At 38.4% G+C, this 144,179-nt stretch overlaps 1 protein-coding gene and 1 long non-coding RNA gene across 3 annotated transcripts; one reads left to right on the top strand and one right to left on the bottom strand.

Moving 5' to 3' along the window:
* The first annotated feature begins 24,073 nt into the window (after positions 1–24,073).
* Positions 24,074–37,839, top strand: LOC118889732. Its single transcript, XR_005018608.1, has 3 exons — positions 24,074–24,415; positions 25,568–25,616; positions 37,759–37,839. It is a non-coding gene; the product is annotated as an uncharacterized LOC118889732 (long non-coding RNA).
* Positions 37,840–78,661: 40,822 nt separating this feature from the next.
* On the bottom strand, positions 78,662–124,068 carry PPM1A (protein phosphatase, Mg2+/Mn2+ dependent 1A). Of its 2 annotated transcripts, XM_036841811.1 has the most exons (6): positions 123,669–124,064; positions 90,941–91,794; positions 88,422–88,539; positions 84,146–84,254; positions 82,650–82,707; positions 78,662–81,694 (listed from the first exon to the last, which is right to left on the bottom strand). In XM_036841811.1, exons 2-6 carry the CDS (start codon positions 91,772–91,774, stop codon positions 81,665–81,667), a joined length of 1,149 nt encoding a protein of 382 aa, XP_036697706.1. In that variant the 5' UTR covers positions 91,775–91,794; positions 123,669–124,064; the 3' UTR covers positions 78,662–81,664. The 2 variants fall into 2 exon arrangements, with proteins under 2 accessions (XP_036697706.1, XP_036697707.1); XM_036841812.1 differs by lacking the exon at positions 84,146–84,254 and having other exon boundaries at positions 123,669–124,068.
* Between the last annotated feature and the right edge of the window lie 20,111 nt (positions 124,069–144,179).

Below are 144,179 nucleotides of genomic sequence, written 5' to 3'. Positions count from 1 at the left end.
TCCAGTTTTCCTGACACCATTTTTTGAAGAGACTGTCCTTTCCTCATTGAGTAGTCTTGGCACTCTTGTCAAGGATCATTTGACCATATTCACGAGAGTTTATATTGGGGCTATTCTATTCCATAGGTCTATTTGTGTATCTTTATGTCAGTACCACACTCTTTTGAATACTGTAGTTTTGTAATATGTTTTGAAATCTGAAAGTGTGAGTCCTCCAATATTGTTCTTCTTTTCCAAAATTGTTTTGGCTATTCAGGGTCCCTTGCGATTCCATATGAGTTTTAGGATGAATTTTTCTATTTCTACAAAAAAAATGCAGTTAGGATTTTGATGGGGAGTGAGTTGAATCTGTAGATTGCTTTGGGTATTATGGGTATTTAATAATATTGTCTTCCAATCCATAAACATGGAGTATCTTTCCATTTATTTGTGTCTTTAATTTCTTTCATCAATAATTTGTAGTTTTCAGTATACAAGTCTTTTGACTCTTTGGTTAGGTTTATTCTTAAGTATTTATTCATTTTGATGCTATTATAAACGGAATTATGTTTTAATTTTCCCTTTTGGATTATTCATTCTCGATTAGAAAACAACTGACTTTTGCGTATTTATTTTCTATCCTGCATTCCTTTATTCTAAAGTTTTTGTGGCTTCTGTAGGTTTTTTCTACATATAAATTCATATCCTATATGAACAGAGATAATTTTGCTGCTTCCTTCCAATTTGAATGTCTTTTACTTCTTCTCTTGCCTAATTTCTCTGGCTGGGACTTCCAATGCTATACTGAATAAAAGTGGCAAGAGCAGTTCTCCTTATTACTGATTTTAGAGGAAACAATTTCAGTTTTTCACCATTGAGTTTGATGTTAGTTGTGGGCTTTTCATATATAGCTTTTATTATGTTGAAGTAATTTCCTTGTATTCCTAGTTTTGGTGAGTGTTGTTATCACGAAAGGGTGTTGAATTTTGTCAAATACTTTTCTACATCACTTGAAATGATCATGTGCTTTTAATCCTTTGTTCTATTCATGTGATGTGTCATATTTATTGATTTGTGGATGTTGAACCATCCTTGCATTTCACAAATAAATTCCACTTGGTCATGGTATAGAATCCTTTTAATGTGCTGTTAAATTCAGATTGTTAGTATTTTGTTGAGGATTTTTGCATCAATAGTCATCAGGGAATTGGTATGTAGTTTTCTTTTCTTGAAGTGGAAAGGTATCAGGCTAATGCTGGCCTCATAAAATGAATTTGAAAATATTTCCTCTTCTTCAATTTTTTGGAAGAGTTTCAGGATTGGTGTTAATTTTTCTTTAAATGTTTGGTAGAATTCTACATCAGGTCCTGGAATTTTGTTTGTTGAGAGGTTTTTGACTACTGATTCAGTCTCCTTACTAGTTATTAGTCTATTCAGATTTTCTGTGTCTTCATGATTCTGTCTTGGCAGAATTTTTTTCTTAGTCTAACTAAGGGCTTATCAATTTTGTTTAACTTTTCAAAAAAAACAATTATTAGTTTCATTGACTTTTTTCCTATTGTTTTTCTGTTCTCTGTTTCATTGATCTCTGCTCTAATCTTTTTTTTTTTTTAGCATCTTTATTGGAGTATAATTGCTTTACAATGGTGTGTTAGTGTCATACAGAGTGAAGTAAGTCAGAAAGAGAAAAACAAATACAGTATGCTAACACATATATATGGAATCTAAGGGGAAAAAAATGCTCTAATCTTTAATATTTCTTTCCTTCTGCTTGCTTGGGTTTAGTTTGTTCTTTTTCTAGTTTCTTGACTTATAATATTGGGTTGTTCATTTGAGATCTTTCTTCTTTTTTATTATTTATTTTTTACTGAGTTATAATTAACATACAATATTATATTAGTTTGAGTTGCACAACATAGTTATTTGATATGTTTATACATTTTGAAATGATCACCAAAATAAGACCAGTTACCATCTGCCACCATACAAAGTTGTTACAGTATTATTGACTATATTCCCTATGTGTACATTATATCCCTGTGACTTATTTATTTTATAGGTGGAAGTTTGTACTTCTTAATCCCCTTCGCCTATTTTGTCCGTTCCTTTCACCCCCTCCCTTCTGACAACCACCAGTTTGGATCTATGAGTCTGTTTCTGGTTTGTTTTGTTTGTTTATTTTTTTAGCTTCCACATATAAGTGAAATCATATGGTATTTTTTTTCTCTGTCTGACTTATTTCACTAAGCATAATATCATCCAGGTTCATCCATGTTGCCACAAATGGCAAGATTCCATTCTTTTCATGGCTGAATAATATTCCTGTGTATGTGTTTATCTATCTGTCTATCTATCTATCTACCATCATCTATCTATCTATCTATACCACATCTTCATCATAGATGAATGGACACTTGTGTTGCTTCCACATCTTGACTATTGTACATAGTGCTGCAGTGAACATAGGAATACATATATCTTTCCAAATTAGTGTTTTCGTTTTCTTTGGATGAATATCCAGAGGTGGAATTCCTGGATTTTATGGTAGTTCTATTTTTAGCTTTTTGAGGATTTTTATTCTTTTCTAAAGTAGGCATTTACAGCTATAAATTTCCTTCTTAGCACTGCTTTTGCTGAATTTCATAAGTTTTGTATGTTGTGTATTTTTGTTTTCATTTGTCTCAAGGTTTTTTCTAATTTCTCTTGTGACTTCCTCTTTGACTCATTGGTTTTTTAAGAGTATGTTGTTTAATTTCCACGTATTTCTGGATTTTTCTGTTTCCTATGCTATCAATTTCTAGTTTTATTCCATTGTTATCAGAAGATACTTTGTTTGATTTCAGTCTTTTTGAATTGTTAAGACATGTTTTGTGGCTTAAAATGTAGTCTATCCTAGAGAATGTTCCATTACTTGAGAAAAATATGTATTCTGCTATTGTTGGGTGAAGTGTTCTATATGTGTCTGTTAGGTCCAGTTGGTCTGTAGTATTGTTCAAGGCCTCTATTTCCTTATTTATCTTCAATCTGGTTGTTCTATCCTTTATTGAAAATGGGGTATTGAAGTCTCCTACTGTTATTGTGTTGCTGTCTAGTTCTTCTTTCAGTTTTGTCAAAGTTTGATGCTTAAACTGGCCAGTTAGGAATCATATTATTAACATAATAAGAAACCATATATAATCTATTAAAGTATTAAAAAGCAGAAACATCTTAGAAACATTTCCCTCCACTCTTCTGTAGCTTTTTGAAAGAGATTGCCTTGCTTAAGTTAAAGTCACAGTGATTTTTCAGGGCCTTAAATACAGCAGTGGAACCTGGCCTTAAAGATAATTTCTAAATTTTACCTCCTTTATATCATTTTTCTGGATCAACCTGGTCATTTATGATGGCTTCAGTCCAGAGGTAAATTTATGGAGAAACTACTGAAGCTTAAGTATTCTTTGACCCCTTCTGATGTGTTCACATAGTTATGCTTTTGTAAAATTTGTAAGACTGAGGTGTTTTAACTGTAATCAGTTAAGGCCACTTTTGTGAGGTGGTTTGGAGTAGCCAGTGGCACTTTTAGGATCCAGATGAGGGACAAGTGAGTTGGGGGCACATTTTCTTTGAGTTTAATGGCATATATTTAGGTAGCTTGCAGTTACTTGTGTGTCTATCTAAGGCATTGTTAGATGTCAGAATGGTGTTGGAATGGCTTTCAATATGCTCCTGTGGCCCACTGTGCCTGCTCAGCCAGCAGTGTGACAGAAAAGTGTAAGTCCAGAGTCCACAGCACCAAATGAAGGCGTCCTATGGCACTGTGACAGGTAGTTCACAAGGATGCTGCCTCCTGCTATTATTAACTGAAAGGTAAATTTTTAGCACCAAATGAAAAACAGACTCTCTATGTTTGCTGCAAAATCAAAGATAATCAGCCACCAAATATCAGAGTTTATTAGTGAACTTTATTTGATGATAATTTTCTCTAGTTATATAAGCATGGCAAACTAATATAATAATGGCTCCCCATACATAAATATAACTATTTGTTACATTTATTTAAAAATTCATTTAACCAAAAGAAAAAAATATACTTTTCATACTTTCAAGCTTAAATTTAAAATTTGAGCTTTTCATCCATTTTTAATTGTCACAACCACCTAAATATTAGAAAGACTAAATTTTTTTATTTTAAACATTTCAAAGTTTTAGCCACTTCTCTTGAAGAAAAGACAATGGATAGAAAGACTCTAAAATTATTTTTGTTTTGTTCCATCTCATTATGGATATAGGGAAATTAAACTGACAGGTTATCATTTCTGGACTTACTTTACTCCGTGGTTATAAACCAAAGACCAATCAAATCTTTACACAGTTCACTGAAAAGCCAAGAATTTATTAAAAGGAGAAGTACAGGAATGAAAATGAGAAAAAAGTCAAGTTTAAAGTAATCCTTCAAATTCACTTTAAAGAGTTAGATTTTAATCACTTTAAGAAAACTACTAGAAAAGAAAGACTTCTAGGGACTTAATGGTAGACACCAGCTTCTCCTTTTAATTATATTAATTTATTAATTCATTTGCTTACCAACTTATTGTTCAATAAGATACAATATAAAGACCTACTATGTACTGAGCACTGTGCTAAATGCTGGGAATGTAGTGGTGAACCAGAAGATATGATCCCTGCCCTCATGGAGCTTCAACCTCCAGGGATGCTTTATCTGGCAAACTAAGAAATATGCAATGGAGCCTCACAAATTGACTGCAGTTTTAAAGAGCATTTTATTATTTGTTTTTGGAGGAAAAATATTAGTGTCAAAATGTGAAAGAAGTTCAATTAAGATCAGCACTTTGCCTTTCTGAAAAACAAGAAGAGAAACAACTTATTGTTCTATCTACACCATACTTGAGTCAACAATAAGCAACAGAGAGGCAGCATGGAGCATGGGCTACAGGAAAATATATATGTGCTTCATTGCATTCCTGCTATTGACTGAATCACCTTCGGCAGCTAAGTCGACAATCAGGCTTACATTTTCTCACTTATAAAATGAGATTATCTATGAAGACTTTTAAGATAGGTGAGATCATATAGGAGTGTTCAGATGAGCCACTTACTTCACACTATTATTGTACATTAGTTTATCATTGATGGTCAATAGGAAAGATAAGGAAACAATATCCTGAAATAAAGTCAATTTCAATGTGTTGTGTAGGTTCTGGTGTTCTTCATAAGAGACTGGGACTTTTAGCTCACTCTCAGAATATCAGAAATAAAAGTTTTCTAGCTGCCCCATTGTGTTTGGTGGTGATAGGGGGCACTGATCTGAGCCCACTTTCCCCAACAATGGAATCACATCTCCATTATCACACATGCACAGACTTGCAGGCAGCCATATTTCATAGACATGTATTAGAGAGAGCCAAAGGCAAAGAATTAACACCTGCATAAAGGATGCAAACCAGGCCATCACATTAAAGAGTATAAATTGATCAAATGAAAATGTAGTAAATGACAGCTTAATGGTCCTCATTCTGGCTTCCTAATTCTCTGTGCACTAGATGCTTTTATGCACCACTGAAGTAGAGCCATCACAACCTTCAACTAGCCCCAGTTATTCTAATTACAGCCTAATGCTCTCCAAATATGTCTGGCATAAAAGCCTGAATAACCTGCCTTTCCTTAATTTTCATGGGTCAGATTGAGCACTTTAAAAAATCTGAACTATGACGTAAGCTTATAGTACACACAAAATATACATTCTTAAGGAAAATGTGCATTTAAACTGTCTTTGGTATGGTAACCTATCTCTGTATACAGATCAGAATTTGTGAAACTAGAGGAGTTTGAAGATTAATGAGAAAATGTGATTAAACTGCTATGAAAACTATAAGTAAAAGGTATTATTAATTTCCATGTCTTAATATTTTTATTCACCATGGACATGCAGTTTTGTCTTATTAAGACTTGGAAAAAATTAGTCAGATACTTGTTTCAGTATATTATCAGTATAATAATAACAATAGCTAATAAGCACTAATTGCTTTACCTGAGTTAACTCATTTAATCCTATAACAACTCTAATCAGAAGGTACTATTATTATCACTATTTTAGAGATAATGAAACCAAAGCATAGAGAAGTTGAGTAAATTGTCTCAGGCCACACAACATGTAAGTGGTAGACCTGGGATTTGAACCAAGGCAGTCTGTCTTCAGGTCAGATTTTTAACTACTGTACTAACTGCCCCTATGGGGGGTAGAAATGCAAGTCAAAGCCTATTGTATCAATAAGGGTTCTTAGACTGTATCTTAGCTCGCAGAATGTCCAGGAGGGTCAGAGAGCCAGGTGCGGGGCCATCCAGTCAGGAACGGCATTGAACATCATGCCACAGACCTGGTTCCTTAAAGCCACTTTGTTCTCCCTCGGAGCAGAACATCACACTTGAACTACCGACATCAGCCAAGCTGAATGCATGCTGCTGCTTGAATCTACTATGGCGTCCCCCAGACACTGGATGTAGCCACCACCTCACCAGAATTGATTCTGCCAAGTCCCTACTTTTTTGCATCCCTAGCCTGCATCCAAGTCCAGCCTTTGTGGCTGATAATGACTATAGAAAATACATCCTTAATAAGACATTGCATTTGTTTCAGGTGAAGCAATCATGTAAACCTTTGAGAAAGAAAGCAATTTTTGATGGTTGATTATGTGTCACCACTGAGAGGAATTTAAAGTCACCAAGAACATCTCCATTAATTAGGCACAATCAAACTGTAGAGATAATGGAAAACAGGAGTGTTTCTTCGAGAATGTATTTTCCATTCAGATTAGCAAAAAGTATCTCTGAAAATCCTCAGAGGAAGTGAGTAATCACAGGCAATATCTACTGAGTCTACATCTTTCTTTGCACTATGTTTCCCTTCATATGACGCTAATGGAGAAAAAACAGTTTTTTGTTTAAGTGTAAAGACTAAATAATGATAAATTGGTTGCCTGAAGTGTGGTAAAAAAAGAAACAAATGGATGTGTGGCATTAACAGAGTTAATTATAGATGCAGATTAAAAGGCAAGATTAAGTAGTGGAAGAAAAGCAGAGAGTCACCTTCGGCCCAGACCCGCCAAGCAGCAGCGGTCAGTCACCTAGCAACAAGTTTCCTATCCCCGCTGTGCTCTTTAATTCAGCAAATCTGCTCAGGATGGCAGGCTGTTCTCCTGACAAAACGCATTATGTAGGAGACGGAGGGATACAAAAATCCACTGTACACAGCACTCTGCTCCCTATTGACCACTGATCCTTTCTCTCAGTCCACAAAAGAGGCTCACATAATGCCCTGAAAGGAGAAGAGTCTCCACAGAGAAAACATTTGCTTGTAATTGAGATTGACTACATAATGAAAATGATGTTCTTTTTAAAATTCTGCTTGTTGAGGCCACACTTTTTGTCTCCTGGCACTCAAAACACATCCCCGCTGGGAAAAGGGGCAAACATTGTAAAAACTCAAAACTGTGATTTTTTTTCTTTGCATTGAAAACACCCATTCTATAACAAAATGGCCAGGTCTCTCTCCTTAGAACTTAAACAAGTGATAAGAAGGTAAACAGGAAAACTTCTTTTCAGAGTTTCTGTCACAAATGCTCGCTTTGCTGAAGGCACAGAGGCAATGCATGCCTCATTCATTTGCGCAACTAGACAAAAATGGTAGATAGAATTTTGATTTCTTGATTGTGCCCTCTATGAAAAGACCATAAATTGCTGGTCAAAACTCAGTCACCATTGCAAATATGTGGGTTGAAGCACCTATTAAAATCTTAACCTGGCTCAGAAGAAGAGACAGAGACAAGGAGAGGGCAGAATAGCTCATTTCCTTAATCTAGGGGACACCATTAAAGTGACATGTGTATGGCTTAAGTTGATTTCCTGTAAAAAGATTATGTTGGGATCTTTGTGAAGACTGATCCAGCAAAATCAACTGTTTTAAAACTAGATCATTAAATCTATTAATTTTGAAATAATACTGAAATTATTTTCAAATGATTAGCAAGCATTAATTTACATGTCTGGGTTCAAAGACTTTATTATACAAAATAAATGACTTTCACAAATAACAAATGATTTCCCTACACATTAATAAAATTCTCTTACTGGAACATGCATTCAACAAACATTTACAAGGCACCTACCTGTGCCAGGCACTGTTCTAGATGCTGGGGATCCAAAGATGGAACATACAGAATCCCAGCACTCAACAGAAACTGAGGAATATCACACAACTACAGCATGGTGTGAAGGGCATTGGGATAGAGTTTGGCACAGGGTTTAAGGGAGCACCTAGAGTGTTATCTGGCCCAGAATGTAGGGGGAGTGAAATGTAGGGGGATGTGCGGTTAGAGATTGTCCAAGTGAAAGAGAAGTTCTTGGCAGAGAGAACCTTGTACAAAGATTCCAAAAAGAGAAAGAGCATGGTGTTTTGAGTGACTGAGAGAAATTCAATGTCGGGGAGGCTGGAGGTGGAGAGGTATTCAAGGACCAGATCACATGTAGCCTCGTGAGCCAGGCTAAGGACTTTTCTTGAAAGGAGTGAGGAAATATTGATAGATCTTACTCAGGGGTGATTAGATCTGCAGTGACATTCACAGGTAATTTTTTTTGAAGTATAGTTGATTTACAGTATTGTGTTAGTTTCAGGTGTACAGCAAAGTGATTCAGATATATGCGTGTGTGTATGTATATATATATATTCTTTTTTTATTCTTTTCCAGTGTAGGTTATTACACACGTGATTTTTATTTCTTCTTCCTGAGGAAAGCTCTCAGATAATAAAGGAATGCAAATTCCCCATTTTAAGTTACCATTTAGGTTAGATGATGGAGTTCAGATTTTGCTGAAAACTCTGATAGGAAAAGAGGATTGTTGGTTTTATTGAATGGTTGAAAGAGAAAAATAATACTTCAGTTTTCAGGGAATAGTGAGGTGGTGAGTCCTTGATGTTACTGAGGCTGCACCAAGTTGGCACAGAGTGAAACAAAGCAGAAAATACTTAAGACATTTGTGCATCATTATTTTTTCTTTTTATAAATTTATTTATTTATTTTTTTTGGTTGTGTTGCGTCTTCGTTGCTGCGTGCGGGCTTTCTCTAGTTGCGGTGAATGGGGGCTACTCTTCATTGCGGTGCGCAGGCTTCTCATTGCAGTGGCTTCTCTTGTTGTGGACAGGGGCTCTAGGCACGTGGGCTTCAGTAGTTGTGGCATGCAGGCTCAGTAGTTGTGGCTTGCGGGCTCTAGAACACAGGCTCAGTAGTTGTGGTGCACGGGCTTAGTTGCTCTGCGGCATGTAGGATCTTCCCGGACCAGGGCTTGAACCCGTGTCCCCTGCATTGGCAGGCAGATTCTTAACCACTGCGCCACCAGGGAAGCCCCTGTGCATCATTATTATACTGATTAATACAACTGCATCAGTGACTAAATTAGAGTAACAAAATAGGTAATTTTCTGAATTTTATCCTTGAAAGTGAAAGCTGTCATGCCCTATGGTAAAAAAATCACTGATATTTTCTACTGTCTTAGTAAGTGGACTGAATTAATGCGATGTGTGCACTACGCATCTGGGCTGAAAAGTGGAAGATTATGTAAAACACAAAACAAATCCCAAGAGACCAATGTATTATCTACATGGAGACATGATTAAAAACATGTCAATACACAGCATAATAATTGTCTAGTAGTTAGTTGTCATAGGAAGGCAGTACTGTACTGTCTGTAATCATGAGCATCTGCCTGCCCTTTCTACCACCCTCCCATTCTCTCTTCCCACACTGTCAGGATACAGTTTTGCATAGACTAGGCACAAGAGAGCGAGTCCAGTATCCATATCAGGACCAAAGATGAACCAGTTCTAAATGATGATTTCATATCTCTGCTAGGTGGCACATCCCCATATTTGCCACACTGCTGATGGCACCCAGTACAAGGCCCAGCACCAAGCAGTCCAGGCACAGCATTTCTTGCTTGGATGGTTAGCTAAATTTTTAAAAGGCACGTCAGAACTCAAGAGGTAAAAGATCATGAAGGGTGACAAAATTGAAATACTCAGTGCTATAAGGACAGGAGCCGCATTAACAGCAGACCCCAGGCCCTTCCATAAGCAAAGTTGTAACTTTTCCTTGAGGGGATTTTTGTTATATTCTGTGGTATAATTGACCCAGACTTTTTAATTGGCCCTTCCACTATTATATTTCAGCAGAGAGGCTTCTGAGATTAAACAGTTTTCCCATTGGTACTATATATATTCCATTGTTTCAGTAGAAATAAGTAGTTTTGAATATCTACTCACTCATTAAAACTAGGACTAGTTTCTTGAATGGGAAGAGTTAATTTTTACCCTTTGTTGCAGTGAGCAGTGGCTAAACCAATGCTGATGGGCTTAGCAAACTTCAGCATTCCCTTCTTCCTCTACCCAAAGCATATCCTTGCAAAAATTTCCTAGTGGGTATTTCAAGGGCCACTCCACAGTAGCTTTCTTCTTTACCAGGAAGAATCCATTGGGAAAACAGGGTCTCAGCAATGCTCATCAGTTCCCTATAAAAGGTGAATTTAAACTCTCAAATGAAAATGGGTCATATCAAGTCCACATGATGAGCCACAGAGGATTTATGAAATAGAATTATGTCAGCGTCTGTGGAAATGTAAGAGTTAGGAAGGCTTACTCCAATAGTTTCTTTCAGAGAGTATGCTTAATAACTTTGCACATTTATGTCTAATCAGTTAAACCACATTATCCTCCCTCTTAGCTTTCTCATAGAAGATTATCTGACATTTAGCATTCACCAGTTTTTCTGAAAAGGTTAACAGTTCACCAGCCGAAGTTAGAGCTAAACAGAATTGATCATTCCTAAAACTCTTGGTTGAAATGTGAGGGCTTTGTGTTGACAGCCTAGGGGTTGTAATGAGTCTCCAGTACCTTCTTAAGGCTTGTTTCTTTTGCCCTGTGAATGGAGAGAGTAAAATTATAGTCTCTAGGTGTTTTCCACGGTTCTTTCACATGTAGGCTCCCCGACACCAATTAAAGAGATTATGTCATCAAGTGAAAGGAAAGCTATAACTTGTATGTTAATGCTGTGATTACTTGAGACAGGGTCACAGGACCCAATAGCATAGCAGCTGACCTTCAAAAAATTAACTTTGAGCTCAATTCCTAATTAACCTTTTTCAATAGAAGAAAGTATAATTTCAGGCCATTAGCCTCCCAAAATATTCACTTTTTCTTGTACTATAAATGTGCTAACGAAAATTAATTAGTAATTGTCAAGAGATTTTTTTTTTCCCTTAACGATGTAATCTTTGAGGATGAATTTTTATTTCCATTTAAAGTATTCTGTTTTCTCAGTGAACAAAACTGCAGGAAACTCACTTACACCTACAAGAAACGTAGTGTTAAAATAAGTTCATGTTGGTGCACAAAAATGTCAAATAAATATTACACTTTGCCACTGAATAATCAACATTGTGAGATTATCGATCATGTGGACATATGGAAATATGTGTAAATTTTAAAAGATTATATTGAAATCCAAAAATTTCATCGCTTTGATTTAATGTTCTCTGTAATTCTTAAAACTTTGCTCTGCTATATAATGGTATTTTATTCCAGAAATAGCCCTCGGATAAAAGTGTTCTAATTATATTAGCTCTTATTTTAGTCAGACCTGAAATTGATAGCTGATGGACTTCACATTTCTTATAATTTCTGATACCCTCTGGCTGAACAAAAGAGGAAGTACTTTTAAAGTAGTTCTATATAATGAATGGCTGAAGGGTTAGGTACTTATATTCTTGGTTTGCCTCTGGAGATTATAAGCCTTCTCTGAATAAATGATTTTTACGTTATTTAGTAATTAACTCTCATGACCTTCATATTAAAGTGACATTTATCAAATTTTAAATCAAAATTAACATTTTTATGCCATAGATTTAGAAAATACTTAAATGCGACTTAAATGTAGGTTCTTCTACTCACTCCTTTGGCTGCTTTGAATCCAAATTGTACATAACACAGGCCAAAATGTTGTTTTATTAACACATTATTCAGAAACTATCCTAGCAACATTTGTATTTTTCTGTTTTACATTTTCCCCAGTTTTTCAATAGCAGCACTTTTTATTGTTAGTTTTGGACAATGTGGCACAAAATCCTGCAATATTTTAATGGAAAGAATTCATAATTATTACCCTTCTGGTTAAAATACCCCAATATTCAGGTCTGAAGTGTATCACGGTAGAAATAGAGCAATAGACTTTTTAAAAGAGCCCCACAAAATGCTCTGAAATACACTGGCAAATATGAATTTTTTGTATACTCTTTGCCTTGCGGACAGTGTACAGAGGAATACACTGCTGTTTTGTTTATCACTTGTATTTCTCTTGGAGCATTCATACATAGCAGGATTGAAAAGAAGAGCAGGACCAGTAATGAGACACAATTAATGTCTTGCATAGGTTTCACTCAAATCAGAAAAATGACACCAAGGACACGGTAGTGAGCACAATAGAAAACAGTTGGAGCACAGCTGGAAAAGTTGCTTTGATATATAAGCATGCAATTGGCATTGATCCTTAGGCTTTTAGGATGAAGCAGGGAAAAAAATCTTCCAGCTCTCAATCCAATCTATAAAATAAAGAAACACATAATGTTGGAAAAGCAAACAAAAAGTGCACATTTTTAAAGCAAATTTTATGTAGGTTTAACATTGTTCCAAAAATAAAAAATAATCCTGGATAGGACAGTTCAGGGTCCTTGTAAAATTGTGTGTGTGTGTGTGTGTTTATGTATGTACTTGTCAATGGGGGAATTGGGCACAGGAGGAGTTTAACATGGCTGTGAAATGGAATTTTCAATTTCAGGGAACGGCAAAATGACTTCTGAAATCACCATCAACACACTTGTTCCACTCCTGGTAGATTCTTTTGTACTGCTTGATTCCCTTGAATTCATTTAAGAAGGAACAGTGTTATGACAGGATTTGAGATATGCTAAATTAGTCCCATTCTTTACTTGGTGACTAGGGTGACTTAGAGAGAGAGCAAGTAGACAGCTAACACACTATTAACATTTACCCTTTTTTGGTCAGCTGAAATACATATCAATGCACAAAAGATATTATGTAATTCTAGAAGGGTCAGTTATTAATACATTTTATTAAATCTCAGAAGTTAAATGTGTTAAAATATTTGTAATATGAATGAAATAATTATTGGACTTTAGTCCTCCCCTAGAATTGTCTCCTTGGTACACAAAAGAGATGAAATGCAGGGATTCCTGGGTTCTTTTCTCAGCTCTCATGGAACTCTATTCCACTCTCCAAAATGTCCTGGATTTGGGAGGAAGACATTGCTCTCAAGTTCCCAAAGAGAATGATTTCTTTAAAATATCCAGAAACAACCACCACTCTCAGTAATTATGCATGCCAGCTGTAGAATGCCACTCCGCATAAACATATACATTTCCACCTTTCCCCATAACTATTCTACTTTCTTGATCCCTTTAACAGCTGCTCACCTATTCATTAACACAGCTTAAAAGTTTCACTGAATTATTCTCCATCTTATTTAATTCACAAACATGTGATGAACACCTCCTATTCCAGTCCCTCTTCAATCTCTAGTTAGATTTATCCCTTTGAGCAAAGCCCATAACCATTCTGGGCCTTGATCTTTTCATCCTTAAAATAAAATGTTTAAAGTCCCTAGTGATTCTGTACGAACTCTCTTGTAACTCTGTCTTTTTGAAATCTTTTTCTGGAAAAAGACAAAGCACACAAAAATGGATATTAACATATGTTTTCAATGTTTTTCTTTATTCACTAATGGATGCCTATGTTCATATAGCAAATCTTACATCAAAAAGTAAACTGCAGATAAAATATCTTCAGGTTTCTAAGTTATAAGTGATAGGAAGTAGATGGTATCACTTAATTCCTATTATTTATAACCTAGTTCCTTTCATTTAGTTAAAACGTATTTGAGGTATCAAAATCCAAGACAATATGGGGAGTTGGATAATACAGTGAAATTCACTGTAATGAAATTTGATACTTTTACAAAGGTATGCAAAAACCTACACACATGCAAAGACATACGTGTGTATGTATGGAACTGAGAATGTGGATGGGTACAATACTTATATATGATTGTGTTTAAAGTAAAAATTGCTGGAAATGTTTGGATGGAAACCCCTTTTATTGGTGCTTTATTATTGGTGCATGCCAAGAATGCATGAAAACATCTGAAGAAAGCATTTAACAAAGGAGTTTGGGGAAAACTCCTTTTACAAATCTTTTAAATCATAGCACTATGAAGTAAGACACTGTGAAGGAGAAAAAGACTCTGGTGAGGAGTGGGGCTTCTATGGTTCGCCTCCGTGGTACACCTCAGGACGCAGCCAGGACTGTAATGTAATTCCAGCAGTTCCTGTAGGCTAGCCTCCCAGAGCGCCAGGCTAGGAGGAGTTGGGAGACCAGGGCTCAACAGTGAACACTTAATGAAGACATTCCTGGACCTAGATAGAGCTGTACTCTTTTACAAAGATTTCCTTACAGAGAAAACAAACTCAAACGAGTATTAAGCCAGCACTTCTCTGCGACTCAGTAGCGGAGTAAGAGAAAAAGAGAGAACTGGAATTTTTTAAAACGGCTTTGCAATTATGTTACAATGCAAAGAAAAAAAAAAAGGCCAGCACGCGTTATAGTAAGCATTTAGCTTGACAGTGGACTCAAGTCTTTCTATTAAATATTATTGTTGCTGATATTTTTTTAACATCTTTATTGGAGTATAATTGCTTTACAATGGTGTGTTAGTTTCTGCTGTATAACAGAGTGAATCAGCTATACATATACATTTATCCCCATTTCTCCTCCCTCTTGCATCTCCCTCCCACCCTCCCTATCCCACCCCTCTAGGTGGTCACAAAGCACCGAGCTGATCTCCCTGTGCTATGCGGCTGCTTCCCATTAGCTATCTATTTTTACATTTGGTAGTATATATAAGTCCATGCCACTCTCTCACTTCGTCCCAGCTTACCCTTCCCCCTCCCCATATCCTCAAGTCCATTCTCTACGTCTGCATCTTTATTCCTGTCCTGCCCCTAGGTTCCTCAGAACCTTTTTTTTTTTTTTTTAGATTCCATATATATGTGTTGTTGCTGACATTTTAATGAAACCTTGAATGCTAAGTTTATTTGAGCTGCTACTGATTTTTTTTTTTTTCAGCCGTTAGTGTTCAAATAACAAACATCACTGGGATAGATTTGGGAACAGGGTTTACTCCGCCACCTGCTGGTCATTTAAAAATACTGCTGCTCTCAGGAGCTCGCGGCTAGAACAGCGAGCCTCAGCCCTGGTTTGTGCAAATGCCATGCTGTACGGGAGAAGAATTCACCTGGCCTGGGTGGTGGTGGAAATAGCATTGGATCTGGCATCAGAAAGCCTGGGGCAGAAGTCGCAGTTTTATCATTTCTTCTGTATCCAGCTGCCCAAGCTCCTTCCATAACCAGAGCAGCTCTCCCTCCCTCTCTGTGGATGGCTCTACCAAACCCTTAATTTCCTCCTCCCTAGGATAGGTGTTATAAGACCTGCCTTACACATCTCAAATGGGAAAATGCTTTTAAAACCGTAAGGCATTATATAATCAAATATATTGGTCAGAATTAGGTGTTGAATTAACACCATACTGCCTGCCATCTGTATTTCATGTGGGCATCGTCACAAAGCTTTTAAAGTCCAAAATCTAACTGGAGTCACCTTAAGTCACCTCAAGAAAAATGGAAAAATATAAATGCATGTACATATTTGCATGTATACTGAACCGGTTTCCAACTTCAGCAGATCCCCGACCTGTATCATCCTTCCATCTTCCAAAAATACCTATTCCAATTAAAAATGCGGAAAGGTTCCATAATTTGTGCTTTGAACAGAAAATGTACCAATAATCATAAAAACAAAATTACCTTCACGACCTTTTCTACTTTTGCTGAATAGTATTCAAAGTTAGCCTTAATGGAGCTCAGGGGAAAAAAACGGAAATACACAAAGCATAACGGCCAAAACTGAATTGATTAAAATTGCCACGCTGAACTCTTTTTTTCTAACAATTTCATGATTTCCTCTCTATGGACTATTATTTTGTTTTTAAAAACACCAATAGAATTTCCACCATTTACCCTCGTGAGAGACTCTTGTTGAAATTTAATATAAATTCGCAGGTATTCACAAAAGGCAGGTCAGGCAAAATCACATCCTCCCCAATTGCTTTATTTCTTCACAGAAATATCCCTTAAAATAGGCTTTTTCATGCTCCCGAGCAGCCCTGCAATCACTCTCACAAAACAAACATAGAATTCTGAACCTAAGCAAGCCACTAAGTCTGCTTCGGGGAGACAATGTCTTCCTTGTCATTGATTTTGCCTTTTTTTTAGAAGAGGAAAGTTTTTTTTTCCCCTCCTATTTGCAGACCACCCATGAACCTTTTTATTTTTCTCTTTTAATCTGAGAAAGGGGAGAAAAGGAGACTCCTTGCCCTTAGCAGTTCTTGGGATTTTCTCCCAATAGGGTAAGTTAATTATTTTAACCTACTGATGAGGGGTGGCCAGGGCAGTCCGCATGGGCGGGAGGGGGAACAGGTGTTTCAAACACCTGCATTTCTAGGCTTAATTGCTGTGAAATCTTGTAGGCTCTCAACTGCATTCTCCTTTCTTTACAGAGGCTCGGGGGAGGGGTTCATTTGTGGAGTTCTTAACTAATTGTAGCATAAATATGCAACCACTTTTGGCTGAACAAATTATTTTCTTTAAAATGAACTCCAGGTAAATTTAATTAGGAAAAAAGTGATTGACAGGTATTACTCTGAATGCAAGGATTAAAAGCCCTACTGTTGTCAAAAGAAAAAGGCAGAGTCAATTGTCAGCCATGTTCTAGTTGTTTTCTTCTCACACCAACGAGTTCAGGTAAAGAAAACCCAGATCAATGATTCTGGAATTCTTCATGTTGTGTGACATATCTACCACAATTCCAAAAAGTAAATTTTCTTTTCAGCAGAGTGCATGGAAAAATATGCTTTTAAAAGATGTTGCGATAACCTATGGACCAAAATGAGTATTTAATGTGGTGTTTTATTTTCAGCTTAAGTGTTTTCATAAACATAACTTATAATAATTGAATGCCAGGCGTACCTTATATATCTTCTCATTTAATCCTCACACCAACCCTGTGAGATATTTCCTATTGTGAGCCTCCTTTTACATGTGAAGAAGCTGAAGCATAAGGAGATTAATTTATCCAAGACCAGTGGTTCGTAGGGATTCCTACTTAGGCAGCAAGGCCTAGAGTCTATGACTCCCATTTGTATCATTCATTCACTAGAAGTCAGTCTCCCTACACTGAATAGTTGGTTCTCCAGGAACACTTCCTGTTGATTTCTGAGGGTGGTAAAGGTAAGACAGGGATTAGAATTTCAGTGCTGAGCAAAAAGCTCCAAGAGTTCTGTTTTCTAGTCCTGAGTTGTGAGAACAACCCTGGGTCATGCACAGTATTATTTTAAAATTGATATGGAAAGAGTCTAAGAAAAGCACAGGACTCCAGGGTGTACCAGGCCTGGAGCCAGGAAATCTTAATTGCAATTCTGACTTGGAAAACCAATTATTTTGGAACTAATCCCCCTGCTCAGTGAATAAGTAATCTGTGGTCCAGAGAAATTAAGGGAGATTTGGTCAAACTTTCACAGTGGGGTCAGAGTCAGGTGCAAGATTACAATCCAGAAATACTGCTTCACAGCCAGTGCCTTTTCACTCCCAGTAACCAATTTTTCTTCCTTAGATGAGGATAATTAGACTAATCAATTAGGCCAACAATTTAATGACCTTGCCTTATGACTGACTTCTTGTGTATTGGTGAAAAGGGCACTGAAATGGAAATACAATCTGCTACTGACGTGATGATTCTCATCAGGCAGCAGCTAACACATGCTCATTTGACACAGAAAATCAAGTGTCAACACCGGCTGACTCTGCCAAGTAAACATTCTGGCCTCAGACAAGGGAATCTTAGTTCTTGCTTCCACTTTCCTTTCTGCCTGCCCAATTTCACCTGTATTTTCAGGGTGTGAGTGTATGGAAATAGGAAAGGGGGGATTCCCCACTGGAAACTGCCTGGAACTTCCCTCTTCCTCCTGACGGATCCCAGCCTTCCATTAGGCCGGGCTCTACCACCATTTCCCTCCTTGCAGCCTGTTCCCAGTCTCCTTTATGACAATAAAGTCACCTTGGAATGGAGGTCAATAAGCCATTTTAGAATTATGAAAAGGGAGGGGTGCACAATTGCAGCATGAGTAATGTGTCCAAGATTCCTTTGGGACACTCTAGGTCTTAAGGCAGGAGGTTATAATATAGGTTAAATGGGAAATTTCAGAGAAAGCCCTATGTTGCAAGGAAAGAAAACTTATGTGATTGGTTGTATCTCAGGTGAAGGGTAGGTATGTAGAAGGTTGGTGCCTGACAAAATTTGAGCATGGAAAATCTCATCCCAACAGCTCCCAGGTTAGTCTTGGAAGGTCCATCCAGGTGTTTTGAGTTTCTTAGATCAATAGTCCTTATCACAAGACAGAGTTGTCATCTAATTACCTTTCCCCACACTTGTATTATCTATAGTACTTAATATTGGATAACAGTGCTTCTCAAACTTCAGAAGTACACAAGCCATCTGGGGATTCTGATGTAGGATGTTTCAGGTGGGCCTGAGAGCCTGCATTTCTAAGCAATTCTTAGGTGATGTTGATGCTGCTGGTCTGTTGATCTTACTTTGAGTAGCAAGGTGATAGAGTAAATTCAGCTGATTTAAGAAGACTATTCTCTTCTACTTTTAATGAATAAATTTACAGTCTTAGGGAAGGATTTTAAAAAACATTAATTACACTTTTGTATACCAATGTGTTCTGCTAACATTGTGTGGCTTGACTTGTATTTTTTGAATATTAACTAGTTGAGAGAATGTGAACTGCAAAATTGGTAAGTCTAACTCTCATGCTTAGGAAGTTCTTGTTGACTTCGATGTATAAGTCTGCATTTTAGATGTCTGAAGTGTTTGAGAGAATCAGACATGCTGAATTTATAACTGTAGTTTGAAGCAGCAGAGGGCATAAAACTTTAGGGGAATTTGATCTTTTAAATTTTAATTAAATATTAATCAAAGAACTAGACAAAGAAAGAAACATACTTAAATAATTCATAGAGCAAACAAAAATTATAATGAAAATGGGAAAATATTAAGAATGGAATGACAACAAAATACTACATATCAGAACTTGTGGGATAAAGCTAAATCGAGAGTTATAGAAAAACTCATAGTTTTTAATACTTATGTTAGAACAGAGGAAAGGCTGAACATTAGACGTTAGAAAAAGAATAACAGGATAAATTGAGAAAGAAGAGGAAGAAAATAATAATAAACAACAATAAAGAGCATAACTTTGTGAAATAGAAAACAAAGAGAATCAACAAAGTCCCAAACTGGCTATTTGAAAAGATGTAAATTACAAATTTCAATAAAGACTGATCAAGTAAAAGATAGAGGATATATATCAATATAAGCAAAATCAGGACTGAAAAGGAAGCACAGCCAATGATGCTGCAGAGATTCTTATTTTTTTAAATTATGAGGATATTATGAACTGTTGCAAATACATTTGAAAACCTAGGAGAAATGGACAGATTCTTTAAAAAGCATATAAATCATAAAACTGACTCAAGAAAAATAGAAAACCTGAAAGGTTCTACAAGCATTAAAGAAATTGAATTTAGTAGTTAAAAAGTTGCACAGAGATTATACACCAGACTCCTTCAATTTTAACAGTTTACCAAACATGAAAGGAGTATAGAAAAAAAAGAGGACACTCCCAAACACATATCTAAATGGAAATTCCAGGTGGATTAGAGACTTCAGTGTGAAAGGCAAATCTATAAAGCTTTTAAAAGATGGACATCTTTATGGCATGAGGAACTATTTTTTAAACAAGACACTAACTGCACAAACTGTGGAGGAAAAGATGGGCAAAAAAAGTCAAAATACCATAAGGAGAAAATTAGAGATAACATTTCACACTCCCCAAGTTGGCAAAAATTTAAAAGTATGACCAAATCAAGTGTTTGCAAGAATGTGGAGGAACAGAAACTTCTATATACTGCTTGTGGGAGTGTAGATTGTTAGAACCACTTGGGAAAACAATTTGGCCTTATCTAAAAAAATTGAAGACATGCATGCCATATGACCTGGCCATTAGATATACGCACAAAGGAAAATGGTACATATGTACCAGGAAACATGTACAAGAAAATTCATAGCAGCAAAATCCATAATGGTAAAAAACCTGGAAATAATCCAAATGTTCATCCATAGAGAAAGAAATTGTGGTACTAGTCATACAACAGAATATTATACAATATTGAAAATGAATGGACACAACAACATAGATGAATGTCAGGAACACAATGTCACAGAGGAATATAAAGCATCAGGAAACTTTATACACATTCCTGTGCCTGGCACTCATCATAACGGTCCATAATCCATAAGGCCCGTTTAATCTACCCAGGCTCATATCCTTCCTCAAACCACAGTCATCGAATCAGCTAGGCACTGCCTTTTTCATAGTTGCTCCTATGTACCGATCTGTCCTCCTTCCTTGACTTCACTGGGATCGTCACCTCTCCCGGAGTAGACGCTGCTCTTCAGACTCAAGAAACCAGCCAAGGTCTCCAAGCCCCGCCAGATCTCCGACCCCACAGGAAGCCATTTGTGGCTGCTCCACGTGTCTCCTCGGAACGTCCACGGAATTTACTGTCAGGACCGTGATGTTTTGTAATGAATCGTTCTCCAGGTAAATTTCATCTAGCAGGTACACAGTGAGCTCCCCTTATATGAGCGAGCCTGTGGGAGGCGCTGCAAAGGCGCAGAGATGAACATGAAATAGTTCCCAGCCTCCAGTTCTAAAGAGTAAGCTATCAAAACCGGGTGGGAAATTAGGCAAAGCTTTGTGGTTGCTCTTGAAAGAGACATAAAGCACCAGGTGGTGAAGCGGTTTGGAATTCGCAGACCTGACTTCTAGTCCTGGGTCCATCCCACACACCAGCGGTGTGACCTGGGCCAAGTCATTTTACTTTTCTATGCTTTAGATTCCCCATCTGTAAAGGTATGGTGGTACTCCCCGCTTCGTGGGTTGTGGTGGGGACTACACCAGATGATGCAGGATCGTGTGCTGAGGGCACTGTCTGGCACATAGTAATCAGAGGGGCAAACCTATGCTTACTATGTGCCTAGTAGCAGTGAAGATGGCTAGGATTTTAACACGTGGAGATGGTGTAGGCAGGGAAAGTCGCCTCCCTTGAATAGTCCAGTTTGCTGGAGCACAGAGTTGAGGCAAGCGGAGACTGGGGAAGGGGAGTGGCTGCATCTGACAAGTGTGTACTTAATCCTGTGGAAGAGGGTATTGGGCAAGGTGACCAACAGGACCATGCTTGGCTCTAAGAAGGCCCTGTGGAGAGAGAGTAGAAGCTGGGAAACTGATTAAAACCATTGAAAATTGTACTGTTTTGGCTGTAGTACAAAAATAATAATGCCATTAATCATTGAAAATTGTAATAATATTATGTTTATATTTTGCTTCTATAGAAACATAAAAAAGTAAATAAAAATTGATATAGACTTATACTCTATAGCATTAACTGCTATCTAACTAATTCCATTAGTAGTCAAAACTTCCAATAATGTTGATAATCATTTTTATTGCTAAAATTGTATAAGCAAATATTAGAAAATGTTATCACCTAGGAAGCTGTGAGAGTGACTCAGTGCTGTCAGTGACAGACCTGGTTAGCATTTCCCTGACTCTCTTCTCTATTCTGGGAGGTAGGCAGGGGGCTGGTGGATGTTTAAAACAAGGACTTACCATGCTACTTTGAATTGGAAATGCTTTCTTGGTTTTATTTTTAAATTATCATGGCAAATAGTAATCATGTAACAAGTTATAGTTATCATCTAACAGAAACATAGGCACACTGACTTGCTTCATAGTCTTTGCAACATCTTTGAAAACCGTAATGCTCACCCAATCCACTTCAGTGCCCATGCTGGACTAGAAAGCCCCTGAAAGGGCCTCTTAGCTTTATCAGTCAAAGAAGTAGAAAAAGGATCTTCTTCCATCCCATGTACTTTACTCTGGGCCTTTGAGTCTCTTTGTGACCCTGCCAAAAATAAAAATAAGATAAAATAAATATTATGAAATTTGTTCTCTTTGTGATTTTTCTGGCAATTGACACAGAGTCCTCTAGAGTTTAGATGAGATGGGTGGCAGATTCTGTGACTGACAGATTCTTTATGCCATGAATATAGACAACGAAAATGGAAGATTTCTCTTTCATAACTAAGAAATAAAAAGCCTTTCCTCCCCTTTTCTAAATACCTGACTTTTCCTCCCAAGAATTCTCAAAATTATAGTGAAGTCTCACTCACTGAATTCACAAGTCAATAAACTTAGACAATGGATTGAATTATTCATTATGATATAACCCACTTATAAATTAATCATAAGAGAGTAAATCTTCCCATAAGAAAGCCAATGTTTTTCTTGCATTCTACTTCTGTGGACTACTAAAAATAAATCTGCTTATTTGGCTCAACTGTAAATTTGTTTCGAAAATCTGAAAGACTGAATTTTGCTAAGTACAGATCTTGCTTATTTCCATTTCCTGGGTGTTACCCAGAGAACGTACAAAGAAATATTTGTAACCTACCAGTAAATGCTAGAGAATATGCCAGGAAGTTTGCAATCATATAAGGTATGACAAAGAAAAATATCCCTTCTTAAAAATGACTTTCGAAAAGAGTTCTTACTTTTACAATGCACTGTGATGCTACAAAAATAAATAAATAAATAAATAAATAATCACCATGGTTTCCTTTCTTTAAAAGAAATAATGTATTGGTATTTCAATTTTCACCATCAAATGCCACAGCTTATAAGATAGTTCAAAATGCAATGCAATTACCTGACTTCCACAAATGCTCCTTTGAAATGGAAATAATGGGAGCTGATCACATTTCCTACTGAGGCAGGATTCCCAATGCTCTATGAATGATAGAAGACCTATTTGTTGCTCTAACTTTAAAACACACACACAGAGTACAAGAATATGGAAGTGTTATAAACCATGTACAGTCACTGAACAACAATGGGGAATATTTATTGAGGGCGTGCCGTGTGCCTGGCACTGTTCTGAGTACTTCATGTATAAGAACTTCTCTCATTTAATCATAACAACCTGATGAAGTTGGTACTATTATCATCATCTCCATTTTACAGACGAGGAAACTGAGGTGTATGCAAGAGAAGTGTTCCAGGTCACAGTTCTCTGAGACCCAGACTGCTAACTACTGTGCAGCCCCACATCCCAGAAAGCTCAGGTACAGTGACCAATGTTATTGCCAAATGCTGGCCTGGAGTGGACCTTTGACCAGAGTGGTAACCAATGTCAGTGCTGGCAGAGCAGGAAGAGCTCATTCCATCCTGCTCCTCTTTCTAGACACATGAGACTCAGAAAGGTGGAGTGAAGGAGCTGGGGCTCCATCTCCTGCTTTCCTCTCGGCCACTCTTTGCTCTACGCCGTACTTCTCTCTGCTTTTTACAAATGTGCTGATTTTATTGGCAGCTACTGTAACAGCTGTGGTTTTGGCAAAGCTAATGCAAGGGGAGCTTTACTATTAAGTCAAAGTTGCAAACTAAGGGTTTCCTAAGTTCAAGTCCCCTATGTCAGGCATTAGTTATCACAGCAGGGTCATCACAACATGACTAAGCGGCTGCCAGACCTTCTGTTTTGGAGAGTAAAATTGCATCATCAGTTTCTCTGTCCTGGATATTATTGCATTTAAGATGAGTCAAATAGTTTCCTAAGATGGTCGAAAGCATCTGATTGGCTGTACCACAATTTGGTCATTTTGTTCATCTGAACATGGCTTAGACCAAAAGAATATATCCTGTCCAATAGCTATTTCTCTCCTCTTTACCATGTGACACAGAAAGTTTCTGGAGAGTGTCGCTAAGCCACCCTCCATTCCTGCATTCAGTTAACAAGCGCTGATGACATCTCTGTTGAACATCAGGCAAGGACTGGCTTTTTACCGTATGATCCCCACTTTCACAGGATTAAATCTTCCAGGGGAGAGAGACAATCAAACCAGCAAGTACTATAAAGTGTAATCATAAGAAAGGAAAGTTGAAGGGTTTATGTGACCCTGAGGAAGGGCATCCAATTCAGAAGGAGGGGCCAGGGGTCGATGAAGTCTTCTCTGAGGAAAGACCTGAGACCTGAAGGAAGAATAAGAATTACTCAGAGTGAATGGCCTAAGGAAGGAGAGAGAAAGGTAAGACAGGTAGAGGGAATAGCATGGGAAAGGCTCTGAGGTGAGAGAGTATGGCACACCCATGGACCTGGAAGGGGTCCCCAGAGCTATTTGTATTCACTGATTTATGTGAAAAAGATTTTGTCTTTGTCCAGCTGGGGTTTGGAAATATACAGCCATAATCAAAACCAAGTTACAGGAAACGCTTGCAGGAAATGTGGTAGGAGTCCCCTCTGTTTGTATCATGTGCTGTGAGAGGTGGGGCCCTGTGTGCACAGGAAGAACCATAACATTTCAGGGCTCAAGCAGCCTCCAGCTGAGTGCAGCTTAGACACATTCCTCTCACTCTCCCTGAGTGATGACTAGCATCTCTTGCCTTAGGTGCAGCCTCTGTCAGTCTCAGAGCGGCCACAGCCTGGTCTGCCGGCCAAGGAGGGTTTCCTGCCCTGTGCATATCTGGGCAGTGGTGACAGCACTGATTGGAGTGAGAATAAGGTAACACTCAGGCAGCACTTCTGTGGAAATCTAGAGGCTGGAGGCAACAGAGTCCTGGCTCCGGTGGCAAGAGATAGAGGGTATCACTCAGTTCATGTTATTTGGGAGCTCAAGAGCTTTCTGTGAGACCCCCAAATGGGCAAAAGTAAAAGTAGATTCTCCTTTCTTTTTCAGAATAATGGAATAGGGGCATAGCACGTCTTCAGCCCTGCTGGCACCCTGCTGCTAGCAGTGGCACCATGGGCAGATGCCAGCCTAGAGGGAAACCTCCATGGATTTGTTGGATCCTATGACTGACTTGTATTTGACTACCAGCAGCAGCAAGGGACCAATGGGACTACTTTGTGGATACCTGTAAGGACCCTGGGATTCCTAGAGGGGACTGTGTAAAAGAAGGGTTTTCTATGACCAAGTAGGGAGAAAGGGTCTTGGAGCCACTGAAATTTGGGCACAAATGGGTTTACATCCCTCCTCACCAGCTGGGGAATGCGGAGATGTGAGTCACATCCAGAAGCCACCACCAGCATGGCTAAACATGATAAACTCTTGGAGATTAGAGGTGGTGTGTGGTTGAATCCTCTGTAGTAATTATTACATGTCTTCCACAAAATTAAGTTTTATAAATATTTGACAATTTAATGACTGACTGCATGTCTTTCTGTTTGATCTTTCTGGAAGGAAAACCTCGAACCACGAAGGCATGAGAATTATGGTGACACAGAATGAGGTATGCATACCCCTGGGCATGTGCTTGGAGGGAAACTCACTGGGACATTAATTTCTCTTAAATATTTTTTGGACAAAAACTAAACATTTGAACTGATCTGGTAAGTAATTTAAAACATTTTGATTAGAACAGGCATGGCTATATTAAGGAATAGCATATTAAAAAGCACATTGAATCTATTCATACTGTGTAAGTGATATGTGAAACTAAATATAAAACAAAGGTAAAACAAGTGAAAAAAGATAAAACAAGTGATTTCAAATATCAGACTTACACTAGGACACTTAGAACCTTCGCCTCCCCTCCCTCCTCCTGGGGTCTGCATCTTCACTGCCTTTGGCCAGTAGAAATACTTGAGTGGAAAAGTCTGAAAAAGCACTGGTGGAGCAGGGAAGAGGGGCCAGGAGATACAAGTTCTAACTTTCTACTTTAATCATCATCATCATCATCATCCATCTTCTCCTTATTAATAATAATAGTAGCAGCAACAAAAACAGCTAGTTTCATCAAATGCTTACTAAGTGCTAAATACATTTAAGCTCCAGTTCTACACACACACATACATCTTTTGGGGTGTATACTATCAATGTGTCATTTTATCAATTTACCAATGGGAAACTGATGCACAAACAGCTGAAGTTACATAAGGACTATGGGATGGAGCTGACTCAAATCCCTGCAGTCTGGCTTCAGACTCCACATTGAGCAATAGGACCTTAAGATGCCGACGAGCTCTGCTGCCCCCTGCTGGGGAAATAGGCTGTTGGTCCTAAGCCAAAGCAATCAGCTTTGGACTGCACCATTGGGGTAGCGGGCAAGAAAACTCAGCCTTAATGGCATGCTTTGTACTGGCGATGTCCAATGATCCCATTAGTATTTTCTTGCGGAAAGTGTGAATGTAATACAGTCAGAAATAGGGTAGAAGAGGCAGAGGCAATGAGGAAACAGTTTGAGGGGAAGCAAAGCAGGAAAAAAGAGGCAGGGGTTGATGCGGTCAGAAGTGTCCCCAATGCCCGTGAGCCCCTAGGAGAGATGACCTGGTGGCCGAGTCCCTTGAGAGCTCACACTTGCTCAATCTGCAACTGTAGCAACGTGCTCTGCTTCTCTGTTAGACCTGGCTGGGCCACCCCTGTTACGTCTCCTAGGTTTCCTCACCTCCCGTTCAGTCATCCCTCAGCACGTGAGGTCGTCTGAGGCTCTCTTCTTTTTTTCTTTTTTTAAAATTTATTTATTTATTCATTTATTTAGTTTTGGCTGTGTTGGGTCCTCATTGCTGTGCACACGAGCTTTCTCTAGTTGTGGCGAGCGGGGGCTACTCTTCGTTGCCGTGCGCGGGCTTCTCATTGCGGTGGCTTCTCTTTGTTGCGGAGAACGGGCCCTAGGCGCGTGGGCTCAGTAGTTGTGGCTCACGGGCTGTAGAGTGCAGGCTCAGTAGTTGTGGTGCACGGGCTTAGTTGCTCCGTGGCATGTGGGATCCTCCCAGACCAGGGCTCGAACCCGGGTGCCCTGCATTGGCAGGCAGATTCTTAACCACTGCGCCACCAGGGAAGTCCCGGCTCTCTTCTTTTCGGTCTGGAAACCCGACACAATACCAGTTTAGTGTAGGTCCTTGGGCAAATCACTTCTTTATGGGTCTCAGGTTTCTCTTCAGTAAGTAAGGCAGTTGTGTTTTCAAGCCAGTGTGCTACTGCCCCACTGAGGGCAGTTGGAATGTGCATATGTGCAGGGAAGGGGGCAGGTTGATTGTCACAAAGACAGAGGGAGTTCACTGGCATTTAGCACCGGGAACCAGCCATGCTAAACATCCTGCTAAGGCCATTATTACCCCTGAGGAACACTGCATGATTCAGAGTCTGATTGTTTCTTCTTATAAAAATGTAAGTAAATCCATTTTAAGTTTTGAAGTTCTGTAAAATTAGCTTCTTTAGAGTTGAATGTTAAAATGTTCAAGGGAAGTGAAAAATAGCTCATGATTTATACAGAACTTTCCAAACAGGCATTTAAACACTGGGTGATTTCTAAAGGAAACAGCTTTTCTGTGACTGGAGGATTTCTGGCATGTTTCTAATGCCTTCAAGATCTAAAGATCTAAAACCATGATCACATTAAACACAGATGTCCTGTGAGCCGGAAAGTGTTCTGCTGATAAAATTGTATGGCATAGTTTTCTAGAGTTGTGGGAAAAAAATTTTTTCTCACGCCATGGGTACCTGATTTTATTTATCTGCTAGTGAAGTCGGATGGAATGTTTGGCAGACTCAGACTGCGGCAGACTATGTTAAGGGCCCTTTCTGCAGGGCCAGCTGCAGTTGCCTTTTTTGGTCTTCCTGGATCATCTGTGAACCTATGACTTAACTTTTAGGCGTTCCTTATTGCCTATGTTATTTTTGTCATATGTGGGTACCATGTGCATTATAATTATCTTAATATTTTTTATCAACTCACTTTTTAAAATCTTGTTTGCCTCCTAAGTATTTTCTGTGAAATGATGGTTTGATAGGTGATTTATATTTTTCAAATATACTTTAAAATATATGCATAACTATTAAACATTTTTAAAATTCATCCATATATTACCTTAAATCCTCTTGAATAAGTGTAACCATAACCATAACCTATAGCAATAATAAAGAGGAGTTTTTAAAATCCAGATTCTATATAGAAAACAGGGATTAAAAGAAAATAAATAAACCTGTGTTTGTAATATGGGTATGTATAAGCTTATGATAGAGTTGACTTAAGCATGAATGTGAGTGTGTGTGTGTGTGTGTGTCTATGGGTGTGCAGTCAATTACATCTAATATTCATTGTGGCCTGATGTGACATTCTGGTATTAACTTCCAAATACTTCTTTTTTTTTTTTTTTTTTGGCCGCACCATGCAGCATGTGGGATCTTATTCTTATTTCCCCAACCAGGGATCAAACCCGCGCCTCCTGCAGTGGAAGCTCAGAGTCTTAACCACTGGACCACCAGGGAAGTCCCCCCCAAATACTTCTTAATAAGTGGTGAAATACTCAGCCGGCATCACCACAATGAATTACTATTGCTATGGCCAAAAGCAAAGAAATTTGACATGTGAGTTAGTCTATTCTGGCTTTTCTAGGGTGGATATACAATTTCTTTTAGGCTGTGGAAACCACTGAAACAGATCCTGTGGCAGAGACGAGGGAATAATTATAATGCTTGGCCATGGACTTGAAGGTGAGGAAGGAGAGAAGTGAGGACATGAGGGGGTTGAGGACAGTTAAACAGGGTTAATAGATTGTGGTCCCAGTGAAGGTGAGTACCAGAGGCCCTGCCTTTTCTGTCTGACCTGAGCGTTTCCAGGAATGGAGACATGAAGTCCAAGTTCCTTTAAGCCTCACAGTCAAACTCCTATTCTATCCACAGACCCACATTACCGGGGAGAGGTTCGCATGTGGCCAAAGACCCCTCCACCAGATAAAGTCATAAGAAGAACTTAGACCTTTCTTCTATTCTTTCAAACACATGGGTTCCTCCATCAGCTATGCCTTCTTCTTCATTACTGAATACAATAATAGCTTCACATGTAGGGAGGACCCTCAGTGAGTCAGAATTCTCCTTAAGTCAAAAGGAAGGATCCTATTTACAGGAAACTAGTGCCAGCTCATTTTCAGGTTGACACTGTCCATAGAGTTTATCGATTTCTCTAGCTTCTTGCAAGCGCCAAGGGGACGGGGATTCTCACCTGCTTTGCTGAGTCTGAGCACCAGGGTTTAGCACATAGAAGGTTCTTAATAAGCATTTGTTGAATGAATGAATGAACCTTAGCCTTTCCCAGCTTCAGTGAAAAGTGCTGCAAGACAACTGAGAAGAAAATAAGGAAGGCTGGGTCTCTGACATTTGTTGACGGAGAGGCTAGAAGCCCATGAGGGGTGGGGTCAGGAGGCTTTTCCATGGACTCTGCCACACAGGCCAGAGTGAACCCCATGATATGCACCACGACCCCCTGTGGCCCTTCTTGCAGCCCGTTTCAGAGACTTAGAACCTTAGCCCAAGACTGCAGATGCAGTTCCTCTGCCCCTGGTCTGGCAGTTCCCACTGATTTAGAGAGAAACTGTCTGATGTATACAGTTTGTCTGGCCTTCAATCTTCAATGGTCTTTGCAGTTTGAAAATTATAGTGATGCCTGGCTATTCAGTGCTCAGACTTCCAAATCCCCTCCCTTTTGCCCCAGGAGCAGCCACAGCTCAGAAACCTAACTCCCTCACCCTGTCTTTCAGGAAGTGTACCCCACTGGTAGTGCTGTCCAATTTCATTTTAGTATTTCAATTAAAGTAATTTTTAAAATGTATCTCTAAGAGCGACTTAATTTTTCTAGCCTTGTAAGATTTTCCCCATTTGAAAAAGTTTCTAAATCGTAGGAAAAAAGTCGTTTGACAGATATCAAAAGGTAGTGTGTGGATGATTGATTTAGGGTTTGGAAAATAGGTTTACCGCATGGAAATCATGGCCGGGACCCATTTCACACAAAGTTAACCCGCAGACGTGGTTCGGTGTCATCCTTAGTGTGTGTGTGCCAACCACTTCTCTAACCACACAGGGACTTTTTAAGGTTGACGACGGGAGGGCGCGTCTTAACTCATCAGCGCACACCTACTGGGCGCGGAGCATCGTAGGCCGGGATAAGTAGTTGCGCGGTCGTTAACAAGCCCCTGGGAGCCGGCGGCGCGGGTCCACGTCCTCCCCGAGCGTCGCGGGGGGCTGGGTGCCAGCAGGTGCGGGGTCAGGTGAAGCCACCGAGAGCCCGCCTGCCCGGCCCGGGAGTTGGATCAGCCGCGGCCCGCCAGGCGTCCGGAGCCCTGCTCGCCGCGGGGCCTGGGCGCGGGCAGGCGGTGAACCCCGCACTCCCCGGGCCTCGCGGGCGGGCAGCCTCCTCCCCGTCCTCGAGCCGGGCGGGCAGCTGCGCCCACGCTCGCCGCGTCTCTCGCGCACCCCCGAGCGCCAGGGGCCGCCCGGGGGATTTGTCAGCGCGCCCTATATAGCCGCAGACAGCTGCCATCTGTTATGTTTAGTAACAACCCCGCGCCGCTCCCTCTTCCGGTGAATAAGCCTGCCTCGGTCATTAAGCCAGGAAGTTATTTTTTTTAAGGATTCCCACTCCCTCTCTCAAGCAGGCTTTGCCCGTTACGCAGCGGCTGAGTCTTCAGCGTCGAATACCTCCTTTCTCCCTGCCTCCCTGCTGGGAGCAGGAGGCCGGATTCACTGCTGGCCTGGGCCTATCGGCAGGTGCTTCAATAAAAATGCTGAGAGAGCGCCTCGCTCCATGGGTTCAGTGAAGAGAAAAATCTGTGATGTGTGCACCATTTTAATGCATCACATTTCAGTTCTGCAAATGCGAAGTGTAAATTGGGTTAGAATATGATTGTGAATCAGACCAGACGTCATAATTAATTTATCACCGTGCTCCAGATACATCAGCTAAAATAATATGAATTTAAAGTAACGGTTCCTCTTGCCCTTGTGTTTGCTGGTGAACTCTTAAAGAATATATCACTGGAGAAATAAAGGAACTAAGATTCCAGTCTCTTCTTGTGTCGTCAAAGCATGAATGTAATTAAACATTCTCAACCAAGTTTCTCCCACCAACTGAAATTGAATTTGCCCACTGACACTTTATATCAGCCTATGTCCCACTCTCGTTGACACATTCTGAGCTGCTGATAAACATTGGAGATGAGCTTTTTCGTATTTCGGGCATATTTGAGATGCCTAAAGTTCCGGTCTCCCAACTGACTGATTGTTAGAATTTACTAGGACATTGTCACTCGAAGTGTGGTCTGGGAAGCAACCGCACAGCATCACTTTCAAGATCACTAGAAATGCAGAATCTCAGGCCCCACCGCAGACCTATGGAATGGGAATCTAAATTTCTAGCAAGACCTCCGCATTAAAGTTTGAGAAGAACTGCTCTTTTTTAAAACCACAAATACCTTTGCCCAAACGTCTATATGTGTTTAGTAAGCAGCAGAGGTGATTCTTATAAGTTGAGTAGTTAGGTTTGGAGGTCACTGGTCTCTAAGGCCTAAGGTTCAGGTGACTTTTATGCTCGTGACATCAGCCACATTTTTGAATCAGTAAAACTGTTTAAAAGTTTGGTGCAGGTGGGTTTATCTGTTTGGTTGTCCGTGAATTACAGATGCAAGAAGGTTTATGAATTATTTGGTTAAATAACAGCACATTTATTGCTCCATTAGGGAAGCTCAAAACTGGGAAGGTGGATTTTCTCCTAGTATAACTGGCTCATTCACTCCCAGACTGAGTGTAGGCATGAGAGAATCTTTTGCTTGGCCATTAAAGCTGCTCCCTTCCCCCACACCCTATTCAAATGGTCTGACTTTATTTATAGCAGTACCTTTCATTCAGAAGAACACAAAAGTCCTTTATGCTGATGCTCGGCACTGTTTAGGGCTGTGTTAGAGGACTAGGTCTAGTTCTGGACTTCACAATAATAGAGGGATGTGGAGACCTTGGCAAAGTTTCAGAAGAAATTCCTAAAGCTTATTTTTACAATTCAAAGTGAATCTTCAAATTGTTCGGCATTATCTAGATAATGGCCATCTGTCCATTGACATAAACAACATGAAATGAGCCTTCACTGCAGCTTGAGAGATTTTCAGTTTTAGAGAGACAAATATTGTAGGAATGCGTTAGAGAAAAGAATGTCTCCGGACCGCAAGTTCTCAACCTTGGTTACACATTGCAATCAGCTGGGGAGGTTTAAAAAAAATCCCAATGCCAATTATGTTGGGATCCTTTGGGCGGGACCCAGGCATCGGTATTTATTAAAGCTCCCCAGGTGATTCTGATGTGCAGCCGAGGATGAAAACTGCTTCTCCAACTGTAGTGTGCATTGGCACCATCTGGGGATTTTGTTAAACTGCAGATTCTGATTCAATAGGTCTGGGGTCAGCCCAGCTCTTCTGCGATTCTAGCAAGTGCTCAGGTAATGTCCAAGCTTGGTCCATGTGCCAGGCTTTGAGTAGCAAGAGGCTAGAGGCCTTTGAAATTAGACTAAACTCTCTCCCAGGAAGAGTCCATGCTCTTATTTTTAGGCCATCTCAGAGTCCCTATGGCTTTATGATATTTGTCAACATGCAAAAGTGATAAGTTCAAGTATTATATAAACTGATGAAAGGAAAACCAATATCAAGAACACTGCTTTGGATGAAAATCTTTAACAATGATCAGTATCTCCTTGAATGGAAAAGTAACAACAGAACTTAAAGGACGGAAATGTTCCCAGCTTTCCTGGACAGCATCACCATCCCTCTTCTCATGCTACGATTTCCTCAAGATGGCTTTGGTAGTAGCAGAGTTGTCATAATGGTATCTGGTTGAGTACAGGGGCAGCTGGGGTGCTGGCTTTGCTGTATCTGTGCTGGTAACATCTGGTCCAAAGTAGAGCCATCTCAGAACCTAGAGGTTTCTCTGAGTTCTGGGCATAGGATACCCAGCCATTTTGTCAAGAGATCCTATTCAACTGTCAACAATGATGGGGCCAGTAAGTAGAGCTAAATTTTAAATTTTAAAAATGTAAACACGTCCAAGTGATATTAATAGCTAACCTAAATGACAGGGCTTTACAAGTACTATCTCATTTAGTCCTCTCAACAACCCCTATTTACAAATAAGACAACAGAGCTTGGAGAAGAGCAGACACTTGCCTGAGGCCACACGACTCAAAAGCAGCAGAGACAATATTGGAACCCACTTCTGCTTGACTCCAGAACCCTCCACATTGAGTTCATCCATGATAACAGATCTAGCTTGCTGTTTGGAATTTTCTATTGGATATTTCTGCCACTATAAGCAGTGTGTTCATGTTTTCCCTAGGCTGTGGACTAAATATTTTTTAAAAGCAGCCTTTTAATTTTTTAATTAGCCTGGTTCCCCAAAGATAAAGCTCTTTAAAGGTCAGATGTTAATTTAATCCTCTTTGGGTTATTGCTGAAAAAGATCAGCCGAATTGACCTTGACAAAAACCGCCTCAGAGGCCTGGGGACAGACAGGCTCTTCGATATCAGTGAACACAGACAACTGCTGTTACGGGAAGGGGCATTTTCTTTGCCTTTGATAGCAGGCAGATTTGTTTTTCTTGACAAGACCCTGAGTAAAAAGACTTAATATCCATCTTCAATGTGAATCGAATCGTGTCCTACTGACATTAGATCCTCAGCCCTGGGGAACACCGGGCTGGCCGCTGAGGGGCTGCGTTAGGCCGACTCAATGACCATGAGAAGAAACGGAGCGTGACAGGAGCCGAATCACATCGCCAGAAAGGGCGGGCTCATCACACGCTCACTGGCCTGCCTCCACCACAGAGCCTAACCAAGGACAAAGTAAAGGCCCACAGTTCAGATGACACTTTCCTAAGGACAGTCAGAGTTTCCAAGATATCAACCTAAAACGCAGATTTTGCCTGAGAAGAACAAAAATCTGTCAGCTTTGCGTCAACATGGTAGCAAACAACTTTATACGTGACCAACACAACAAAGTATTACTGTCCTGGGCCTGGGCCAGGATAAAGATGGGGGCCTGTCGCCCACCCCTGGGCCTGCCACCTCCCCCGCACGGCTGGAATGGGGACCGCGATGAGCACCCTCAGCTGAGTGGATGCGTGGCCCCAGCTGGGCCAATCAGAGTCCTTCCCTGGAATTTTTTTAAAAATTTATTTATTTTATTTATTTGTGTCTGCGTTGGGTCTTCGTTGCTGCACATGGGCTTTCTCTAGTTGCGACGAGCGGGGGCTACTCTTCGTTGTGGTGCGTGGGCTTCTTGTTACGGTGGCTTCTCTTGTTGCGGAGCACGGGCTCTAGGCACACAGGCTTCAGCAGTTGTAGCACACGGGCTCAGTAGTTGTGGCACACGGGCTTAGTTGTTCCGCATGGCGTGTGGGATCTGCCCAGACCAGGGCTCGAACCCGTGTCCCCTGCATTGGCAGGCGGATTCTTAACCACTGTGCCACCAGGGAAGTCCCATTCCCTGGAATTTTTAAAAGTGGTTGCAGAGAAAGGAATCTCTGCCCTCCTAGTGACAGTGGAGGAGGGATTGAGACTTAGGAACTGTCAGCAGCCGCTTTGCCTCCCACAGGGAGGAATCTGGTCTGCCCAGCACAGAGGATAAGAAAGGCCCAGGAGAGGCGGGTAGAGTGCTCCTGTGGCCCAGCTGCCTTCCTAACCAGCCATAGTTTAATTGTTCAACCATAGTTGCCTAACCTAGTTTGGTTAAGTTTCTATCACTTGCCACCAAGAAAGTCCTGACTCATGCAGGGGAAGTGTGTGAAATGTGATGTTAGCCTTCCTCTTCATTTTCAGTGTCTGCTCCTCTAAAATAGACAAGCAGTACCTTCCTGCAGGGGATACTGGTTTTTTTTCCCATTCCAAAACCAGCCGGCTGATGGCTCCTTCCCCAAGGATCTGGCCCCCAGCTTTCTTCCATGTGGCTTTAAGAAAAAGGAGAATTTCAAACTTTCTCCTTTGGGGGAAACCTGCATTATTTTTTTAAGAATGGAAAAAGGGATGCATTTCAGCTCAATAAGCTGATGACTGTAGGTACTTTAGGAGAGAGCAAGCCTTCCAGCTGTTGCTCCCATGACATCAGTGTTGACCCTAGAGGTTTAGTAATGGAAAGGGATGGGCATTTGTGGAATGTGCCTGACAATGTGTGAGGCACCCTTTACAAAATACCCTTTTTCATGAATCCTCACAATCACAGATAAGAACTCCTAGTCCATTTTGTACTGTAGCTGAGAAATATTATGATTTTAACTATTTTCTAATCTTTTACCCATATCCTTTCTCTTACCATTCAGATATCCGTGGGGACTTTCTAAATGCCTTCCGCCTAGGGTGGGATCAGTATCCTAGAAGAAAGAGGGAAATTCTTGGTATTTGAGTTCAATGGTAGATTTTTTAAATCTATAGTAGATTTATCTGACTTTTAAATGTAAGAGCCAGGCACTTGAATAATTTTTCTCTTTTTAATTCTAAAAGCTTGTTTCTCGATACTAAGGGCCAAAGACAAGAGGACCTAGAGTCCAGACTTTAATCTATAAACTCAGAGTCAGCAAGTTACAGCCTGCAGGGGTAAAGCTTTTGTAAATCAAGTTTTATTGGAACACAGTCACTCCCATTTGTTTATGTATTGTCCATAGCTACTTTTGCACTAGAATAGCAGAGGTGAATGGTTGCAACAGAGACTGTGTGGACTGCTAAGCCTAAAATATTTACTCTCTGGCCCTTTTTGGAAAGTTTGCTGACCTCTGCATAAACCATAGAAAAGAGGAAGAACACAAGAAGAAGTGGTGTCTTCTCCCCCAAAAAGAGATAAGGGTTTGACTTGCAGGAGGAAGGAAGAAATTGAAGGATGGGTGACTAGAGCTTAGAGCCTTCTGGGCTCTGGAGAATGGGCACAGAGCCTACCATCCTGAGCCAAGTCCAAAAGGGGGAGAGATAAAAACCACAGATCATCTTGGAGGAAATTGGAGATCTGGGAACCTTTGCCGGAGGGTGGCCACATGAGGGGTCTTGGGGCAGCCTCAACACAGAGTGGTCTACAGAAGCATCTGGAAGTTTCCTACATGCCCTAAAAAGGGCTGGAGGTGACTGAGAGGGCTGGTAGGCTGGATGAAGCCTCTCAGTTTTGATGTGGGAATGCTGTCAACAAATGGAACATACATGTTGGAGATCCCAGCAGGACAAAAGCATCAGCAGAGACAAAGCCAATATCCAAATGCCATCAAGGTCAGAGGCTGTCACATGTCCTGGATGCTCCACTCTGAATGTCAGGATAATTTTTGGAGCCCCTATTTCACCCTTGGAACTCAGACTACTCCTGGAGAGGAGATGATAGAGAATGGAGTCTTTGTCTAAGTGGTTTCCAAAAAGTGCTGAGTGGGCTGTCTGGAGGGTTTATGTTTACCTCATTGCTAACAGTATCTTTTAGCTCATCCTTCAGAAGTTCTGACCCAGTGAAGTGTCATCAGTAGGGCAATAATACTAACTCATCTCACTCTTGACACTCTAGCTGCTGTTGTCTGTATTGCACTTGTGGTATTTGGTTGCAGTACATCTCTACATACACGACCCCAGGGATATCTTGGGAGAGGGACAGATCAAGATTGTGAGGGTTGTGGAGGGTATATAGGGGTGGAGTGTATGGTCAGGGCATCAAGATGGCAGTTCTCTTGCTCTCTGTACATCCCCTGCTTGACTAGTCCCTGCTTCACTTATATCCTACTCACCTGACTGACCTTCCCTCTTAATTATAGAGCCTAATCAGTAACTGCCTGTGTGTTTGCCCCTGGCCCCAGCTAGTGATTGTTCTAAGTGTTAGACGAGAAAGGCTCCACCATGCTAGGTTATCAAAGAGAAACATCTGCCCCAGTGAGAATCGTTAACCCAAGTTGCTGTGAGGGAGGTGCTCCTCTGCTGGTTTCCCTGGTAACTGATGAGCCAACCTGATGTCAATTCCCCCTATAAATGGTAAGCTTCTACTCCACTACCCTCCCCTCACCAGTAATGCCATGTCCTGCGTGCTGTCTGCCATACTCAGTCGGGTGTTGTTCCAGGACTTGGCTTCACACTTGTAAGTTTCCCTATCCAATAAACCACTGATGTCTCTGTCACCGTCTCCAGGCACTTTCTTCAGTCTCTCGGCTGGACAATTACAAGGCTTGCAGGTCTGTGAGGCGCAGCCCAATACTGCTGTAATGGAAATGTTCTATATCTGCACTGTCAAGCGTGGTTGCTACTCACCACACGCACTTGAACTATGGCTGTGCAACTGAAGAATTGAACTTTTAATTTTATTTCACCTTTATTAAATTTATAATTTAAATAGCCACAGTACAGTTCTAAGAGATTAAATTATTTCCAGGTATCAAATGTACTAATACCACTTTAAAATTAAAAGGAGTAACTGAAGAAGCCCATTTTGAGGGTTAGTGGACATGGTGACCTCTGTTTTCTAGTCCCTTCCATCTTTTCTCTGGAGTAAATTCCTGGAGTGTTCCTGGCAGATTCTCCCACGTAATACAGATCAGAGAACCCAGATGAAGAAGCAAAACACAGTTTGACATGAGGATGCCCTAAGAGCTTTTATTTTGATCCTCACAGGCCATCTGGTGCTGGTATAGGAAGATGGACAAAGAGATCTGAGATGAGGAAAAACACAGATCAAAAAAGAAACCCAAGGTAAGGAGCAAAGGGTGGAAGGACAGGGTTGGGGCGGGAGGTGATATAACCTCCCCAGCTGCCTGGCTTCCCACTCCCTGGCCCTCGCAGACCCGTCCTGATCAGCCTCCCACACCCAGCTGTAACTCGTCTGCCCTCATCCCTTCTTTCCTCCCCGTCCGAGCCTATAATTACTGACACTGGGTGCACGGCTTCCACTAATCTCCTGTGACTTCATCATTCTCCGAGCTATGAGGGGTAATTTGCCAACCTCCATGGAAGCTTCTTTTTAAAAGCAGGATACGCTGGGTATAATGTTACATCACTAAGAATCCTTAGACAATAGAAAAGGAAATGGAATTTACCCAGGGAACAAAGGAGTCTGCAGCTCACTTTTCTTTAGCCCTAGATAGCCATGTGGAATTGACTGCAGGGCTTTGGGGTACAAAGGCTGTGCCCAGAAGGGGGAAGTGTCTTGTTGCAGGAGAAGTTTCTGGGATTGGTAGCCCCAAGTGGGGCATTTGCTCCAGTGCGAAACTGAGATTAAGGCAAGGAAAGAAAAGGCTGTGGTTCATGCACTCAGCAGATTGCCTGTGGGGGGACCACAGAGTGGTTAGGAGCCTTGACTTGAAGGCAGACTTCCTGGGTTCATTCCCTGGCTTAACCAGTTAGTAGTAGGGCACCTGCACAGGTCAGGCTCCTTCTCTAAGCCTCAGTTTTTCATCTGAGCAATAGGATGATTACCATGCCTATGTGATGGTATTATTTTGAGGATTTAAGTGAGATGCTGCAGGGGAAGCGCTTAGGGTAGTACCTGGCTCGGGGCAGGCATACAGTGTCAGCCATTAGGTGGTGCTGGTCTGATTGGCTTTGCCTGGCCCTCTGTGAAATTGTTGTGGGAGAGAGTAGCCATGTTCTTTGGGGCATATCCTTCTAAAACTGTCCTGTTCTGTATCTTGAAGGAGGGAATGATGCATCTGAAGCTGGTTTTATGCATCTCTTGTTTCTCCTTGTATGGAGGCTTGTATGGCCTCCATACAAGTCTCTTTCCTTAGGAAGGTGGCTGAAAAAGATTACTCCCTCCTTTCACATCTTCACATGGTCACAGGGCTGGGATAATGAGGTACAAATCCCAAGGGTCCCCGGCGGGTTCTCTGGTCTTTTCAAGACCAATGCATTTTCCAAAGAGTCAATTCTGGAGGATTCAACAATCCCATTTTATTCATTTATTTTTATCGAAAAATAGTTGATTTACAATATTAGTTTCAGGTGTACAGCATAGTGATTCAGTATTTTTACAGCTTATACTCAATTAAAAGTTATTACAAGATAATGGCTCTAATTCCCTGTGCTATACAATATATCCTTGTTGCTTATCTATTTTATACAGAGTAGTTTGGATCTGTTATTCCCAGGCCTCTAATTGGCTCTTCCCCCTTCTCTCTCCCCTTTGGTAACCACGAGTTTGTTTTCTATGGCTGTGAGTCTTTTTTTTTTTTTTTTTTTTTTTAACATCTTTATTGAAGTATAATTGCCTTACAATGGTGTGTTAGCTTCTGCTTTATAACAAAGTTAATCAGTTATACATATACAATATGTTCCCATATCTCTTCCCTCTTGCGTCACCCTCCCCATCCCACCCCTCTAGGTGGTCACAAAGCACAGAGCTGATCTCCCTGTGCTATGCGGCTGCTTCCCACTAGCTATATATTTTACATTTGGTAGTGTATATATGTCCATGACACTCTCTCACCCTGTCACATCTCACCCCACCCCCTCCCCATATCCTCAAGTCCATTCTCTAGTAGGTCTGTGTCTTTATTCCCGTCTTGCCACTAGGTTCTTCATGGCTTTTTTTTTCCTTAGATTCCGTATATATGTGTTAGCATACTGTATTTGTTTTTCTCTTTCGGCTGTGAGTCTTAATAATCCTATTTGAGAACTCAGGTCTCCCTGCCACCCAACCCCACCCACCCCTCTGTGGCCTATGTTGACTTTGAGGAGTTTGTGGGAATGCCAGTTCCCTGGCCATGTTCCTTCTTCTGAGAGGGACTTAGGAAGGATGTAGCTGGTCAAGGACTCAGGAACAAAATGGAGTGGTGGTGTGGGGCCTCTGGGAGAAGAGAATGAGAGGGAGCATCAGACCCCTGCCCTCGGATGAAAAGGGTGATGATCAGCCACAACCCGTCTCCCCTAACTAGCCTATGAGACTTCACCTAAGCCCCTGGCAACAGATGAAAGCACTACCTACCCTCCACTTAAAAAAGCAACAATCATGGTCTACAAATTAGAAATTAGACCAAATTTAGTCATACAGATACAACCCATTCATAGCCCTTGAAAAGTCCCCCTGGCAGGGAGGGGCGGTCACTGCGGACGGCCTTTGCCCCTCTTCCCTTGCTCCTAGTTCCATCCGGGCAAGACCACAGTGCTGGCTTTTGTGCTCCCAAAGGCTGAGAGCCTGACGGAATACATTTCAAAGGTGATTTTTCAAAAGTCTTGCTTATGTGGTGATCTTGAGGTTCTGTGGTGGAAATATTATTTGGCCAATTTGAACTTAAAACCCGAATGGACTTTCCAAGCAGTGTCTGCTTTAAAATGGTACATAAACTATTCCTTGTTATCCATTCAATTCGGCTCACCCTGACCTGGGAAGCATATACCTGAGGCCGAGGGCTCACCCTGCCTGCATAGCAGTGGGTGGGAGCCCCCATGTGAACCTTCCTCCTGCCATGGGGACCATGAGGCTGGCTGTTAAGGCCGGGGACACCCAGGGAAACAGCCACTTGCTGTTCAGGAGGAACCTCCAGCTAACCACTGTGGTTTATGGCTTTGAAGAAGTTGAAGGTGCCACAAAGAACATAGCAAGAGAAGTTCTTCTGAAGCTACACATTCCAAGACAGACATTGGAGCTATGCCCATGAAAGGGTGGTGTCAGCTGACTTGCTGACAAGCCAGGGATAATGAGGTGATTGGAGAGCTGAGAGCACTCAAATCTTCCTCAAGTCCCAGGTGAGACTCCCGTTAGCCCAGCCAAAGTACTCACCTGGGCTCAGGGCAGCCCTGGGGGAAGAGTTAGCAGCTGTTTGAATGACAGTGGCAGCCTCTGTGGACGCTGCCCCTGCCCTTCTCTCTTCCATTTGCAAAAGCAGCTGCACCTCCACAGACTGGCTATGCCTGCTCCCTATCCTTTCTTGGCCCAGCAGAACTGGGTGGGACATAAGACTATGCGTGGGAGGCTTCAGTATAGGGCTTTATCTGCTGTTTCCATAGTAACAACTATCACTTACTGAGCTCTCATTAGGGAGAAGACCCTAATTAAGCAATTGATCTGCATGCTTGACTGAGGGCAGAACTAAAATTCAGCATCAGGTGGACACTGTCACTCTTCACTCCCCTACTCCTCATAACCATGTGCAACATCAGAATGTCAGGAATCAAGTCTTTTCCACATCTTTATCTCTTACACAGATTAGCTCAGGGGCTTGCTTATACTGTTGAAAATGTTAAGTAAAATCCTCCACTAACGTGCCGGATATGATCTGAGTCCCTGCCACACTTGCAGATGATCTTGACTTACCCACATGACCTTGCCACCCTTGGTCAGAGGTTGGCACCTGAATCTAAGGCAGCTATCCCACAGCCCAACAAGACTCTTGAGAATGGCCAGCCAATCAGGTTCTCTCTCTTGGGGAATTTGGATTACAGGTCTGTGGAGGGACTTCATCAGTTGGTAGCAGCAAAGTTGTAGAAACAAGTAGAGTCACAAATGTGGTGGAATCTTGAAAGTAAACAGCAGTGACTGCCTGTGAGTAAGAGGCTGGAGCTCTTCTGTTCTTGAGTGATGTAACCCTGAGGCTTTATTTGTCTACCGTAAATTACATGCTATATTTAGGAGCATGTTTACTCTTCTGTAACCATAATCCAAATGTATAAATACTCTTAAGAGTTTGGGAACATAAACTAAAATGAAAAACAGCTGAACAGATAGTCTCTTTGCTGAGCCCGTTGTTTTGAAATTCGGGACAAAACCAAACACTCCACCGCCTGCACCTTTCATCTCCCTCCCCTTCCTCACCCAATTCCATGGTCTCATGTGGTTGACGGGAGTGGGATCTCTGGCCATGCAGGCTGCTACACCTAGACCAGAGGCCACTGCTTTGTTCCCCAGAGGGGCTGTGGGTTGAGAAACCAAGCTATTTGGATAAGTTGTGTGTCTGGCCAGGGAGGAGCATTCCCAGGTTGCAGTAGATACAGCATGGGGTCTACTGTTTCCCTGTTGTGCCAAACAATATATGCCGTCTAATGTATAAATGCTTTTGTCGCTTCCTAGGTATTTAATTTTTTCCAAATGTGCATTTTTTTGGTATCATTATAGTTTACTTGTTTTCAGATAATTGGGAATTGAGTATGCTCAGTAAATCTACATATATCCATATAAAATGCAAACATGTTTACATGACAGGCATTGTCAACAAATGTGACATGATAACCAACAATGACTATATTCTAGAAAATAAAGGCTTGGGTTCAGCTAGTAACATGACCAGCTAACAACGTAACATGATTTTTGTAGTAATACAAAATCTTTTTCCCTAAATAATTGTGGATTTGAGGAGATCCAACCTGGATACAGTTAGAAGAAATAAAATGTCGTGGAGTTTCTGTTAGGATATTTTTATATAAATGTTGCCCAGAAGATAGAGTGGTTCCTGAAAATTCTGATCACCGGTTGGTGCATCTGGGTAGGACTTTAAAGTGTGGGGTTGTCAGGAAACAAGGGATTTCAGAGTCCAGTCAAGATGGAGTATCAGGGACCAGATTTTTCCTTCTATATGAAGCAGTGATGGTTTTTGGGACATTGGACAATCAGGCAGCAAAGCACAGGGATCCCTGAGAGAAGGGAAATGTAAAACATGAGCCCTGTGAATGCTCCAGCTTCCTGTCTGGGGAGAGACAGTGGTGCAGGGAAGGGGAACGAGATGGTGCCCGGTGACCCCCCCCTGTGTTGAGCAGACAGAGTTGGGAGTCCAGGGAAACCAAGGTCACTAGAATTCTCAGGAGAAAGTCTCTGAGAAAACTGAAGAGGAAAAGAGCTCTAGAGATCTGCAGAGGTTCCTGCAAGTCTTTAGTTGAGTTCAAATCAGCAGCACATACCTGTTAGGAAACTATGTGAGGTCAGGGACAGAAACCACCCAGCACTGAATGTTCAGTAACACAGTTTATGTGACTTCAGTTTGGGAAATTTAAAAAGTATCATCTGGAGGAGGGGTGCTGGGTGGGGAGATACATACCCAGGTGTTTGCAGTGGAAGTGGGAAACCTGTAGGTTATGGTCCAGCTGTGCCGCACCAAGGTGAGCAGGAGCAGGGAACAGCTCCTAAATATAGTAGCTGAGATACGTGGAGGTGGAGACTGGTGGAGACAAATGGTAGAGTAGAAGGACTTGAGCTCAACTCCTCTCATGAAAACACCAAAATCACAACTAACTGCTGAACAACCATCGACAAAAACAAACAAACAAAAAACAGGAATCTACCAAAAAAGATATTCCACCTCCAAAGACAAAGAAGAAGACACAACTAGATGATAGGAGGGGCACATTCATGATATAATCAAATCCCATACCTGCCAGGTGGGTGACCCACAAACTGGAAAATAATTATATCGCAGAGGTTCTCTCACAGGAGGGAGAGTTCTGAGCCACACGTCAGGCTCCCCAGCCTGGGGGTCTGGCATTGGGAAAAGGAGCCCCAAGAGCATTTGGCTTTGAAGGCCAGAGGGGCTTGAGTGCAAGAGCTCCACAGGGCTGAGGGAAACAGAGACTCCACTCTTGGAGGGCACACACAAGTTTTCACATGCACTAGGACCCAGGGCAAAGCAGTGACTTCATAGGAGCCTGGGCCAGACCTACCTGCGTTTCTTGAAGGGCCGCCTGAAGAAGGCGGGGGTCGACTGTGGCTCACTGTGGGGGCAAGGAACTGGTGGCAGAGGCCCTAGGGAATGTTCATTGGTGTGAGCTCTCCCGGAGGTCGCCATTTTGGCACCAAGACCTGGCCCCAACCAACAACTTGCAGGCTCCAGTACTGGGACACCTCAGGCCAACAACCAACAGGGTGGGAACACAGCCCCACCCATCAGTAGACAGGCTGCCTAAAGTCATAATGAGCACACAGTTGCCTCTAAACACACCCCTTGATATGGCCCTACCACCAGAAGGACAAGATCCAGCTCCACCCACCAGAGCGCAGGCACCAGTCCCTGCCACCAGGAAGCCTATACAAGCCCCTGGACCAACCTCACCCACAAGGGACAGACACCAGAAGCAAGAGGAACTACAAACTGGCAGCCTTACAAACACAGAAAGTTAGACAAAATGAGATGGCAGAAAAATATCTTCCAGATGAAGGAGCAAGATAAAACCCCAGAAGAACAACTAAGTGAAGTGCAGATAGGCAATCTGCCTGAAAAAGAATTCAGAGTAATGATAGTAAAGATGATCCAAAATTTTGGAAACAGAATGGAGGCACAGACCGAGAAGATACAAGAAATGTTTAACAAAGAGCTAGAAGAATTAAAGAACAAACAGAGATGAACAATACAATAACTGAGATGAAAAATACACTAGAAGGAATCAATAGCAGAATAAATGAGGCAGAAGAACGAATAAGTGAGCTGGAAGACAGAGTGGTGGAAATCACTGCCACAGAACAAAATAAAGAAAAAGAATAAAAAGAAATAAGGACAGTCTAAGAGACCACTGGGACAACATGAAACGTACCAACATTCACATTATAGGGGTCCCAGAAGGAGAAGAGAGAAAGGACCTGAGAAAACATTTGAAGAGATAATAGCTGAAAACGTCCCTAAAATGGGAAAGGAAAAACTTAAGTCCAGGAAGCACTGAGTAGCATACAGGATAAACCCAAGGAGAAACACACCGAGACACATATTAATCAAGTTGACAAAAATTAAAGACAAAGAGAAAATATTAAAAGCAACAAGGGAAAAGCAACAAATAACATACAGGGGAATCCCCATACAGTTATCAGCTGATTTTTCAGCAGAAACTCTGCAGCCCAGAAGGGAGTGGCATGATGTGTTCAAAGTGATGAAAGCGGAAAACCTACAACCAAGAATACTCTACCCAACAAGGCTCTTGTTCAGATTTGACAGAGAAATCAAAAGCTTTACAGACAAGCAAAAGTTAAGAGAATTCAGCACCACCAGACCAGCTTTGCAACAAATGCTAAAGGAACTTCTCTAAGCAGAAAAGAAAAGGCCACTGCTAGAAACAAGAAATTACAAATGGAAAAGCTCACCAGTAAAGGCAAACATAAAGCAAAGGTAGGAAATCACCTGCACACAAATATCATATCAAAACCAGCAATCATGAGAAGAGGAGACTACAAATGCAGGATATTGGAAATACATTTGAAATTAAGAGACCAGCAACTTAAAACAATCTTGTTATGTGTAGACAGCTGTATCAAAACTTCATGGTAACCACAAACCAAAACTCTATAATAGATACACACACAAAAAAGAAAAAGCAATCCAAACACAACTCTAAAGATAGTTATCAAATCACAAGAGAAAAGAACAAAAGAGGAAGGGAAGAAAAAAGACCTACAAAAACAAATTCTAAACAATTAACAAAATGGCAGTAAGTACATACATATTGATAATTACCTTAAATGTAAATGGATTAAATGCTCCAGCCAAAAGACCTACACTGGCCGAGTGGATTAAAAAAAAAGACCCATATATATGCTGTCTACAAGATACCCACTTCATATCTACAGACACATTACAGACTGAAAGTGAGGGGATGGAAAAAGGTATTTCATGCAAATGGAAATCAAAAGAAAGCTGGAGTAGCAATACTCATATCAGACAAAATAGACTTTAAAATAAAGACTGTTACAAGACACAAATAAGGACAGTACATAATGATCAAGGGATCAGTCTAAGGAGAAGTTATAAGAATCATAAATATATATGCACCCAATATAGGAGTGCCTCAATATATAAGGCAAATGCTAACAACCATAAAAGAAGAAATCGACAGTAACACAATAATACTGGGGGACTTTAACAACCCCACTTACATCAATGGACAGATCATCCAGACAGAAAATCAATAAGGAAACACAGGCCTTCAATGACACATTAGACCAGATGCACTTAATTGATATTTATAGAACATTCCATCCAAAAGTAGCAGAATACGCATTCTTCTTAAGTGCACATGGAACATTCTCCAGGATAGATCACATGCTGGGCCACAAAGCAAACCTCAGTAAATTTAAGAAAATTGAAATCATATCAAGCATCTTTTCCAACCACAATGCTGTGAGATTAGAAATCAACTGCAAGGAAAAAAACTGTGAAAAACACAAAACACGTGGAGGCTTAACAATATGCTACTAAACAACTGATGGATCACTGAAGAAATCAAAGTGGAAATCAAAAAATACCTAGAGACAAATGACAATGAAAACATGATGATCCAAAACCTATGGGAGGCAGCAAAAGCAGTTCTAAGAGAGAAGTTTATAGCAATACAATCCTCCCTCAAGAAACAAGAAAAATCTCTAATAGACAATCTAAGCTTACACTTAAAGGAACTAGAGAAAGAAGAACAGACAAAACCCAAAGTTAGTAGAAGGAAGGAAATCATAGAGACAGCAGAAGCAAGAAGAACTACAATCCTGCAGCCTGTGGAACGAAAACCACATTCACAGAAAGATAGACAAAATGAAAAGACAGATGACTATGTAGGAACAAGAACCAGATGAAGGAACAAGATAAAACCCCAGAAAATCAATTAAATGAAGTGGAGCTAGGCAACCTTCCAGAAAAAGAATTCAGAATAATGGTAGTGAAGATGATCCAGGACCTCGGAGAAAGAATGGAGGCAAAGATCGAGAAGATGCAAGAAATGTTTAACAAAGACCTAGAAGAATTAAACAACAAACAGCAATGAACAATACAATAACTGAGATGAAAAATACACTAGAAGGAATCAATAACAGAATAACTGAGGCAGAAGAATGGATAAGTGACCTGGAAGACAAAATGATGGAAGTCACTGCTGTGGAACAGAATAAAGAAAAAAGAATGAAAAGAAATGAAGACAGCCTAAGAGACCTCTCGGAAAACATTAAACACACTAACATTCGCATTACAGGGGTCCCAGAAGGAGAAAAGAGAGAAAGGACCTGAGAAAATATTTGAAGTGATTATAATCGAAAACTTCCCTAACATGGGAAAGGAAATAGCCACCCAAGTCCATGAAGCTCAGAGAGTCCCAGGCAGGATAAACCCAAGGAGAAACACGCCGAGACACATATTAATCAAATTGAAAAAATTCAAGACAAAGAAAAATTATTAAAAGCAAGGGAAAAACAACAAAAAACACACAAGAGAACTCCCATAAGGTTAACAGCTGATTTCTCAGCAGAAACTCTACAAGCCAGAAGGGAGTGGCACGATATATTTAAAGTGATGAAAGGGAATAGCCTGCAACCAAGATTACTCTACTTGGCAAGGATCTCATCTAAATTCAACAGAGAAATCAAAAGCTTTACAGATAAGCAAAAGCTAAGAGAATTCAGCACCACCAAACCAGCTCTACAACAAATGCTAAAGGAACTTCTTTAAGTGGGAAATACAAGAGAAGAAAAGGACCTACAAAAACAAACCCAAAACAATTAAGAAAATGGTAATAGGAACATACATATCAATAATTACTTTAAATGTGAATAGATTAAATGCTCTAACCAAAATACACAGGCTTGCTGAATGGATACAAAAACAAGAGCCATATATACGCTGTCTACAAGAGACCCCCTTCAGACGTTGGGACACATACAGACTGAAAGAAATCAAAAGAAATCAAAAGAAAGCTGGAGTAGCAATAGTCATATCAGATAAAATAGAATTTAAAATAAAGAATGTTACAAGAGACAAGGAAAGACACTACATGATGATCAAGGAATCAATCCAAGAAGAAGATATAACAATTATAAATATATATGCCCCCAACATAGGAGCACCTCAATACATAAGGTAAATGCTAACAGCTATAAAAGAGGAAATCAATGGTAGCACAATAATAGTGGGGGACTTTAACAGCTCACTTACACCAAAGGACAGATCATCCAGACAGAAAATTAATAACGAAACAAAAGCTTTAAATGACACAATAAACCAGATAGATTTAATTGCTATTTATCAGACATTCCATCTGAAACAGCAGATTATACTTTCTTCTCAAGTGCACATGGAACATTCTCCAGAATAGATCACATCTTGGGTCACAAATCAAGCCTCGGTAAGTTTAAGAAAATTGAAATCACTATCAAGCATCTTTTCTGACCACAATGCTATGAGATTAAAATCAGTTACAGGGGAAAAAGTTCAAAACACAAACACATGGAGGCTAAACAATACATTACTAAATAAGCAAGAGATCACTGAAGAAATCAAAGAGGAAATCAAAACATACCTAGAGACAAATGACAACAGAAACACGATGATCCAAAACCTATGGGATGCAGCAAAAGAAGTTCTAAGAGGGAAGTTTATATCAAAAACAATCCTACCTCAAAAAACAAGAAAAACCTCAAATACACAAACTAACCTTACACCTAAAGGAAGTAGAGAAAGCAGAACAAACAAAACGCAAATTTAGCAGAAGGAAAGAAATCATAAAGATCAGAGCAGAAATAAATGAAATAGAAACAAAGAAATCAATAGCAAAGATCAATAAAACTAAAAGCTGGTTCTTTGAGAAGATAAACAAAATTGATTAACCTTTAGCCAGACTCATCAAGAAAAAGAGGGAGAGGGCTCAAATCAATAAAATTAGAAATGAAAAAGGAGAAGTTACAGTGGACATCACAGAAATACAAAGGATCATAAGAGACTACTACAAGCAACTATATGCCAATAAAATGGACAACCTGGAGGAAACGGACAAATTCTTACAAAGGTGCAACCTTCCAAGATTAAACCAGGAAGAAATCAAAAAGATGAACAGACTGATCACAAGTACTGAAATTGAAACTGTGATTTAAAAACTTCCAACAAACAAAAGTTCAGGACCAGATGGCTTCACAGGTGAAATCTATCAAACATTTAGAGAAGAGTTAACACCTCTCCTTCTGAAACTCTTCCAAAAAATTTCAGAGGAAGGAACACTCCCAAGTTCATTCTGCAAGGACACCATCACCCTGATAGCAAAACCAGACAAAGATAACACAAAAAAAGAAAACTACACTTTTCTTTTCATCAGCCAATATCAATGATGAGCACAGATACAAAAAACCTCAACAAAATACTAACCGACCAAATTCAACAATACATTAAAAGGATCATACACCATGATCAAGTGGGATTTATCCCAGGGGTGCAAGGATTTTCAGCATCTGCAAATCAATCAATGTGATACACCATATTAACAAACTGAAGAATAAAAACCATACAATCATCTGAGTAGATGCAGAAAAAGCTTTTGACAAAATTCAACACCAATTTATGATAAAAACTCTCCAAAAACTGGGCATAGAGAGAACCTACCTTCAACATAATAAAGGCCATATATGACAAACCCACAGCTAACATCATATTCAAAGGTAAAAAGCTGAAAGCATTTCCTCTAAGATCAAGAACAAGACAAGGATGTCCACTCTCACCACTTTTATTTAACATAGTTTTGGAAGTCCAAAGCCACAGGTTTGTCATATGTGGCCTTTATTATGTTGAGGTAAGTTCCCTCTATGCCCACTTTCTGGAGAGTTTTTATCATAAATGGATGTTGAATTTTGTAAAAAGATTTTTCTGCATCTATTGAGATGATCATATAGTTTTTATTCTTCAATTTGTTAATGTAGTGTATCATATTGATTTTGTGAATATTGAAAAATTCTTGCATCCCTGTAATAAATCCCACTTGACCATGGTGTATGATCCCTTTAATGTATTGTTATATTTGGTTGCTAATATTTTGTTGAGGACTTTTGTTTTTATATTCATCAAAGATACTGGCCTGTAATTTTCATTTTTTGTAGTGTCTTTATCTGGTTTTGCTATCTGGGTGATGGTGGCTTCATAAAATGGATTTGGGAGTGTTCCCTCCTCTTGAATTTTTTGTAATAGTTTGAGAAGGATAGGTATAAGTTCTTCTTTGTATGTTTGGTAGAATTCCCCAATAAAGTTGTTTGGTCCAGAACTTTTGTTTGGAGGAAATTTTCTAAACTAATTTTTATTGGAGTATAATTGATTTACAATGCTGTGTTAGTTTCTGCTGTACAGCAAAGTGAATCAGTTATACATATACATATATCCACTCTTTTTAGGATTCTATTCCCATATAGGTCATTACAGAGTATTGAGTAGAGTTTCCTGTGCTATACAAAATGTTCTTATTAGTTATCTATTTTATATACAATGGTGTGTATATGTCCCAATCTCCCAATTTATGCCCCCCCCTGACTTTCCCCCTTGGTAACCATAAGTGTGTTTTCTACATCTGTGACCATTTCTGTTTTGTAAATAGGTTCATTTGTACCATTTTTTAGATTCCACATGTAAACGATATCATATGTTTGTCTTTCTCTGTCTGACTTACTTCACTCAGTATGACAATCTCTAGGTCATCCATGTTGCTTCAAATGGCATTATTTTATTCTTTTTTATGGCTGAGTAATATTCCATTGTATATATATACCACATCTTTATCCATTCCTCCGTCGATGGACATTTAGGTTGCTTCCACGTCCTGACTATTGTAAACAGTTCTGCAATGAACATTGGGGTGCATGTATCTTTTCGAATTATGGTTTTCACTGGATATATGCCCAAGAGTGGGATTACTGGATCATATCGTAGCTCTATTTTTAGTTTTTTAAGGAACCTCTATACTGTTCTCCTTAGTGGCTGTACCAATTTACAGTCCCACCAACAGTATAGGAGGGTTCCCTTTTGGAGGGAATTTTTTTATTACAGATTCTATTTCACTTCTAGTGATTAGCCTGTTCGAATTATGTCTCTTCTTGACTGTTTTGGTAGGATGTAAGTTTCTAGAAACTTGTCCATTTCTTCTAGGTTGTCCAATTTGTTTGCATGTAACTGTTCATAGTGTTCTCTTATGATTTTTTAAATTTCTGTTATTGGTTATTTCTCCTCTTCCATTTCATATTTTGTTTATTTGGATCCCCTCTCTTTTCTTCTTGGTGAGCCTGGCTAGAGGTTTGTTGATTTTTTTTTATCTTTTCAAAAAACCAGCTCTTGGTTTTATTGACCTTTTCTATTGTTTTTTTTAAAATTTATATTTTAGTTCCTCTCTGATCTTTATTATTTCCTTCCTTCTGCTGACTTTTTTTTTTTAAACATCTTTACTGAAGTAAAATTGCTTCACACCATTGTGCCAGTTTCTGCTGCACAACAAAGTGAATCAGCCATATGCACACACATATCCCCACATCCTCTCCCTCTTGCATCGCCCTCCCACCCTCCCTATCCCACCCCTCTAGGTGGTCACAAAGCACTGAGCTGATCTCCCTGTCCTTCTGCTGACTTTGGGTTTTCTTTGTTCATATTTTTCTAATTCTTTTAGGTGGTAGGTTAGGTTGGTTGTTTGAGATTTTTCTTGTTTCTTGAGGAAGGCCTGTATTGCTATGAACTTCCCTCTTAGAACTGCTTTTGCTTCATCCCATAGATTTTGTAAGGTCATGTTTTCATTGTCATTTGTCTCAAGGTATTTTTTATTTCTTTGATTTCATCATTGACCCATTGGTTTTTTAGTAGCATGTTATTTAGTCTCTGTGTCTTGGTTCTTTTCCTGTTTTTCTTTCTGTGGGTGAGTTCTAGTTTCATACCATTGTGGTCAAAAAAAGATGCTTGAAATAATTTCTATCTCCTTGAACTTGTTGATTCTTGTTTTGTGACTTAGCATGTGGTATGTCCTAGAGGACGTTCCATGAGCACTTGAAAAGAATATGTATTGGTCCTGTAGATATCAATTAAGTCCAACTGGTCTATTTGTGTCATTTAGGACCTCTGTTGCCTTATTGCTTTTCTATCTGGATGATCTCTCCATTGATGTCAGTGGGGTATTTAAAGTCTCCTAATATTCTTTTATTATCAGTTTATCCCTTTATGTCTGTCAGAATTTGTTTTGTATATTTAGGTGCTCCTATGTTGTGTGCATATATGTTAGTGAGTATAATACCCACTTCTTGTATTGATCCCTTTATCATTATATAATGCCTTTCTTTTTCTTTATGGCCTTTGTTTTAAAGTCTGTTTTGTCTGATTATGAGTATTGGTTTCCATGATTTCTTATCATTTCCACTTGTACAAAATTCTTTCTCCAGCCCCTCACTTTCAGATGGTGTGTGCATTTTGCCCTGAAGTGAGTCTCTTGTAGGCAGCGTATTGTAGGTCCTTGGTGTTTGTTTGTTTTTGGGTTTTTTTTTAAAAAAATCTAATCTGTCCAATCTGCCACTCTGTGTCTTTGGATTGGAGCATTCAGACCGTTGACATTTAAAGTAGTTAGTGATAAGTATGTACTTATTGCCATTTTAATCCATGTTTTCCCATTGTTTGTACTTATTCTTTGTTCATTTCTTTTCTTTTTTTAACATTTTATTGGAGTATAATTGCTTTACAATGGTGTGTTAGTTTCTGCTTTATAACAGTGATTCAGCTATACACATACATATATCCCCATATCTCCTCCCTCTTGCATCTCCCTCACACCCTCCCTTTCCCACCCCTCTAGGTGGAAACAAAGAACCGAGCTGATCTCCCTGTGCTATATGTGGCTGCTTCCCACTAGCTATCTATTTTACACTTGGGAGTGTATATATGTCCATGCCACTCTCTTACTTCATCCCAGCTTACCCTACCCCCCACCACCCGTGTCCTCAAGTCCATTCTTTACGTCTGCATCTTTATTCCTGTCTTGCCCCTAGGTTCTTCAGAACCATTTTATTTTTTTAGATTCCATATATATGTGTTAGCATACTGTATTTGTTTTTCTCTTTCCGACTTACTCCATTCTGTATGACAGTCTCTAGGTCCATCCACCTCACTACAAATAACTCAATTTCGTTTCCTTTTATGGCTGAGTAATATTCCATTGTGTATATGTGCCACATCTTCTTTATCCATTCATCTGTCGATGGACACTTAGGTTGCTTCCATGTCCTGGCTATTGTAAATAGAGCTGCAATGAACATTGTGGTACATGACTCTTTTTGAATTATGGTTTTCTCAGGGTATACGCCCAGTAGTGGGATTGCTGGGTCATATGGTAGCCCTATTTTAGTTTTTTAAGGAACCTCCATACTGTTCTCCATAGTGGCTATATCAATTTACATTCCCACCAACAGTGCAAGAGGGTTCCAATTTCTCCACATCCTCTCCAGAATTTACTGTTTATAGATTTTTTCATGATGGCCATTCTGACTGGTGTGAGGTGATACCTCACTGTACTTTTGATTTGCATTTCTCTAATGATTAGTGATATTGAGCATACTTTCATGTGTTTGTTGGAAATCTGTATATCTTCTTTGGAGAAATGTCTATTTAGGTCCTCTGCCCATTTTTGGATTGGGTTTTTTTTTTTGATATTGAGCTGCATGAGCTGCTTCTATATTTTGGAGATTAATCCTTTGTCCATTGCTTCGTTTACAAATATTTTCTCCCATTCTGAGGGTTGTTTTTTGTCTTGTTTATGGTTTCCTTTGCTGAGCAAAAGCTTTTAAGTTTCATTAGATCCCATTTGTTTATTTTTGTTTTTATTTCCCTTTCTCTAGGAGATGGGTCAAAGAGGATCTTGCTGTGATTTATATCACAGAGTGTTCTGCCTATGTTTTCCTCTAAGAGTTTTATAGTGTCTGGCCTTACATTTAGGTCTTTAATCCATTTTGAGTTTATTTTTGTGTATGGTGTTAGGAAGTGTTCTAATTTCATTCTTTTACATGTAGCTGTCCAGTTTTCCCAGCACAACTTATTGAAGGGGCTGTCTTTTCTCCATTGTATATTCTTACCTCCTTTATCAAAGATAAGGTGACCACATTGTGTGGGTTATCACTGGGCTTTCTATCCTGTTCCATTGATCTATATTTCTGTTTTTGTGCCAGTACCATACTGTCTTGATTACTGTAGCTTTGTAGTAGAGTTTGAAGTTAGGGAGCCTGATTCCTCCATCTCCGTTTTTCTTTCTCAAGATTGCTTTGGCTATTTGAGGTCTTTTGTGGTTCCATACAAATTGTGAATTTTTTTGTTCTAGTTCTGTGAAAAATGCCATTGGTAGTTTGATAGGGATTGCACTGAATCTGTAGATTGCTTTGGGTAGTATAGTCAGTTTCACAATGTTGATTCTTCCAATCCAAGAACATGGTATAACTCTACATCTGTTTGTATCATCTTTAATTTCTTTCATCAGTGTCTTATAGTTTTCTGCATACAGGTCTTTTACGTCCTTAGGTAGATTTATTGCTAGGTTTTTTATTCTTTTTGTTGCAATGGTACATGGGAGTGTTTCCTTAATTTCTCTTTTAGATTTTTCATCATTAATGTATAGGAATGCAAGAGATTTCTGTGCATTAATTTTGTATGCTGCTACTTTACCAAATTCATTGATTAGTCCTAGTAGTTTTATGGTACCATCTTTAGGATTCTTTTTGTATAGTATCATGTCATCTGCAAACAGTGACAGTTTTCTTCTTCTTTTCCAATTTGGATTCCTTTTATTTCTTTTTCTTCTCTGATTGCCGTACCTAAAACTTCCAAAACTATGTTGAATAATAGTGGCGAGATTGGGCAACCTTGTCTTGTTCATGATCTTAGTGGAAATGTTTTCAGTTTTTCACCATTGAGAATGATGTTGGTTGTGGGTTTGTCATATATGGCCTTTATTATGTTGAGGTAAGCTCCCTCTATGCCTACTTTCTGGGGAGTTTTTATCATAAATGGGTGTTGAATTTTGTCTAAAGCTTTTTCTGCATCTATTGAGATGATCATATGGTTTTTATCCTTCAGTTTGTTAATATGTGTATCACATTGATTGATTTGTGTATACTGAAGAATCCTTGCATTCCTGGGATAAACCCCACTTGATCATGGTGTATGATCCTTTTAATATGTTGTTGGATTCTGTTTGCTAGTATTTTGTTGAGGATTTTTGCATCTATGTTCATCAGTGTTATTGGCCTGTAGTTTTCTTTTCTTGTGACATCCTTGTCTGGTTTTGGTACCAGGGTGATGGTGGCCTCATAGAATGAGTTTGGGAGTGTTCCTCCCTCTGCTATATTTTTGAAGAGTTTGAGAAGGATAGATGTTAGCTCTTCTCTAAATGTTTGGTAGAATTCGCCTGTGAATACATCTGGTCCTGGGCTTTTGTTTGTTGGAAGATTTTTAATCACAGTTTCAATTTCAGTGCTTGTGATTGGTCTGTTTATATTTTCTATTTCTTCCTGGTTCAGTCTCGGAAGGTTGTGCTTTTCTAAGAATTTGTCCATTTCTTCCAGGTTGTCCATTTTATTGGCATAAAGTTGCTTGTAGTAATCTCTCATGATCCTTTGTATTTCTGCCATGTCAGTTGTTACTTCTCCTTTTTCATTTCTAGTTCTGGTGATCTGAGTCTTCTCCCTTTTTTGCTTGATGAGTCTGGCTAATGGTTTATCAATTTTGTTTATCTTCTCAAAGAAGCATCTTTTAGTTTTACTGATCTTTGCTATTGTTTCCTTCATTTCTTTTTTCATTTATTTCTGATCTGATTTTTATGATTTCTTTCCTTCTGCTAACTTTGGGGTTTTTTTGTTCTTCTTTCTCTAATTGCTTTAGGTGTGAGGTTAGGTTTTTTTATTTGAGATGTTTCTTGTTTCTTGAGGTAGGATTGTATTGCTATAAACTTCCCACAGAACTGCTTTTGCTACTTCCCATAGGTTTTGGGTCATCTAGCTTTCATTGTCATTTGTTTCTAAGTATTTTTTGATTTCCTCTTTGATTTCTTCAGTGGTCTCTTGGTTGTTTAGTAGTGTATTGTTTAACCTCCATGTGTTTGTATTTTTTACAGTTTTTTCCCTGTAATTGATATCTAGTCTCATAGCGTTATGTTCAGAGAAGATATTTGATACGATTTCAGTTTTCTTAAATTTACCAAGACTTCATTTGTGCCCCAAGATATGATCTACCCTGGAGAATGTTCCATGAGCACTTTGGAAGAATGTGTATTCTGTTGTTTTTGGATGGAATGTCCTATAAATATCAATTAAGTCCATCTTGTTTAATGTATCATTTAAAGCTTGTGTTTCCTTATTTATTTTCATTTTGGATGATCTGTTCAATGGTGAAAGTGGGGTGTTAAAGTCCCCTACTATTATTGTGTTACTGTTGATTTTCCCTTTTATGGCTGTTAGCATGTGCCTTATGTATTGAGGTGCTCCTATGTTGGTGCATATATATTTACAATTGTTATATCTTCTTCTTGGATTGTTCCCTTGATCATTATGTAGTGTCCTTCTTTGTCTCTTGTAATAGTCTGTATTTTAAAGTCTATTTTGTCTGATATGAGAATTGCTACTCCAGCTTTCTTTTGATTTCCGTTTGCATGGAATATCTTTTTCCATCCCCTCACTTTCAGTTGTATCTATCCCTAAGTCTGAAATGGGTCTCTTGTAGACAGCATATATATGGGTCTTGTTTTTGTATCCATTCAGCCAGTCTATGTCTTTTAGTTGGAACATTTAATCCATTTACATTTAAGGTTATTATCGATATGTATCTTCCTATTACCATTTTCTTAATTGTTTTGGGTTTGTTATTGTAGGTCTTTTCCTTCTCTTGTGTTTCCTGCCTATAGAAGTTCCTTTAGCATTTGTTTTAGAGCTGGTTTTGTGGTGCTGAATTCTCTTAGCTTTTGCTTGTCTGTAAAGGATTTAATTTCTCCATCAAATCTGAATGAGATCCTTGCTGGGTAGAGTAATATTGGTTGTAGGTTTTCCCCTTTCATCACCTTAAATATGTCCTGCCACACCCTTCTGGCTTGCAGAGTTTCTGCTGAAAGATCAACTGTTAACCTTATGGGCATTCCCTTTTGTTGCTTTTCCCTTGCTGCTTTTAATATTTTTTCTTTGTATTTAATTTTTGATAGTTTGATTAATATCTGTCTTGGCATGTTTCTCCTTGGATTTATCCTCTATGGGACTCTCTGTGCTTCCTGGACTTGACTATTTCCTTTTCCGTATTAGGGAAGTTTTCAACTATAATCTCTTCAAATATTTTCTCAGTCCCTTTCTTTTTCTCTTCTTCTTCTGGGACCCTTATAATTCGAATGTTGGTGTGTTTAATGTTGTCCCAGAGGTCTCTTAGACTGTCCTCAATTCTTTTCATTCTTTTTTCTTTATTCTGCTCTGTGGTAGTTATTTCCACTATTTTATCTTCCAGGTCACTTATCCATTCTTCTGCCTCAGTTATTCTGCTATTGATTCCTTCTAGAGAATTTTAAGTGTCATTTATTGTATTGTTCATCATTGTTTGCTCTTTAGTTTTTCTAGGTCCTTGGTAAAACTTTCTTGTATTTTCTCCATTCTATTTCCAAGATTTTAGATCATGTTTACTGTCATTACCCTGAATTCTTTTTCAGGTAGACTGCCTATTTCCTCTTCATTTGTTTGGTCTGGCGGTTTTTTACCTTGCTCCTTCATGTGCTGCGTATTTCTCTGTCTTCTCATTTAGCTTAACTTATGGTGTTTGGGGTCTCCCTTTCACAGGCTGCAGGGTCGTATTTCCTGTTGTTTTTGGTGTCTGCCCCCCATGGGTAAGGTTGGTTCAGTGGGCTGTGTAGGCTTCCTGGTGGAGAGGACTGGTGCCTGTGTTCTAGTGGATGAGGCCGGATCTTGTCTTTCTGGTGGGCAGGACTGCCTCTGGTGGTGTGTTTTAGGGTGGTGTGTTTTAGGGTGTCGGTGAACTTAGTATGATTTTAGGCAGCCTCTTTGCTAATGGGTGGGGTTGTGTTCCTGTCTTGCTAGTTGTTTGGCATGGGGTGTCCAGCACTGGAGATTGGTGGTCCTTGAGTGGAGCTGGGTCTTAGTATTGAGAAGGAGATCTCTGGGAGAGCTCTCTCTGATTGATATTAAATGGGGCCAGGAGGTCTCTGGTGGACCAATGTCCTGAACTTGGCTCTCCCACCTCAGAGGTTCAGGTCTCACGCCCGGCTGGAGCACCAAGACCCTGTCAGCCACATGGCTCGGAAGAAAAGGAAGAAAAAAACGAAAGACAAAAATAAATAGAATAAAATTTAAAAGTAATAAAAAAAAAAAGAAGAGAGCAACCAAACCAATACACAAATCTACCAATGATAACAAGCGCTTAAAATCTATACTAAAAAAAAAAAAGGACAGACAGAGCCCTAGGACAAATGGTAAAAGCAAACCTATACAGAGAAAATCACACAAAGAAGCATACACATACACACTCACAAAAAGAGAAAAAGGAAAAAACATATATATATATATAAGAGGAAGAGAGCAACCAAATCAATAAACAAATCTACCAATGATAATAAGCTCTAAATACTAAACTAAGATAAACATAAAACCAGAAACAAATTAGATGCAGAAAGCAAACCCCAAGTCTACAGTTACACCCAAAGTCTACTGCCTCAATTTTGGGATGATTCATTGTCTATTCAGGTATTCCACAGATGCAGGGTACATCAACTTGATTATAGAGACTTAATCTGCTGCCCCTGAGGCTGCTGGGAGAGATTTCCCTTTCTCTTCTTTGTTCGCACAGCTCCTGGGGTTCAGCTTTGGATTTGGCCCTGCCTCTGTATGTAGGTTGCCCTCTGTTCTTCACCCAGACAGGAGGGGGTTAAAGGAGAGGCTGATTAAGGGGCTCTGGCTCACTCAGGCTGGGGGGAGGGAGGGGTATGGAATGGGGGGCAAGCCTGTGGTGACAGAGGCCAGCGTGAGGTTGCACCAGCCTGAGGCGCACCGTGTGTTTTCCCAGGGAAGTTGTCCCTGGATCATGGGACCCTGGCCATGGTGGGCTGCACAGGCTCCCAGGAGGGGAGGTGTGGATAGTGACCTATGCTTGCACACAGGATTCTTGGTGGCTGCAGCAGCAGCCTTAGCATTTCATGCCCGTCTCTGCTGTCTGCACTGATAGCCGTGGCTTGCGCCCGTCTCTGGAGCTCATTTTGGCGGTGCTCTGAATCCCCTCTCCTCGCACACCCCAAAACAATGGTCTCTTGCCTCTTAGGCAGGTCCAGACTTTTTCCCGGATTCCCTCCCGGCTAGCTGTGGTGCACTAGCCCCCTTCAGGCTGTGTTCACGCAGCCAACCCCAGTCCTCTCCCTGGGATCTGATCTCCGAAGCCTGAGCCTCAGCTCCCAGCCTCCACCCTCCCTGGTGGGTGAGCAGACAAGCCTCTCAGGCTGGTGAGTGCTGGTCAGCACTGATCCTCTGTGTGGGAATCTCTCCGTTTTGCCCTCTGCACCCCTGTTGCTGCGCTCTCCTCCATGGCTCCGAAGCTTCCCCCCTGCCCACCCCCTGTCTCCACCAGTGAAGGGGCTTCCTAGTGCATGGAAACTTTTCCTCCTTCACAACTCCCTCCCAGAAGTGCAGGTCCCATCCCTATTCTTTTGTCTCTGTTTTTTCTTTTTTTCTTTTGCCCTACCCAGGTATGTGGGGTGTTTCTTGCCTTTTGGGAAGTCTGAGGTCTTCTGTCAGCATTCAGTAGGTGTTCTGTAGGGGTTGTTCCACATGTAGATGTATTTTTGATGTGTTTTTGGGGAGGAAGCTGATCTCCACATGTTACTCCTCTGCCATCTTGAAGTTCCCCCCTCTTTGTTCATTTCTAATTCTTTCTGTTTTTCCTTTTGTGGTTTGATGATTTTCTTCTGTAGTATGCTTGAGTTTCTTTCTTTTTGCTTTCTGTGGATCCATTGTATGTTTTTCATTGTGATTACCATGGAGTTCAAGTATGTTGACCCATAGCTATGTCTACTTGCTTTAAACTGATAGTCATTCAAGTTCAAACATATTCTAAAAGATCTACGTTTTTATAGTTCTCTCCTCCACATGTGATTTTGATGCCCTATTTTACATCTTCATGCTTATCCTTTTACTGTTAATTGTAGTTATAATCACTTTTACACTTTTTTGATTGTTTTTTAATCTATGTATTGGCTGATTTAAGTGATCTTCAATCCTTTTCTATATTTGCTTTTCTTACTGTGATTTTCCCTTTCCTGTAGATTCTTGCTTCTTTTCTACCTAGAGAAGACTCATCAACATTTCTTTTAGGGTAAGTTTAGTATTGCTGAATTCTTCTAGTTGTGTTTGCCTGAGAAATTCTTTATCTCTCCTTCCATTATTAATGATAATCTTTTTGGGTAGAGTATACTAGGTTTCAGGTTTTTCCCTTTCAGGACTTTGAATATATCATGCCACTCCCTTCTGGCCTACAAAGTTTCTGCAGAAAAATCAGCTGATAGCCTTAATGGGGTTCCCTTGTAACTGATTCTTTGTTTTTCTCTTGCTACCTTTAGAATCCTCTCTTTATCTTTCACTTTTGCCGTTTTAATTATGTCTTGGTGTGGGTCTGTTTGGGTTTTTCTTGTTTGCGGCCCTCTGTGCTTCCTGTATGCAATACCCATTTCCTTCTTTAGGTTTGGGAAATTTTCAGCCATAGTTTCTTCAAATACATTTTCAGCACCCTTCTTTTTATCTTCTCCTTCTGGAACCCCTATTATGCATAGGTTGGCATGCTTTTTATTATCCCATAGATCTCGTATGTTGCTTTCATTTTTTTATTTGTCTTTCTGTCTACCGTTCTGATTGGGTGATTTCCATTATTCTGTCTTCTACATCACTCATTCCTTCTTCTGTGTCATTTAGTCTGCTATTCATTTCTTCTAGATTGGTTTTAATCTCAGCAATTGAATTGCCTGTTTTTGATTGGTTCATCTTTATAGTTTCAACTTTCTTGTTACAGGGATCTGCATTTCTATCAATAATCTTTCTTAATTCAGTTAGCATTTTTGTTAGCTCCTTTTTGAGCTAGGGGTCTAATAGAATGGTGAGGTCTGTTTCATTATTCTTTCAGGAAATGTCTCTTGCTCTTGTTTAATTGGGAGTAGTTCCTCTGCCTTTTCGTTTTACTTTATCTCTGTGAATTTAGGAGAAGCAGTTACCTACTGTGGTCTTGAAGGAGTGTTTTTATGGGGAGTGACTCTATGTCAACTGTGTGTGTTCAATATTTTTTTGTGTAAGGTCTGGTTTCAGTATAGATGCCAGCCAGGTCTTTTCTCACAGTGTGCTGCCTATTATCCCCTTGATACAGGGTGTGATTGGTGTTGTATCTAGAGCCAGTGCTAGATGTGAGGTAGCGCTTGCTCTCTTCTCCCTGGCTTTCACCACCCTGTTGGAGTAGGGTCTGCTGCCCAGCTGTTGGAGTAGAAACCCTGAGGGTTGGGTTTGATCAGGCTCTGTTGCCCTTGAGTGCCCTGCCACAAAGGAGGTGATTGCTGAAGCAAGTGAGGCCTGTGTGGTCACAGAGGACCTATGTGCCACCTGTGCAGGGATGCAAGGTTTCACTCAGAAGCAGGCCAAAGTCGCATCCCTTTCTCTGTTGTGTTCATCAAGGATCTAGTGCAAGGCTGTGGTATGGAGTAGACTGGGGCTGGGGCTGGGGTCGGGGTGTTGTGGCTGCAGGAATTGAGGTAGCTGTGCTGCCGCCTGAGACCTGGGCTGCCTCTGTGGCAAGACTCCTCCCAAGACCTGTCTGCCCAGATCCAGTGCTAAGCTTCAGTGTGGAGTGGGCCAAGCTGGGCATTCTTGCTGGGAAATGAACTGCTGATACTCATGCCCAGACCCCCTCTGCCCAAGATTCAGCACTTAGCCACTGCATTCTTGCGGCGCTGTCTGGTACGTGTGCTGCAGCCCCACTCACCACCCTGTACACCTGCTGACAATGGGCTCCGGGGCTCCACCTAGATCACACCCCAGGCGCTCCAGGCTGTCTCTGCGTAGCTAGATCAAGACCTCCCCCCAGATTATCTGCCCAAGATTTAGCACTTAGCCTCTGCACATTCTGTGGCACCACCCTGTACATGGGCTGACAACGGTCTTTGAAGCTCTGCTAGGTTTACACTCCAGGCACCTGGGTCTGTCTCTGCATAGCTAGACTGAATCTTTGCCGAGATCATGTGCCAGGCTATGGTGTGGAGTGAGCAGGGCCAGGGTGTTTGCCCCTTCAGGTTGGGAAGCGCGGCAAGGTGGCAGCCACCAACGCAACACTCTCTCTGCCCTAATTGTTAGAAAGCTAGCATGGGTGCACTCCTCAGGAGTCTAGGCTCCTCCAGCCCTTCTATCTGTCTCACTGGATTTCCTAGGAGGCAAGGGGGGCTTGTCACCTCTGTGCAGGACCCCAGGACTGGGATGCCCAGATTGTGGCTAGACCTGCTCACTCCCCAGGGTGAGGGTTCACCAGTGTGGATCTTCCCTCTTTTACAGATCTCCCTCAGGCGCACAGGTCCTGACATGATGCCTTTTTTTTCTGTCTTACCCAGTTATGTGTAGATCTCTCTTGCATCTTTGGTTATATAGGAGTTCTTCTGCCTGTTTCCAGTTAATTTTCCATGAGAGTTGTTCCACATATAGATGTTTCTGATGTGTTTATGTGGGGAGGTGAGCTCCATGTCCTCCTACTCCACCATCTTGATCCCCCTCCTGCCCTTTGTATTTTGATAGAGAGTGCAGATTGCTGTACATTAATTTTGTATCCTGCAATTTTACCAAATTCAATGATGAGCTCTGGTAGTTTTTTGGGTTTTTTTTTTTTTTGGTGGCATCTTTAGGATCTTCTATGTATAGTGTCATGTCATCTGCAAATGGTGACAATTTTATTGCTTCCTTTCCATTTTGGATTCCTTTTATTTCTTGTTCTTGTCTAACTGCTGTAGCCAGGAGTTCTAATACTGTGCTGAATAAAAGTGGCAAACGTGGGCATCCTTGTCTTTTTCCTGATCTTAGAGGAAATGCTTTTAGGTTTGCCCCCTGCCCTCAGGACTCAGTAGGGCTAGTGGGTTTGGGGTATCTGAGCTCCACAGGGTTTTGGAGCAAGACTGTGCTCTCTGATAAATACCTGCTGTCACTTTACAGCATAAGAAGATGGGCTAGTACCCTTGGGACTAACTAGTTTTAACACATATCTACCACCCAGAAAGCATCTAGTCTTATAGAACAATAGATTGGCCTATTGAAGATCAGTCCCATGACCAGCTGGGAGGTAGCACCTTAATATGGGGTGCTACCATGTAGGATTCTTTTTATGTTCTGAACCAGTGACAATGTGGTGTTCTTTCTTCCAAATCTAGGTATTGAGGGTCAAAACTGTGCTGTTTAATATAGTAGCCACTAGCACATGTGGCTCTTTAACTAAAATGAATCAAAATAAAAAATTCAGTTCCTCAGTTGCCCCACATGTAGTTTAATGGTTACCGTATTGGATAGCAGTACAGAAAGTTCTGTTATGACAGCACTGGTCTATAACCAAAGTAAGAGAAGTAGATCGCCCGCAAAAATTTTGCCTTCAGGTCTCATGACTGCTGGTTTAGGACTTGTTTTCAAAGGAGGAATGCTTACACCAAGGTACAAAACCATAGTCCCACTAAGCTGGAAACTGATGCTGCCACCTATTTGGAGCTCCTCATTCTAGTGGGCAAATAGACTTTTGAAAGGCTGGGGGAGAGGGATGTTAAGTTATTGACTGATGTATTAGTTAGTAAAGACTAAATTATGCTCTAACTAGTGACTCCCAACTCTCAGTGGCTTATAACAACAAAGGTTTATTTTTCATTTGCATTATATGTCAATCATGGATCAATAGTTTTGCTTCTGCCCATGTCCTCTTCACTCTGGGACCCAGGATGATGGAATAGCCCCTACATGGGGCAGTGCCAAGCTCATGACAGAGGGAAAAGGGCAGAACCACATGATAAAAGCTTCTTCATGGAAGTCCCTTAAGCTCACACTCAGCTGGTGAAAGAAAACCACATGGCCAGCCTGATGGCAGTGGGATGGGGATGGGGGTGTATAATCTTCCCAATGGAGCGTCCCACAGGAAGTACCCTTTAGAGAGGGCCACAGAGTATTCTGAACAAAATACAACAGTGGGAATGACTCACACAGACCATTAAGAGGAGACAGTGTTGCTGATACAACAAATAGTGGTGTGTACTTATCTAAAGGTTTCAGATAATTTATCTTATTCCTACCCCTACTTGCCCACAGAGTACTGTAAGTTGTTGGTTAAATTCACCATTTAATATGTAAGTTACTGAATGGCAAGATGGGACTGTGAAAGGACTATAGAGTAGACATCACAGAGATATCCTGTCCTTGGAACATTGACAACACTTTCTGCTGTCTCTCTCTGAGGAGGGGTAATGCATTTTTGATAATTGCATTATGTGACGCAGGAGCATTTTGGGGAATATATGAATGAAAAGCACGTGGATGTGGATACTGGGAAACCAACAAATTATTTATAGCAGACAGTTGCCGTAAATAGTTGCCCAGCATTCACCCCCTCTTCCTAACTGTGCTCTGATTTCCTTTGGGAAATCTCTTCTACAGCATTATGTATAGTCTTGGTGCATCACTAAATTTTGGTGTCTGCCCCATATGAAGCTATGAGGATAGATCCTTCCTCTAATTACCTTGGTTCCTACTCATTTCCAAGCCTGGTTTTCTAGACTTCTATAAGTCTGTGAGTTTCTAATGGCCTTTCTATATTTTTCATTTTTTGCTTAAGTTATCTAGAGCCAGGATCTGTTGCTTAGAAAGGAAGAGCCCTAAGGGATCCGTCCACCGTGTGGTAGGCACTGTGCTAGGTTTTCGTATACATTGTCTCAGTAATTCTCACAGCCATCCACCAGTCTCATGGGGAAAACAATGGTAGCAAGAACTGCAGAACCTATTTGTCTTGGCTAATGGCGAATTTTAAATGGGGAGTGTAAGTACCTTTATTAAACTGTACAAATCAGGGTTGATCCTCACTAGCCAGGTGATAGGAGGGAGAAGAAGCAGTTTGCAAGCTGTCTGTGCCCATTGTCAGGTGAGGCAGGAAGAGAAAAGGAACAGCTCGATCTATCATTGTAAATAAAATTGGTAATCTTTTCAACAAAGATGCTGGGAAAACTATATCCACATGCAAAAGAATGAAGCTGGACACTTACCTTACACCATACATGAAAATTAAGTCAAAAAATGGACCAAACACCTAAATTTAAGAACTATGTAACCCTTAGAATAAAATATAGGTGAAAATCTTCATGACCTTGAATTAGGCAGTGATTTCTTAGGTATTACACCAAAAGCACAGGCAATAAAAGAAAAAACTGGACTTCACCAAAATTAAAAATTTTGTGCATCAAAGGACTATCAACAGAGTAAGTCCACCCACAGAATGGGAGAAAATATTTGCAAATCACCTATCTGACAAGAAATTAATATTCAAAATTTATAAAGAACTACAACTCAACACATCAAAAAAAAAAAAAACAACCCACAAAACAACCAAACAACCCAATTAAAAATTGGGCAAAGAACTTAAATATAAAATTTTCCAGGGACTTCCCTGGTGGCACAGTGGTTAAGAATCCGCCTGCCAATGCAGGGGACACAGGTTCGAGCCCTAGTCTGGGAAGATCCCACATGCCACGGAGCAACTAAGCCCGTGAGCCACAACTACTGAGCCTGCGCTCTAGAGCCTGCAAGCCACAACTACTGAGCCCGCGTGCCACAACTATTGAAGCCTGCGTGCCTAGAGCCCATGCTCCACAACAAGAGAAACCACTGCAATGAAGAGTAGCCCCCCGCTTGCTGCAACTGGAGAAAGCCCACAAGCAGCAATGAAGACCCAATGCAGCCAAAAATTAATAAATTAATTAATTTAAAAAATTATCCAAAGATACATAAATAACTAATAAACATGTGAAAAGATGCTCAAAATCTTTAGTCATCAGGGAAATGCAAATCAAAATCACAATGAGATACCACTGAACACCCCTTAGAACGGCTATTATTCAAACAGAAAATAAGTGTTGGTGAGGATGTGGAGAAACTGGAACCCGCATGCATTGCTGGTGGGAATGCAGAATGGTGCAGCTGCTGTGGAAAAACAGTCTGGTAGTTCCTCAGTAAGTTGAATAAATAATTACAAAAAGATCTGGCAATTCCACTCCTAGATATATACCCAAAAGAATTGAAAACAGGTACTCAAAGTTGTATGCCCATGCTCATAGCACTATTCACAAGAGCCAAAAGATGGAAAAAAACCAAATGTCCATCAGTGGATAAACAAACTGTGGTATACACATCACTGGAATAATATTCAGCCATAAAAAGGAAGAAAATTCCTATAAATACTATAATATGGATGAAACTTGAAAACATTATGCTAAGTGAAATAAGCCAGACACAAAAGGACAAATAGTGTATCATTTCACTTACATGAAATATCTAGAATAGGCAAATTCCTAGAGATGGAAAGTATTGGGTTGGCCAAAAGGTTCGTTTGGTCTTTTCTGTAAGATGGCTGTAGTAGCACTTAGTTGTCTTTAACTTCATTCGAAACAATTTTGTTAGCTTGTATGTGACAGCTGTCATATCAGCATGAATTTAAAAAAAGACATCAAAATTGGTGAATTTTTGTGTAGCCATTTTAATATTGAAGATGGAAGAAAGAAAAGCAATATTTTCGGCATATTATACTTTATTATTTCAAGAAAGGTAAAAACGCAACTGAAATGCAAAAAAAAGATTTGTGCAGCGTATGGAGAAGGTGCTGTGACTGATTGAACGTGTCAAAAGTGGTTTGTGAAGTTTCATGGTGGAGATTTCTCGCTGGACGATGCTCCACGGTTGGGTAGACCAGTCGAAGTTGATAGCGATCAAATTGAGACATTAATTGAGAACAATCAACATTATACCACATGGGAGATAGCTGACATACTCAAAATATCCAAATCAAGCGCTGTAAATCATTTGCACCAGCTTGGTTATGTTCATCACTTTGATGTTTGGGTTCCACGTAAGTTAAGCGAAAAAAACCTTGACCATATCTCTACTTATACATACTGAAAACGTTCCGTTTTTAAAACAAATTGTGATGGGCGATGAAAAGTGGATACTGCATAATAATGTGGAACAGAAGAGATCGTGGGGCAAGCGAAATGAACCACCACCAACCACACCACAGGCTGGTCTTCATCCAAAGAAGGTGATGTTGTGTATATGGTGGGATTGCAAGGGAGTCCTCTATTATGAGCTCCTTCCGGAAAACCAAACGATTAATTCCAACAAGTACAGCTCCCAATTACACCAACTGAAAGCAGCACTCGACGAAAAGCGTCCAGGATTAGTCAACAGAAAACTCATAATCTTCCGTCAGAAAACGCAAGACTGAATGTTTTTTTTGATGACCAGGCAAAAACTGTTACAGCTTGCCTGGGAAGTTCCAATTCATCCACCGTATTCACCAGACATTGCACCTTTGGATTTCCATTTATTTAGGTCTTTACAAAATTCTCTTAATGGAAAACATTTCAATTCCCTGGAAGACTGTAAAAGGCACCTGGAAGAGTTCTTTGCTCAAAAAGATAAAAAGTTTTGGGAAGATGTAATTATGAAGTTGTCTGAAAAATGGCAGAAGGTAGTGGAACAAAAGGGTGAATAAAGTTCTTGGTGAAAATGAAAAATGTGTCTTTTATTTTTACTTAAAAAACCGAAGGCACTTTTTGGCCAACCCAATAGAATAGGATGCCAAGGGCCAGGGGAAGGGGAGAATGGAGAGTTATTGCTTAATGGGTACAGTTTCTGTTTGGCATGATGAAAATGCTCTGGAAATAAATAGTGGTGACAGCTAAACAACATTGTGGATGTACTTAATGCCACTAAATATGGTTAAAATGCTAACTTTTTTTTTTTTTTTTTTTAATGCTATTCTTGTCTGCTTACATTCTTTTTATGTATGTATGTATGTATGTATGTATGGCTTTGTTGGGTCTTCGTTTCTGTGCGAGGGCTTTCTCTAGTTGTGGCAAGCGGGGGCCACTTTTCATCGCGGTGCGCGGGCCTCTCACTGTCGTGGCCTCTTGCTGCCGAGCACAGGCTCCAGACGCGCAGGCTCAGTAATTGTGGCTCACAGGCCGAGTTGCTCCGCGGCATGTGGGATCTTCCCAGACCAGGGCTCGAACCCGCGTCCCCTACATTGGCAGGCAGATTCTCAACCACTGCGCCACCAGGGAAGCCCTAAAATGCTAACTTTTGCTGTGTATTTTACAATAAAAAATTTGTTGAAAGATAATCAAGATGATGCAGTCTTCTCTGATAGATTAATCCACGTGGCTAATATCGACCAAAGATGTTTGAAAAAATACTGGGTTTTTTCCAGCTTAAGGATTTTTTTTTACAGGTTATTTTAAATCATGGTGGGAGATAAATCTACTATATTTTAATTATTAATATTCTTTATACAATAATCCATATACATTAGAATTTCTATTTGATTTGTCTTTTCCCTGCACCATGAGAAAATGACTGGAAAGACTGTCACCAAATCTGAAGGCTTAGGGTAGTCTAACTCAAAATACAAGTCTGCGGCAAACATAAAATACACTTCGGTGCTCCCAGAAGCACCTCGGAGAGATGGGCCTCAGTCTTATCTCTAGATAATGATTCCCTAAGTATCTGCTGGTACACAGGAACATGCAGGAGAGACAGCAGATGGTTTCCACGTTAACTGCCTCCCAAGTCACAGGTGTGGATGCCAGTGGAGAGGGCTTTGACAGGAGGGTTAGTGTCGGCAGGGGTTTATTTAATATTGGGGAATAACTCCCCAGCAACATTGGGCAGGACAGCTGGAGCAGCAGGAAGATGAAGTATCCAGTAAGTGAGCAGAGCCCATGCTGTTAGGTTTTGCTTTTGTTTTTCTTGCTTACTACTTATATTCAGAGAATTTCTACTCCAAAGAATCACACTAAGAAGAAAAATATATCACTATTTACCTCACGTCCTAGCCACAACTGGAAGAGTGACTGCAAGCAGAGCACGGAGGGGGGGGGGGGGGGGGAAGGGAAGCCTGAGAGAACAAAGCAGTGTTTACATACAAATGATCATAGTCACCATGAATTGACTTGGGTAAGAGCTTTAGGAGCAGCTCAAAAATATGCACATAATTATACATCTTAAGGTAGTCACATCAGAAATAAGTTGCTGATAAATTGGAGACTGTTTTGTAATGTTTTCTGAATGATAAAATATACGTTGTCCATTGTAAAAACCTGGAGAATGGTAAGCTATCAGATGCTTGACTGCTTTTAGCGCCAACTCCACCTTCTCGATGTCAGTGTTACTCTGTTTGGCTTGGCGGGTGGTGGTGGCAAAGGGCAGCAGCAGCAGAGCTAGAGCAAACAGGGCCTCCAACAGCACTTCACGTGGTCCCCGCCTCCCTGCTCCCACGTGCTCGCCTCAAAGTGCACAGTTCAGATTAGACCACGGCTCCTGGCTCATGCTGGGCGGGCAGTAGCCAGGCCAGCTAAGGTTATAAAGAATGCCTTCTCCATGGAGCCACAGGTCTGCCAGAACTACTGCCAAGGCTGTCCACAACACATCTCTCTTCCAGACTCCAGAATACTCCATTTGGGTGGAGGGCATAACAAGATAGATTTTTCTGACTGGACAGTCAGCCAAAATTATTTAAAGACTGGGGTTTGGGGCAGCACTGCACTGGGTGGTGTATGAGGGAAGGACAATTCCATGTGTTATTGAAATGCCACTGAGTAAAGCTGATTTGAGATAAGCAATGTCGTATTCATAACATAAACTTAGTGAAAGCTCTTTTCAAGAAGCAAAGGACATTAAGTAGCTGGATTTCTTAGGGATCTACCTTATCTAAAGCTCTCTTGTACCCCTTAGGGGGTATGAGTGTGGGAAGTTCCCGATAAGACCAACATTCTCACAGACCTCAGCTGCCCTTCCTACCTGATACTTCTTCTCCTTTGCTCACCTGTTTCCTCTGCTTGGAAAACTCTTCCTACTTAGCTCTGCCTATGGAAATCTAACCTCATCCTCAACACCATGTGTTCCAACTTCATACCGAAAGATGCAGTAGCATTGACCTCTTCCTTAGTAATTATGAGCACTTACAATATGACACTAGTATATGCCATGTGGTCCCAGCCATTCTGCTACCAGCACTCATCTCAAAGTGCACAGTTCAAAAGAGACCACATCTCCTAGAGCGTACATAACACCAATCTCATTTTCTGCAGGCACACACACGAACAGGCTTATTCATCCATCAAATGCATATTGTGCACCCATGTTAGTAAGTAGAGCTGTTCACAAATATTCTGGTTTGTTCCATGTAGGTCCCCTTGGAGTTAGATGTGACTTGTTTTAGTCAATGAAACAATCAAGATAGAGGGAACAGGTAAAAGCAAGTGTCTGTAAGACCCTGGGGTTTGAATGAGACAGGCATGCGCAGGACCAGCCGGGAGACCAGTGTGGAAGCAGAGAGAGATGTGTAAGAGGTCACAGGGACCAGGTCATTCAGGGGGCTTTGTAGGGTGATCATATAAGGACTTTAACTTTTACTGAGTGAAATGGGAGCCACTGCAGGGATCTGAACAGAGGACCTGGGGAGGAACCAGGGAGGCATTCGCTGGAGATGGTTGGGGGCGGGGGGTTAACTTTGTGTGAACCTTTCAACCTAACCTTCACTGCTGAGGATTTTTTTCGAGCTTCCCAAGTCATTCTGTCTTGCTAGCAGATTGAGAACCACTGCTTCAGAAAAGCCAGGGAACTGATAACAGAAGGAAAATTTGCAATTCTTAAACCTCATTTTTAAAAAAAATTATTTATTTACTTATTTATTTATGGCTGTGTTGGGTCTTCCATCTCTGTGCAAGGGCTTTCTCTAGTTGCGGCAAGCGGGGGCCACTCTTCATCGTGGTGCGCGGGTCTCTCACCATCGCGGCCTCTCTTGTTGCGGAACACAGGCTCCAGACACGCAGGCTCAGTAATTGTGGCTCACGGGCCTAGTTGCTCCGTGGCATGTGGGATCTTCCCAGACCACGGCTCGAACCCGTGTCCCCTGCATTGGCAGGCAGATTCTCAACCACTGCGCCACCAGGGAAGCCCCTTAAACCTCATTTTAATTGCTTTCCTAATGGAACCTGCAAGTGACAGTTGACAACTGAAGTTGGATCATCCCCTTCTTCCCCTAATATAGGGTCTTTGGAGGGACTTAATGGAGGGAGAACAAAAAGAGACTTGACTAATCCATCAAACAGTAATGCATTATTGACTACTATAAAACAAAGATTATTTCTAGGGACTAAATTAATTCCATTTTGAATTTCAGAAAAACAGAATTTTCTTAACTTAAAAAAAGATACTTTTTAACTTTAAAACAACCTCCTCTTCTTGTATCTCCTTTTCTTCCCCTCCTCCACATTCCCTTCTTCCTCGCGTGCCAAAAAGAAAAATGCCAACTTCCTTAAATGACTTCAAGTTAATGTCTAAGAAAAATCAGATTCTAAGATTAAAAAGTACAATTCTTTTTACATTAAGTATTCAAATTTTTATACCTGAACAAATGAGTTTTGAACAGAACTGTTTGACTTTCAGTCCAAGAAACTAAAATATCAAGACAGTTCCAACAGATTTACAGCACCAACTATGTGATCTTCAAAAATTGCTACTGCATTCTTATCTCAAATTACGGAGACTTGCACTCTAGGAAGTTTCCTTCTTGGAGCCCTGATCCTCCTGAGATGAAGCTTTTACTGACACTGTGGTCCTGTCAGATGCCAAGTCCATCTGGTGGTGAAGCAGGCAAACCTCTCTGAAGGTCAGGTTGAACGAGTAACAGTAGTGACAGGCACTGTGGAGCTGACCTTGAACAAGGATATTTGTATATGCATATATAATACACTTATAACCATACTGTCATTAAACAGTCCAGTCTATATGTTTTAAAAATCAGGACACAGCACATGATAAAACCTTTATGATATCCAAGGATATAGAATTCAATGCCTTCAGGGTTCTCTAAAAAATAATTACAGAAGTCCTAAAGCAGAACGTAGGCTAGGAACTTAGATATTTAAGACAAAACCAAAGGAAAAAACAAGGCAATCATTCTGATTTCAGACAGAAAAGGAAATACTAAGGACAGCAATAAGCTCCCTTTCTGTGATCTAGGCACAGAAGCAGTTTTATTGCCCTTAATAAGACCTCTCTCTATTAAGGATCACTGCAGCAAAGAGTCTGTCAAAGTACATCATCAAAAAAGGCAGACAGTTATAAAAATTGAATTTACATCAGATACATGAATACTTTTATTTGCCTAATGCTAAGTTTAAAAAGTTACTTCCCATGTGCTTCTACTTCATCCAGTCACTAGAAAATTTTAGTTTTTGTTAGGAATGTTTTGGAGACTTTTAGTTTAAAAAACCTTTCAGTTTTGTTAGTAGGCAGTTAAAAGATCAATGGCTAAAATAATTGAGAATAACTCTGCTCTCATAATGACATATAGTTAAACTTTGTTTTCTTCATTAAATAGAATCAACTATACATTCAAAATGTTACTGAGAATTTAAAAGACAATCCTGGAATGGTTTCAGGATGCTAATATAAGGTACATACATAACACCTTAGACTTAGTCACAAACTCTTCTAGCAAACCCTTTGATTTTTAAATACTTGTTACCAAAACAAATAGCAAAATATAAAAGATCTTTAGGAAGGGCACAGCATGGCTACAACCTAAGCCAGAGTTTGATCATCACTCAGAATGAAGTTAGAGCTTTCACCCACCTTTAACAAGGACTGAAGAGTATGATTCTCAGAAACTTCAGTGATGTCTCACAGTCACAGACTGAGTTGGATCCATACATCTTAACAGGCTTAATAAAATGTCTGAAAGGAACTCTTCACTCACCTCAATTATGTAATTAAAAATAAAACCATAAACATCATTTTCCCACCTTATCTTTTATGCTTTATTATAATTCTGCCTGAACATTTAAATTCAATATTATTCCCTTTCTGGGTCACTGCTGGAATAACATTTCTCATACCAAATGTCTACGCAGCAAGTTGATCTATCCTAGAGCAACTATAGGGGCTCTGTGAAAAGTCGGAAAGACAAAGAATAAGTTATTAATTTAAAATAAAAAGTTATCTTAAGAGCTTTCATTAATTTCAAGGTAGGAATTATAAATTTGGTATTGTCTATTTATCGAACTTCATATTTGCAAATTTTTTCAAAGCTATAGCTTTTCTTTAAACTTGTCATCCAGTTCTAAGGATCAATTCTAAGGAGACATGATTTAATTGAAATATAAATACTGAGAAGTGCAGGTGACCTTTGAAAAACACAGGTTTAACTGTGCAGTCCACTTATAGGTGGACTTTTTCCACTACATATGTACTACAGTACTACCCAATCCGTGGTTGGTTGAGTCTGCTGATGCAGAAACAAGGATTCGGAAAGCTGACTGTAAGCTTATACTTGGATTTTCAACTGTACAGAGGGTTGGCACTACTAACCACCGCATTGTTCAAGGGTCAACTGTACTGACTTGCAATCTGATCATTTAGTAACTTCAGAAACTATTAAATTGAACCAGATAAAAACTGCCATTTTGGTAGATCAAAAATGATCAAATATTGTCAATTTCACTAGGTCAAGTGTCTAGAAAAGCATTTGTGTAGCTATAAGGAAAGCCACAGAGAAAACGATTTATCCAGAAGACCCAAGCTGGTACCCAAACTATAGCAGAGAATGACACACATATAGTGTGTTTAGCTAATGCACTATTCAGGTAACAGTACAACTATTAACATGAAACACAATTTTATAAAAAGCTTTTTAGGTACTCTGAATCACCTTATATTAGGTATGAGAATAAATATGAATCTCATGTAGACAACAGGCAGCAGCAGAACACAAATCTTTTACCAGTGGTTTTGTGCCAAGTAAACCAAGTCCTAGAGAGGGCATGCAAGCCAAGTTTTTTGGGGTAGTTCATCTAAGAATAGACTTTTCAACTAAAATCAAAATTTCTCTGATTTGATGGGAATTTCAAGTCTGAGCTACTAAGTGATAACAACAACAAAAAAAGGGTACCCCAATATCAGCTTCTCAGCATGTGATCAATTAAGGGAAAAAACTGAAACAATTTTTACTAAACAAAAACAAACCCCACAAAAAACCTAGCTTCAACATTCAAAAGAATAACTACAAAAAAAACAAAACCAAAACTTCAGGACACAATTTGACCAGTGAACAGATACTAGTTATGCATAAGCCAAACGAATCCTTTTTTACTTCAACCTTACTTAGTTGTAAGACTTGCTACCTTTGGCTATGATGCCTCATTACTGTGTTTTCATTACACATTTTACACTGAACAAAATAAGCTCTTGCAGTTCATAGAGCTTCACTTACATCATCAATTCAATGTACTCTAAAATCCCTCTAACTATGCAAGCCTATAAAATAAGTCACACTTTCAGACACGAATGAACACAGGACAGAGGTAGTACAACCAATTTTCAGAATGAGCAGAGGAAGTAAGCATCCTAAACACGTGTCTAATACGAAGCAGGCACTACACCAGGGATACTAGCTAGGTGGAGAAGTCCATTTCCAGGCCACTCCCCATGCAGTCTCAACTCTTTAAGGGAGTAAGAAATATACATCTATAAGACGACAAACGGTATGTTCTTGCCAAGGGGACAACTTATGGCTTTTTGGCTTCTGGGATGTTTCATGAAAATAATCATCAATCTGAACTTACTGGCTTTCAATCATCTTCCTAAAATCAGGGAGGGACAAGTCTAGTTCAAACTGTGACTATCAGATCTATCTTTTTAAGCAAATTAACCAAGTTCAGTTGAACAAAAATTTTCTTAAGGTCTCCTAATAAATAAATTCAAATTTTCCAGGTTTCTATGCAGAACAAAAATGCTGCCTGCAGTATCAAATAATCATAGATACACACACATTATGCAATTGCCTGTTTATTTAGTGGCACCAGTTTTGCAAGCTAGAATTATTTCTGCTTTTCATTTCATACAATCTGCAACCACTCACAGGTTGAATGCAATTTCTTCAGTGCACTTGAAAACAAAAAGTACATTCTTAAAGTTAGAACTGAATTCACATACTTTCTTTGGACCAGGAAATGATACATAATACAACATATACATTTATGGAATTTCTTTAAGAGTTTTGATCACATAAACTGCAAACAGTAGGTGAATTACTGTGGAGAATTTTGTTAAACACTGTGTTTAGGAAATACTTCTGTAATTGTATTAGTTTTACATGTATGGATTTTGAAAAATGGATATATAATGCAACATGCTTTTAACATGTAGATGATCTCTCCACTCATAACACTTATACAAATTAATTGAAATAAATCATTTCAAGAGTGAAACCAAGCAGTATTCGGGCATATTACTATAAATAAGATATTTTCCTGCAGATATGCTGTTGACTTAGTTAAGGGCTAACCAGGTAAGACAACAGTCTCTACATTTCAAAATTCCCACAAATGGGAATTAAATATGCTGTAACCGAACATCCAATTTTGGCAACAAATGCAACAAGCTAATCAATTTTTTCATGGTAGTTATGTTTAAGAGAAATCTCAGTCCTGTACATTGGTGGCTGTATGTTAGATCCTACTTTAACATTATGTATCAGTAAACACCTAATTCCTCTCATAATTTGAAGTGAATTAAACATTTAATAAACTCTGACACCAGGAAGCTCAAAATCTTAAAACCTGAGTGAGATCTGACAAGTCAAATGTGCTGTCTGTGACTATATTAAATCTATACTATGCAGGTCAGAAATGTTCCATGAACATTTCCATTTTACCTCTTTTTTGTTGAGATTCAAAAGTGGCAAATTTAGAAATGATGTTATCCTCCAAAACTAGTCCAAATACTAATCATTCTCTTTCCCCCCCAAGATACGAATTTTAAAAAGGATATTTTAATATCAGATTCTACCTAGACACCCATCTACCTACTCTATCTTTAAAAAAAAACCGATTCCTTAAAATAGACTCAAATTATTTTGACGTCCTTGATGTGTTAATATTTTTTATGGGCTTTGAAGGAAAAATGCTGATGATCTGTTATGCTGTAGTATAGGATCTTAACCTATACTACAGTGGCCCATGAACCACTGCAGTACTGTAAACTCTGGGGAGGTATGTACATTATATGCATTTTCCTGGGTGCCAAATTCCTAGGATTATTCAGTCTCAAAGGGCCTGTGACCCTGAAAGGTTAAGAAGCATTGCTGCAATGAATTTGTGCCATTCATTATACCTAATTAAGACAGTACTAATTTGGTTCTGCAGCTACCCAATCTCTTACACAAATCTAACTTCAAATAGTACCATACAAATGCAAATGTTACTAAATGTCCTTTACTGGATCAGGACAATGTAAAAAGAAAGAAAAAATTCTAAACAATTTTTCTAAACATTTAATTCAACGAGAAAGCTATTATAGAAAACTGGGTTTTTGAAACAATGAAAAGAACTGAAGGATTGGGTTTTGTGGTGAAGAAACATTGCATTTATTTTTCTCAGTTGTTTCTATGTTGGAGATGCAGTAATTTTTTATCATTATTTGCCTTGCTGGGAAAATCAAATTATCTGCAGAAGCAAAGGCTGGTTCTTGCTGGTTTATGTGATGCAACAGTTCTTAATAATATACAGCTAGGTCCAAGAAAGACCTTCCTATGGCTTTTTAAATAATTAAGAGTAATCTTCCTCTGTCCTCCTCACTGGCATCTTCCCACCCCTTCATTTCCCACGTTTTCCTATTTTTGGCCCAGGTTTACATAGTATTAATTGGCTTTGGTGAGGTAATGCACTAAGCTTTCTTGCTCAAGAAAATGGAACTGGCCTGTTTTGGTTTGAAAAAAGAGAAGCCACCAAGAGGGTAGTAGAGGAAATGAAGCAACATTTCCTGCAGGATAAGGGAGAAAAAATGTCACTCTGTTGTTACATCAAGTTAAACAACCTTCCCCCCCACCCCCATCTTATAAAAGTGTAAGTTGTCAACTACAATTTCAATTTTAATACATTTCAGTGTTTCTAACTGGCACACTCCTACCCGCTGGTAATATAATTAGGAAAACACGAGAGCAGAGGCCACTAAATATATAAAACAGGAAAAAGGGAAAGAATCTGTGTCAGAGGGAACATAAGTGGAACCAAATGCCTTTCTTCATCTCTGTGTAGCATTCTATTAGTAATAACTGACACTTAACTGACATTTAACTATTCTGACCAACAAAACAACACAGTATTATACTCATAACATTTAGAAATGTATTCTTAAATCTTTCAAGCATATTCTGAAGTACTGTATATAAAATTTAAAACAAATACAACCCCAAATTCATAGCATGTTACAGAAAGAAGTAAAATTAAGCTTCTAAAATTTTAAAGTATAAAGAAGTCTTTCTAACGCCTAGAAGAAAAACTTAATCAGAAGACTAGATCACTTAATTTAAAAACGGTCAACTCATCAGCAGTATTTGTAAGCAAAAGTATATGAAACTCTAGAAGTTTTCTTTGAAGAAAAACCTCAAATGAGAAATATTTATATACTGAAATATTTACATAATATTTTCTAATACCAAACCCTAACATAATACTGTACAAATGGCAATCAAAACATTAAAGGTTTAAACCTTTCATTCAAACTTTATGAATTAAAAGTATACACCATGAAATTCAAAATTAAAACAAAATAAACCCCTGTAACCAGTTTCATCAGTTCTTTCAGAAACTGCAAACTGAATTTCCATATGAATTTGTCCAGTAAAGATGGTCAGTAAAATTATTTAACAAAATTAAAACACAGTAATCACTTAGCTAAAATTGGATATTAACATTGGCATTGTTTTTTTCAAGAAAATACACACTTTTGGTTAAATAAGATAAATTTAGCTAGATACATGTTCTTACTTTTTTTTTTTTTTTTTTTGTCCACACCACGCAGCATGTGGGATCTTAGTTACCCAACCAGGGATTGAACCTGCGTCCCCTGCATTGGAAGTGCAGAGTCTTAACCACTGGACCGCCAGGCAAGTCCTAGATATATGTTTTTAAATGCCTTAAATTCCACCAGTATTTCCAGGGTTGGAGAATTCTAAGAAATATTCAATACATTACCTTATTTCTCTGATTTGCTGCTGTCAGCAGGAAGAATATAAGCCGTTCGTGAAAGGCAATCAAGCATACTGAACAGACTTGAGCCTCATCAGTCCAATTTTATTCTTATGCAAAGCAAAATTTTCTTTTGAATTCGATTTTTAACTTTGAGAAGAATAAAACAGAATAAAGAGTTTTCAAGTGACTAAAGGAACTGCAAATGAGTTCTTTAGGGCAGAGACACGCCTTGTTCAGGAAAGTATCGGGCAGACAGCAGGTGAGCAGTAACTATTTTTTGGATGAGTTGATCCAGTTATAATATTAACATACATTAGATTATAAATTCTATTCAAATGTAAACTCCTTGAAAGCAAGGACCTATTCATTTCTTTATAGTTCCAAGGTGCTTACCCTAAAACAGTGTTTTGTAATTAACACTTTATATATTTTGTAGAAAAGGTGAGTTACTAGCTGGATTAATATATGGTCAAATGATCACTAAAAGTACTGCTATAATTCAGATTATTTGAATTACATAGTTGATTTATTCTTTACTCCAAATTTCTTAATTTTATGTAGTAAAAAAAAAAAAAAGTGGCTGGAGCAGTACACTAATTGCATAGAACTCTAGAAACAAGTTAATGCATCATAATTAAAAATAAGTTTGAAACGGTTCTAAAGCTGAATAAGAAAAATACCACTTAGATTTTTTAAAGTTAATGCTAATACTGAGAACTGTTTCTGTTATCTGTAAAAGTATATTCCCTAAGAAAGTGGAAATTAAGAGAGCTTACCTTGCTAAAACAATAAGAGATCAGTGAAATTATTGTTAGGGCAACAAAAATCTGCTATACAAAATGAATTTCCTATTAAAAGCAGCAAAGTGGGTTCATCCTGTTAAAACATTTAAATGAAAGTACATTTGAATAGTATGTTATCATCACACAAGAACTTTTTCCCTCCAAAGAAAATAACATACAACATATCAAAAAATTGAGGCATTGCCCTGAGATGCTAATTAGCACACAAAAGGGGGTGGGAGGTCAAGAATTTAAGTGGTACAAGAGAGGTGCAAAAGTGCCTTTTAAAGTGTGGCTGGTTCCCCACCACCACCATTAGCCCCAGGAATCAAGAACACACAGTTTGCCATTATAATGTATACTTCTTTCCTGTATTTTTATAATTAAAAATTCTATCTAGTATGGCAATGTTGACTCAGGTGGAAAAGCTTTAGTCTTCTTAGGTCACACTTAATACAGTTTTCTCTCACTTCCAGGCCTAATTTCAGTACTAATAATTTTAACATTTTAACAGAGGAATATTTTAACCTTCTCTTTTTTAAAGACCCTCAAATTAAAAAGTCTCTAAATATGCTACTATGGTTTGAAATGTAGCTTTCCATCACATATTTTACTTACGATTTAAGATTTTGCATCTCAAAATCCAGTTCAAGTTTTTGAAATTTCCAGAACTAAAAACTTTAGTCTACTTAAAAATTAAGGAATTATAATAGGAATTTAGTTTTCAGTACTGGTAATCTATACTAGAAGCCCTGGTATTCATTAAATGTACATTTAGATGCTTACAGTCATAACTTAGAACATCATCATACTTCGCACTCTACCACAGATTTAGACATTAAGCATTTATTTGTAAGTTAAGTATGGAATTGGTTCTGTAATTCCAACTGTTATGAATTTCTAAATATAAATAGTACTTGTTTTTCTTCATGCCGGATTAAGATATAAATTAAATACAATTAAGTTACATTTAATCACCTCCCAAATAAGATAATGAAAAGATTTTGCTGGTATATAACTACTTAAGTCTGAGATATTTCACATTACTTTTCCCAATACTCCCCTAACTTTACATTAGTTTTAAGGCTATATATACAAATACGTATATTTCCAAGTTAGGGAAAAAACAAATATAACAAAATTATACTACCTTTTATACACAGTTTTGATTTTGTATTCAGTGTTGTATTTATATCTTACATTTTAATAGTTTTCTAGTGGGGAATCTGCTTACTGAATGATTAAATTACATGGTGATTAAATACAATATTCAACCTAAGGAGACAAAATTACAGAAGGGCACAGAACAGTAGAGTCTTTTCAATGTGACAGATTTTAAAACTTACTTTCACATGCTTAATCAGAGGAATTTAAGCCTAAATTAAATTAGGTTATTTTTATATCTACAATTCTTTAAGCTTTTGAAAGTTATTTTTAAAGGCCGACAGCTAAATATTACCAACATGCTATATTTCAAATCACTAAATACATCTTAACTACTTGGATTCTAAAGACATGGGCTAATTAAAAATCACAGACACACACACACTCACAAACACACATACACCCCTACGATAGATTGTTAGATTGTCAAGCTTTGACAATTATTTTAACTAAACAGGAGGCAAATTCAGGCTGATAACACATCTTAATGAAAAAATAAGCAGCCTGAAAGAAACCCATTTAAAAATAGATCAAGGAACAACAGAGAGACAAATCTTTTATAGTCTTTCTAATGGAAGGGAAACAGTTCCATTTATGCCTTGAGTTACAGTATTTTCCAATTAAAAGAGACTAACATCTTTCCCCATGAGAAAAATTCTCATTTACAATGGTATGGTGCTTTAAAATAAGGGCGGAGTAAAGGAGGAATTACACATACATGATTAAATTTCTTGTTTGTTAAATCAAGCTTTATTGATAAAATGGAATTCAGAATATCTTACTAGGAACAGCAGCAGGCCCAGCCAATCATGATAGCAAAAATGTGGCAGTCTCCTACTATTTGTAGGAAGCTGCTGCTTATCAATTAGTAATTAAATGTAAGGACTTGTAAAAGAGATGCAAAGAATCAAGGCATTTTAGCCCCAAGATTGATATTCTTATGAATATACTGTATTACCTGTAATACTCATGGCAACAAGGAGAGAACCTAAAAGACAGTTAAATGAAGGGACCAGCTTTATCGACAATGCCAATCCCACTGCCAAAAACATTAAACTAGTTTTCAATTAACTCCCTGGATATTCAGCTTTGTAAGATTTTGGAATAATTCTCCATAATCACGTGCACAATTGAGCGTCTAGCTGACATGGCTGCTGCTCTCCCTGTCCCAACCCCAAGTCCAAACACAGCGTGACTTGAAAGGGCTATATATCTGTTGCGTCACACAACAAGCCAAACATTTCTTATAACTTTGATAGTGATTTAAAGCAATTCATAATTAAATATGAGCATTTTATACAAGGACAATTATACTTTACAAAAAACAAAATCATACAACAAAAATTGCTGGAGTCTGATTTACAACATGAATTATGGTTTGAAATCACGTTTACATAAGTCTCAAATTTACAAAAAAAAAAAAAATCAGTTCTGGGCTAGCTGTGGTACTGCTGAAGTTCTCTCGTGTAATCACTCTCACCCATGTCATACATGCCCTTCTTTAAAGTTGAAGATGGATGTTTAAAAGGTTCAAGGAAGTTGAGCTGTACTCTCCTTTGGAGGTGAAGGTAAACTCCATGGCTAGATGAGCAGTTTCACCACATATCATCAGTTGAAGTAGAGTCCTTTATAAAAGGAAACAAAGCAAAACAAGGAACTAAATTAAAACTTAGAGATGCATTATTTCCTGGGTAATGAAGAAAGATAAGGTTTTGTAAAGCTGACCTTTAGAATATAAATGTTTTCTAAAATATATAATATGTGTACATGTATTTATGAAATATCAATATTTAATCTGTTCAAAGAATTGTGAACACTTTGTTTTGTTTTGGAATAAAATATTTGAAATACTATTTTACCATGAAGTTGACCAAATGTATTTCTAAACCAATCAACTACTAAAAAGAATTTTATTTTTCTCTTCAATAATTTATTGAATTTATTTTTAAAACACTACCTTTACAAGTTTTTATTGCATAAAAACCTCAAGTAATAAGAGATTTGAGGAAGCTTCATAATGCAATATATAAAATATTTCAGAGCCAGGCCCAAATGATTTTAAGTTACCACTTTTCTGTAATCACCATACTATAACAGAATTGTAACAGGAAACTTAATTGGAGAATATGGCATTCTAAATGTCTTTATATAAACAGAATTCTCTAGTATTTAAATGAAATATGCAGGGTTCTTGGCAAAGAATGGGCATTAATGGAGATGGGCATTCTGAAGCTCTGTTACAGCTGCTTACAAAACTCAGAATTAATTCAAGATTCTGAGCAGAGATATTCCCAACTTCAAAAAAACATTTAGGGGTGGAAAACTTCTGAAGTTGATTGCTTGGAGAGGCTTAAAAAAACCAGAATAATTAAAAGGGACTTTCTTTTTTGAGTTAAATGGCCACTCACCATGATTATATCCTCAAGCACTAGAACTGTGGTGCTGGCAGAGTTCAGAGCAATCAGTCAGGGGTGTGTGTAAGAGAATGGGTGCAATGAACAGCTCTGCAAAAACAGGTAGGAAGGATATGCATTTAGAGTGGAGGGGAAGGGAAAGCAGAGGGAGCTAAATGCCACTTACAGTGTCATCATTTTTGTATGGATTCAGTCTATTGTAAACGGCTTCAATAACATTCCGCCTAAATTTAGAAAAAAAAATGCAGAAAGTTAATTCTTCAGAGCACAAAACTGCTTAGTAGTAACTCATAGCCAGGTGTTCATTAAAATGTCAAAGATAATCATCACTTAAATTATTTTAGTTCTATTTCTTACTGTCAATAAGCGAGCCATACTTTAAGATATTTGGGCCCCACTGTTAAAAGTAGCGGTGAATTTATTCTAGAATGTTAACACTCTACTAATGCAATTAATAGAAGACTAAAAGTCATGGCTTGGAAAAAAAAATCAGTCTATATGGGCTACTTCTATTTGAACTGGCATTTAGTGGTTATGAGTCAGAAATGACATTGCAGTTCTTAAGATATAATATTAATATATTCTGGTTAAGAGCTTAATGTTTTGAAGTAGAAATAACTTCAATATCTGTTATGGTAAAATAATTTAGATATTTTACACTTAAATTTCTGCTTTTCATAATGCCCCTTTAAAAAAGCTCTATTAAAACTGAAATGTCAAATATGACATTTCCCGGGCAAGTCTAGGAATTACTTTTTGTATAATATTTTATTAAAAGTAAGAAATCAGTAATGGTATTTATAAGTTATAAGCCTCCCTACTTACAAAACTGATTTGAAGCAATTTTATAGACAGTCATTTCACAGAAGATCATATTGGAAGAAACAATTTCCAAAAAATAAAACCTTCAAACAGGAAGTTTTACAGTTACATGAAATGATTAAACAACATGGCTACACTTACAGATCAAGTGGAGGACCAAGGAAATTAGTCAATATATATTTGTAGGTCAATTACATGGATATCTGAGGTAAAAATGTTTTAAGCCTTGAATTATAAAATTGCTTAAAGTCTCTACTGTAGTTTATAAAGATGTAAGCTTAGTATCTAACACATATTAGCCCACAGTTCTAGGAACTAAAGTGAAAAGAGAAAAAGCAAGAAATGCATCTACCTATCTTCCCTTACACCAAAACCCAACCAACCAGCATCAACAACCAAAAACACTAGGCAAATCAGAGATACAGAAAAATGGCCCAGATGGAAGAAGAGAAAAACGCTCATCCATGGGGTGTTCAGTTATCCAGGGATTAAGAAAATCAAATTATAATAGTAGGAATAATAATGACACTTAGAATTTTGTAGTACTATGTAATTTAGTTTAAAAATTTCTTTCACTGTATTATCTCATTTATGCTATATGAGGCAATCAGTGTAATCCAAGCCTCCACTGAAGACAGCCTTCAGTGTAGTTAGTTACAATGATATTCTGATACCTATTCTAAGTAAGCACCATATATCATTAATACTGAAAAACACCGAACCACAGGTTAAACATTTTGAAGTCACTTTAGAAATTAGGTAAATACACATTTGATCAACGGACACCTAATATTTTCATGTACAGAGATAGATGGTAAGAGTACGCAGAATGTAACTCACTTGCTTGCCAATTCACCCCCTGGTGGGAGGCTGGGGATGTTCTCACTCGCTAATGTACGCATCACATGGACTAAGTCAGGGACGCCTTCCCCCTGCTTCTTTATGATTTCTGGGAATCAGAAGTACTTTTTTTGTAAGTGTTATCCAAATTTAATAATAATTAAAAAAACCGAAACAAAGATAACTTAGGTTTTTAAAGATGGCATTTACCACATCTGAGATTTTCTAAACTATATAAAAAAGTAAAAATCAAATTGACCTTTGAAAATTGATGACAAAGGGATGTACAAAATGATACAAGAGATACAATACTTTCCAGATTAACTTCAAAGAATGAAAATAAACAAGATAAAAATGTGAAAAAATTTCATATTAAAATCAATGTATTACCATAATCAGGGATATGTGTGTACAAATGAGGATATTCCTCTTAAGATGCCAACTAATTACATCTGAGGAGATTAACTCCTCTCTTTAGACTGGAAACATGTTTCCTGAACTTTGCCCTGAAAATACAGTACACAGATTTTTTTTAAAAAATAAACAATTTCAAGATTTGAAAAAAGAAAAAAAAAAAACCTTTAAGTATGGGGGATTTACTGATTATATACTAACCCAAATCATATTTACATATGTTTATATTTCCAAAATGATACTTAAGTAGCATGTGCAGAATAGGTCATGTACTTGAACACCACTCTCAGCTTAACTTTTGTCTAAAGTATCTTTAAGCAATAAATAGATATATACCATTTCCTTAGTTGATTACTTGAACAAAGCCTACAGAATGGAAAAAGGCTAAATTTCAGGACAAAATTTTTAAAAAGAAAAAATATGATAAACCATACAACTGTATTTAAAATTGTTAATTTCAAAACATTCAGTTATTAAATGGGTAGAGTGATATGATCGGCAGTGTTGCCATGCAGATGCATATTGTTATTCATACCACAAAATACCAACCATTATGCACAGACAAGTTAAAGAGCTCTCAAACTATTCACTTTAAGTACAGGAAGTCTTTACCTGGAGTTTCAGCATATTTATTCTAAACGTAAGATCATGCCAAGGGTATTTGTAAGTTATATGTTCAATTTTTTGTTTTCCATTATTTACACTAAGAAATTTTCTTTGTCATCATTGGAGATCATTCTAGTTCTCAATTTGTAAATACCTTTGAAAATAACAATGCATGTAAAGACCTTTCATCCTTTGATCAAGTTTCAAAACATTAATTCATCATTAAAGCCACATATTAAAAGACAGACATTGCTACCCATACTTCTTTAAATGGCTCAAACTGTCCTTTGAGGATTAAGGCCAAATTTTACCATCTTTTATTTTTTGCTTTTTTTACTTTTTTTTAAACCAGTCTTTAATCTGAACAAAAAGCAAGGATCTCAGATTTGGTTTGCCAAGTTCCTTTATTGTATAATCTTTAACATCTAGAATATTTATTCTACATGATTCTAATGCTGGAAATTTGCTGTACAAAAATAAAGGAATTTGATGTTTACCTAAACTGCACAATTTCACAATCTAACGCTGTAATACACTTAACATACAGTCTCTGCTAAGCCAATACAATTATTGGATAGATAACTAGATACAATATAAATGAACACTGATGATAAATTCAATCAATGATGGTTTCAGGTCTAAAAACATTACCTTGAATCATCTATATTTGATGTTTCATACATCTTCTTTGTTAAAATATAAAAATTAGGATATTTTAATTGTGAAGAAAATTACAGGAAGACAAATTCTTTAAAAAAATAATATAAGACTTTAAAAACAGTTATATCTCCTATTCCACATGGGACAGTACACTTAAAACTATCTGACCATTAATACTACACTAGCCTTGCTTCTTTCTGCTTTAAAAAATAAAGAAAAAGAAATTTTAAGAAATATTCCTTTAATTGCTCTTGGACTATACATTTTAATTAGAATTGTAAAAAGACTGAATGCTTTTATTAAGGAATATATATGTATAGAATATCTATGTTCCACATACTCATGTATAAACATATTCTGCCCCCCGCCCCTCCACCAAGTCTGAGGGATTCTATCAGTTTTCTCCAAATTAGCAACTTTAAAGCTTGGGCAGTCAGTAGCAAATAAAAATACATACATGACATAAGTATCCTCTTAAATTGGCTTAGAAGGACCACGACCTTAAGTGGTATGGTTTAAATTATGAGCTGAATCTTTTCACAACCCTAGAGAGTCAAGTATTTAGAATATCATAGGAGGAGAGCTTAAAAAGCCTTTGTCCTTTTCTGTGGTGTGGACAGAGAAGCCAAAAGTATTCAAAGCAAATAAAATGAGGTTTAATAGGTCACAGCAATTTAGTGAAGGCATGTATTTAAAGAAAGAAAAAAAGAAAAAGGTATTCAGTGCCTGTTTTGGAAGCTGATTGCAGTATTTATCACTTTTTAAGACATATAACAACTTTTACAATGCAAATAGTTACATTCTTTCTATGTTTTTAAATATAGTAGTGGTTTTAATTACTGTAATATTTAACTAGATGCAGTCTCATCAAATCTACCTCAGTAAATAATACTGTATTTAATTTATGACATAATAATCTCCAGTTGAACAGTACAAGTGTAACAACACTTCAACATACCAAAAATATTGAGTATTAATGTAAAGTCTGTTCAGGTGGCAATTCTTGCTTGATAATAAGCAATATAAAACTTAATATTGTAACATAAAATTACTTATCTAAAGCAATTATTTAGAGTTGCACCAAAAACTTAAGAGTGCACACTAAAGAGAAAAAATAGCAATTCATTTCTAAAATTTGACCCCATTTCATAGTAAATAAAACTAATTATTTCTTTAAATTGGTAAGAAAACATGTACACTCAGGTTAAAGTGCCAATATATTAAATATCAACATATCCCAATACATATTCTTCTTCAGGTTTCATATTTTTCCACTAACCAGCAGTTTGAACCAATGTGCTATGACTTGGTAGCATTCTAAATATTTTATCTCACTGATAACATATTGAAATGAATCACTTAAAACAAAAAATTTCCAAGACCCCTGGAAACAGTGAGGAAACAAACTCATTGAATAGTATGTCCAGTGAATGAAATACTAAATACTATATACATATACTAGATATATCACTATCAAGTAGGGGAGAGAAATAAAAACAAAATAGCAGCTCCAAACAGTACTGAAAACTCAAAACCAACCATGATTCTAGTATCAGACTAATTATAATTGGTATCAAACAGTAAAAAGGGAGAAAACAAAATTAAAGTGCATATTAATTTTAACAATGCAGGCACAGGATATAATAGTGTATAGTGTATCAATGTTTACATGCTATTAAAGGTCTTTAACGTGCAAAGTAATGACATTAGGAGCCAAAAATGCATTTTAACACTATTATTGGCATGTCAAATTTTTCTGCTTAAAGAAACTGCATAATCTACATGCTTATTGCATATATGCAGTAAACTGGAATTCTCTGGGGAGACAATATTTATGGCAAATAGTAGCTGCATCAATGATCATTTAAAAGTTTTTCAAATATTTAAAGGCATTACACTTGAGAGTTACAAATACCTTTCTAATTGTCTCAAAGTAATTTGCAGAATTATGACAAATACACTTCTGTAATTCCCAACTTATTTCTTGATTTTATTCAGCATTTATATTTCTGCCAGGTAGAGATATATGCCAGGTATGTCTTCTATTCAGGTTTACATTGTCTAGGTGAGGCAGTTTATGGCTTAGGCAAGACGCTTTGGAACAGTTTAAAATAAATTTTTAAAAGCTGTGGCACATGGAAGTTGTTAATAACCAGGCTATGATCTTCAAGTCATTTTTTTAAAAGTCCCAAAGATCTTAAATTCATACACACAGCTTTACACAGAAAGATGGTATTCAAATTATCACCATCATAAAAAATCTGTTTATAATTAAATAAACCACAAATTAGACTTCCCTGGCATAAAATTGTTCATGCCAATGAATTCATCAAGAATTTGAAAGCACACAACACTTTAGCCTTTTTAAACAAAAGTATCCTGAACAGAATGTACTGGGCCATCCGAGTTGCTATTTCTAATATAACTGTGGTAGGACAATAACAAATATCTAAACAGCTACTACAGAAATGCCCTTTCCCACTTTTGTACACTAAATGTCAAAGGCATGTAAAGGTCTAAAAGCTAAAATGTTAAAGTTTGATTATGTTGAGGTTTTTCTTTAATAAAGCTACTTATTTTTTGTTAAATGATCCACCTTCTACTCTGCTTTCCAGGTACTTGTCCAACTCTGCCTCCTTCTTCACTGCTTCTGGCGATACTTTGGGTGCATTTGGAAAACAGATCAATATCACACTCATGTTGTCTCGACTTCCCTGGGAAGAAAAAAGTTTGAGAAAATATTTTGTTTTCTTTTTGCTCTTCAAAGCTTTGAGAACCTTTACAGTCATGCCAATTACACTTGTTCTAGTGAAAATATATATTGTTTTTAAGGAGAGAAAAATACATATGCACATGTGGAGGGGCACCCCCAATACATTGTACATATGGTATACAGAATAACCAATACTCCAAAAGACAGGAGAGAAACACTACAGATTAAAAAAATGATTGTTGCAATAGAGTTTAAAGTTCTATAAAACAAATATTTCTGAACATTTACTGGTGGCCTACTTAACATGAAGTGATACCTAATACAAATACACATACACACATACATTCATTCAATTTAACAAGATAGAAAATTCTAGTGATATTCTTTACAACATGATTTGATCTGTAGTTACACATATACTTGACAAATTTACTTTTTATTGACAAATTTACATTAAAAATAAATTATGGGGCTAATTAATTTGCTTCATAATAAGTAGAAATATGGAATTAGAAGTAAAACTACATATATAAAGTTTATAAACCAGCTTTTAACTTTCATAATTTAAAAAAAAGGTTTAACTTTTAGGAAGTACATTCATTTTTAAAGGCACCTAGATATTCAAAATGCTATAATTAAAATACTTGAATCAATTTTGGCCTCCCCAGAAATCAGACTTCCTCTTCCTATTAGCAACTGGAGTTCTAAAATTTTAAGTATTTAATTCCCCTACACGGGAAAATTGAAGTTATACCATTCATTTAAGCAAACAATACAAAGAATTTAATATTTAAAATATTGGGGAATATTGTACAAGAATGAGACAAATGATAAGATACTGAACAATTTTTAAAATAGAGCATAATGCAGAAGAGATAAAGTAGAATCTGAGTCATAATTTACTAATATCTGAATCCGACCAAGTCTCTCAAGAAAACAGCTTTTAATTTAGTTAACAAGTATTTAACTCTCAAGTGCTACAGAATAAACCTAACAAATGAATGCTACTTTGTCCCTTTTTTATACTAAAAGGGATAAAGAACATAAGCATCCTTGTTTGGTTCCCCCCAAATTCAGAAATTAACAACAATAGTGTGTACTATCAAGTTGTTGCTCTATTGATTTTTTTAACATATGTGTTGGATGTTACATAAACTTGATTTGTGTTGGATGTTACATAAACCTGATTTGTGTTGGATGTTACATAAACCTGATTTTTAATTAAGATTTTAAGTACAGCTGGCAGTTGTGCATATAAAACCACAAAGAATATTATGTTGACTTTCTATTTCTGAGTTTTAAAAGGACATCGAATATACAGCCTCAGAAGAGTTTTATAAAATCACCATTTGTTAAACAAACAAACAAACACAAAAAATTAGTTAATGAGCATTATTGACAAAATAGAACTGTGGTGTAAAGAACACTGCACCTAAGTCAAGGACTTGGATTCTAGTCTTAGCACTGCAACTAAATAAGTAAATTGTGTAACATTTTTAACTTTTCTAGAAAAGGGAGGAGCATGTATCAAGCACACACTGTTTGCTAAAACTAGGTACTTCATATGTATACATTAGCTCATTAATTTAATTCCCCAACAGTCTTATGAGTTAGATACTATTTTCTCGATTCAATAGCTGAGAGAGGTGGAACAATTTGTTCAAGACTATAGAGTACAAAAGTAACAGAGGTTAAAATTTGATTCCAGGTCTGACTCTTAAGTCCACAGAGCCTTCTCTTGCTCATCTATATACACGATCCCATTTGATCATCCTGACAACCCCATGAGACAGGGTAATAATATCTCTTTTTCTCTCTCTTTTTTAAACAATTAAAGAACTGATTTTCCAGACAATTTAAATAGCTTACCTGAAGTCATACACAGTCTCATACCAAGTTCTTCTGACTCCATGTCCAAGGCTATTTCTATTACATCACACCAAATGATCACTAAATCCTCTGTTGGTGCTACAGATTCATTAGACCATAGTCTCAAAGTATTTCCATAAATGTACTGAGATATCACATGGTAAAAATAAAATATTAAAATTCTAAAATGCTTTCCATATATAGACACTGAGGCTTAACCCTCCCCATTCCCTTTTTTAAAACATGGTACAGTCTTTTTACCTTTGATAAAATTCCACAATATTAAAAAGCTCAAGTAGTCTTGGTTACTAAAAGACTAAACATTCAGATTATAACCCTTGCATTTTTGGTAACCGCGTAACTTATTTCTAAGAAGTATTCCTATGTTATTTTCACAATTGATGAAAAGTATCCTGCAATTGTACCAAAAACTTATTTCTGAGTACTATAGGTTCTAAGATGATTATATACTAGAGTAGTAATTAAGATGACATAAAATCATTTCATCTAAAAAAAAAAAAAAGTCTAGCTACCTTATACAAACAGGTGTCGACTACTTCATTGCAAACTTTCTCAAGGTCATCAGTGACTTCAAGTCTGGATCTTACAAAATCACAGAGCTCTTCATTTCCCATGACATCCCAAATACCATCACATGCAAGAATAATGAACTGATCATCTTCTTCAGATCTTTCAATATCATGGACTTCAGGCTCTGGTGACACAAGCTGCTCTGTAGGACCTTTTCCATGGACACATTTGTAATCGAAGTCCCCAAGGGCCCTCGACACAGCCAGAGAGCCATTCACACGCTGAATCATTACAGAACCACCTGCATTCTGAATTCGTTCTTTTTCCAGCGGATTACTTGGTTTGTGATCTTGTGTGAAGAAGTAAACTTTCCTGTTCCTACAAAGTAAACCTCTTGAGTCTCCACAGTTAATGAAATAAGTATGTTGAGGAGAAATTAAGACACCCACAGCTGTTGACCCACTTCTATCAGCACCATGTTTCTTCTCTGACATAACTCTCATATGTTCATCAATCTCCAGAAAACCTGTTCTGATTCCATTCTTTACATTTTCCACAGAAGGTGCTCCTGTAGACCCTTTAAAATCCTGGTTATTGGTGATGTGATCTAACAAATGCTCACAGCAGTATTTGGCAACCTGAGAACCAGCATGCCCATCATACACAGCAAAGAATGACCATGTTTCAAGTCCACTTGGCAAACCGATCACAGCCGTATGTGCGTCCTCCATTTCAACTCGCCAGCCTTGCATGCTGCTTAGCCCATATCGCAACCCATTACCCTGCCCCTGGGCATTATGTTTTTCCATCTTTGGTTTGTCTAAAAATGCTCCCATTATGTCTTGATCCTCTAGGTCTGCAAAGGAAGAGAAACAGGAAAGTTAATAACTATCTTATAAACAAACTACATATCCAACAACCTTTTTAAGAGTGAAGGAAATACAAAGAAAGCTTTAAATAAGAATTCACAACTCTTGTGATAAGCACTCACTGCTGACTTGGAACCTGATGATTAACAAGGAAGAATTGGGGGAAAGGCTGATCAGGCACAGCTCAGAATGTACAACAGGCAGAGAGAACTAAAGCATCATGATAGAAGTAGCTGATCTGACACTCTCCCCAAGGAACAAGTACTTGAAATAGAAAAGAGACTTGGCAGTGGCCATCAGCTTACATGAACCATGTCAAGTGGTTAAGGATGCACTGAATATGTGACTCTCTTAGGGAATCTCAGAACTAAGTTGTATGTATATATTAATCAAGAAAAAACAAATAAATGAATTCACAGGACATACCAAAAGCCTACTAATTCAAACATCTTAGCTGAACATTCAGGATTTTCCAAAGTTTGATTCCAAATATCTAGTTTTATTCCTACTACATCAACTCTCTGAAAAAGTAGAAAAAGATCTACTCACAATGATCCAAATTTGCATGCTCCTTCCCTTAAGAAGGAGGACTCAATTCCCTTCCTCCTTACTTATAGAAATAAGTATACCCATCCTTTAACGTCTAGCTCAAATTCTACCTTTTCCATAGGTTTTTCAGTCTCTGATAAGCCAATAAATTATTAGATTACTGTAAGTGGTTCAGTCTCAATTTTCAAGTTGCAAAGCAATTATACAAACATATAACAAAGACTGTCATATGTAGATATAACAAAATTCATCTACTGTAACCTAATCTAGTGGTAATAACACGTATCATCATATGGTACTCTATAACCATTTGGTATAAACAGAAAAGGAGATCAAAAGGTCTAGGACAGCACTGTGGACAAGCCTGAAAGCTTAGCTATCTAATCCTTTCCCAATAATCAAAAGCTAAAACCCCTGGTCTGGAATGAGCTTACACAAGGCAGGAAGACAGTTGGCCTTTACTTGAGTAATGGCCTAGAATGTAGAGACTTGGGGTCCAAGTCATCAAATGAGTCACAATTTAATGCAATCTGAAAGAAGGATACAATGAGATTTAATGGAGGTGAAGGTGAGATGGGAAGGAGTGGGGAAAAGTACCCAGGTAAATCAGGATGCACTTAGGAGATTAGGGGATTGATGATGCTAGTGATGCTAAGCTCTGAGAAGCTGGGAGAGAGAAAGGAAGAAGAAAAACAACTCAGAAAGGAAACAGTTTCCCGGCAACCTCTCCCTCCTTCTCTATCCTACGAGGGCCAAACTAATACACAGCAGAGAAGTCTGGCTGATTGGTATGATAAAATGATCTCCTGCCTGCTTGTCTGTGTCCTATTACAATTCCACTAATGGAGGTTAAATAATGAAAACTAGCCATTATTCACTCCTTATGGTGGTATTCATCAAATTACCTTTCTGACACCAAGTTGATACACAATATGGCAAGGGTGAGTGTTTTGATTGGACAAAAGATACAATAGTAATGATACCTTAATAGCAGACAATGTTTAAGATGAATTCTAAATCACTCTGATAAGTGTTTTACAACTGTTACCTGAAGTCATTCTCAACAACACTCTACAGTAGGTAATAATATTATCTTCAATTTATAGATGAACTTTAGTGTGACTAAAGAACCTGGCCAATGTCACTCATCAGACAAGTTGAGGGGAGTCAGGCCTCTAATTCAAGCCTGCCTGGCTCTAAAGCACCATTTACTACTACGGCAATGGTCTCAGTCATGGCTGTACAAAAGAATTATCTGTGGACCTTTTGAAAAGTTAAGATTAAAAAACCCAGAATTTCCACAGTAGGGTTGGAACCTAGGCATCTGTGTATCTGTTGTAAAGATTAGATGGAAAGCCTAGATAGATAGGTAGATAGAAGATGATTAAGCCATGGTGAGGTTAAGTCATCTGCTGAAGGTCAACAGCAAGTTGCCTCATCTCTGTACCTCAATTCCTTTAGCTGGGCTAAAGGAGAGGTGGGAGGTGTTACAGTCAGCCCTCCATATCTTCTGGTTTCACATCCATGGATATGGAGGGCCCACCGTATTCACTGTACTATGCTATTTTATAGAAGGGACTTGAGCATCCACACATTCTGGTATCCATGGGGGCTCCTGGAACCAATCCCTGCGAATACTGAGGGACAACTGTATACTTAAGACACTTGATACCACTAATCTAGCATTCGTCATCTGTATAATGGGCATATATTAATACTTACCTCTGAATGTTGCTGCAAAGTTTAAATGAGGTAATGGCTGCAAAGTAGCCACATAGAGTAGAGCAAAAATGAGGAACTCAGCAAATGGAAACTATTTAATTATGACTACATTCCCACATACACAACACATCTAGATTCTGATATTACCTAACAGGGATCTTACTCTCCCTTTTATAGAAAAGTCCAGTAGTTATTTTCCAGATATATATATATATATATATATATATATATATATATATATATATGAAACTACCAAACAAATAATTCTTTGAAGATAAACAGGGTATGCTTTCTAAAAAAATTAAAACCCCAACTTTTGAAAAATATATATTAGAAATATAAAAATGTAACAAACCAAGTCAATCATCTGATAAAATTTTAGGTCCAGCCCTACTGCAAATGCAAAAATATAGTCAAGGGCAAATAATTTTGTGTCTGGACTTTTACATACTGAAAATAGGTGATTCAGAAATCTTACCTCCTGGGATTCTGAATAATTTGTAAAAGCCTGGTGAAGCAGCCAACTATAGCTACAAAATACAGCAGATAGTTATATAAAAATAATAGTTATCAGAAATTATTTACTTATAAATACTATGACATACTATAAGTATCTATACGTAAATAATTTTTACTTTTAAAAAATACATAGTCATTTTCCATAAGTGGACTACTAAAGAGTATTTTATTTAGTCAAGTTATTAAATTGGCATGTATCTACAAACAGTAAATCCCAAGGCGATTCAGTTTGCCCATGAAAGTTTAAGTTAGTTTCTGAGAGAAATTCTAGTTCTCACCTAGTGTTAAATCTACTCTGAGCACATGCTGGGTCTGATCACAACACTAGCATTATCAGATGATCTGAACATTTCAATACAAAGTACTATGACAATCACAAGACTAAATTCATCTTTGATATAATCAGAAAATTTGGTGACCATTTTTGTCTTTTAAAACCAAACAAACTTCCAAATTGAAAAATCCTAAGGCTGAGTCAGGAAGTATTCATTAAAGTTCAGCCACTGCCTTTTATTAAGTAAAACCGATCTCACAATCGTAACGAAGAGTCTTGAACCTGGTCATTTGGTTTAACCCACTCAGAATTATCCCAAGTTAAAAAAAAGCTCTATATATTCATTCCACTGTTAAGATCCCTAAGCACCATATTAGCCATGAAACAAGAGTTATTAAACTGACAATTCTGGCAGAGTCCTTTAGTAAAAAATTGAAGACTAAAACACTACAGGGTTCTTTTCTGTTTACCTATGGACACATAGTATAATACAGAATGCCCCGGTGCTCCATTAACAGAGGACAAAATAGCCTATGTAAACAATGTTGAGAAAATTATATTCTCTTAGTAATTGATATCAGAATTCTTCTTACAGCAAGCCCTACTTTTTCTGAGAAACACTACTTTGATCAGATATGTAAGTAAGGGGTTAAGGATCAAAAGATATACTCACATAACAAAAGATCACTGCTAAACAAGCATTTGAAGGAGGGTAGATGCTGCTAACTGAAGGACCTCTGCTTGATGAGCACTGAGATAGGTTTGATTATAAAAACTGGGGAGGAAAATCTGGACCAGACCTCCAAAAGAAATAAGAAATGTAAAGGTGGGGGGAAATCCAGAGGCAAAAAAACTATATAGCAAGAGAGACTTGAAGCTTCTTGGGGGAAAAGGGAAAAAATGGAATACCAGTTAGCAGCACTGGTTGCAGTGTATAACATGGCAATATTGAAGTCATTTGCAGTGAGGAGTGAACTCTCTACTACTACCAAACCTTTGGTATACCCTACATTGCCCACTAAGGCTTATGTATGAATAGACTGTCAAAGATGAAGACAAATGGTCAGCTGACCTCTGGAATGCACACTTACTGAACAATAGAATACTAAGCAATTTATTGCATAGATGGGGTTCAGAGAAGAAGCACAAAGTCCTTGTGGCCACATGTCTCTGCAAAGGATAATCTAGGCTACATAAACTACTTTTAACTTCCCAAGCTATGAAACATGGTAATTCATAAATTATATTTTGTAATCCAAGGCAACCATCTCAAAGTTATCTATGGTAATGATACATAAGCACATGAACAAAATTTTACACAATTTGAGGAGAAAAAAAAAGATCAATCTTGGGTAATTTTTCTCCCACTTGGAGTCTGAAATTTCTTATCATTACAAAAATAATCACATTTATATTTACAAATTTGATTTTGGTAACGTATAAATAATCAGAGCCAAAATGTAGAAATGATCTGTCTAAACCTATTTTACAAATGAGAAGGTACAGAGAAACAGAATGACTTGCCCAAGGTCAAAAAGCTAGTTCAGCACTAAGCCTGAGAAAAGGACCTAGGTTTCTGGACTAACACTCTAATTCTCCTGCACAAGCCATCCTGTATATCTGCAAATGAAGTAATGGAAATCTAAAAATGTAGGCTTTTAAAAAGACAACACACAAGGCAGACAGACATGGAAGATGGTCACCGAAGAAAGCAGAAAATTCTTTTAGTGTCATTTCTTCCTCTGCCTACTCCACATAATTTGTGTTCTAAACTACCAAAGGTAAATGACCAAAAAAAGAGGAGGGAAGGGAAGGTAAAGAAGAAGAGAAAAGAAAGGAAGAAAAGCAAGAAATCCAACTTTTATTTTTTGTCTGAGACTAAGAGAAAACAACAGTGAACTAACTGCAATTTCTGGCAATGCCAATTTCAAATACACGAGCTAAATAAAATATAATAATGAGCAAAGAAAACTAAGAGGATGTATTTTTAAAGATTCAGAAATTAAAGGTGGGGATTGGGGGGTGGGTGGGTGAGTTCAGTATTCATTAGCTCCAAACTAGAAAACACCCATCAATTTATGAGATGACATTGAATGAATGAAACAACTGCAAGCTGTCAGCCAAAGCAAAAACAAAAAAAGCAAACAAACCACTCTGAAAGTAGGTTCATGGAAACGAAAAACAATTACTGAACTAAAATTTTCAAAAGAGACAATGAATAGCCAAATAGATACCACAGTTTAAACAATAAACAAAACAAAACAATAAATGAGATCACTTTGAGGAATTCTTTTAGAACTCAGGTCTTTCCTCATCTTGATTCCAAACATACAAACCCACCCATGTTGGTACCCATCCTATCCTCACACCTTTCTGTTATAACAGAGTACTCTATGTCCTCTCACTTAAATTAAATCCCTCTGCTAGAGCTTTGGAGCCCATGCTTCAAAGGAATCTTACATGACTTATATGTCTTCCCAGGAATAATAACATTATTATCCTCTTTCACTCCTTTATATTCAACCTCCCCCTTTCTATTGGAGTACAATTTTTAAAGACACTCAAATGTCATCCATTAAAAATAAGTCTTGGGCTTCCCTGGTGGCGCAGTGGTTGGGAATCCGCCTGCCAATGCAGGGGACACGGGTTCGGGCCCTGGTCTGGGAGGATCCCACATGCCACGGAGCAACTGGGCCCATGCGCCACAACTGCTGAGCCTGCCCTCTAGAGCCCGCGAGCCACAACTGCTGAAGCCCGCGCGCCTAGAGCCCGTGCTCTGCAGCAGGGGAGGCCACTGCAGTGGGAGGCCCACGCACCACAAGGAAGAGTAGCCCCTGCTCGCCACAACTGAAGAAAGCCGGCGCACAGCAGCAGAGACCCAACACAGCCAAAAATAATTAATTAATTATTTATTTATTTATTAAAAAAAAAAAAAAAAGTCTTTAGGTGACTCATTCCCCTCTAGCTACCTCCTGCCTCTTTCTTTCCTCTACAGTTCAAAGTCTTTTAAAAAAAGTGTTGATGCTCCAAACTGTTGTCTGGCCATTCCATCAAAACAAGCTCCTCCAAGCTTAATCCAATGGACATTTTAGCCCTTGTCTGACTGCTCACAGCAGGATTCAACACAATACTCTTTGAAACACTCTTCCCATTGGCTTTTCAAGATGCTACACACTCCTAGCTTTCCTCTTACCCTAGCTTTTCCATCCTTGTCTTATTTGCAGGCCCATCCTCATCTCTCAAGCCATTAAACATTAGCATTCAAGGCTTAGACCTAGGCCCTCTTCTCACTCTATGCTAGCTCCCAAGGTACTTTTTCATATCTTTTTTTCTTCTTTTTTTTTTCTTTCATGGCTTTTGCCAGTGAATGGCAAAATCATTCATCATTCAGAGGTATCATTTGATACCTCTTTCTACTTTATCTCCCATCAGTCCAACATCAAATTCCATGGATTCTACTTCTTAAGTATTCTCAAATCTGCCCAGTTTTTTCTCTAACACCACAGTCCTCAAGCTACCATCATCTTTCAATGCATTATTCTATATCAGCCTCCTACTCTGTCTCTTCACATGCATGCTGGCCTCCCTCCAATTCATTCTACAAACCGCAACTTTAGTAAGCTTTTCAAAATACAGATTTCAGTGATCATTTTGTAATCTACAGAAATATCAAGTCACTATGTTGTGCACCAGCAACTAACATAGTGTTGTAGATCAATTATACTTCAAACAAAACAAAAAACCCAAAGAACAAAAAACAAACTCATAGAAAAAGAGATCAGATTTGTGGTTACCAGGGGTGGTGGGAAAGGGAATTAAATGGATGAAGGTAGTTAAATGGTACAACCTTAACAGTTACAAGATAAATAAGTACTAGGGATGTAAGGCACAATGTGACTAATATAATTAACACTGCTGTATGTTATATTTATGTTTTTAAGATAGTAAATCCTAAGAGTTCTCACCACAAGAAAAAAAATTTTGTTCTCTTTTTTTTTGTACCTACATGAGATGACGGATGTTCAACTAAATTTACTGTGGTAATCATTTCATGATGTATGTAGGTCAAATCACTATACTGTATACCTTAAACTTACACAGTGCTGTATGTCAATTATATCTCAATAAAACTGGAAGGAAAAAGATAACATAATACAAATTTCACTGTATCACTTCTATACTAAAAGTCATTCAATGGCTTTCCTCTCTTTGGGGGGATAATGAACTGCTTAATATGGCTCACATGAAAGCCCTGAGTAGTCAGGCGCCCATCAACCTTCTCCAGACTTACCTTACTTCATAATGCGCCACCCCAATAACATTCTCTACTCCAACCGTAAGGGCTTTCTTACAGTACCTAGTACTCATCATGTCCCCTTCCTCCAAATAACATAAACAAATGCCACTTCCTCTATAAAAAGCTATTACTTCCTCTCTTACTCTAGTCAATTCATACTCATTCTTCAGATTATTAACTCAAGTATCAGGTCTTCAGGAGAGCCTCCTTTGAATACTCTGGATTCCCCTAGCACAGTAGACCTTCAATAAACACTTGCTGAATGAATTAGCTCAAAAGAAAAAGCAGATGCAAATAATAAAAATTTGGTAACAGAATGAGTACACCCAGGGAATAAATATAAACATAAAAAAATAAGACTTTCTGATGGAGAAAACAGAGAAGCTATAATCAAAGAAATAAATTTTTCCCTCAGTAGATGTCTTCAAACTTACAAAGCTCGCTGAATATCTAGGAGGATTAATTGCTAAAAACCCACCCCTATTTACCCACAACTGAAGAAATTCAAAGAAAAGAAAAAAAAAAAAACATAAGCTTCTAGGAAAATCTTGGGTAATCTTCAAAGGAAAGAGTATCAAATTAGTATCAGCCATTGCCAACTGTAAAACTGACTCCTAAACTAGAGAATAAACAGAGTTCTAAGAGTTAAGGTTAATTACATAATCATCCAAACTATTATTCATGTGTATAGGGGGAAAGACATTTTAAGATATATAAGGACTCAAAAAAAAAAAAAAAGATATATAAGGACTCAAAGCATATACTCATACTTTATGGAAAATTCAAGAAAAAATTCCAAACAAGCAAACATCTATTATGTTTTAAAACTATTAAGTTCATCTCTAAGACTTGTCATTAGTTTAACTTTTTAATAACATTACAGAAAAAGAACCTTCTTAAAAATACTGATCTAGAAAAACAAAATCCCAATATATAAAGTAAAAGAACTTGGGAAGTGGCCCAATTATCCAATTTAACACTAGGGAGACACTCTCATATCTTTAGAATTATTCTCACATAAACAGCAAAGCACATATAAATCAAAAAACAAACAAAAAAAACAAACAAAAAATCTTTCATAAGACTAAACTTAAAAGTTACAGATCTATCCAATATGTGACTTTGGACAAGTCCTTTAGCTTAATATCTAACTTTCCTTACTGATAAATAATCAACCTTGATTAATTAACAAGGTAATTGTTCTGAGAAATGTATAAGAAATTAAGTGAGAAGATTAAAGTTTTAGGAATACCTACATAAATGACATTAGTAAATTAATACTTTAGTCTAAAATCATGCTAATGAATTCCCATTTAAAAACTTATTCTCAATACCAAGATGAAGATTATGAGATAAATAAGATTATTTTACTACAGAAAAGTCAACTTTTAAAGAAGGAAAAAAGAAAAAAGCAGCTACCAACTAAGACTACAAATTGGTAGCCTGAATTTGACCTTCACATATATTGTTAGTTCCTCTCCCCAAGCAACATGCATTCTCCAGAGTCCCCACTACTCCTTACTGACCATATCTAGACCATTTCATCCACTTTTCCACCACGGCATCTGAGTTTGCATCATTTGGTAAAGAGGACAATACCTGTGATTTTAACAGCATACAATCCATGAGGATTTACTCTAATCTGATCTTTCACTAATGTGGCCACCTCATCCCAAAGTAGCAATCAATACCTATAGTAGACTGAATAATGGCTCCCAAAGACATCAGGTCTTAATCACATAAACGTTACCTCATTTGGAAAAAAGAGTCTGTGTAGATGTGATTAACTTAAGAAACTTCTGATTGGAGGGGTTGGTGGAGAATATCTGGGGTTATACTGGGGTCTCTAAATGCAATCACAAGTGCCATTATAGAGGCAGAAGAAAATATGACACACACAGAAGAGAAGGTGATGTGAAGACAGAGCAGAAAGAGATCTGAAGATGCTGGCCTTGAAGATTACAGTGATGTGGCTACAATCCAAAGAATGCTGACAGCCACCAGAAGCTGGAAAAGGAAGGGAATGCATTTTTCCCCTAAAGCCTCCAGATTGAGCACATTCCTGCAGGCTCAATGAAACTGATTTTGGACTTGTGACCTCCAGAACTGTAAAAGAATAAGTGTGTATGAAAAATCAGAAACTAGAATATAAAAAGTATTAACAGAGCTAAGGAATGAAATTTAAGAGATAAAACATTATTGTATTATTTTCAATAACATGAAAAGCAATAATGAGAAGTAAAGAACTTATAGAAAACAATTTACAAGAAGTAAAATCCAAAATAAGAAAAATCATCCAGTATGCAGATAGTAAGAATAAAGAGGTAAAAGTGAGTAGATTAAAGACACACACACTGTAGATTCAACAGTTTATTAGTACACTGTAAAATGAAAATCAAATAGTGGAAGACAAATTAAACCTCAAAGAAAGAAGAAATTAATCCTAAACTGAGAGAAAATTTGAACTTGATGATTCAAGGCATTCATCAAGTACTAGATAATTTTAGTAGAAACTGACAAATACCACAGCATAATTTGGTGAAGATAATGAATTTCAAGAATTTAGGGGAGGGATAAATTGAAAGCTTGGGATGAACACACACACACTACTAAATATAGATAACCAACAAGGACCTACTGTGTAGCATAGGGAACTCTACTCAATATTCTGTGATAACCTATATGAGAAAAGAATCTAAAAAAGAATGACTATATGTGTATGTATAACTGAATCACTCTGCTGTACACCTGAAACTAACACAACATTATAAATCAACTATACTCCAATAAAATTAAAATATTAAAAAAAATGAAAAAGAAAAAAAAATATGAGAATTTAGACAAATAAAACGTGCCAAAAAATAAAAATAAAAACAAAAACAAACCAGGCTGGCCTCAAACTTCTTTGCAATGTCAGATGACAGGCAATAATGAACTAATACCTATAAATGTTGAGGGTAAAGGGGTATATTCCAAGAAATCTAGACCCAGCAAAGTTGGCATTTATTATGAAGATAATAGAAAGATATTATCAAATATGCCAGCACTAAAGAAGTATATCATACATGTACCATTTCTGAAAAATCTGTTTAAAGACAGATTAATGCTATCAAGAGATTAATCAAAACAAGAAACTCAATAATGGAGTTGTCCTAGTATATAGGGCTTTGGGGTGGGCAAAATATACTAAGCAAATATAACCAAAAAGAAACCAAGGGTTGCAATTTTAATATCAGACAAAGGCAAGCATAAGGAGTAAAGCAATAACGAGGATGGGCATCTTTTTTTAATTGATGAGGGTGTTGTCTAAAATTATAATTTAACTTACAAATTTTATGTGCTAAATATTTTTATGCCAGATAATTCATAGCAAACCTATCAAAAACACTATATGCTGAAATCAAAACTATGTATTGTGTTCAAACACACTTAAAAACACTAATTAAAGCTCAAACATTTATTGGATTGTATATTGAAAAACAAAAGCTTTATAGCTTTTCCTAATGCACTCCCACCCACCTCACCCTGGGGACCAAATAAAAGAAAGAAAAAGAAAGGAAACAAATGATACCATATTATATGACTTTAATACAACAAACAGTAGATACTGGTAACAATAAAGAAGAAAACTTCAAACATCTGGAAATTGCTTTAAAAGGCATGCTTCTAATCAACTTTGCATTGAGTTTGTATATTTTTACAGTTACAAAATATTTAGAAATGATAATAATAAGAAAAATCTCATATCAAATTCTATGAGATGTAACCAAATCTTATTCATGGAAACTCATACTTTCTTAGTAAAAAAGTAAAGGCCAGTATACTAAATATTCAATTCAAGAAGTAAAAACAACAACCACACACACATACACACAAAACCTAAGGAAAGCTGAAGGAATATGTTATGAAAAATTAAGATAAATATGATAATTACATGAGAGAAAAATGATTAAAATAGGTAAACCACTAGTTAGCCTAATTGAGAAAAACTACAATTCAAACTTAGAAACCAAACAGGCTAAACTCACCTCACAGGTAGGTGTTTTTTTGTTTTGTTTTTTATAAAACACACTGTATAATTCTTTGTCAGTAAATATGAAAATATGAAGGAAATTGACAATGCTCTAGGAAAACAAATCACCAATTTTCTTTTGGGGGGCCAAGGAGTGACGGAATAAAGACCAGTAACTCTGGAACAAAATGAGAAAGTTATCAAAGAACTATCTTTAGAAAAAGCTCCAGGGCTCACGAGAAACAAAAAGCAAAAAGGTTGAAGAACAATTCGAGGTTAAAGACCAAAAAAATATGACAACCAAGTGGAATGTGTGATTGTGCGCTGGCTTATATGTATTTGTGTGAGCAAAGAGAATATGCATGTGTGCACATAGAGGGAAAAAAGAGTTTATAAAAAAATGTGGCAAAATGTTAACAACTGGTCATTTGGTAAATATGGAAGTTCACTGTATTCTTTTTTTAATATTTTCTGTAAGTCTGAATTGTTTTCAAAATAAAGTTATTAAAAATAAAAGTGCATCAGGCAAGACAATTTCACAACCAAGATGTTTTAAGCCTTAAAAGAACATGTAACTCCCAAATTACTTAAACTACCTAAAGAACAGAGAAAAAAACTTACCACTTTTTATAAACATACACAATCCTGACGTAAAATTTGACAAAGATAGCACTAAAAAAATAAAACTATAGTCCAAACACATTCATTAATACAGATGCAAAAAACCCCAAGTAAAATATAACCATATATTACAGAATAAAGACAAGTAACACTAGTCACTTACAAGTTACCAAGTAGGGTTCATTTTAGGAATTTAAATACATTCGGCAACCCATTAATATAAGTCACCTCTTTAAAAGTTAAAAGGAGAAAAACCATATGATCGTCTCTGCATAGACTATGATACGATAATACATATTTCAAGCCAGAAAGGAAGCATAGTGATTAGAACAATTCCCAAGAAAGAAACAAGAACAAGGATACCTGCTCATATCTCTATTATTTAGCAATGTCTAGAAATACTGATCAATGCAGTCACATTAAAAAAAAAAGCATAAAATTATGAGATCAGATTATTACTTGCAGATAACGACTATGTGATGGCAAACTCAAAAATGCAAAACACTGTTAGAAGAAAAAGTTCAAGAAGGTTATGTGACTAAAAAAAATCATATAAGAAAACTATTAACAATAATAATCATTTAGAAAATAAAAATGTCAATAAAGGTATATCTGAATAATTAACAAAAAATATTCATCACCTTTAAGAGCCTCAGAATACAAGACATTCTTTTTTCTGAGATAGGAAGATTCAATATTGTAAAGACATTTTTCATCCCTTTATTAATAATAAATTCAATATAATCACAACTGGGTCTTTTTGTTCCCAGACCTTGATGAAATGATTCCAAAATTCATATGAAAGATTAAATGTATGAGAACAGCCAAAACATTCTAAAAAACATGAGAATTTGCCACACCTAATATTAAAACAATTTCAAATTATGGTATTTAAGAGGAAATACTACTGCAGGATAAACTGATCAGTGGAATAGAACCAAGACTCCAGAAAGAGAGCTGCAGGAACAAAAATTCAATAATTGGTGTTAGAACGGCTGGCCTATTCCACTCCTGCCCTCCCATGGAGGAAAGCTGAATCCCTATCGCGGATCTTAAAAAAACACCAGGTGATTAAAGATTTAAGTTTGAAATGCTAAGAATAAAATCATACAAGTACATCTAGGCAAATATTTCTATAATCTTATGGTAGGAAAGGACTTTCTAAGTATGACACAATGGCAAAAAGGAAAAGACTGACTGACTCCAAAGGAATAAAAAGTAACTCCAGAGAAATAAAACTTCTGCACTATAAAACAAAGCTCATAAGCCTGAAAGGCAAATATATATGATAAAGTTAATATTCCCAAAATAACAAAAGTCTTATAAGACAACAAAATGAACACTTTAAAGGAGAAGAAACGGACAAAGAACACGAACAGACAATGAAATTCATAAAAGAATGCAAGTGGCCAATAAATATATGGAGCAATGACGAATCTCACTAGCCATTAAAAATAAACTTATTTTTCACACATTACTTTATCAAAGATCAAAAATTTATAACGCCCACTATTGGCAAAGGAGTAAAAAAATATACTTCTCGTACGTAGGAGAGCAAACTGGTACCTTTCTGAAGGCTATGTATGATATATAATACATTAATTTTAAATGATGACTTCCATTAAAATGGTTTTGTATATTCACACTTTGAAGTGTTCCTCTGTTCCAAATGTATTTTTAAAATACATTACTATAAAACAGAAAATTAAGAAGACCAAGCCACCTGCTAAAGATAAACTCCTGAAATACAAAGCACTTGGTGAAACTGAAACTGTGACTCTCCCGGGCTCAAGTAACAGAGATGCACAGAAGTCCACATCCTGTAGGGATAGTAACAGAACTAAAAATGCCCCCATGCAAGGCTGGGATAGAAACCAGCCTCACTGAAACGAATGCCTGTGGTGGAGGGGCTCTCTTGCTTGTAAAAGGGGGAGGGAAAAGCTACTTACTAGCTATTGCCAGGGAATTTAGTTTAAATGAAATTACATGCTCCTTCAACAGAAGCACACACCTTCTTTAAGTCTGTATTTCTTGGAGAGATAAGCCTGATCCTGATGTTGTCAAGAATCAGGGGAACCAAGCCTCTAATATAAGACATGGTTTCAGACTGGGCACCCCAGAGCCAAGGTAAAGGTGCATGCAAAAAACACTGGATAAGAAGGGTGAAAAGAAAGAAAACAAAAAAATTCTATCTAATATGAAACCAAACTCCAAAACACACCAGGACAACTAAACTAAGATGGACAGCCAACAAACATCAAAAATTGTAGGAATTCCATCTAGAAGAAAAAGTAGCAATCAGAAAATAACTTAAAATGTGTATGTTTAGGATCCTTCCAAAGCTAAAAAGAACAACAGACAAGAAGGGGGTAAAAGGATAACAGCAGAAGTCAAACCACAATAGGTGGCAATGAGTGAGTGAGAGAGAGAGAGAACCTGAACATGAGAAAGTATTCACTGAGAAATAAAAGCAACCGAGGCCACATAAAGTAGCTGAACAAAGTCAAAGTGTGAATTAGTAAATTGGAAAATGTACCTAGGAACTGCCTAGAACAAAACACAGAGATTAAGAAGGATTACTAAAAAAGCAATATTCGAAGATATAAAGGCTAAGGAATTTCCTAGAACTGAACTTCAGATCAACAATCTATTTCAAAGAATGCCTACAGATAACACAACATACACATACCTAGGCATACCATGGGAATGTGTTCAGAACATCAAGTATGGTAAAACAAACAAATAAAAAATACTAACATTTATATCATACTTGAAATATGCAGGGCTCTAAATGCTTTACATCTATTAATGCAATCATCACAACAACCCCTATAATACAGATACCATTTCATTATCTCTGTTGAGAACTTGCCCAAGGTCACACAGTAAATAGTGGTGACAGGATACGGAAAAGGAATCTTTTTAAAAACTACCAGAGGAAAAAATTACATACAAAGGCATAACAATTAGGTAGAGAACAGACTTCTCGGAGTTCCAAGTTTGCCAAGTTTCATAATACAATGAAATAATATCTTGAGGGTGCTGATAGGAAGCGGGAAAAAAACTATTAATCAAGAATTTTTATTTGCAAAAAAAAAAAAAATGTACTGTGTAAAATATACTTTCAGACAAAAACTAAGGACATTTACAAGCCATACTCTGTTGCTAAAAAAAATTACTAAAGGATATACTTTAGCAAGAAGAAAGGTGAATCCAAGAGTGAGATACAAGGAACAATAAGTTCAAAAACTGCTAAAATATAGTGGCTGATTAAATTAGGTATTAACTATAAACAAGGAAGTGAAATTTATGCTACAAAAAGGGGAAATAAAATTGTAGGCAATATACACGTGATGGAGGAATGTTTGGTGTTTAATCAAATATAAGCTCATAAAAAAAATCAAATATACAAGGAAACAAGTTGCCATGAGTAGGAGTTAACATATAACAAATACTCCCTTGGTGGTGTAGGAAAAATGGGGTGCGAGAAGATGGTCATGTCCCAGATCTTGAGTGAGTCCCTGGGACGGGCCGCAAAGTGAGGTTCCTTGACTTTGCACAGGAAAGAATTCAAGAGTGAGTCTGAAAGCAGATTTATTTAGAGATACACACTCCACAGACAGAGTGTGGGCTGTCTTGGAGGGCGAGAAAGGCAGCCCCAGGGCATGGGGTCCTCTAGGAAAGTGAGAGTTGTGCTGGGAGATACAAATTCCACAGAGAGAATGCGGTCCGTCTCAAAAGGCGAGAGGTGTGGGGGTGGCTAGTATTTATGGGTTGGGTAATTTCATAGGCTAACAGGTGGAAGGAATATCCTAAATATCTTGGACAAGGGGCAGATATTTCTAGGAATTGGGGCACCACCCACTTTTTGGCCTTTTATGGTCAGCCTGGGAACTGTCATGGCACCCGTGGGTGTGTCATTTAGCATGCTAATGTATTACAATGAGTGTATAATGAAACTCAAGGTCTACTGGAAGTTGAATCTTCCACCATCTTGGGCCAACTAGGTTCTAACCAGTTTTCGTGGTATCCTGTTTTTAATGATTGTGCCCTGCCCCCTTCCTTCCTGTCTCATTAGGACTTCAGATATTAGAATTAATGAATATAAGATATAAAATAGCTATGTACGAAACGTTTAATAAGGTTAAAAAAAAAACAGAAAAATGAGAAATAAGAAATTATTTAAAAATTACCAGGCAAACTGGGAAAGAATTAAATGCCACATTTGGAAATTTTAAAAAATTGTTTTTTTAATTGGGTGGAAATGTAAATTGGTGCAGCCACTATGGAAAACAGTATGGAGGTCCCTCAAAAAACTAAAAATAGAGTTGCCATATGATCCAGCAATTCCACTCCTGGGCATATACCCAGACAAAACTATAATTCGAAAAGATACATGCACCCCTATGTTCATAGCAGCACTATTTACAATAGCCAAGACAGGGAAACAACCTAAATGTCCATCAACAGATGAATGGATAAAGAAGATGTGGTATATTGTATACAATGGAATATTACTCAGCCATTAAAAAGAAATAATGCCATTTGCATTATTGCAAACATGGATGTGTTTACAAAAGATGGATGGACCCAGAGATTATCATACTAAGTGAAAAGTCAGAAAGAGAAAGACAAATATCATATGATATCACTTATACATGGAATCTAAAATATGACATGAACATATCTACGAAACAGAAACAGACTCACAGACATAGAGAACAGACTTGTGGCTGCCAAGGGGGAGGTGGGGTGGGGGTTAGGAAGGATTGGGAGATTGGGATTAGCAGATGCAAAATATTATGTATAGGATGGATAAACAACAAGGTCCTACCGTATAGCACAGGGAACTATATTCAGTATCCTTTGATAAACCATAATGGAAAAGAATATGAAAAATATATATGTACAACTGAGTCACTTTGCTGTATAGCAGAAATTAACACAACATTGTAAATCAACTATACTTCAATAAAATTAAAAAAAGAAATCAAAGTAAAAAAATCGTGGATATTAAAAACTCAAAGAATGACTTAAACAGATTATAAATAAATGCAGTAAATTAGCTCATTGAGTTGAGGAAATTTAAAAAATTACGTTCACTTCAAAAAACCTACAACCAAAGTATGAGAGAAAGAGGAAAGTGAAAAAGAAAACTAGGGGCTTCCCTGGTGGCGCAGTGGTTGAGAATCCGCCTGCCAATGCAGGGGACACGGGTTCGAGCCCTGGTCTGGGAGGATCCCACATGCCGCGGCGCAACTAGGTCCGTGAGCCACAATTACTGGGCCTGCGCATCTGGAGCCTGTGCTCCGCAACAAGAGAGGCCGCGATAGTGAGAGGCCCGCGCACCGCGATGAAGAGTGGCCCCCGCTTGCCGCAACTAGAGAAAGCCCTCGCACAGAAACGAAGACCCAACACAGCCATAAATAAATAAATAAATAAATAAAATTTAAAAAAAAAACAACAACTAAATTCTCCAACAACAGTAAGTAGCATAAACAGTCCACAGATGTAGGCACTAAGAAATTTAAGACCTGGACATTGCAGTGCTCCTGGAAGCCCAGGAAATACTAACTAATCTCTGTTCATGTCAACTCCCTGGAACACAGAAGTTGTAGAGTTCTCTAGACCCTATTACCAACATCTATTCCACTGAAAGAATCAGAAGACACCAGCAAAATAATGGTACCTTACACTATACAGTGAGGCTTAATTTCATTTAACAAATGCTCCTCTGGTATCTCATATTTTCTAAATATACTTAAATCATAGCAATCTTTAAATTTTCACATCTTTATTTAGTTAGAGATAGAAGTTTCTTATATAGTCCATTAGTTTGCAGTTCACAGGGCCAAGAACATTCCTCTAGAACATTCCTCCAATCTTCAAGACCAAAAATATTTTCACAGGTTTCTCTGGTTAAATATTCTTGTAATAAAGCTCAATCTTATAGTCAGTCAAATCAACAAGTACTCTTAAGCTTCTCTTTCTACAATATAAATAATCTAATAAACAGTCATAGATTATATATAGAGGAGTTCTTTTGTAAATAAAGGAATGCTTGTTATTAAAGCAAATTATACACATATTTTGTAAACTTGGTTTCCAGTACTTAGAACATTCACTTAAATTAGATAACACATTTTACCTGTTAAATAATAAATCTCAGTTGTTCTAAAGAAAATGTAACCTATCTTCATCAGCTGTTCCTTAAAAATGTATATATAAAACACATTGTAGGCATATTTCTGATAAGGAGCTGAATATCGGATTTTAAACATATCATCCAAGTGGTCAAATATAGGTACTAAGAGTTCCCATTAGTGTGCACTCCCCTCCCCCCAAAATTCCAGTTTGCTTATTATAGGACTTTACTGACTTTAAAAGCTAGAGGTGGGATTCAAGATCTCTGGGGGCAATTTTACTGAGTATCCCTAAAATCTCACTAACAATTCTAATCCAACCAGAAGGTACCTCTAACAAATCAAGATTTTCTCTGGCAGCAGCGATTTCTCAATTATTGCCATTCTCTGGCTAATTCTGGAACTCTGAAGCAGCCCAATATGGTAGCACCCAGAATAGGATTCTGCCCCTCCAGTTCAGAAAGCCCAGGGGCACAGTGCCATTTTTATTTTCTCTGGGATTTCTCTAAAGAATAATCCCAAGGTGATAGGAGTTTCTGAGTCTGCACAGGTTCAAACCTGAGGATCTTCAAATAACCCAAAAGAAACATATGACTATGGTTTAGCTTCAAAATTCCTACAAATTTTTGGAAAGAAAATAAGGGCATTACACCTCATCAGAAAATGGATTCATCATTTGTGCTTCACAGACATATGACTAAAATTCAGAACTGAAAATTTTCTATATTTCACTTTCCTTCTTATCTTCTAATATATTATAACATTTTTGCCTTCTGTTTCTTCCCTCTAGGTCTTACTCTCTTCTAAGCAACCTCCAAGTTTTATTATTCTTCTGCCCACAAATTAAGTCTCCTCGAAAATTTTATACCATTTCTATTCTTGCTCTTTGTCCCTCCCCAGTCTGAGCAATCAATCTCTTCTGTTTTCCCTTTCTTGCTTTTAATTCTTCCTCATTCTTGTGTTTAGGGGAGAGTAAAAAGGCAGAGTTCAGGCAAGGAAAATATTTCAGTGAATTCATGCAAGTCTGAGTTTGTGAGGTAGGAGAGAAATGGCTACTACATCAACAAAGCTGAGGGGCTACTGAGCAACCCACAGTGAAAAGCACTACTGGAGGTGAGGACTACATATTCCTTGAAGTTATACTACTAGTGAAGAACCTGATTCCTGGTTTAAATTTGGATAGTATTTCCAATTACTAAATAACTTTTCCTGGTCACAGGAGGAAACAGCCATTATTTAAGCTGTAAAAGGAGGCTAAATTATTCATAGCTGGCTATCTCATGAGATATACATGATGTTTATCAGGCTAGAAATCACTGATCAAAAAGTTATTTGGATCCCATTTATATGAAATATCCAAAAGGCAAACCTACAGAGACAGAAAGTAGATGAGTGGTTGACAAAGGACAGGGGAGAAGAGAATGGTGAGTGACTCTTAATGAGAACAAGGTTTCTTTTGGGTGTGATGAAAATGTTCTAAAATTAAATTGTGGTAAATGGTTGCACAATTCTGTTAATACACTGAAAACTACTGAGTGGTAAACTTCATATGGCTGAATTTCATGCTATTGTTAGTTATATCTTAATAAAGCCGTTTTAAAAGATTACTATGGTTTTATATGGCTTTCTGTATCTATATTTTATTTTGCATAAAAAGGTCTAAAAAGATGACTATATATTATTTGTAGTAACATGAAAAATACTACATTAAAATTTTTTCACAGATTAAAAAAAGTTACCTGATAATTTCTCAGCTGCTCAGTATCTCTTCATCTTATAGCTTCAACTAAATATTTACTTCACTCTTTCAATTAAATATTTACTTAACATCCTTCAACAAACCAAATTTCACTCACATGAATTCTAAAGCAAAATACTGTTACTGAGTTAAATAATACCCTAAATTAAAACGTTAAAAATGAAATTTCAAAAAACCAAAGTCAACCAATCAAACCAACAAAAATAAGTCAGATAAAGCTCTTTTATGCTAAATAGTATTTCCATAAAGCCCATGACACAAGTCATTTAGTACTCAAACTATAGTCAGTTTACACAGATATTAGCAGCGGTTTCAATTTCACAAAGTGTGTGTGAGACAGAGCTTGCCACTTTTGATGTTTCCTTCATGTTTCATGATTTTTTTAATGTATCACCATCTTCTAGACATGTGCTGTGATCTGAATCACATACTCCATAAGGTAGTCTTCTTTAATTGCTACAAAAGTATGTACTGCACAATTTTTAAAAGTAAAATTTAGAAGTACACAATTGCCTGAAAAATACCTAACCTTAATTTAGTTGGAGGGTTCTAGTGACTATAAAATTAGATACTGACCTATTTTTACTAAACATTATAGAATAGCAAAACATTAAAAGATTGAGATGGCATAGATCTATTTAGTTTTTAAAGTTTCCTAAGACTGTTCTGGTATTCACAATCTCAATTTGCTTCATCTGTTAACTTTTTCAAATTTCTCAGTTTTGGATAACTTATACATATTGAGAAGTCTACATATTGAGAAGTGGTTTCAATTCCCAGTTTGCTGTTTTTTAATTCTTGCATATTTGAGGATTCAGACTCTGACTGACCCAGAAAACAATAACTGATTTCTTCAGCCAATCCATCATTTTTAATTTTGCTTAAAAAAAACAAAACCCCTCACAGAGAGCATTTGTAAGTGTTTGCTGATAACCCTGTATACTTAAGTTGAAATAAGGGAAAAATAAAACTTATTAAATATTTAAGATGGTAAAAGGTTCATTCAAACACAAAATATGTGAAGGTTCTAAATATTTTACACGTATGAATAATGTCTCTGCTGGAAAAAAGGACCAAAAAGTATATGCCTTTAAAAGATAGACTTCTGTCCATAAAATCTAACATTCTTCAAAACAGAATAATTCACTGAGTCCATAAATTGCATTATGAGATGCTTTGTGTATATGGAAAAAGGTGCTGGAAAGTAAGAGAAAAAAGGGTTTTTTTGAAAGTGAAAATTCTACCTTTCTCTCTCTATATATATATATCCAACCACCTCCTATACTTGATTAGCCATACCTCAAATGATGTGGCCCAAAATGAATTTCTCAACTCCCTACCCCTTCTCCTACCCAGTTCCCTGTCTTGGGAAGTAAATCTACCATTAGTCATGAGCTCACAGAATCCTGTGTTTCTCTTATCATAGCACATAAGGCCCTGTGAATTATCTCTCTGTTTAGATTTTAAGATCCATGGGGGAAGGAATCATGTCTCTTCTGTTCATAAGTACCTAGTACATAGCGACACTTGATTAATATATGGGACATCATCATGACTTCTCCCTTGTCAACAGAGTTAGGAATTGTTTTCTACCTAGGAAAAGGTATTCCCATAGAAGCTGAATTGTATCCTACCATTTCCACTTTGTTATTCTATAGAATACGTAATTCTAATTTTTAAAAATCTCTGCAGAACTAACACAATTGATTTCTAATATTAAAATATCAAACCCTGCAAAGCTGCAGGTTACCAGTCAAAAACTTGATTTTCAGATTACTGTTCACTAATGACTTTTAAAAGTTTCTCAACATCATTAGATACACATTCATTACTGAAAAGTGCCACATGAGATATGTTGAAGGGGACAAAAGAGAAAACATGTAGTTTTGACTAGAAGTTAGAGCCTATACATTCTCTTTCCCTGGGCTATTTACTTATTCATCTGCTCATTCATTCAACATTCATGAATGGGTACATTTTTTAAAAAGTCTTTTCTATGTGAGAAGCAAAGTATAAGGTAATTTAAACCCAAAGGAGTAATTTCTGGGAGCTAGGAATCTACTTTCAATGTATTTTAGACAAAAATATCTTAAATTTAGTCTGGGAGTTTTACTGTATAAAATGAACAATCCCATTTGCGCTTAAGGAGCTCCTGATTCTACTGACTGTAGCAAACCACTACAAGATCACTCTAGATGGTTGACTAGTTGTTAAAGTACTTATAGTATCAGGAAGCATTTATAGAGAGAAAATGAAGATGACAGATATGGAGTAATATAGGATTAAACTGTGGGTTGACCACAAAAGCTGCCATTTCTAAGATCAGCCCCTTGACATCCAAACAAGGATGATATTCTACTGCTTTATGAAAAGTGAAAATTGTGTTTACTACCTATTTATATTCTGAAGTATGATGGAATACTACAAAAATGTTTTTCTGAAGTCTGGTAAAGGGCTTCCCTGGTGGCTCAGTGGTTGAGAATCTGCCTGCCAATGCAGGGGACACGGGTTCGAGCCCTGGTGTGGGAGGATCCCACATGCCGCGGAGCAACTAGGCCCGTGAGCCACAGCTACTGAGCCTGCGCGTCTGGAGCCTGTGCTCCGCAACAAGAGAGGCCGCGATAGTGAGAGGCCCACACACCGCGATGAAGAGTGGCCCCCGCTTGCCACAACTAGAGAAAGCCCTCGCACAGAAACCAAGACCCAACACAGCCAAAAAAAAAATAAATAGATAAAGTCTGGTGAGTTTTGTAATTCTGTTTGTAAAACAAAACAAAAAATATATACATAGCCACTCCTTGCTTATCCTTATCGTTAATATTTTCATTACTAAATTTTGGTAACAAAGTAAGCAAACTGCATATCTCCTATAGACATAATATGAAATATGACACAATTTTCTACCACTCATACTAAAGACAAGGAGCAGGGCTAAGAAGTCAAGACATTCAAAGTTGGTAATGAATTATGTTCTTATTCTCTGAAGCAGTACAACAGTTCCTGAATAGCATATTTTTAAATAAAATAATTAAGCCACATACAGCAGGACTCAAAACAAAGCAACCAACCAACCAAAAAACCTGTTTATCTATATCCTTTCCTGAGACGGTCATATCACAGATGAATACAAAGCACCAGCCTAAATTTAAACTAGATTATCTGTGACCTATGGTCTCTCATAGTATGCTGTACTTCTGGCTCACATTCGATTTTCTTTGTCATGTGTTTATCAGAAAATGAGCAGGGAGACTACAAAGATTAAACAATCATATATTGAGCACTTATTCAAAATAAATGAAACCTGGTCCCTGCTTTCAAGGAATTTACTTTTAATAAACCTTAATATTGAAATGTTCCATTTATAGTATAATCTCTATTGTGAGACCAATTAGCTTGTGTTTAAGAGTATCTTCCTAAACTCACTAAGAATTTCCTTTGAATGAAGGACTGATGAAATCATTTATGTCAGTGGGAGGCATAGAAGTGAACATGAATAAAATAAGCCATAAGACAAAATTGTGTACGGTTTATAGTACTAGTTGTATTATAGCTTTAACTTACGTGCTTTTTATAGTAAAAAATTTAATGGTTCTTCTTGGTGAAAAGTTCTAAAGGGAGTTGACATGACATGTGATACTGTACTTTTCGACTTTATGTACACTTCCACCTCAGACTGCAGCTCAATCACAAGAGTCACTCTCTGGGTACAATGGAACTACAGTCACACCATTCATATACAAAGATTTCCTAACCCATCACAATCGCCAAAAGAGTTACTTATAGCAGTAGCAATGAAACTGCAGTGACCCACATATATAATTACTTTTTAAAGTCCAAGGACGTGTGTTTGGCTTCTGTTACTAGCTGTGAAAATTAACCTCTGTCTTAATTTCCTCATCTTTTAAGATACAAGTAATAACAGTATCTATCTCATAGAGATAGATATAAAGATTTAATGAGCTAGTACTTGAAAATTTCTATAATGCCTGGCGTGTAAGTGGTCAATAATGTTAGTTACCGTTGTTACTAGCTAATGTTAAGGCTAGAAAAAGTTAAGAGCCACACAAAGAATCAAATTCATGATTCTGGTCTCATTAGTATCATACTCCAATAAATGGATCTAAGCAGCCACAGACTGCCTATATAAAATTATCCATTCAAAAAATTCAATAAAGGAAATTTTACTATGCATTTTCTAAATACTAGAAATAGCATAACAATTTGATAAGGTTTAAAGTTTGGCTTAGAAATTTATATGAAAACAGACTATTCATATATCAGACATTTGTTTGACTCAAATTAAAAGTTGATAGTAGCCAAAGTGATCTTGATGGAAAAAAAAGGAGATGGAGGAATCAGACTCCCTGACTTCAGACTATACTACAAAGCTACAGTAATCAAGACAATATGGTACTGGCAAAAAAAAAAAAAACCCAGAAATATACATCAGTGGAACAGGACAGAAAGCCCAGAAACCCATGCACCTATGGTCAACTAATCTATGACAAAGGAAGCAAGGATATACAATGGAGAAAAGACAGTCTCTTCAATAAGAGTGCTGGGAAAACTGGACAGCTACACGTAAAAGAATGAAATTAGAACACTCCCTAACACCATACACAAAAACAAACTCAAAATGGATTAAAGACCTAAATGTTAAGACTGGACACTATAAAACTCTTTGAGGAAACCACAGGAAGAACACTCTTTGACATGAATCACAGCAAGATCTTTTATGACCCACCTCCTACAGTAATGGAAATAAAAACAAATAAATAAAATAAGCAAAATAAAATAAACAAATGGGATCTAATGAAACTTAAAAGCTTTTGCACAGCAAAGGAAACTATAAACAAGACAAAACTACAGCCCTCAGAATGGGAGAAAATATTTGCAAACGAAGCAACGGACAAAGGATTAATCTCCAAAATACATAAACAGCTCATGCTGCTCAATATTAAAAACACAAACAACCCAATCAAAAAATGGGCAGAAGACCTAAATAGACATTTCTCCAAAGAAGACATACAGATGGCCAAGAGGCACATGAAAAGCTGCTCAACATCACTAATTATTAGAGAAATGCAAATCAAAACTACAATGAGGTACACCTCACACCGGTTAGAATGGGCATCAGAAAATCTACAAACAAATGCTGAAGAGGGTGTGGAGAAAAGGGAACCCTCTTGCACTGTTGGTGGGAATGTAAACTGATACAGCCACTATGGAGAACAGTATGAAGGTTCCTTAAAAAACTAAAAATAGAACCACCATATGACCCAGCAATACCACTACTAGGCATATACCCAGAGAAAACCATAATTCAAAAAGACGCATGCACCCCAATGTTCATTGCAGCACTATTTACAATAGCCAGGTCATGGAAGCAACCTAAATGCCCATCGACAAACGAATGGATAAAGAAGATGTGGTACATATACACAATGGAATATTACTCAGTCATAAAAAGGAACGAAATAGGGTCATTTGTAGAGACGTGGATGGACCTAGAGACTGTCATACAGAGTGAAGTAAGTCAGAAAGAGAAAAACAAATATCGTATATTAACGCATATATGTGGAATCTAGAAAAATGGTACAGATGAACCGGTTTGCAAGGCAGAAATAGAGACACAGATGTAGAGAACAAACATATGGACACCAAGGGAAAGTGTGGGGCGGGGCAGGGGTGGTGGTGGGATGAATTTGGAGATTGGGATTGACATATATACACTAATATGTGTAAGATAGATAATAAAAATCTGCTCTTTAAAAAAATTAAATTTAATTTTAAAAAAAGTTGATAGTTATCTCCCTTTTTAAAATAATACATTGTCTAGTTATTGTGATTCCACAATTCCTTTCTGTTAAAAGGATGCCTACTTCATAATATTTGCAAATATAACTCTGGAAAGAGATGCATGATGGTTATGAATGTCCTGTTAACCCTCAAAGCCATAACATAAGAAGTTAAAATGAAATACTTAGGTCCAAAATCAGCCAACATAATTTTCTATACCAACATAACAGCTCTGCCACCCTTCCGATTTGTATAATCTTCACACTTAAAATCTAGGTTCAGGGGGAGTTCCCTGGCAGTCCAATGGTTAAGACTCAGTGCTTTCACTGCCATGGCCCGGGTTCAATCCCTTGTGAGGGAACTAAGACCCTGCAAGCCAAGTGGTGCGGCCAAAAAAAAAAAAAAAAAAAAAATCCAGGTTCAGCCAAAATAATATATAAGAATAGAGTCAGAAATACCTGCCACCAGAAAGCTTTTAAGTTCTTTTGCCACCTGCTACAGCAATCACTCCCATTCTCAGGTAGATTTTGCCTAATACTTACAAAATATCTGAATGTCCACTATCCACAGGCACTGTGCCAGGCTTTGGGTACAGTAAAGTTATTGTACTTTCCCCTTCTGAATTTTATAATTAAATTGAACACACAATTATACTTAAAACACAAATGCTTAACAGTAAAGTATATGATTAAAGCCATGCAAATAATACAATCATAATGCTGTAGAAGTACAGAGAGAACAGAAATGAAACACTCTCGTGATCAGGAAAGGTTTTGTGGGGGAGAAAATAATAGAAATGAGTTTTGATAAAAAAAGAAAACAAAAGCTGGAGAAGGAGGAACAAGAATTCTGAACTATCAATTAGCATGAGCAAAGACCCACTGAGAGAGAGAAAAGTTCAGGATGTGCTCCAGAGATGGCAAGAGGACCAGTTTGGTTGAAATAGATCAGTCCTGAGGTCGAATCATGGAAAGTGTCAAAGCCAAACCAAGAATTCTAAGCTTTATTCTAGAGGCAAAAGGGAGTCACTAAACATACTGAGCAGAGAAATAATGTGATGGAGGAGGGAGATGCAGTACAAGATGCTAGTAGGAAAGACCAGTTGGAGTGTTAAAACATGGTTTGGGTATGAGGTAGTAAGACCTGAAATATTCCAGTACAATTTTTCAACCTTATATAACCCAGGACCCACATACAAAGCCTTAATGCCTTTCATGAAGACTCCCTATTTTCTTTTTTTATTTGTTTCACAAGAAGAACTGAGTTAATTAGAATAATTTATTTTTCTTACTCTCTTTTGCATCTTTTCTGTAGCAATATCTTCTTGACCATTTCTAATCATGAACCGTAACCCCTCTTCAAAACACCAACCTGTGTCCTTCCTCGTTTACTGATCATTCTTGTCTGAACATTCACCTTTGCTTCATTACTTACTCTTTATCCTCTATTTAACCATCGACTCCCACCTAATCATTAACCTAATGACTTCTCTCCAGCTTCATACAGTCAAATAAATCTACTCATACTCAACTTTCTTTTCCATTACCTCTTAACTTTTAGTCTGCTCATATACAAGTTCTATCTGCCCACAACCTTTAGCACCTCTTCTAAAGTCTCTACTCAATCCGAAGACTTATAGTTTGTCTTCCAGGCTCACTGCTAAAACTATACTGAAAGACAACCCTCTCACACTCACTAAGTTTCTATTCCCGTAAGTATCTCAAGATTTCACATACTCAATAATAGCAGCTACCATTTATTTGGTATTTCTTTACAGTAGAAAATACGTCAAGTGCTTTACATGATTATCTCATTTAATATTCAAGATTACCTAATGAGAAAGGCTTTTCCATTTGACAGATAAAGAAAACTGAGGCTTAGAAAAATCAAGTAGCTTGCCCAAGATCACCCCACTAGGAAGTTTTACCATGTTCTTTGGAGCCTACAATGTGGCTCCACTGACTGTACGTACTCAGAAACATTTCCTTAAGTCCTTCAATACAGATATCAACCATTTGAGAATTAATATTGATTCAACTTCTCGATCTGAACAATGATAGCTAAACATATAAAACTGTTTATCTCTGTTGACTTCTGAAACTTTGGGAATGAGAAAATGATTTTAACTTCTTAAATCTTTACTGAATGTTTTAGAAGGGAATCTTGCATTGGAAGACTTAACTACATAAATTTGTAAGGTTCCTTTTAATTCTAGGAATCTGTATCAGAAGTGTAACATTCAGCTTTTCAAATTTTGACTCCTAGGAACAACAAGGCTAATCTAATTGGGGAAAGTCTACCCAGGAGTATTTTGAAAATAATTTTGTATTTACAGATCTGATTCTGGCACATTACTAGACGCTCTAAGCCTACATTTCTTCATCTGTAACACAAAGATAACATCATATGCTTTAGAAGGTTGTGGTGAAAATTAAAGGCTGATGCTTTATTTTCTATAAATTATGGCTTTTATTATTCACTTTCTTTTGTATCTAGAAGAAGTTTGGTTTCATAGAATTTTAATTCAAATCATATCAGCCACAAAAAAATCTAGTGACTTTCAATCCAGATCCCAAACATGAATACTACATAAACTAAGTCAATGGGATCCAGATAAACATGTTAAGAATTGTATTAAAAACTCAAACTCCCTTCTTTATCACATTTACTCAATGAATGTTTAAAACATCTCTAATTTTATAAACACAGTATCAACAACCTATTAACACACATTAACATCCAGTACCTTTCCCTCAGTTTCTTAGAAAAATTCTAAAGTCTATTACATTTTAGATAAAGGTATACAGAAGCTCACCTCTCTTAATTACTTTCTCTAGCTCCTCCTACCTGCCTCAGCAAAAGAAAAGCTAGGTAAAGAGCTTATCTAGGTAGTACACAGATAGCTAGGACATACAAAGATCAAAATCATCAAGAAATATATTCTGGAGACTCAATAAAATATAAAACTGTTACTTGTGTAATACGGAGCACATTAGACATTGGAAAGAACAAAAGAAGAAAAATAGAGGTAATCAACCTTTTGATTTTGATATAATTTAACCCAAGTTACTTTCATATAAGAGTAGTTAATAATCCCAGGTGGAAATTCAGAGAATTTCCTGGCTAATAGTGAAATAATAAATGAAGCAACTCAAGTTTTAAAATTTTGTCACCAACGTAATATGAGATGGAAGACAGAACATATTCTGGCATAAAGTTACTACCCAGGGTACAGGAAGGCACAGACTTTTACCTAGTTGCCTCACAACACCTTTCCCTTCCCCCAAGGTCCATATATTTCACAGGGCCACACCTTGTTTTATCTTGTTTAACTTATAGGACACCACTTGCGCTGATTTTCTTACAGGGCTGCCTCCTTCCTCTGATTTGATTAAGGATGGAAAGTAGTCAAGAGTACCACTCACAGAGTCAGGTGCCCAGACAAGAGTCAGTCATTCAGGGGATCATCGAAATTATCACCTTATAATTAGTTATTTCTACATGATCACAACCTCACATCTTAAGAAATTAATCCAGCTCTCATGCATGAGCATTTCAGGGATAACAAGCTCCCTATGGACATATGTCAGCCTTTAGTTTTAAATTTTTAAATAAATAAGCATTTACAGTTAAACCAGAATCAGCTACACATGCTATTAGCCACTATAATAAACAGTCTAGGTGTTACGGGAACAAATTCAAAGACTGTAGGTTTTTACTAACTGCTTAGCAATATTTACCATGTGACAACACGATGTACTATTAATTTCTTTGAAAAAAATTGGGTATTAGAGAACAAATTTTCAAATGAAGGTTTATTAACAAGTCAAGATAAGCAAGACCCAGCTTTAACTGACAGAAAAACCTTAACAATGTGTTCTTAAAATGCTCTCCACATGAAATTACCAAGGGTCGTGTGCTTGTTCAAACCTGTAGTCTCAACCACCCTTTGTCTCTTGTGGAATCTCCATCTGCCTTCCTCCCAAGAGTTTTTCTAGACTTCTCAATCCCAACAGAAAAATCAATAAAAGCTACCTACAGAAATATCTTTCCTAAATAACAATCAACAACTTTAAATTCTTTTAAATAAGAGACAACCCAGAAAGAAAATCAACTTCAGAATGCTGAAATATCTAAGTGCCTGGCACATAACAGGCATTTAGTCAAAGCATATTAAATAGACAATGTTGAGAATAAAAAAACATAACAACTGGACAGTACATTTGATAATATAATCTACCCCTCTGGCTTTGCTGATTATTTTGGAGCACAGCCATGACCAAACAATTATTGTCTCCTAGTGCAGTGTTCCCTTCAACAGTTTATATTGTAATTATGGGCATCACTTTTGCTCTTCAAACTAAAATATAAACCACTTTTATATTATATGTTAAAATACACACACACACATCACATAAAAAGAATTTTTGATGACTCAAGCATTCAACCATTTTATTTCTCAAATATATACTGAGGTAGCTAGCCAAACTTTACCAGTCTTAATATACCTCTCCCATAATTACTGATGGGAGAGGTATATTTTTCACTGATGTGAAAAATATTTAGTGATATCTAATCAAAAATGTCTTAATTTCCATGTCTAGCTCATTATAGTTTCATGTGGTATTGCTGTAACTTGCAGGTTAAAAGTAATCAGCCTTGTATGACTGAATGTTTAAACAGACATATGTGAGTTACACATAGGAACAGAACTAAAACATCAAACAAGGAATGTTATTTTGGGCTTCAAATTATTTATTGGCAAAAAAAACATTATATCGATAAAGGGAACATCTATATTTATAAAATAGGCAGAGGGGTGGGTCACTATTGCCCTAGTCAGTTTCCTAATCTGTAGAGTTACAGAACTACACTCTGGAAAAGGCCCAATATGTAAAAAGATAAAAATATAAAAGTGAAGTTGTTCGAGTTAAAAGAGCAGTTGGGGAGCAAGCCCTGCTGGACTCCTGAGAGCTCTGGAACCTCTAAGGCTCAGAAGAGCACTGTTAAAATAAATAAGCGCTCTGACTCTTCAGAGCTCTGTGCACCTAAAAAGTGATTGTGTTTAAAATTCCAGTGTGCAAATTTGAAAAGATTAAAACCTTCTTCCTCAGAACAATTTTTTTTTTTTAATTCCTAACTTCCTTCAGTAATGTCAAAATCATTTACTCCGGGAAAATAATAACTACCTCCCATAGATTTTTACACCTCCCATGGTCTTTCAATCACTTAAAATGCATTCGGCTCATTACACCAATTAGCAGAAAATTTAGGGTTAGGGGCGCGGCGGCGAACAAATTTCTTGGCTTGGACAACTGAAGTATGACCTTTGTGGATTTTTAAGTACCATGCGGTGCTTGAGAAAAAAGAAATACCTCCGGTGATGAAATTTTCAAAACGTATCTAAAACTGCGGTTGGTAGAGGCACTCCACAGCCAGCTGTCCTTCAAGAAAATATTTAAAATGTACAAGCAGAACAGAACCACATCTCAACCAAACTCTAACATCAACAACTTTTACCCACACAATTTACACGGTTAAAAAGAGGAGAAGAAATCAGTTCGATTTACTTCGGTGGATTCGTTCGATGCCTTAATAATGAATGAATTGGAAGCATCACTGACGAGTTCTGAAGGAGCCTCACGCTCAGCTCCGCCCCCTATAAAACCTGAAGCTAATTCTCCAGAATTTAGTGTTTCGCGGCCAAGTCCGGTCCAAAGGAGGCCTCCCCTCTTCTTTCTCCCGGCCTCCCTCCACGGGTTGGAGCCCAGGGTGGCCGGGCGGGTGCGGGTGCCGGACGCCCCCTCCCCGCTTGGGGAAAGTTCCGCCGGCCGCTCTCGGGACGGGCCGGTCCGCGGCCCTCGCCCGCGCCGCCGCCACAAACACCCCGCCCGGCCTCGGCGGCCGGAGGGTCGCGCCCCCTCCCCGCGCCGCCGCCGCCACAAACACCCCGCCCCCGCCTCCCCACCGCCGCCCTCGCGGAGCGTTAACCCCTCGCCGCCCGCCGCCCGGCTCCGGGGAGGAGGCCGGGCCAGGGGGTGGAGTTGTCGCGTCTCCTCCCGGGAGCGCCCGGGCAGACGCCCGGCTTGTTTACAGGCCCCAGGCCTGGTCGCCGCCGCGCAGGCCCGCGCCGCCCGCCCGCCCTCGGCCCAAGCGTCGCGCTTACCCGGAGGAGCAGAGGGCGGGCAGGTCCCTGGTCCGCCGAGGCGGCGGCGGCGACGGCGGCCGGGGAGGGGGCGGGAAGAGGGTCACCGCGGCGGCGGCCGGCCAGGTCAGGCCGGGGAAGGGGCAGAGGAGGGGAGGAGCCGGGCTGCGTCCGGGCCCCCGGCTCTCGGCGCCCTCGCGGCTCAGATCATCCGGGCGTTGGAGCGGGAGGCGGAGAGCGGGTCCCGGAGGAAGACGAGGAAGAGCCGAAGATTCATAGCTTTCGCGCCCCACCTGCCTGACGCCCCCCACCCCCCCTCCCCAACCACCGGTTCCCGAGCTGCAGCTGCCCGAGCACCCAAAGCTGCGGGCCGGGCCGGCTCAGAGACCACTGCTCCCTCGCTCCCGCGCGCGCTCCCGCCCTTAGCGCCGCCGCCGTCGCCTCGAGCGCGTCCCCGCGCAGGCGCGCTCACGTCGGCGTTGTGCTGCCCCTCCCCCACGCCTCCGCCCGCCCCGCCCCGCCCCGCCCCGCCCCGCCCCGCCCCGCCCCGTCCCGTCGGCTCAGCCCCAACTACAGCCGCGGCGCGGTGGAGCAGCTGGAGAGACCCGGATGTCGTTGGGCCGGAACTGCAGCGCGGGCCGGCGAGCGGGGGAGGGGCGGACGCAGATGACGTCACTGTCCTACCCGGCTTGTGTCGCCGCAATCGCCTCGCGGCCCCGGCCTCAGGCCCAAGCTGAAGGGACCATCCGAATCCCGGATCGGAACGGAGGTGCCCCAGCCACACGCCTCCGGTCCCTAAGGGCAACAACCCACACACTCTACTACCACCCACCCACACGCTAGTGCAGCCGATACACGCACGAGGCACATGCTCTGAGTTTCTGGCAGGTTTTGCGTCTGTAGTTCATGGGGTTTCACATCGTATTTATTTGTACTTGTTAGACAGTCACGTGATTCTGCTACTGGGGACTTCCATCGACCTCCAGTGAGGTTAAAGGAACGAAGGATTTTTCAAAATCCGGAGGATAATCAAAAACGTAACAGCTCCTTCTATTAAAAGTTAGAGATCTGCTAAACCTGATTGAAACGGCACGTGCAGACGGCCAAAATCCAGTTTAGCTAGCTAGACTACGGAAAACCGGACCCACGCCGGACGCACGCTGTTTGCGGACGCCGCAGCGGATAGAATGACAAACCCTAGGCGGCCAATGAATCAGAACTGGGGAACAGTACATCACCAGCCAGGTCTCCTATTGGCTGGGGTGCTTTATCCCTCTCTTGTCAGAGACTTAACCTGTTCATGGATTCGACCTACACCACATTTGCAGGAACGGAAGTTTAAAAGAAAAATTCGTGTTTTAAAGAGATGCTCTGGTATATACAAAGAAAAACCAAATACTGTATTATTAGAGGCAGGTACTTTAAAAAGAACAACTGCTACTTTGTATCTCCTAAAACCACTTTGTTGTTCCAACTCTTAGATCAAAAGCAACCTATTTATTCTGTCTCTTGTCATTTAGCAAACATTTAGCTGCTTTTAAAGCTGTAAAAGCTGTCTCCAGTTTTTTCAACATGTCTTTTTGGGAAGATTCTGTTCCTTTCACTTTTAGGCCTGGGATCTAACAACAGTATGAAACAATATCACCTAATGATCACTGGCAGGCCACTTCTTCAAGGAACACCGAAATTACTCTACCCGATATCTTTGGGGTTAGAATTTCTTAGCATAAGATGAAGATGGATCATTTCCAGGTATAGAAAGTAAAAATAAAGTTCATTTATGCATTTGGCCCCAGTATTATCTGAGGACATATTTCCTAATTACTTCTCCCCACATTTGCCAAAAAAAAAAAAAAAAAAAAAGGAAATTAGATCAAAGATCTTTGAAACTCTACCTTATTGGAATCCTTAATATTTCGGACAAATAGCAGCATGATTAGCATGCTAGTAGACTCATTACCATTCTGAAATAGAATAGCCCATGTGGCAACCACTATTTGGAGTGCCCTGGATACCGGGGGTAGTTAATGACATCAATGGGCAAAGTCCCAGCCCCCAAGGAGCTGATGTTATAATGAGAGATATAGACAAAGAAGTAAACAAATGAACAAGGAAATTGCAGGTTGTGATCAGTGCTGTGAAGGAAATAAGTAAGGAAATAGATTGGGGGGATGACTTGAAACAAGTGTACAGAGAAGATCTTTCTAAGAAGGTAGCATTCAAGCTGAAGGATGAGGAGCCAGCTTTGCAAAGAATCAGGGGAGAGCTTTACAGGCAGAAGGATCAGCGTGGGCAAAGGGCCTGTTGTGGGAAAGAGCTTGGCAGAAAAGTTATCTGAGGACCAAAGAGAAGTTCAGCAAACTCAGGCAAATATTTTATAAAGTTGCTCAAGTTTAGAATTATAACTTAGGATATTTGGAATACTTAATCCAATTTACAGCTAGGATACCACCTTAAGTAGAGGGGCACAGTCCATACAAAATAACTTACTGATTTGGTCTGGCCCAAAAAGCAAAGCAGCTTGAGAAATCAAAATTAAAAATCAAAGGACTTTTATTCAACTCTTGAAATTAAGAAGCATTCCACAATGCCAGAAAGAGGTCCCTTCAGACAGTCCAACAGCAGCTAGAAATGAGTAAACTAAAGTTTAGAAAAAGTTGTTTTTCTCCCAATTTAGATAGCTATTCTTAATGAGTAAAGACTAACAAAAATTTGGACTTCTTGAGAACAGTTTTTCTGGGAGTTTACTGTCTACTGTGGGCATTACAGAAGATCTCAAACTAAAGCATACTTTTGAAAGCTGCAACACATTTTGTATCCTTAACAATGGTGGCCTGGTTGAAAACCAGTGATGAAATGCCATCATAATAAAGGCTTTTTTTTTTTTTTGTATGTGACTCTACAGTTCACAAAGCCCTGTCACTTAGACCAACCAATTTTATCCTCAAAATAACCCTCGGCAAGGCAAGGACTGTTCTCATCCTTTACAGCAGAGAAATCTGAGGGTCAGAGAGCTAGCGGTTGCCCAGGGTCACCAAAAGTAATGACTGGTACCCAGGTTTTCCCCTGTATCCTACAGATCATCCCTAGCTTTTACGTGCCAGTAATAAGGTAGCAAGGAGAGTCAGGAGTGGAAAGAGCATGGACTTAAGAGTCAACAGTGGTATGCAGAACTGGCTTATACTATCTCATGAGAGCAGACTTAAATTTTTAGGAATTTTGCCAGTTGTTTGCTAAACACAGCCACTGTTAAAAATTAAATTATATAAACCTCCAATTAAATTTTAAACGAAGATAATATATGTTATTGAAACAGACTCACAGACATAGAAAACAAACTTATGGTTACCAAAGGGGAAAGGGGAGGGAGGGATAAAATAGGAGTTTGGGATTAACATATACACACTACTATATATAAAATAGATAACCAAAAAGGACCTACTGTATAGCACAGGGAACTATATTCAATATCTTGTAATAATCTATAAGGGAAAGAATCTGGAAAACAATATATATATATATATACACACACACACACACACACACACATAGTATAACTGAATCACTTTGCTGTACACCTGAAACTAACAAGACATTGTAAATCAACTATACTTTGTATTTAAAAAAAAAGAAAAAAAAGATAATATATATTAAAAATGTATCTTCTAAATTATCTGAATGTATGTTACTATTATCTATGCTCTTGAGATACTTATGTGTATTGTGTCTAAATGATAGAAATACTGTATGATGTGTTACTGCACATCTATTCCCAATACCACATTCAGTGACTTCACTTTGTGAGCTTGAAACTGGCTGTGGAGGGAGTATTTACACGATGGAAATCAGCAAATGCCACAGATCAAGGCTTGACTTATTGCTTTGCTGATGGTCTAGACTTAAGAAAGTGACAGAGGAACCGTTAATAATGCAAATTAAACATAAAAAGCATGTTGTGTCTATAGCTGTTACGTGGTGAATGGCACACATTCATCTCAGCAAAGAAGTCACTCACATAATAGGCAAGTAAGTTCCCATATACATCTTTGTTGTGTCACTTTTATCTTAGATGAAAATATTAATCAACAGGCCATGTCAGAACTACATTTGGAGAGCTGGTTGTTAAACATTTACCAGCACACCACTGGATCCTCTGTACTGTGCCAACTGGGCCACTTATAGGTTCTGTGAACTTAAGCATGTCACTTATACTATTAGCCTTGCTTTCAGTCTTCACGAAACACTACCTCTCAGGATGCATTGTGATATTTAGAATAGATGAGGCAATCTTGACCAGTACATCCTTCTTTCTCCTCACTGGCAGACCCTTCACTCACTAGAGTTTGTATATGGATACATGTTTCTCAGTCTCCCTTGTAGCCTAGAGCAGCGTCCCGGCCTATATGCCAGTGCACACTGCTATATCTCAAATAGGTTACAGATGTGACAAGGTATTGGTCCCTTAAGCCCTTGGAACATTTGAGTGAGGCTCAGCTGCTGAAACCTGAGATGGTCCCATCTGGCCAAAGCAGCCCCACCCAGGCACTCCTTGTGTCATTAAAACATTATTTTTTAATTTGTGTTATGCTGTGAAAAAGTTCGGTAGCAGTGCCTTGAGGCATGGATGTGTGATACAATTCTGACCAATGAAACCTGACGAAAAGTTTTGGGGGGATGGATCTCAGAATGATTTTCCTCCCTAATAATAAGAGTCACATGAGAGAAAGTACCTTTACATGTGTTGTTATGTCTGTAGGTGAGCCTGGCACTTCTGGACCATCTTGCAAAAAACCAATGTAACGTGGAGAAGGGGAGTGATGGCAAAAGTCTGGTTGCTGCACATTGTTGAGCCACTGAGCCACCCCAGCAGTTGCGTACTTTGGAAATTTATATTTAAGGAGAATAATACATTTTCCTCATTGTTTAAGCCACTTTTATTTTTGTATTCAGTTATTGTAGCTAAAAGCACCCAAATACAGTAGAAGAGCTGGTACATCCTCTACACCCAGTGAGTGCTCAGTAAGGTTAGCTAATCACCGAATTGGATCCTTTGCCTATAGAAAAGCTGCACGGTCAGATGTAAACTTATTCTCTAAACATTTGAGCGATTTGTTCAGTACTTAGATTCACCTTTAAAGTTTACCTTGATTCTTGCTTAAAAGTGTTTTAAATTGGGTACTAAACGCAGTAATTGAAAAATGAAATCATTTTAAGCTTGAGAGCAATTGGACACAGGTGTTGATATGAATTGTCTTTTCTTGAAGGATCTTGACAAACTAGAGCTCTGTTGCCTGAGAAAGGTGACATAACCCCTTCATGTTCTGCAGAGTAGTATTAGAACCAGTGCATGGGAATTACAGAGAAGACAATCTTAGTTCAGTATAAGGGGAAGGGAATGAACTTGGCCTAAAATGTGCTAAACTCCATACCAGGCCCCTTATGAGTGTTATTTAATTCTCAAAATAACTTTGCAAAGAAGATACTATTTTTCCATTTTATAAGAGAGGAAACTACAGCTAAGAAAAGAGCTCATTTGCAGACCTAGGACCCTCTGATTCCAAAGTCCCTGCTTTTTCTGTTACAGAAGCAGACTAGGCCTTCTTGAGATGACTTTCTTTCTCCTTGAGGCCCTTTCCACTGCATTTTCTTATCCAGGAAAACGGAACAATTCCTACAATGGTGTCCTAACTGAAGACGTCTTGGTGAGATGGGAGAGGAGTTATATTGCATATTACACAGCAAAATATTTCCAAGCTCCATGTAAAATCATCACTTATCCTAGAGTTTTGCTTCCAGCCATCACTTCCTCCATTCTCCTGCTTTATCCACTCCAGGAAAACTTCTCTCTTCCCTTCTTGTAACACACCATCCTTTCTTTTGGGCACATTCGTTATAAATCCCACTTAGCAAGACAAAAACTAACATAACACCTATCAACCTCCACCCCACATGTCCTTGGAGAGCCTCTGCAATTGGTACAAACAAGGCAGAGGCCTCTTTGTAGAGAAGCAGCAGGTAGTAGGAAGAATCAGGTTAGCATCATAGACTGAAAACTAAAGAGCCTGGGGCCAAGCAGGTGTACTCCACATGTGAGATCAGGCTGGGTATAACACAATAGGCAGTGGTGAGAACTGTGGAGAAGGAGAGCATATTTATTCCATATGAAGACATCCAAAACAATAGTTGTTTAATGTTTTAAGCATGTTGGAACCAAAGAGGATATCCCAAAGCCTATCTCTGCTGTCTAGTCTGTGGACAAGTTGTTTAACCTCTCTCAGACTTGGCTTCCTCATCTGGAACATGGGAATAATCACCTTGCAGAAACAGATGAAATCCTACACTTAATGTGCCACATTGCCCTATACCATGGTGTGTAGACACACAAAAAGATGTAACCATTACTTTAAAGCACATCATGTGATATTTTTAACAGTGGCAACATACCACGCATGCAATATTTTATCTCTCCTACAGGCCTAAGTCTAGGCCTGTAGGAGAGAGAAAAGTTGCCAGTTATAGGACTAAACTCATTATTTTCAAGACTTGTTTTAACTTCTAGTTCTTTGGCTTGGTGAGGCCTGTGGGAACTTCTGCATGACCTAGGACAAGGATCTTCTGCTGGAGTGTTCTGCCTCCCCAACCAACGTTGACCCTTTTCGTGTGAGTTTCTCCTTCTTGCCGCCTGCACCAAAGGCAACCGTTTGGTTCTGAACCTAAACTCTAGATTGTTCTTCTTACAGTTCTTCGAAAGGACTCCGAGCCCTATATTATATGTGTTATAGTATTTATAATTTTTATATTATATACTTGAGTCACCATACATTGCATTCAATCAAAGCATCTTGAATATGCCAGGCGTTCCTCTAGATCTCCGGGATATTGTAGTGAGAAAGAGAGGCAGTTTTCATGGAACTTACTTGGGGTCAATAGAAAATAAGCAAGGTTATTGCAGAGGGATATGTACCATAAAGGATGTAAAGCAGAGTATGATGTGGGCAAGCAGTATGGGAGAGGGGGCCAAGGAGAGGTTACTTTAGACCGGTTGATCAGAGAGAGCCTGTTAGAAGAGGTGGCAGTTGGGCAGGACTGAGTGACAGGAGGAAGCCACTATGTGAAAATCTAGGGCAAGAGTGTCCCAGACAAAAACAAAGGCTCCGGGGTGGGAGTGAGCTTGGCATGTCAAGGACCAGACAGAAGTCTGGGATGTCTGGGGCATGGTCATGGAGGGAGAGAGTGCTATTTAGGCAGGGTGACTTCAGGCCACAGTAAGGATTTTGATTTTATCTTAAGTGTGATGGAAAACCACCGGTGGTTTTTATGCAGGGGAGTGATGTGATCTAATTTGTTTTGCTCTTGCTGCAGTATGGAGAAGAGATTTTAGAAAAGCAAAAGTGGAAGTAGAGAAATCCTTTCATGTCAGTTTCATAAATCCTTAAAGAGGAAGTGAAATTAGCTTTCAGCTTTAAATGGCACAGTGATTACATTTTGGTGGTAGGAATGTGGTCTTTTAGAGAGTTCTTGTTACTGGGGCTCATGTTTTCTTTCTCTGGGAACTATACTTAGATATTTTTACGAATGACTCATCAAGTAACCTTTCTTGGTAAGTTTAGTGAATTGTAGCAAAGTGTACCTTGCAGGAAAAGCCAAGTTAAGAGTAGGTAAAATAGACGCCCACTTAAGTGTTCAATTTCAGGTGAATACTTAGTGTCCTCAAAAATATTCTCAAAAAAAAAAAAAAAATTCTCTAAGAACTAATTCCTCTCTCCCTCTCCACTCACCATTCTCCCAACACACACCTGAAGGCTGAAGACTAAAATTCTGCTAGTTAATTTATGCCTTGTGCTATCCAGTGAGGATGATAGTTTAGGTGTCCCTTACTTAAGGCAGACATTTACATCTTAATATGAAAGTTTTTACATCGTTTGCAGAGTAAAGTTTTAATACTCTAGAAGCAAGTTGCCTTGACACACATTGGTGAGATAGGGTAAAAGAAATTTAAGAAGGGATTTAGTAAAGACCTCAATAACACCAGAGAGGAATTGTACTTCCACAACCATACCCAGGTTCCCTCTTGCTCATGGAGCTGTGAAAGAAATACATACACTTCACATGTTCGGTCTTCTTATTGGCTACTGGGTTTTCTTCATTTAATTTGATGGTCATATATTAGTTGTCTTCCAAGTAAACCTAGAATAGACCTTTGGGAAAGGACCATGACTAATTTTATGTTTAATCTTATAACTAGTACATTATAGATATCCAAGAATTATTTCATAATAAAAAGTATTATGGATATTATATATTACATTTGTGGAATCTGTAGCCTCCACATTGATGTGCCAAATAACAATTTCTGCCCGTAGTGCCGAATTCAGCCTAGCACTAGGTGGTGAAAATCATAAGCACCTACCACTGGAAAGAATAATTAATCATTCAAAACCAAGTACTGGGGCTTCCCTGGTGGCGCAGTGGTTGAGAATCTGCCTGCCAGTGCAGGGGACACGGGTTCGGGCCCTGGTCTGGGAAGATCCCACATGCCTCGGAGCAGCTGGGCCCGTGCGCCACAACTACTGAGCCTGCGCGTCTGGAGCCTGTGCTCTGCAACAAGACAGGCCGCGATAGTGAGAGGCCTGCACACAGCGATGAAGGGTGGCCCCCGCTTGCCACAACTAGAGAAAGCCCTCGCACAGAAACAAAGACCCAACACAGCCATAAATAAATAAATTAATTAATTAAAAAAAAAAAAAAGCAACCCAATTTAAAAAAAAAACCAAAAAACAAAAACCAAGTACTGATTAAAAACCTACCATGTGTCAAACTCCATTAAACATGGAGAGGGATACAAATAATAGCTGCCGTAATATATTGCAAACCTCCTATATACCAGACTCTTAAATATGGCATATCAATTCTATTAAAAATATCTGTTAGATATAATTTGTTGTTTAAATTATATTTTATGGCAATTACAAGTTCTTGAAAGAAAGAATTAATAAAATATATGAAGTTGTACTTTTAAAGTACCATGTGTAAAGTACTTTTACTTGGGGGTCAGTAAAAGTACTGACCTTTGTCCAAGTAGGAAAGACATACAAAACTCTTTTGTGTTGTCAATCACAACAAAAGTATGGAAAGGTTAAAGGGAACAATGTGAGTACTTGAAACATGCGATGCCAAAAGAAAAATTTTGGCTTGATATAAAATACCAGTGACTTATACGGCCTGGTGAGTCATGTGCACCATATCTGGGTTATGTACCCATAAACACTGGCTTCAAGGCAGTCAGACTCTTTAGACTGTCATCACTAAACTCATCACGTGTCAGTCCTGCCTGAATTCAAAAGCAAAAACTAAAATACAGAAACACATGGAATTGAGAACATATAAAATTTCTGCTGTTCTACACTTAGATTCCCAAAGGCAACGTTACAAAAGGGTGTTTAAAAGGCCAAGATTGTAATTCTATCTAATTTGGATTAGTTAGGTCCTTCTTGGTTATTTAATATTTCTTTGAAGCCTGTTAAGGGCAAGAACTTTCACTGTCTTCTCAATAAAAATACTCTAATAAACCCCCACCTATGAAAAGAATTAAGTTAATCAAACACCAAGTATAGGATAAAAACAAAGTATGCGACAAACCCTATTAAACATGGCAAGAGATACAAATAATAGCTACCATTTATTGAGCACTTTCTGTTTTCTAGAATCTTTATTTCTATAGTATCTAATTTACTCCTGACAACAGCTCCTCAAGATAGCTTTTATTACTATATTTTACAGACGAGAAATGGAGGCTTAGAGGAGTTAAGTCACTTGTCCAAATTCTTAGAGCAAGTGAGTGGATAAAATCTGAACCCCATGTGACTGCAATTTTTGCTATTTTTTATAATGCAAAACTGAAGGTTAACATATAATCTTGGTGTCTATTCAGACATCGGGCTATACAAAAATCATCTGGCCTGGGGTGTCAGAACACAGGGTTTAGTCTTGGCTCTGATGCTTTGCCACTGTGTGCAACTCAGGAGAGTCATTCCATCTTTTTGAATTTCAAGTTTCCACATATGTAAAATAAAGGTGGTGAACAAAATAATTTTTACAGTCCCTTCCAGCTTCAACATTCCACCACTCTAGCAAGGAAAAAACCCTGACTCTGGAAATGGACATCTATTTCCCCAGACTGGTAACACATTAATCCACATTTCTTTAGGGGAAACCATCTCTTCCTCTCTCTCAGTATAATTTCTTCCTCTGATCTCAGAATCTGCTGCAGTTTGGGCACATGACCCAAGTGGACCAGTTAGAGTAAATCCCAGGAATTATTTGGGAGACATTAGAGGAAAGACACCCTATTTCTCTGTGATTGTTAGAAGGAATGATAATGAGAGTTTGGCGCTTCCAGGGGCATGCCCAAAGCTAGCTCCTTTTCTGGAATGTTCAGTTTCTTGAGGCAATAAATTCTGTTCTGTTAAGTCAGTTTAACTTGGGGTTTCTGTCTCTTGGTTCATAGATGTCATGATAGGGGTAATCCTTGAAGGATGGGTTAGATTTTCATTAGGAGGATACTTTTAAGTAGGGGGAAACTATGCCCAGAATCCTTGAGATGGGAATGACTCCCTTAACTGAATTAGAAGCAAAGTGTGGAGAGGCAATTAGATATCTTGAAGGAAAAGTAGTATGAGACCAAATTGTCAAAGGTTTTGAAAACCTCTTGGAGGACTTTAGACTCGATGGTTATGTCAGACTTATTTTTCAAAAGAGGCCCTTATGATATTTGTTGTTTGAAAAATTCTATTTCTCCTTTCCAAGCCTTGCTATTCTCCCATCAAGATCTTGGGCGAGTCTTTAAAACTGCCTCAACAAATAGGATATGATTGAAGTGACACTGCATTACTTCCAAGGCTAGGTCATAAAAGGCAATATAGTTTCTACTTGGTTCTCTTTCTCTCAGGACATTTATCCTTAGAACCACACTACCATGTTGTAAAGAAGCCCAGGTAACCTGGAGAGGCCATGTGTAGGTGTTCTAGTTGACAGCCTGTATAATAAAGTATTTGGCCTTTGTCCCCAGTTCCTGGGAAGTAACCTCTAAAACTTTGGAATTTCCCCAGTAATAGGAGAGTCTTTGTTATTCGTCATGTTCCCTGATAGCTTATGCTGATGAGGTGACTCTAATGGTGGGATCTTAGACAGTTTAAATAAATGAGATGACTCAGGATGGAAGCTGCCCGTGCCAGAAAGACCAACCATGTGATTAGAGCGTTGGGGTTTTGAATTGGGTAATATTATGCCAACCTATGGGAAGAGGGGAGCTGGAGATTGAGTCACATGGCCAAAGATTAATTAATCATGCTTATGTAATTGAATCCTAATAAAAACTCTGGACCCTGAAGTTTGGGTGAGCTTCTACAGTTGGCAATACTCTGCATATCTTCACACATTGATGTGCTGGGAGAGTGACATGTCCTAACTCTGTGGGGAGAGGACAATGAAAGCTTCACATTTGGAACTCTCCTAAACCTCACCTTAAGTGTCTCTCCCTTTGGCTGGTTCTGATTTGTATCCTTTAATTGAATCATAAGTATAGCACATTCCTGAGTTCTGTGAGTCATGCTAGTGAGGTACCCATCCTGAAGGGGTAGTGGGAACCCCTGAATTTGTAGCCAGCTGGTCGGAAATGAGGATGACCTGGAGATCCTCAAACTTATCACTGGTATCTGAAGTGAGTGTAGTCTTATGGAGGACTGTGCCCTTAACCTGTGAGGTTGGCCCAACTCTGGGTAGTTGGTGTCTGAAGTCATTGTACAGCCATAGCTAAGGTCCAAACTAACAGTAAGAGAATCAATCGTCAGACGTGAGAGTGAATAAGCCTTTAGCTGATTTCCCAGCCATCAAGTTACCCCCAGCCTCTGGGTCATCCAGCTGATGCCCTAGGCAACATGGACCAGAGAGAAGTCATCTCAACTGCATCCTGCCCAAATTCCTGACCCATAGACTCCTTCAGCATAATAGAGAATTGTTTTATGCCACCACATTTTAGGGAAATTTGTTAAAGAGCAAAAGATAACTGGACCATATTTTTGTACTTGTGAGTGGGGTGGAATTGTAACAAAACCTAAAACATGAGGCAATGGCTTTCAGACTAAGTGGCAGGCAGAAGGTGAAAGGACCTTGAGAAGAGTTAAAGCCTAAAGGGTCTTGAAGACACTGTTAGTGGAAGTTTGCGGTCCTCAAGAAGCCAATTAATAAAGGATTAAAGAAAGTGAGGAAAATGTTATTGGAAGCTAGAGGAAAATAGACTCTTTTCATGTGATGGCAGAAAATTTAGCAACACTGTTGACTGCAGTAAAGTAGAACAAAGGGAATTTACCTAATTGACTGGATGATCTAGCCAAAAGACTTCCAGGCAGAGTGATAAATATGACCCATGGCTTTTTCTAGGTGCCTTAGTAAAATGTGACAGGAGAGAGATAAGCTAAAGAAAGAGCTGTAAATATAAAGACCCAGGACTTGCTGGGTTTAAAAAACAAAAACAACAACCAAAAAACAACAACAACAAAACTGTTTCTCATTCCGAATGTCTCTAGACAGCAAATGATGCCAAAGTAAGAAATGGCTTCTTGGAAGAAATCAAATCAAGGGTTTTTTCAGGAAGATACAGTCTAAAAAAGAAGTCAAAAATGTAACTTTGAACGTTTTTTAAGAATTTGAAAGATTTAATGTGGTGCCTCATAGACCATTTCAAATAATCACAAGACCATCTAAGAATCTTAATAGCATGCCCCACAGATCCTCTCCATTAAAAAATAGAGTGTCCACCTAAAGCAATTAGAGAAAGAAGATCAAAAAAAGTTAGCAAAGTTAGCAGAAGGAAAGAAATCATAAAGATCATATCAGAAATAAATAAAAAGAAATGAAGGAAACAATAGCAAAGATCAATTAAACTAAAAGCTGGTTCTTTGAGAAGGTAAACAAAATTGGTAAACCATTAGCCAGACTCATCAAGCAAAAAAAGGGAGAAGACTCAGATCACCAGAATTAGAAATGAAAACGGAGAAGTAACAACTGACACTACAGAAATACAAACGATCATGAGAGATTACTACAAGCAAAAATATGCCAATAAAATGGACAACCTGGAAGAAATGGACAAATTCTTAGAAAGGTATAACCTTCCAAGACTGAAGCAGGAAGAAATAGAAAATACGAACAGACAAATCACAAGCACTGAAGTTGAAACTGTGATTGAAAATCTTCCAACAAACAAAAGCCCAGGATCAGATGGCTTCACAGGTGAATTCTATCAAACATTTGGAGAAGAGCTAACACCTATCCTTCTCAAACTTACAAAATATAGCAGAGGGAGGAACACTCCCAAACTCATTGTATGAGACCACCATCACCCTGATACCAAAACCAGACAAAGATGTCACACAAAAAGAAAACTACAGGCCAGTATCACTGATGAACATAGATGCAAAACTCCTCAATAAAATACTAGCAAACAGAATCCAACAGCACATTAAAAGGATCATACACCATGATCAAGTGGTGTTTATCCCAGGAATGCAAGGATTCTTCAATATGCGCAAATCAATCAATGTAATAAACTATAGTAACAAATTGAAGGAGAAAAACCATATGATCATCTCAATAGATGCAGAGAAAGCTTTTGACAAAATTCAACACCCATTTATGATAATAACTCTCCAGAAAGTGGGCATAGAGGGAACCTACCTCAACATAATAAAGGCCATATATGACAAACCCACAGCCAACATCGTTCTCAATGTTGAAAAACTGAAGCCGTTTCTTCTAAGATCAGGAACAAGACAAGGTTTCCCACTCTCACCACTATTATTCAACATAGTTTTGGAAGTTTTAGGTACAGCAATCAGAGAAGAAAAAGAAATAAAAGGAATCCAAATTGGAAAAGAAGAAATAAAGCTGTCACTGTTTGCAGATGACGTGATACTATACAAAGAGAATCCTAAAGATGCTACCAGAAAACTACTAAAGCTAATCAATGAATTTGGTAAAGTAACAGGATACAAAATTAATGTACAGAAATCTCTTGCATTCCTATACACTAAGAATGAAAAATCTGAAAGAGAAATTAAGGAAACACTCCCATTCACTATTGCAACAAAAAGAATAAAATACCTAGGAATAAACTTACCTAAGGAGACAAAAGACCTGTATGCAGAAAACTATAAAACACTAATGAAAGAAATTAAAGACAATACAAACAGATGGAGAGATATATCATGTTCTTGGATTAGAAGAATCAACATTGTGAAAATGACTATACTACCCAAAGGAATCTACAGATTCAATGCAATCCCTATCAAACTACCAATGGCATTTTTCACAGAACTAGAACAAAAAATTTTACAATTTGTATGGTAACACAAAAGACCCCAAATGGCCAAAGCAATCTTGAAAAAGAAAAACAGAGCTGGAGCAATCAGGCTCCCTGACTTCAGACTCTACTACAAAGCCACAGTAATCAAGACAGTATGGTACTGGCACAAAAACAGAAATATAGATCAATGGTACAGGATAGAAAGCGCAGAGATAAACCCACGCACATATGGTCACCTTATCTTTGATAAAGGAGGCAAGAATAAACAGTGGAGAAAAGACAGCCTCTTCAATAAGTGGTGCTGGGAAAACTGGACAGCTACATGAAAAGAATGAAATTAGAACACTTCTTAATGGGGCTTCCCTGGTGGTGCAGTGGTTAAGAATCCGCCTGCCAATGCAGGGAACATGAGTTTGAGCCCTGGTCTAGGAAGATCCCACATGCTGCGGAGCAACAAAGCCCATGCGCCACAATTACTGAGCCTGCGCTCTAGAGCCTGCGAGCCACAACTACTGAGCCCACGTGCCACAACTACTGAAGCCCTTGCGCCTAGAGCCTGTGCTCTGCAACAAGAGAAGCCACCGTAATGAGAAGCCCGTGCACCACAATGAAGAGTAGCCCCTGCTTGCAGCAGCCAGAGAAAACCCACGTGCAACAACGAAGGCCCAACGCAGCCAAAAATTAATTAATTGATTAATTAATTAAAATTTTTTTAAAAAATTTATATAAAAAAGAACACTTCCTAACACCATACACAAAAATAAACTCAAAATGGATTAAAGACCTAAATGTAAGGCCAGACACTATAAAACTCTTAGAGGAAAACATAGGCAGAACACTCTATGACATAAACCACAGCAAGATGCTTTTGACACACTTCCAGAGAAATGGAAATAAAAATAATAAACAAATGGGACCTAATGAAACTTAAAAGCTTTTGCACAGCAAAGGAAACCATAAACAAGACAAAAAGACAACCCTCAGAATGGGAGAAAATATTTGCAAATGAATCAAGAGACAAAGGATTAATCTCCAAAATATACAAGCAGCTCATGCAGCTCAATATCAAAAAAAAACCAACCCAATCCAAAAATGGGTGGAAGACCTAAATAGACATTTCTCCAAAGAAGATATACAGATTGCCAACAAACACATGAAAGGATGCTCAACATCACTAATCATTAGAGAAAGGCAAATCAAAACTGCAATGAGGTATCACTTCACACCGGTCAGAATGGCCATCATCAAAAAATCTACAAACCATAAATGCTGGAAAGGGTGTGGAGAAAAGGGAAACCTCTTGTACTGTTGGTGGGAATGTAAATTGATACAGCCACTATGGAGAACAGTATTGAGGTTCCTTAAAAAACTAAAAATAGAACTACCATACGACCCAGCAATCCCACTACTGGGCATATACCCTGAGAAAACCATAATTCAATGTTCATTGCAGCACTATTTACAATAGCCAGGTCATGGAAGCAACCTAAATGCCCATCAACAAACGAATGGATAAAGAAGATGTCACACATATACACAATGGAATATTACTCAGCCATAAAAAGAAATGAAATTGAGTTATTTGTAGTGAGGTGGATGGACCTGGAGTCTGTCATACAGAGTGAAGTAAGTCAGAAAGAGAAAAACAAATACTGTATGCTAACATATATATATATATGGAAGCTAAAAAAAAATGGTTCTGATGAACCTAAGGGCAGGACAGGAATAAAGATGTAGATGTAGGGAATGGACTTGAGGACACGGGCGGGGGAAGGGGTAAGCTGGGATGAAGTGAGAGAGTAGCACTGACATATATACACTACCAAATGTAAAATAGATAGCTAGTGGGAAGCAGCTACATAGCACAGGGAGATCAGCTCAGTGCTTTGTGACCACCTAGAGGGGTGGGATAGGGAGGGTGGGAGGGAGGCGCAAGAGGGAGGGGATATAGGGATATATGTATACCTATAGCTGATTTACTTTGTTATACAGCAGAAACTAACACAACATTGTAAAGCAATTATACTCCAATAAAGATGCTAAAAAAAAATAGTGTCCAAGAATCTTAAGGGTGTTTCCCACAGCAGCTGTACAGACAGCCCAAGGTAGGGAAGGACTTACCTCAATGAAATGGATTCAGGTACAAACTGATACACAGAAATCCACAGAGTTTTAATAGAATTTTATCAGCTTGTAAAAAATGAGACAGAGACAGCAAAAAAATTAAAAGAGGACTCTGCATACCTGAACTTCTATGGGCCAGAAGCAAGCTGAGAAAATAATTTATCTGCAAATCCAAACTAATTATGAAAGAGGAAAATAATACAGAGAGTGGAACCGAGAGCTTAGGGAATAAAGCCAAGAGCTATGGAGCATGATTTCTAGGTAAAATGACTAAGTCATAATTAAAGAACTGGCAACATGTGCCCAGCTGGACTTTAGTGTTACTATGGGCCAATGACTACTTTGTGCCTCTTATTTCTCCTTTTTTGAATGGAGTATCTATAGCAATTATCTTAATATTATACTTGAGGTATGTGCAGGGCAGATAACTTGACTGTTTAGTTTGCAGGTCTTTAGATCAAAGGATCAAAGATACTCAAGGAGCTATGCCTAAGGAGCCATGCACAAGAAACATCATCCATTCCTAGAGGTGATTTTAGATGATGAAATTCTGAACTTTAAACCTGATGCTGATGCCTTAATGGTAATAATATTTTAGGGGTTCTTGGGGAAGGGGTTAGGGGATTTTGCATGTGGGAGAGTTGTGAATTATTATGGTTAGAGGATGGACTGTGATAAATTGTATTTTCCTAAAATGACCAAAACAATATTTCTAGTCCCAAATGTTCTTCTAGAACCTCACCATTCCCCCATAAAAAGTCTCTTTTCCTTAAAATTGGTAATGCTTTTATAACTGCCTTAATAAGAGAATATGGCAGAAGTGACACTATGTCTATTGATTAAAATGATAATCTTAGGTTTTAGAAGGTGCTACAAGATGCCAGTGAAAATGGTGGAGTAAGGACCTCTGAAAATCCTCTCCTCCCTGAAAGCAATGAGAACACTGGGAAAATTGTCAGACAGTTTTTTCAGGACTCTGAAAAAAACCAAAGGCTTGCAACAATCTTGGGAATATTTATTCAAGAAAAATTATTGAATCTTGGTAAGAACAGTGAGCTTTGTGGTGTTTTAACTTGCTCTATTCACATGCTCTCCTCTCCAGCTCCGTGGTAGCCTTGAAAACCAACAACCGTGCAATTATGGTGAAAATCAGCAGCCTGACAACCACTGGAGGGGGTCAGAATAGGGCTGAACCTCCTTCCGAGTCCCATTCCCAGAAGACTGTCATCATTTGACCTGTATGTTGGTTCCCTAGAAGACCCCATTCTCATGGTTGCCTTTATTTGACCTGACTCAAAGCTTGCTCAGCACAAACAGCCCTTTCTCTGGGGAATTTTGTCAAAAATAATCAACAACAATTGTTTAACATCATGGTAACCTGAAGCAGTTGATAAGAGCTGGAGCAAACATTAGGCCAATCAAAAAGATTAAAAGGAACAGTTCAGGAATGAAATGTCCATAAGGGGCTTTGAAAAGTGCCAACATACTCTTGAGAATCTAGAAGTCCATGCAGATCCACATCTGCATGTTGTGCATCTGCCCAGGGCTAAGTGCATGCTCATGAAAGATCTGAGAAAGCCCTAAACTATCACCTCTGGCTACCTTTGAGTCTCCTCAAAAGCAGGCAGTAAAACCAAAGGCAAAGTTGTGTACTGCCTGGCTAAGTGCGTCCCAATATGCATACAGAGACCCTTAGCAAACACTGGAAGACTTATCGGTCCCAGGCATTTAAGGAAATTTCTGTCCAGTGATTAGCTGACTTCTAAGCTAACTGAGCAGAGACTTCAGTGGCCACACATGACAAAGAATATCGACCTTACAGAACTAGTTCAGAAATTTGCTAAACAAACAGACAACAACAACCAGCAATAAAAACAAACCCCTGGGAAGAGGGGCAAATCTGATTTCTAGAGTTGCCATATTACATTATTTAAAATGTCCAGTTTTCAATTAAAGAAATTACAAGATATGATGTATTAGTCAGGGATCTCCAGAGAAACAGAACCAATAGGAGATAGATAAGTAGAGATTTATTACAAGGAACTGGCCCATGTAATTATGCAGTCTGAGGAGTCCCACCAGAATCTGCCATGTGACAGCTGGAGACCCAGGAAAGTTTGTAGTGGAGTTTCAGTCTGAGTCTGAAGGCCTGAGACTCAGGAGAACTAATGGTGTAAGCTCTAGTCAGAGTCAAGGGCCTGAGAACTGGAGGGTCAATGGTATAAATTCCAGTCTGAGTCCGAAGGCCTAAGAACCAGGAGTGCTGACTGTGTAAGTCCCAGTCTGAGGGCAGGAGATGGATGCCACAGTTCAAACAGTCAGGCAGAGGGAGGGAGAGAGAGAGAGAGAAAGAGAACTCTCTCTTCCTGCACATTTTGTTTCTATTCAGGCCTTCAACAGATGGGATGATGGTCACTAGCATTGAGGGAGGCAGTCTGCTTTTTACTAAGTATGGAAAATCCCAAATATCCACAAAAAAGATACTAGAACAAATACATGAATTCAGGAAAGTTGTAGGGTACAGGATCCACAAACAAAAATTAGTTGTGCTTCTATACCCCAACATGGAATAATACAAAAATGAAATGAAGAAAACAATTTGATTTACAATAGCACCTCCCAATAGCACTTGATATCCCTTTTGGGGAGCCTTTTGTGTAGTCTAGGTCACAAGAAGTACTTGCATCTTGCTACAGAGCCTGAAAGGTCATCCTCCGTGGCAGTATAGTTGACATAGATTGGGCCAGTTTGATACATACTTCCAGAGCTCTGAATCTTGAACCATTAATAAATACTAATGCTAATCCAAATTATTTCCTCAGTTTTGCGCCTCCATTTTTTCTTTTGTAAAATGAAGACAATGTATCTTTCCATGGTGCCTGACAATCTGCTTCACAGGCATGTTTTATTAACTGGGAATCCATGTGGATAAGACATTTTGAGGTTTCTGAGTGAAAAAGCACCACTTTAAAATTTATTTATTTTATTATTTTATTTATTTATTGTTTCTGGCTGCGTTGGGTCTTCGTTGCGGTGTGCGGGCTTCTCATTGCGGTAGCTTCTCTTGTTGTGGAGCACGGGCTCTAGGTGCGTGGGCTTCAGTAGTTGTGGCTCTCGGGCTCTAGAGCGCAGGCTCAGTAGTTGTGGTGCACGGACTTAGTTGCTCCACGGCATGTGGGATCTTCCTGGACCAGGGCTCGAACCCGTGTCCCCTACATTGGCAGGCGGATTCTTAACCACTGCGCCACCAGGGAAGCCCAAAGCACCACTTTAAAACAAAAAATATCATTGCTCTTGAAGTAGAGTCCCTAAGAGCCTATATCTTTACACCAGTTTCTAGCTCTAGGCACTTTAAAATGAACAGCTGGCATCAAGGGAAGGCTACATTGCAATCCAATACATGTAACGGTCTATGTCAATCTATGAGCATCTTTATATCCTGATTAAATTCACTGTCTTGCTTACAAATAGGGCCCCCAAAATTGTGCAGGCAAGACTGGCATCATGACCATGTGAGCTGCGTGGTCACACAGTTCTGGGGTGTCATGCTCAAAAAGGCCCTGTGCTTGATTTAATGCTATGTTGTCATCATCTTGGAATTCTTAATAACTTTTAAACAAGAGCCCCACATTTTCATTTTGTCCTGGGCCTAGCAAATTATGTGGCTGGTCCTGTGTATTAGACATAGATGTAATTTTAAGAATCACATGGAAGTGCAAATTTTTGTGTATATGATTTTTATTCATTTGTTTGTCCAGAGAGTTGGTCACAAATATTTATTGAACTCTTACTATATGCTAGGGCCAGGAAATAATCAAGAATAAGACATGGTCTCAGCCCAATGGAGCTTATACTTTATTGTAGTGTTTTTCAAACTTTTTTTGGACTGTGACCTAGCACAAATACGTGTGTGTGTGTGTGTGTGTGTGTGTGTGTGTGTCTGCATGTGTATGTGTGGAAAGAGCTAGAGAGACAGAAAGAGACAGAGAGAAAATTGCTTCACTTTACACATAAATATATGACATTTTAAATTTATCAATTTGTAT

This window comes from Balaenoptera musculus, chromosome 2 (assembly GCF_009873245.2).
Source record: "Balaenoptera musculus isolate JJ_BM4_2016_0621 chromosome 2, mBalMus1.pri.v3, whole genome shotgun sequence".
NCBI lineage: Eukaryota > Metazoa > Chordata > Mammalia > Artiodactyla > Balaenopteridae > Balaenoptera > Balaenoptera musculus.
This window is presented reverse-complemented; position numbering and strand designations above follow the sequence as displayed.

What these genes read in the sequence shown, in the direction of transcription:
- PPM1A (XM_036841811.1), bottom strand. Translation starts at nt 91,774, where the DNA reads ATGGGAGCATTTTTAGACAAACCAAAGATGGAAAAACATAATGCCCAG. An exon ending in TCGACACCTGTTTGTATAAG is followed by an intron (nt 88,540 to 90,940) that starts GTAGCTAGACTT and finishes TTTTCTTCCCAG; the next exon opens with GGAAGTCGAGACAACATGAG. An exon ending in CATACAAAAATGATGACACT is followed by an intron (nt 81,695 to 82,649) that starts GTAAGTGGCATT and finishes CCTTTTATAAAG; the next exon opens with GACTCTACTTCAACTGATGA.